The 131,352-nt window shown below is 35.1% G+C and overlaps 9 protein-coding genes and 2 pseudogenes across 13 annotated transcripts; 7 read left to right on the forward strand and 4 right to left on the reverse strand.

The window, feature by feature from the left end:
- Nucleotides 1-26,972: 26,972 nt before the first annotated feature.
- Nucleotides 26,973-32,566, forward strand: LOC116134488 (RNA polymerase sigma factor sigA). Of its 2 annotated transcripts, none has more exons than XM_031420187.1 (10): nucleotides 26,973-27,112; nucleotides 27,438-28,261; nucleotides 28,719-28,917; nucleotides 29,034-29,126; nucleotides 29,657-29,785; nucleotides 29,943-29,996; nucleotides 30,078-30,155; nucleotides 30,262-30,324; nucleotides 31,565-31,677; nucleotides 32,161-32,566. In XM_031420187.1, the coding sequence occupies exons 2-10, from the start codon at nucleotides 27,573-27,575 to the stop codon at nucleotides 32,267-32,269; spliced, it is 1,527 nt and encodes a 508-aa protein (XP_031276047.1). In that variant the 5' UTR covers nucleotides 26,973-27,112; nucleotides 27,438-27,572; the 3' UTR covers nucleotides 32,270-32,566. The 2 variants fall into 2 exon arrangements, with proteins under 2 accessions (XP_031276047.1, XP_031276054.1); XM_031420194.1 differs by lacking the exon at nucleotides 30,262-30,324 and adding an exon at nucleotides 30,657-30,719.
- Nucleotides 32,567-42,655: 10,089 nt separating this feature from the next.
- On the reverse strand, nucleotides 42,656-49,680 carry LOC116134473 (septin and tuftelin-interacting protein 1 homolog 1). 4 transcript variants are annotated; one of them, XR_004128747.1, is made up of 5 exons: nucleotides 49,421-49,680; nucleotides 48,347-48,600; nucleotides 45,780-48,260; nucleotides 43,211-43,313; nucleotides 42,656-43,131 (listed from the first exon to the last, which is right to left on the reverse strand). XR_004128747.1 is itself a non-coding variant. In XM_031420166.1 (3 exons), exons 2-3 carry the CDS (start codon nucleotides 48,591-48,593, stop codon nucleotides 45,895-45,897), a joined length of 2,613 nt encoding a protein of 870 aa, XP_031276026.1. In that variant the 5' UTR covers nucleotides 48,594-48,600; nucleotides 49,421-49,680; the 3' UTR covers nucleotides 45,206-45,894. The 4 variants fall into 4 exon arrangements, 1 of the variants encoding a protein (XP_031276026.1); XR_004128743.1 differs by having other exon boundaries at nucleotides 42,656-43,313; XR_004128744.1 differs by lacking the exons at nucleotides 42,656-43,131; nucleotides 43,211-43,313 and adding an exon at nucleotides 43,363-43,381.
- Nucleotides 49,681-57,395: 7,715 nt separating this feature from the next.
- Nucleotides 57,396-62,076, forward strand: LOC116134607 (maltose excess protein 1-like, chloroplastic). Its single transcript, XM_031420292.1, has 9 exons — nucleotides 57,396-57,738; nucleotides 57,880-58,053; nucleotides 58,459-58,749; nucleotides 58,875-58,964; nucleotides 60,355-60,456; nucleotides 60,546-60,664; nucleotides 61,239-61,301; nucleotides 61,412-61,473; nucleotides 61,650-62,076. Exons 1-9 carry the CDS (start codon nucleotides 57,499-57,501, stop codon nucleotides 61,730-61,732), a joined length of 1,224 nt encoding a protein of 407 aa, XP_031276152.1. The 5' UTR covers nucleotides 57,396-57,498; the 3' UTR covers nucleotides 61,733-62,076.
- A 296-nt stretch (nucleotides 62,077-62,372) lies between these two features.
- LOC116134432 (pentatricopeptide repeat-containing protein At5g14770, mitochondrial-like) lies at nucleotides 62,373-67,146 on the reverse strand. The gene is made up of 3 exons (XM_031420112.1): nucleotides 63,946-67,146; nucleotides 62,930-63,167; nucleotides 62,373-62,770 (listed from the first exon to the last, which is right to left on the reverse strand). The coding sequence occupies exon 1, from the start codon at nucleotides 67,144-67,146 to the stop codon at nucleotides 64,081-64,083; it is 3,066 nt and encodes a 1,021-aa protein (XP_031275972.1). The 3' UTR covers nucleotides 62,373-62,770; nucleotides 62,930-63,167; nucleotides 63,946-64,080.
- An 11,616-nt stretch (nucleotides 67,147-78,762) lies between these two features.
- Nucleotides 78,763-81,833, forward strand: LOC116134505 (probable folate-biopterin transporter 7). The gene is made up of 2 exons (XM_031420200.1): nucleotides 78,763-79,095; nucleotides 80,536-81,833. Exons 1-2 carry the CDS (start codon nucleotides 78,831-78,833, stop codon nucleotides 81,594-81,596), a joined length of 1,326 nt encoding a protein of 441 aa, XP_031276060.1. The 5' UTR covers nucleotides 78,763-78,830; the 3' UTR covers nucleotides 81,597-81,833.
- Nucleotides 81,834-82,562: 729 nt separating this feature from the next.
- On the reverse strand, nucleotides 82,563-83,651 carry LOC116134558 (DNA polymerase delta subunit 4). Its single transcript, XM_031420234.1, has 2 exons — nucleotides 83,451-83,651; nucleotides 82,563-82,956 (listed from the first exon to the last, which is right to left on the reverse strand). Exons 1-2 carry the CDS (start codon nucleotides 83,620-83,622, stop codon nucleotides 82,763-82,765), a joined length of 366 nt encoding a protein of 121 aa, XP_031276094.1. The 5' UTR covers nucleotides 83,623-83,651; the 3' UTR covers nucleotides 82,563-82,762.
- A 6,889-nt stretch (nucleotides 83,652-90,540) lies between these two features.
- LOC116134513 lies at nucleotides 90,541-92,474 on the forward strand (annotated as a pseudogene).
- A 13,672-nt stretch (nucleotides 92,475-106,146) lies between these two features.
- LOC116134378 (NADP-dependent D-sorbitol-6-phosphate dehydrogenase-like) lies at nucleotides 106,147-109,484 on the forward strand. The gene is made up of 7 exons (XM_031420055.1): nucleotides 106,147-106,246; nucleotides 106,807-106,940; nucleotides 107,300-107,394; nucleotides 107,500-107,617; nucleotides 108,242-108,374; nucleotides 108,800-109,019; nucleotides 109,114-109,484. Exons 2-7 carry the CDS (start codon nucleotides 106,808-106,810, stop codon nucleotides 109,342-109,344), a joined length of 930 nt encoding a protein of 309 aa, XP_031275915.1. The 5' UTR covers nucleotides 106,147-106,246; nucleotide 106,807; the 3' UTR covers nucleotides 109,345-109,484.
- Nucleotides 109,485-113,743: 4,259 nt separating this feature from the next.
- Nucleotides 113,744-115,471, forward strand: LOC116134466 (cytochrome P450 89A2-like). The gene is made up of 2 exons (XM_031420157.1): nucleotides 113,744-115,133; nucleotides 115,305-115,471. Exons 1-2 carry the CDS (start codon nucleotides 113,777-113,779, stop codon nucleotides 115,469-115,471), a joined length of 1,524 nt encoding a protein of 507 aa, XP_031276017.1. The 5' UTR covers nucleotides 113,744-113,776.
- A 1,020-nt stretch (nucleotides 115,472-116,491) lies between these two features.
- Nucleotides 116,492-118,188, forward strand: LOC116134365 (cytochrome P450 89A2-like). Its single transcript, XM_031420045.1, has one exon. It carries the CDS (start codon nucleotides 116,525-116,527, stop codon nucleotides 118,052-118,054), a length of 1,530 nt encoding a protein of 509 aa, XP_031275905.1. The 5' UTR covers nucleotides 116,492-116,524; the 3' UTR covers nucleotides 118,055-118,188.
- An 11,484-nt stretch (nucleotides 118,189-129,672) lies between these two features.
- Nucleotides 129,673-131,335, reverse strand: LOC116134566 (annotated as a pseudogene).
- Between the last annotated feature and the right edge of the window lie 17 nt (nucleotides 131,336-131,352).

The raw sequence follows: 131,352 nt of genomic DNA on the forward strand, positions 1-131,352 counted from the left end.
TGGATTTTAAAAGGGAGATCAGATTAGGTTTTAAAGGGACGACGCCTCTCTCTCTTCTCTCTTCTGGAATTTTCTTTCTCTTGAGTTTTTGTGATGGCCATGAGCGGCTAGAACTTTTGTAACTTGGTCGAAGGAAACGGAAACCTCGGAATCAAATAAACTGTGAGATCTTTCTGTTTTTAGTGTTAAATTCATGTTTGAATATTGAATGTTATTTTGTGCATATTTTCATGATTGATGCATTTAATTACTAGGAGTACTACTAGTGTATTATTTGTTGAAATCTACTGCTAAGTTTGATATCAAATCCGTAATTGTTTGATCCCTCCAACTTGTGAAGCAATTAGGGTTAGTAATTTGCTGCGTCAGGCATTAGTAACCTTACGAAGAACATTCAACTAAATTAAATACAACCGCTTGTGTTTGTGTTGTTTAGCTTCATCGATCTCTCTAATTCTTAAGGCTGCCACTAGATTAAATCTTGAGCGCTTGTCTAGGGTTGTTTAGGGGTAAGATTAATTAGGATCGCTTGTTTCCTGATTAATTACAATTAAGGAGAGATAGGAAATTAGTTCCAACGGTGAATATTCAGTGTGTGAATTGATTATCTTTGCATCAATTATCAGTTGTAAGATTCCGATGGTGGATGTTGACAGAGACCAAGTTCATCATTTTGATTGAATTCGAATTAAATTGTTTTTGTTTTTGCTGAAATTGTTTTCTGTTTTTACACAAACCCCCCAGCGTTTTTCATATCAAAGAAAATTCGCCTAGACACTCTTCGTGGGATCGACTTTTGCTTACCCTATTTACAGTTCAGTAGTTAGGTTCGGAAGGTTTTAATTCTGGGTGCCTACGACAGCACGCCAGGGTCCAATATTTTGGACCTGTTTAGATCTGCACCTGTTTGGACCTGATCCATACCTGGCCCACCCGCCTGTTTTGCCATGTCTACATGCCATCAATCATGAACATCACAAATTCAAGATCAAGAACAGCCAAAATATTCAACAATAACAACATATGTGTTGGCCAAATTATACCCCTTATTCAACAACAATTTTTATTCAATTTTTCACTAAAAAATGAACATTTAAGCATAGATCTAATATTAAGCTCTGATACCATTGAAAGAGGCTATGTTTTTGAGCTAAAATTGATGAATACATGAACAAAAACATGATAAATATGAATAAGGATGGATATGGCATCTTACTTGATAAAGTTAGGGTTGAAAAGTTACCTTTTGAAGCCAAACAACACTTGAAGCCTTCAATGGAAGTGAGAGATCTCCAAAAAGATGAAGAATTCTCCAAGTAAAAGTCCACCACCAAGAGAGAAAGAGATGGCTGATCTTTACTAAAGGGTGAGATCTTTTTCAAAATAAAAAATTAGGTTAAAAGTGGAGATCATGATGTATCTATATGCTTGGGCCATTTTTCAATTTTTGAAACTTTTGGGTCCCTTGAAACTTATTTCAAATTAAAAGCTAACCCATGGTTTAAACCAATTTATAACCAAGGCACACATCATTATCCCATTATATATTTAACCCATATTTGAATCCAATTCAATAATTATATAAATATATCAACCCATTATTGAATCTAATCTAGTATATATATATATATTAGCCCATTATTGAATCTAATTCAATAATGACCAAAATACCATATTACCTTTAGTAAGTGCTAGCTTTCCATGGGTAATCATTTCTCACCAATACATAAATTCAAATGCACATATTTACATCTGACCATCGTTAACCTTTAACGTTATGTATTACCATCTCTTCTCATACTTGGTTTTTATGGTGTGGCCGCTTAGGTTCACTATGACAGTCATGGGCCCAATATCGTATTCCGATATGTTTCGTCGTAACTCTTTATGAATGAGACTCCCACAGATTATGGTAGGCATCTAGCAATGCTCCAAAATCCCTTAGCCATAATGAAGTTACACTCCAATAAACCTATTTCCAGGTCATACATATCGTGTAGTAAAATCCTTCCATCGTCCAATCCTAATTAAGAATGGTTCATGGTATGTCAAAACCCTTAACTTAATCTTTAATCGAATCGTCAATCAATACAATGTAATGTGTCATCATGAAACTACTTTTCATATGACATCTTTATATACTCTGGCCAGAGATTTGCTTTTTCCAATGTTTATTGACATTCGATTGGGAACTCGAGATCAAACTATTTCAAGTCAACAGATCCTATCTTGACCATCACTTGTCCTCACACATGAATAACATATGACCAAACTGGCTTCTTGCATAAGACATGATTAGTCTCGTGCTTATATACCATATAAACCATACACATCCTATGTCGAATCCAACCATGATATCTTAGGTCTAAGGATCAATGGTACACTAGTAGGATCCTACGATGTATCATTGAACACATTCTAAATGTCCATGTGATTCATTGTAATCGGTTATATTCGATAAATAGTTCATCAATCGTTTATCCATATTAATGCCCTAGTGACATAACTCTTATAATCACCCACATTAATACCATCACATGATAATCAATGGAGACATTCAACATGTCTACTATGCAATGCCCAATTAACATTACTTACATAGAGAATGTTTCGATGATTTAATCTTCTGAAGATCCGCATCATCTAGACATTTCACATGTAATATATATATATAAACGAAGCAGTCAACAAACATGTGAAAAATAAGAACTCTTTCTTTTATTAATAAGAAATATTTACAAGAAATAATATCCTGGAAGCGACAATACAATTGGTTCCTTGGGCATACACTAGCACTACCAACCAATCATAGTAGTATAACATACCCACTAATATATTCCAATCCAACCAAACACATTTAATATAACATTCCTAATAATCTTCAAGATAATCTATCTTCCCATTAAAGGTGCATTTAGATCAGGGTCATATAAGATAACAAGGGTAATCTTCATTTATTTTGCAAGATTCTATTGTTTGGTTTGCAAGTAATAAAATATTACAGGTATTTTTTATTGCAAATAGTGTTTTACTGTTGGTAATGTAGGGGGTAATCAAATACCCTCCCCATGGGATGTTATTAAAAGATTACCTAGGTAATCTGATTTTTATATCTATTTGGCCCTTAATTAAATAGTATTTCGGACACAATTGCCCTAAAAAAAATCTACCAAATAACAATTACCTAGCCTCCCTACATTTGAGAAATTAGCTAAAACACCTCAGCCACAAAAAAGTTTAAAAGTTCGTAAAATACCCCCATCCATCTAAGACCACCGCTAGCCGTCGGTGGCAGTTGCCATAACAGTGCACGACTGGCGAGATCTGGCTGATCGTGCATCGATAAGGCTGTTTTCGACCATGGATTTGTGATCGATGCCCGAAACGTCTAGATCTGGCTGTTTCTATGTAGTCATGAAATCCATGGCCGGAAATGGCTTTGCCACGTCGACTGCCAGTGGTGGCATGTGGACATGGCTGGCTACCGGTAATGGCTTGGGGTGGGTGGGGGTGATTTTGCTATAAATTAAAGTTTTATATAACTAGGCTGTTTTAGCAAAGGTGATATTATATCTACTTATTGGATTTTTAAAAACGGTCATTGGAAGCCTCATTGAGTGAGCAGGCCGAGAGCTATTAGTGGTTTCCTTCAAGTTTGTAAACTCTATAGTCCTCTCCCTAACCACCCTTTTAATAAGCATGAACAAAGAGGTAGCATCTTGACAATCCTTCCCAAAATGTCTATTGTTTCTTTCCCTCCATATGTAATAAACCTTAAGCTTCTTAGTTTTCCATCTTCTAGAAAGGTGACTTATGTACTCATGCCAAGGCCGATTGGTGTAACCCAAAGAACACATGCCCAATAATCGGTCCCAAATATTCCTAGTAAATGAGCAGGAGAAGAAGAGGTGATAAAGGATTTCCAAATTCCCATTACAAAACAACAAGTCCTAATGGAGATCACTCCATAACTTACAAGTTTATCCTTTGTTTGCAAACAGTCCTTGACGGCCATCCACAAAATGAAAGAATGCCTCTTNAGTGGATTTCACCATAACATATTATGCACAGCTGAAAAGTTAGTATAATCAACTATTATGGAGTTTTAATTGCTCACTTATTGCTTAAATTATTTGTGGAAATAGCTTCAATTAATATTTAAAAACCATTTCTAAAATTAAAAATATAAAAAAATTTGAAATTTATTAATATTTAAAAATAAACATTATTAAAAAAAGGCGGGCTTGGGCCGGGCCTGCGGTTATAAAAAACCCGTCGGGCCGGGCTTGGGCTTTGCCTATCATACCTGTAGCGGGCTCGGGCCGGGCTTGGGCCTGTGTCATGAGGTCGGGCTTGGGCCTGGGCCAAGGGGTACCTGGTCCCGGCCCGGCCCATTGCCATCACTATTCTCAATAATACAATATTCCGTGAACCAAACACACTCTTAGATTAAAACATGATAACCCTAGATTAAGTAGTTGCATTTGTTTGAATTTAAAAAAATAAAAAAAAATAAAAAAAACTTTTTTTGGGTAAGTAAAATTTCATTAGAAGAAAAGGGAAGAATTTACAAAGGCCACAAAACTCGGCCAACCTACCTCAAGACATGCCCTGGGTTAGGTGTAGGTGCAAAAAAATCAAGTAATCTATGAGACTACTATCTAAATGCTAAGCTAGTCAATAGCCTATACAAAACAAATCACCACTCTCCTCTTGTTTTACAATGTTCAATGCTAAAGGTTGGGAACAAGAGGAGCAAAAGAACTACAACCTCAAAAGCTTACATTGGATGCACACCTCAAACGAGGCTGCGTACTAAGTAAGTGCTACAGAAAGCAACTAATTACAAAATATGCAAGGGGAAAGCACACCTCAAATAAGGCTGCTCAAAAACATACACCACCCAAACCAAACCTAACATACCAAACAAAAAGACAAGAAAACTCCACCACAAGCCAACCAGAACACCCTCCAAAGATCCAAGGCCAAGACAAGAAAAATGCCTAAAGATGCCAACTAATCAAGATCACCCCCAACTAGCCGCCAAGCAAGCAAGTCTGAGAGACTATCTTTGCTCCCGAGGATAGCACTAACAAACCCAAAATAGCACACTCAAATAAAATCAATTAATAGAAAGCCCCATAAACAAACTCAAGCCACACAACTCCACTAACCTAAGCAGAGGTTGTTAGGAAATGATCATACATGGCAGCGGAAAACAAAAAAACGAAGCAGTAAACAAACATGTGAAAAATAAGAACTCTTTCTTTTATTAATAAAAAATATTTACAAGAAATAATATTCTGGAAGCGACAACACAATTGGTTCCTTGGGCATACACTAACACTACCAACCAATCATATTAGTATAATATACCCACTAATATATTCCAATCCAACCAAACACATTTAATATAAAATTCCCAATAATCTTCAAGATAAGCTATCTTCCCATTAAGGGTGCGTTTAGATCGGGGTCATATAAGATAACAAGGGTAATCTTCGTTTATTTTGCAAGATTATGTTGTTTGGTTTGCAAGTAATAAAATATTATAGGTATCTTTTATTGCGAATAGTGTTTTACTGTTGGTAATGTAGGGGGTAATCAGATACCCTCCCCAGGGGATGTTATTAAAAGATTACCTAGGTAATCTGATTTTTATATCTATTTGGCCCTTAATTAAATACTATTTCGGACACAGTTGCCGTAAAAAAATCTACCAAATAACAATTACCTAGCCTCCCTACATTTGAAAAATTAGCTAAAACACCCCATCCACAAAAGAGTTTAAAAGTTAACAAAATACCCCCAGCCATCCAAGACTGGTGGCAGTCACCGTAACGACGCATGACTGGCGGGATCTGGCCGATCGTGCGTCGGTAAGACTGTTTTCGGCCATGGATCTGTGATCCATGACTAGAAACATCTAGATCTGGCTGTTTCTATGACCATTTTACGGCCAAAGATGTAGTCGTGAAATCCAAGTTTTATATAGCTAGGCTATTTTAGCAAAATTTCAAATGTAGGAGGTTAAAAAAAATTATTCAAAAAATAATAATAAAAATAATCTTATATTGATATTTAAATAGGGCAATTTAGTATCTATATAACATATCCACCCTATTATCCTCCCAACCAAACATGTAAATATAACATACTCATCAATTTATTTGAACCAACCAAACACATTTCCCTAAACATTCCCAATAATTTTCAAGGTGATCCATCTTTTCATTAATATAACATCCTCCTATAATAAAACATTATATAATCCAAATGCATCCAATATAACATTCTCAATTAGAGATGGCAATGGGCCCGACATTTTCGGGTACCCGGCCCGGCCAGGCCCGAAAGGGGCGGGCTTTACTCGAGGTTGGCGGGCTTGGGCTTAGGCCTGGGCTTGATTTTAAGGCCCGACCTCTGGTACGGGCCGGGCATGGGTATATCTTTAGGCCCGGCCCGGTCTGGCCAGTCCTGAAAATTTTAGTATTAATTTTACTAATTTACCCTTATACTATATATTTAATTATAATATTATCCTATATATATATATATCCATTTTTCCCAAACCCTAACCTCAATTTTCATCCTATATTAAAGGTTTAACATGTTAAAATTGCCTTTAAATGAGTTAAATGGGTTTGGTTCAACTTATTAAAGTGGATTTCACCATAACATATTATGCACAGCTGAAAAGTTAGTATAATCAACTATTATGGAGTTTTAATTGCTCACTTATTGCTTAAATTATTTGTGGAAATAGCTTCAATTAATATTTAAAAACCATTTCTAAAATTAAAAATATAAAAAAATTTGAAATTTATTAATATTTAAAAATAAACATTATTAAAAAAGGCGGGCTTGGGCCGGGCCTGCGGTTATAAAAAACCCGTCGGGCCGGGCTTGGGCTTTGCCTATCATACCCGTAGCGGGCTCGGGCCGTGCTTGGGCCTGTGTCATGAGGTCGGGCTTGGGCCTGGGCCAAGGGTACCTGGTCCCGGCCCGCCCATTGCCATCACTATTCTCAATAATACAATTTCCGTGAACCAAACACACTCTTATTAACACTGATAACCCTAGATTAAGTAGTTGCATTTGTTTGAATTTAAAAAATAAAAAAAAAAAATAAAAAAAACTTTTTTTGGTAAGTAAAATTTCTTAGAAGAAAAGGGAAGATTTACAAAGGCCACAAAACTCGGCCAACCTACCTCAAGACATGCCCTGGGTTGGTGTAGGTGCAAAAAAATCAAGTAATCTAGGAACTACTATCTAATGCTAAGCTAGTCAATAGCCTATACAAAACAAATCACCACTCTCCTCTTGTTTACAATGTTCAATGCTAAAGGTTGGACAAGAGAGCAAAAAACTACAACCTCAAAAGCTTACATTGGATGCACACCTCAAACGAGGCTGCGTACTAAGTAAGTGCTACAGAAAGCAACTAATTCACAAATATGCAAGGGGAAAGCACACCTCAAATAAGGCTCTCAAAAACATACACCACCCAAACCAAACCTAACATACCAAACAAAAAGACAAAAACTCCACCACAACCAACCAGAACACCCTCCAAAGATCCAAGGCCAAGACAAGAAAATGCCTAAAGATGCCAACTAATCAAGATCACCCCCAACTAGCCGCCAAGCAAGCAGTCTGAGAGACTATCTTTGCCCCGAGGATAGAACTAACAAACCCAAAATACACACTCAAATAAATCAATTAATAGAAAGCCCCATAACAAACTCAAGCCACACAACTCCACTAACCTAAGCAGAGGTTGTTAGGAAATGATCATACATGGCAGCGAAAACAAAAAATTTTTCCACCATGGATTGTTCCTTAAACCAAGATCATACACAAATTTACAGTTTACCACATTAAATAAGAATCTGCAGTTTTCATTTTAGAGTTTAAGAAATCATGCGCACATTTGAGGCTCCTCCAACTTGTCTCTGAACGTTTCGCTACCGACCCAAGAGTAGGATTGAACTAAGTAGTCCACACGAAGATACCCCAAGAACTAAAGAGGGATTTGCTAGATCCTCTTTAGCCTTCGAACCAAGAATAAATCAAGCAAACATTGATTCCAAGCAAAATGCAAACTGGCGTGAAGAGAATAAAGGGGCTGGAATTTAGTCTAAATAATTGAATGAATTCATTTAATTCACAAAGTGTTACACTTATATAGTGCACACTTTGCCCATTCATCATGGAATGAGCTTAGGCACTAACCCAACCACCCTTTTATCCAAACAGCCCCTTATTAGATTTTAATTTTAATTATCATTATCTCAATTAAATTAATTAATTAAATTAATAATATATATATATATATATATATATTATATATATATATATATATATAATACTATATATATAATATATATTTAATATATATATTAACATTTAACAATAATGATAATTTATTTAAATATATGCGAACACATATTTAAACGTAATCTCTCTTTTTTAATTTTAATATCAAATTAAATAAAGGATACAACCTTAGCAAATTTAATTGCACTGTGAGATTACCAAAATACCCTTTTACCTAAAAAGACAAAAACGCCCTTCTTATAAACTGGTTCTTAAATTATATTCTATGTGTGTGACCCGTAGGCTCCTCATATACCGGTAGTGTGTAGTATCGCGATTAACACCAATTAATCGTCTCACTACACACAGACCAAGATTGGCCCCTAGCAAAGCATCATGGCCACCCGATAGATTTGGATTCAGCGAAACAGCTACCTGTCAACGATATGGTTACCGTATAATCCGATCCTTTCATCATCTGTTATCTGGATGAGACCGAGGCATAGAAATAGTGTCAACCTCGATTACTCTGGATATGTATGTATTCAGTTACTAGACCAATGACCTGAATAATAATCTGGATAGAGCAACAACTCAATCCCACTGTGCCCACAATTTTAGTGTCATTGTCATTTACTGAATTGCACCGTGAGATAACCTCTCCCGTACCCGGGAATGATGAATCCTCTGTCTATCCATCATAGTCTTGATACACTCCTTAATCCAGCCAATCACTACCGTATTAACAACTCTGAATAGAAATGCATTATGCTAGTGTCAAACTACAGCAATCGGTGCACAAGGTGCTTTGGTGATCTCAAGTCTAAAGATCACATGCACCACCATTCGTTAGAGGATTTGTTCCATAGACACTAGGGTTACCATCCATATGGAATCCTCTAGTGGGTCAATCTAGTGAACTTGCCTACAGCAAGCACCCATGTCTTGCACCAGGTTGTCACCAAACAACCTTGACAAGTGAGATCAGTCACTGCCTTTCGACAGGGTCATTCAACACTATGATAGCCTTACCGTATTATCTGTGTCCTTACTTCAGAATAATACTAGGACTATGGACGTTTCCAGAATGGCCACCATATGTGCTCATAGGGTTCTCACTATCAAGATTTGAAACACTTGATACCCTCGTCACGGTTCTACCATTCTAAGGACATATATCAATACATACAATGATGATTTACATGATATAGAATAAAATGCATTTTATTGACCAATGAACATTATTACAAAGAGTCAATTCTATAATAATTGATTGGCTTTATGGCACCTACTTTAACAGAGGTGATATCACATCTACTTATTGGATTTTTGAAAATGGTCATTGGAAGCAGCATCTTGACAATCCTTCCTAAAATGTCTATTGTTGCTTTCCCTCCATATGTAATAAACGATGGCCTCCAAGCACAATTTACCCATGGCATGCTTAAGCTTATTAATTTTCCATCTTCTAGAGAGGTAACTTATGTACTCATGCCAAGGCCGATTGGTGTAACCCAAAGAACACATGCCCAACAATCAGTCCCAAATATTCCTAGTAAATGAGCAGGAGAAGAAGAGGTGATCAAGGATTTCCAAATTCCCATTACAAAACAACAAGTCCTAATGGAGATCACTCCATAACTTACAAGTTTATCCTTTGTTTGCAAACAGTCCTTGACGGCCATCCACAAAATGAAAGAATGCCTCTTAATTGCCTCATATACCTTAGAATATGATGCCACTCCACCTTAGACTTATGAACCTGAATTGCCTCCCATGCCGATTTGATGCTAAATGAACCCAATGGATGTGGCTTCTATTTAAACTTATCTTCAATGCTCATATGGATAGTATTCATTGAGTTCTTGACTTCTAGAAGTGCAATGGAGTTTGTCGTTAGCCAATTCCACCTTGTTCCATCCCAAACCTCACTTACCCTAGCATGATGAGAGAGCCTCGAGTCATAAATAATCTTATTGCCATATCTCTCAATAAGAGGACCTCTTGGGTACCAATTTTCGTGCCATAAATATGTTTTCTCTCCATTGCCGATAACATATTGGATCTTATCTCTAACAGCTTCTCTTAATTTCAAGATACTCTTCCAAGCCCACGAAGCATTGCCCAGTATTAGAACTTCCAAAATACTTTTCTACTGTAAGTAGTATTCCTTTACCCATTCAACCCATCCAGAAGCACTTTGAGTTTAAGTCACATTCCAAAGGTGTCTTATCATTACCATTTTGTTCCATTCTTTGCTTCTAAGGATACCCAATCCTCATTCCTTTCTTGGCACACACACTTCCTCCCAACCAACCTTTGACTTTTTTTTTTTTTTTAATTTCCAAACCCGCCAAAGGAAGGCTCTCAAGCTGGCTTCTCCTATGAATTTTAGAAGGGAGAACGAAGATAGAAGACCAATAAACTTGGATACTAGAAAGGACAAATTTTATAAGAGTAATCTTACCCTCATAAGAGAGAAACTCTCTTTTCCAAGAGGTGATTTTAGCCAAAATCTTGTCCAACAATGGTTTGCATTCAGCGTACCTTAACTTCTTGGTAATGACTGGGACTCCTAAGTACTTCATTGGAAGCTTGCCCTCTTCAAACCCAAAAATTTGCAAAAGCTCACTCTTCTCATTATCTATGATTCCGAAAAGAAGATATTACTTTGGAATGGTTTGCTTTTAGGTCGGCCCACCAAGTGAACATCTCCAAAGCATTCTTCAAGTGAGTAAAAGACATCTTGTTGGCATGGCAAAATAACATCAAATCATCTGCAAAAGAAAGATGGTTAGATTTAAACTCTTACATCTCCAATGGTGCTTGAAATCATTCTTGACTGCCACCTTATTAAGTAACCTTGAGAGGATTTCCATGGAGATAACAAAAAGATATGGGGAGATGGGATTTCCTTGCCTAATCCCTCTAGTTCCTTCAAAGAGCCCCACTAGTTTCCCATTAATGGCAATAGAGAACTCAGGGTTTTAATGCATTCTTCCATCTAACCAATAAACACCTCAAGAAAACCAAAAAGATTAAGCACCTTTAAGAAAAAACTCCATCTAGCCGAGTCATATGCCTTCATAAGATCCACTTTTATGGCACACCTCTTTGCCTTAGCGAAATCCCTATCGTAATGGTGGAGCAATTCTTGGCTAAGGAGAACATTGTCCACAATCTTCCTACCTCCTACAAAGGCTACTTGGGCTTTGTTAATAAACCTGGGCAGCACCTCTTTGATTCTATTAGCCATAATTTTTGAAATGCACCTTGCACACCATATTGCAACATGATATAGGCCTAAAGTCACTACATGAAGAAGGGTTTTCACCTTTGGGGACTAACGCAATAATTGTACAATCTTATTTCGATTTCTTTTTCCCAAAATCGCCTTAAAGAAATACGAAGTGTTCAAATCACCTTCCCTCAACCATTTGATCCTTGATTTTTGCTTGGCAAGAGACTCCTCGGCCTTGGGTAACTTGAATAGCTTAGATGCACTCTCTATTTCCTCTCGGATACAATCATCATTAAAGGGATCTTCAGCTAGTTTCTTTTAGGTGGCATGAAGATTTTCCGTAGCTCCTTTAACTCTCTCCGATATATTCTAGAATTATTTCACACTAAGCATTTTAAGTTCATTCTTAAGAGCCTTGAGATTGGACACCAACAGAAACATTGGATTGCCCCTTACCTCCATCTCCCACACATTCTCAACAATAGGAATAAAGGACTCATGGTCTATACAAAAATTAAATAATTTAAAGGGGGTTTTCCTACCAAGAGAACCCAACCAACAATCAAGCACCATAGGACTATGATCCAAATGCCCGAAGAAAGGAAAGTAGCATAAGAAGAAGGAAAAGAAATCCCCCACTTCTCATTAGCCAAAACACGGTCAAGCTTGCACCAAATCCTCCTATTACCTTCCCCTCTATTTTCCCAAGTGAAAAAAGAATAATACTATGTGCACTAACCATTTTGTACTAATCCAAGTACTAACATTGAAAATTTGAAATTCCTCAAATTTTCAATGTTAGTACTTGGATTAGTACAAAATGATTAGTGCACATAGCATTACTCAGTGAAAAAATCCCCAACATATCAAACATCATCAATTTCAGCCGCTTTACACACCTCCTCAAAGTCCCACAAAACGGCCTCCAACGAAGGGATCCACCCACTTTTTCCCTTAAATTTCTTATGGTATTAAAATCTCCCATAATAATCCACGGTCCTTGGCTGAATAAGCTTGCTTTATGTTCCAAACCATGCCAAAGGTCTCTTCTTTCTGCCGGACTATTCAGTCCATAAACAAAAGAACAAAAAAAAAAACATGGTATTGGACTTGGGAACTTCAACTCGGCAATGAATGGCTTAGACGGAACTCCAAAGGACATAAACCTTTACTAACTCTTCATCCCACCCAACTCATATTCTCCCCCTATTACTATCCAAATAGTTATCAACCATAGCCCATTTACTAAACACAAGGTTCTTAACCTTCTCCTTATAACTATCTTGTCCCAGGCACAAAATTCTCCCCCACAAATTCCCTACCGTTGTCCTCCAACCCGAGGTCCACCCCCTTAATGCATCCTTATCAACACCTCATTTTCCGCCACTACTATTGTCCCCCCTACCATCATTCCTAGTCATACTCCCCTCAAGCCTCTCCTCCTCTATTCGGTCTAGCACCACAAAACTATGTGGATAGATATGTTTGTTTTTTTTATTTTAAAAGTCTAGTTATAAGTTTTGAGTTGTTTGTTTTTATATATGGAAAATATCTCAAAACTAGTATTTTGACATATATCCTTATTAAGTATTATATGATTTTTAATTTCTTTTACATTGTTAAACAAATTTAAATTAGTAAATTATAAAAATAAAAACAAAATAAATGTCATAAATTAAAGATAATTTTATATGTTATTATATTGTTATGATATAATATTATAAATTTATTATAACAAACAAATCTAAAAAGAAAAAACTAAAAGAAAACTAAAATTGTATAATGAACAAGGGTTTTATTAAAATTAGAATTATATAAACAATAATATTAAATGTACAAACAAATCATAAAAATATTTATGTACAAACTGATGTGACACAAACTGAATAAAAGAATGAATACAAAAAGTTAAAATCATCATATTCATTTTTCCATTCATTTCATGTCACATCAGTTTATATATAAAACAAATGGTAGTCAACAACCATATCGTCGATAGGTTTGCAGCCATGTCACCAAATGAAAATATCGAAAATGATTCAGAAATGTAAAAAAGGAAAAGTTTTTGGCAAGTTTGTCTAAAAATAATATTTTAAAAATGTGAATAAAAATATGTTCAACATGTTTGTCTAAAAACATAAAAAATAAAAAATAAAAAAATTGAGAAATACGAAATTTATCAATTACGCAACTGATAAAACCCTTTCAAATTACCACTTATTTTGTACATCTTGAAAAACTTGTCTCAAATATGCCAAACTTTTTATTCCCATTTGCAATTTTGTGCTAAAGTTATTTATTTAAAACAAAGTTTTTTTTTTATTTATAAGATAGGAGATAGAACATAGAGCAGAAAAACAGAAAATTTGATTTTTTTTTTTTTTAATTGGAATTTTGCTCTCTGCTCTAAATTCCCAATTTTGTGAAAATAAAAACAGAAATTTCATATGCGAACACTAATCCCACATTTTACGAGTGAGATGAAAAATGAAAAAAAGGAAATGAGTTTATGAATTTTTTTGGGATACTAGCTGTAAACCCCTTGAGGTTTCCCTTATGCACTGCCCAGGGGTATCAAAAATAACTATAAAACCTTCGTTGTTATTCAAACGTTATGAAGTTCTTGTTAAATAAAACAAACGAAGGGTTAAAAGGTAAATTCTATATAAAAACCTTCTCTAAATGATATAAGTTCTAATATGAGGGGTAAAAGGGTAACTTAGGTCTATTTTTAAAACTTGTAATACTTATAAAATAAATAGACCCCCAAAGTTTTGCCTATTTAAATGTCACCTATGAATATGGAAAATAAGACGCTAGCCCTCATTTTTTTTATGAACTATTTGGTTTTTCCGTTAAAAATGTGTTTTAAAACGATGAAATAACATTTATACCCCTCTAACAAAACCCTCTAATGATGACTAATGTTTCGAAGACAATTTTAACCTTGTGTAAATATAAAATACCAAGAATACCCTTATGTCATATTATGCCATTTGGCAATATAGGGTTGGAATACCGTAACTTAATTTTAGACATACCAAGTGAATCATTCATCTTTTAATTTTTTTTTTTTTTTTTTTTTTTAAAACTGTTGTCATTTTTAGGGAAACGGTTGAAAGTTTTAGCCAAACAACTAGCAATTTTGACAAAGAATTGAAAGTTCTAACCAAACAGTTGACTGTTCTGGTAATTGGATGTAAAAATAAGTAATTATTTATTAAATTCGTCAATTATTTATTTAAAATATTTTTTTTTTTAACTCCTTACACCAATCGTGGAGCCACTCTTAAACCATGGGATGGCCATGGCCATCTGAAGCTTAGGAGTGACTCCTTATTTTATAAGAATACAAAATTTATTATATTTTCTATAAGTCGGCGACAGATGTCCCATACCACGTTACACACACCAAAGCGCCAGGAATTTTAGATTTCAATTATGGAAAAACTTTTATCAATATAAAGCTACATAAGGATGTATTAAATGATTGGATGTTAAAAAATGACCACAAGCTGAGGGTAACTGACCACTTTCTCTTTCTCAAACATAGAAACTTTTACACATTGTTTTAAATTTTAAAGTATGGAAAAACTTTTATCAATAATTCAATATAAAGCTACTTAATAAGAAGAATTAAATGTTTAAAAATGACCACAAGTTGGGGGGTTTAAGTTACTAACCACTTTCTCAAACCTTATAACTTTCAATCCAAATAACTCAATTCAATACCAAATTGCCCTTCTTCCTAACACCTAACCAAATTTCACACAATTTCATTTCCTTCACTCATTCACCACAATAAGTAAAGATTATTACAGACTTGATTCAGGTAAAATCATTTATTCGCAGTCAGTTTACTTTCTCAATTTGTATTACAAAATGAATTTAAACTGGAGCTATCATAATTGAATTTGTGTATTTTGGTTAAGGTTTGTGTTATTTTGATATAAAGATTGTGTTGGGTTGAGTTTTTGGCCTAAATTTGGAGAAAGATCGACTGGCACGATGACTTCGCATCATGTTAAGTAGATAATCCCCAAATGGATTATCTAGTTCGCGTAACCATTCACGCTAGCTCTAAAATTTTATGCGAAAGGACAAAAACTTAAAATGAGTTAGCGTGAGATTATGCTAACTGATTCAGGCGTTTATATGAAGTGATTACTAGCCAAAATTAGTTAGCTTAATATCACGCTAACTCATTGTAATTTTACACTAAGGGACAAAAAGCAAAAAAGGACTTTGCATGAATGACCTGCTATATCACGCAAAGTGATAATTTTGTGGGTTGTTTAAACTTTAATTTAGCATTTTTATCAATCATATGGCCTATAATGTGATTCATATTAATCGCACGATTATTCAAGATGGAGAATGAGGTTGTTTTGGTTTGTTACCAATGAGAATGGAGAACTATTCTCAATGGCACATATAATTAATGTCAACGGAAACATAAACTCTAACGTTAGTTATTTAAATATAATGATAACGACTATTAAAACAAAAATGAATGGCCAAAGTAAATGCAAAAATAAAGAATACCAAGAATTAACGAAAGTCAGTATTATAACATACGTTCTCGAGCACTGCAAAAGAAAACTCCACTATCTCCAAAGAATATTACAACTTTTTGGGCAATACCTAAACTATATGGGCATTAAAACAGTTACCCAAAATAAAGGAGAGATACAACAAAACTTTTCAACGAAAGGGTCCTTAATAAAAGAACCCTATACAAGAAGGGTGTAAATGGAAATACAATTTGGGATGCTTATAACTATGGCATGGATCCTTATTATAGGCCCCAAAAGTTTCCCCACTTTCATTCCTAAGCAATGTGGGACATACTAACCTTTGGCCTATTTTTGTATGTCCCTAAACCTTTCTCCATTTTCACTTCTATCCCATGTGGGATTTTGCTAAATGAGCCATTTTTCCAACAAATCTCCACCTTGGCGAATTAGCAAACCTTCAAAGTTTTGTACTCTTCTGACAAATTTTGCAACACCTTCAAATGCACCAAATGGCGCAATCAAACTTGTAGGATGTTGATCAAGCTCAAACAATAAGTGAACTTGACCCTTGTCACTACCTTAGTCTACATATCTGTAGGATTATCTTCTGGAGAATTATTTTCCCATTTTCAATATAATCCCACACAAAAACCAAACTAATATCTACAGTACCTAAAATATACCATAGAAACCATTTCACAACTTGCCAATGTCCTTTACCAAGATCATGCATATCCCTGCTCACCATATTAACTACTTGTGAAATATGAGGCCTTGTGTACCCATGGCCCATCATACATTGATCAAATCACTTGTACCATTGTCTTGGTGACTGCTTCAAACTATATAATGACTGCTTCAATCTGCAAACCCAATTTTCCTTTCCAACAACCCTATAATCATTTGGCTAAGTTTTGTAGATTTCCTTTTCTAAACTGCCATGTGAAAACGCGATTTTCACATCCAACTGAACTAGTTCAAAATCAAACTGTGCTACCAAGGTTAGCAAAATTATATTTAAAGAATACTTCACTACTGGAGAAAACACTTCACTGTAATCAAATCCTTCCATTTGAGTGTATCCCTTTACTACCAACCTAACCTTTTGTCAAATATCTTCTCTATTATGAAATCCTTTCTTCTTTGCATACACCCATTTGCACCCAATCGCCTTCTTATGTAGGGATCGCATCTTATCATTCATGGCCGGTTTCCATGATTCACAATTTGAACTCCTAACTACTTCTTTGTAAGTAGTAGGAATATCATCACCTATGATTGGAAGTGCATAAGCCACCATATCAACAAAACGAGCAGGCTTGCGAATTTCTCATCTTGGCCTATTGTATGCAATCGATTCCTATTGCTGTGGAGACTCTTGGGATAGAATCTTCTTTCATCTTTAGTATTCACATCAGTCACCTTAGAATCACTTTCTGTCTCATGGACACTATCCGGTTCAACTATTGTTCCAAACTCCACCTGCTGCCGAGTATGCTTCACTGGTTGCAAAGTACTGTTAACTTTTATCTAGCTTCCTGTTTTCTTCTCTAACATAGAAAACTCATCAAATGTCACATCTCTACTAAAAGGTATTTTCTTTGAACTTGGACAACAAAGACGATATCCTTTCACACCTGAGGTAATCCCTATGAATACTGCTTTCTTTTGCTCTAGGATCAAACTTAGACTCTTTCACATGATAATAAGCAGTGGAACCAACTAGACCATACCTCAACTTGTTTTTTGCCTTCAATTGAAATTGACGGTAGACGATTAATGAGATGACATGCATATATAACTACCTCAGCCCAAAACTCTTTGCCCGACCCAGAATTGGACAACATACATCGAACTTTCTCCAATATAGTTTGATTCATGCATTGTGCCACCCCATTCTGCTGTGGTTTATTCCTTGCTGTAAAATGACGTACTATACCTTCATCTTTGCAAACTTTTAGAAACGGAACACTATGATACTTCCTACCGTTATCTGTATGTAGCTGCTTGATCTTTCTGCCAGTCTGAGTCTTAATCATTTTTTTCCATTTAAGGAAAGCACCAAGTATATTTGTAAAACCCCTCTCCAGTTAGGTACCCTCTGAATATCCCTCAATGAGAATCCAGAGAATTCATGTCTAGGGAAAGAGTAGTATTTAGAAAACCTATGCAAGAATAATAATAATGTTTGAAACATTACTATAAGATGTACCGCAGGATCAAAATTTGTACCTTCAAAAATAAAAATAAAAACTTAAATTCATTTGGGCATCAATCAATCAAAACATATTTATGCTATTTTCATTCATATGGTGGAAGCTTTAAAAAGGTGTTTCAAAAGCATTTGTCATTTACATTATTTACATTAAGATAAAACGTCAGGATGACAATAAATTATCTCCCCTCACGCATAGCCTTGCTATCTCTAGCATCCTTCGCTTCTGGATTACCTGTAAAACATTCAACCATGAAAGGGTGAGCACTAATCGCTCAGTAAGGAATGATCCATTTAATACCAAGTATGCTATTTGACATTCATTCAAACACATTCATTCACATACCACACCTCTTTTGCATCTAAGTATAGATCATTTTCTTTACTAACTCGTATACTTTTCATCATCTTCCCTATGGTCATATAAAACATCAAGTATACACATACAAATAAATATGTAAACATAGTGTATACACATCACATGTCATGACATAACATCTAAATATCATCTAACATGAGTACAAGTTATCTCATGATGTAAATAACATCATAACTCAAGTAATGCAAATAAATGCATATGAATCATCCAACGTCTAGCCGATCGAACTTTTCTTACCGTCTTAAGCACTTCATATCATCTAGCCTCAAATTCATCTAGAGCTTATATCACCGAGAGGAATGCTTATGCATTATTTAGCATCTAAAGTATATATTCATCTTTCCTTAACCGGTATATGAGGATATGCTTATGCATTCTTTAGCATCTAAAGCATATATTCATCTTTCCTTTCATCTAGCCTCAAATTCATCTAGAACTCATATCATCGAGAGGCATGCTTACACGTTATTTAGCATCTAAAGCATATATTCATCTTTCCTCTCATCTAGGCTCAAATTCATCTAGAGCTCATTTCATCGAGAGGCATGCTTACGCATTATTTAGCATCTAAAGCATATATTCATCTTCCTCAACCGGTATACGAGGATATGCTTACGCATTTTCCATCCTGTCTATATGCATCTCTAACATCTTATGGCATATAAATACATGTTTTGGTGAGCTTAATACTTTTGATTCATCTATGGATTATCAATCCATTTACATTACCTCTTGCTCACATTCATCATCTTAAAACATATATTACATTGCATCTTCATACCATTTCATAACATTAATCATGCATTCGCATCCATGACCATGTATATCTTTCAAAGATCATCTAACTAATGGGTAAACATTAGTATGTGACTTAATCACGTCAATATATAATAAATTCATAATCATAAGAATTAATTATGTTAAATCTTAAACTTTAATAACTAGAAGCTTATATTTCAGGCCATTATCCATCTATTTCCTAAACGAATTAGCTCTTGGCCTAAACATAAAAGCTATAGGGCTATCTTAAATTTCTAATGCTTCAAGAATCATCTCATTTAGATTTTTATAACTCAAGTTATGGTCGAAATACTGAAACATGTTTAACATAGCCCCTAAACTTACCAAATCTGAATTTTTCATATTAAACTATGCCATATCAATTCCTATTGACAATTCACCAATAGGTCAACTTATGGATCAAATAAACCTCCCCTTAATAGTCTTTAACATCTTAAAGGAAGTGTAAAACCTCACTCCTATGATCATCCATCATTGCTATAACATTGAAAGTTAATGCAAACAACACATCAACACTTCTAATAGCAACCATTCAACACCATGCGACCTCCAATACTACAAGTTTTGTCACAATCAACATCAATACTTCATTTGTTCAATTAAAACATAACAACTCATAAAATATAAATGGCAATAACTTCATGTATAATGAATTCAAGGCAATAAATAACATTAATGAGTTCAACTACACTTGCCATCAACTAATTCTATGCCCTAAAGCCTTAATTTAAGGTTTCATTAAAATCTACAAACCCTAGCATAATTCCTAAAGTCATGGGAGGTTCTTCCTTACCTTTTTAAAGAATTCCCCCACCAAATCCTTTGCCTTTTATCTTCTTTTACACTTTATTCCTACATATATAACATTATACCTTAACATCTACCTCAAATCTTGAAATCACATCAAAACTAGGGTTTTTATTCCTTACCTTAAACCCTTCAATTTGAAGATCCAAGGCTCCTATCTTGTTCTCCTTGAAAAATTATGCAAAACTCCTTTAAAACTTAGAGAGATAAAACTTGTTTCATGGAAGATTTAAGAGAAAATGTTGAAGAAATGATATCTCTTTTGGGTTGAACGAATTTCCTCTCATTTATAGGAAAATATTTCATTAATTTTTCAAAATTATGCTATTGGCCTAATTATTTTAATTGTATAACTCATAAGTCCTTAATTCTTCATATAAAGGCATTTTGGTTATTTGGCACTAAACATAATTATTACTTAATTAATGCCATTAAATGCAACTAAGCTATTCATCCTTGACCTTTGCAATGCTTATTCATAGGCAAAATAACTATTTTGCCCCTAATACCCTCTTATGGATAATTGATTCATACTGTTACAAATGAATTGACTATTTTGCCTTTAGTTAGATTTTATGTTTTTTAACATAAAATTAACATCTAAAAGGCTATTTTGAGTTGGGAACATGCCTTTGACATCTTAGGTATTACAACATCATCTTTAGTTTTCATCACATACACCCAAACTCTTCTAGAAAAATCATCTACAAAAGTGACAAAATAGTGCATGCCTCCCAAAGATGCTGCTTTGATAAGTCCCCACATATCAGAATGAACCTAATCCAAGATACCCTTAGTATTATGGATTACGGTGCCAAATTTCACTCTTATCTGTTTTCCCAAAACACAATTCTCACAGAAATCCAGCTTACAGGTCTTTGCACCTTTCAATAAGCCTTAATTCACCAAACTAAGTAAGGTTTTTTTCACCTGCATGCCCCAAACGCATATGCCACAGCCTGAGCATTTCTGAATCTGCATCCTTCTGTGCAATTGCAACTACCGTTCCAATAACTGTACTACCATTATAGTAATACAAGTTGTTTATCCTTGTGCCTTTCATTACCACAAAAGCGCCTGAAGAAACCTTTACAATTTCATCTCGCATATTCACCGTAAAGTCTTTAGATTCCAAGGCTCCCAAAGAGATGAGATTCTTCTTCAATTTGGGTACATACCGAACATCTATTGGCGTTCTAGTTGAGCCATTATGATTCTTCAACCGAATTGAACCTGTCCCAGTTGTTTTATAAGCATCATCATTGCCCATATAAACAACTCCATCACATTCTTCAAAATTAAAAAACCACTCCTAGTGAGGACACATATGATAGGTACAACTTGAATCCATAATCCACTTATTTGATCCAAAGGTGGATAGTAGGCTAAGTAGAGAGAAATCTGACTCATCTTCTTCACGCTCAACAACGTATGCATCAGAAACAGCTTTACCCTCTTTCTTTTGCAACTTTGGACAATCTCCCTTTCTCACGACAAAAGGTACATTGATCCCTATTGAGTTTTCCTTCAAACGAGATATTCCTCTTCTTTCCTTCTTACGACTCTGACTCCGCCCTCTTGCTACAAGTGCCTCTACTAATTCATCTCTATTCTCTTTCTGATCATTTTTCCAAATTTCATGATTGGACAAAGCAGAACAAACTTCTTCAAAGGACAACTTTTCTTTCCCATGAAGAAGTGTAATACTAAGATGATCCAATTCATCCGGAAGAGATCCAATGAACAATATAGCTTTATGTTCATCTTCGAATGTTTCGTCCAAATTTAACAAATCGACAATTAATTTGTTAAATGTATCAATATGGCTACTAATATTCCTACCTGGTTTCAACTGAAGACGAAACAATCTTTTTATCAAATAGAGTCGATTCTCATTACTTCTTTTCATGTATTTGTTTTCAACCACCTTTCCATAACTTACTGGCAGATGTCTCTTTCATGAATGAATATTTCTGCTTTCTACAAAGACATGAGTGAATCATTCCACAAGCTTTTACATTCAACCTCATCCAGTCTTTCTCATAGTGATCTTCTGGTTTTTCTTTCTCCAGAATGATATCTAGATCTTGCTGATAGAAGTTATCCATTACCTTACTCTGCCACAGGCCAAAATTATTTTGACCATCAAATTTTTCAACATCAATTTTTACATTTGTAACCGCTATCATCTTTACTAGCGCAGATGGTGATGCTGCAGACAGTGATGCCTCAAACAATGAATCCTTGGACGATGATGCCATTTGTGTCTTACTCAATTGACTTGGTAAACAAAGTTCCCAATTACCAAGCTCCACAAATTATTGTATTCAATAGCTAACCAACAAATCAACTATAGCCCAAGGTAGTAGTAAGTGCTGAAATGATTCAATATGCACCAAGAAAATTCCCAGAAAACAATGGAGGGGTCACAAATGGTCCCACTTAAAATCCAGTCTCCTTAGACTCTTATCGCCTTATTGACAGAATTTTCCCAAACATGCATATAACCATACAAATAGCTACTCACTATCCTAAACCTAGACTCTGACACCACTTGTTATGCAAATGAAACATAAACTCTAACGCTAGCTATTTAAATATAATAATAACAACTACTAAAGCACGATTAAACGGCCAAAATAAATGCAAAAATAAAGAATAGCAGAAATTAACGAGGTTCAGTATTATAACCTACGTCTTTGGGCACTGCAAAAGAAAACTTCACTATCTCCAAAGAATATTACAACTTTTTGGATAATACTACAAATACCTAAACTATATGGGCATAAAAACAATTACCCAAAACAAATGGGAGATACAATAAAACTTTTCAACTAAAGTGTCCTTAATGAAAAAACCCTATATAAGAGGGGTGTAATGGAAATATAATTTTGGATGCTTATAACTATGGCTTAGGTCCTTATATATAGGCCCCAAAAGTTACCCCAATATGTAGGACATACTAGCCTTTAGCCTATTTTATATAAGTCCATAAACCTTTCTCCATTTTCACTTCTATCCCGCGTGAGATTTTGCTAAATGAGTCATTTTTCTAACAGTTAACTCAATCCATTTTGAAGTTAACTCAATCCATTTTGAAGATGAAAGAATTGTATTACACAAAGCGTCTGGCAGGATACCTTCAAGAAGTGCAGAGATCTAACAGAGAATTTGTAATCAATGTGGTGTTGCTGAACCCACTAGGTTAAACTATAGCAGTACTCCAAAGTTGACATTGTTCAATTATTGATCAATTTTTTTTCATTGTTTAATAGTAATTGTACGGTGGATTATTTTTCATCATAATTAGCTCTTTTTTATTTTAGATGATTTGTATCCATTTGTATATGACAAATCCTTTAAAAATAACTACAACCATAATTAGCAATCCACCATTACAAGGGCAAATCAGCAATAGTTCTCAAATTGTAAGGGATTTTTAGTAATTTGATTAGCGTGAGGACACGAAAACTTCTAACCAGGCCCCTGTGGTTTGGATTCCTCATCCTTTTTCTTGTTTTCTGCATTTCAACAAAATACATCAATTAATTTTTATTACAAAATGAAGATGCATTAACCCATTAAAAATAAAAATCATTGAAAACAAAGAACAATAGGCAATTAAGCTCACGACATGGGTTAGCGTGATATTACGATAGTTGATTTTTTGGCTTGTTGATACGTATAGCGCAGCCTAGAGTGAGTGTTGCGAGCTTCGGATGACGATGTATTGATAGCTCGACAGCAAGCGAGCTCAAAAAGCTCCTCCAAAATACAACCAAAGTTAAATAAATAAATATAGTAGCCTATTCACTCACGGCATAAAGGCAAAACCACCGGCCAAGTGTCTCCAAAATGTAAAGGCAAAGCTATCGATTTCGGAATTCACCACCAAGTTTGGCAAGAACTCGGATAAAGGATAGGGATAAACTCAGGTTTCAAATTTTCATTAATGATCAAGTCTGAATATTACATTGAAGATTCGACTTTAAATATGACCTTACACTTGTGCGAAATAGAAGACAACAATTAAAATCATTAATCATAAAACATATCAAAAGGCTAATCTTGGTTGTCTCTTCCTAGAGTTAGCTGATTTGAACAAGCAATCTATGACTTCCCAAAAGAAGAAGCGGACAAGGAGCCACCCAAGTGGTCAACTTGTCTTTGCCAATTCGAGAAATTCTTGAGCAGCCCATGTCATAACCTTATCTTTTCATTGAATGGATTCATGTGAACCCATGTGCCCTTGGTTGACTTCATTGGGATTGTTTCCTTTCCATATAATCATATTGACGCCAAATGAAATGTTTGAACCGGCTGGATTCAAGCTCTCATGAGGTGAGCTCAGATATGGTGAGCTTGCATAAGGTCCGCTCGCATGGGTTGAGGTCGAGCTCTAAATTCGTATCACTTGTAATCACTTAGTGTGGTGCCTAAGTTAGTTAGCATAAAATTACGCTAACTTAAATTTTACTTCTTTCCCTTAGTGTTAAACTCAAAAGAGTTAGTGTGATATCACACTAACTGAATTTAGGCTAATAATCACTTATCGTACAAGCCAAAGTTAGTTAGCTTAGCATAATACCACGCTAACTCATTTTAAGCTTATGTCATCTAGTGTACAATTTCAAAGTTACCATGTATGGTTAAGCGAATTGGATAATCCATTTGGTGATTATCCAATTAGCCAAATTGGAAAAATCTACATGAAGCATCATGTTAGCCGATCTTTCTCCAAATTCAAGCCAAAAACACAGAAAACACTTTAATATACAATCAACAAACACTCAACCCAACACCCAAATACACAATCTTTATTATGTGAAATATCGAAATAACACAAACCTCTAACCACATCAAAACTAATTTGATTGTTATTAGAATAAAACCTAAACCCTAAGTTCTTCCAAAAAATTTGTTGACTCAAAGAGTCATCATTCTCTTATTTTGATGATAACAAACTAATATGTCTCTAAGTATATTAGCTAATGAATTTTCCTTAAGTGTGTACTTAGATGGCAAGGAAGTTTCTCAAGGCATTAAAAAAGCTTATCAAGAAGGGAAAATATAAGCTTGGATGAAGAATCTAAAAGATTTCAAGATGCTTAGTCTAGATATATAATTTTCTTGTACTGGTTTCACTTGTAAAGCATTAGTCTTAGTTAGAATTGATATTAACATATGAAAGCTCTCAAAAAAGGTTTTTGAGTTTTTCAAATTTGGGCTAAAATGTCACTTTTCAAACCTATGGGGTTAAAATAAAATTTGATATTTTCTAGTTTAACCCATCCGATCAACCAAACTGTGCATCCGAATTCTGGGTTTTAACTTGGGAAAAAGTAGTATTCTAAAGTTTGGGGGGTTTCTGGATTTTATTTTGCAACCAAAATATCATATTTGAAAGTTTAGGGGACAAAATTGTATTTGCTCAATCCATTGGTCGTTTGGTTCAATGTGCGAGTTGGGCAGAAGCCATAATTTTGGGCTCTACCAATCTAGTCGACCAGTTTGACATTTTATTTTCCCAACAGCTAGTGCCACATGGATGCCATGTAGGTGCCACATGGACGCCATATAGGTGTCATGTCAAATCTGATCAATTAGATTCAAGGCAGTCGATTGAATTATGTGATTTTCAAGTTCTACTTTTAGTTACAATGGCTATATTTTTGTACTCCCCTATATATAAACTCAACTTTTACGAGGGTATTTTGAGAAAGAAGCCATTATTTGGATTTAAATGTATAGGGTTTGAAAAAGTGGTTAATAACATAAAACCACCCAACTTTTGATTATTTTTAATACCCTAAAATGATATTTGAGTAAATATAAGTTTTCAAATATAAATATGGTGAGAATTATTAGAATATATTTTCCCGATGTTTGCTATTTGTTTCTCTTTTTTCTTTTTCACAATTTTTAAATATTAAAACATTGCTTCTGTTTTCTTTTTCTCTTTAAGTTTTTTTCTTTTTTCTTTTAATGGTAGATATTAAAATTAAGCTTTTTGTTCGATGTACTTGATTTTTAATATGTAAAACTTCTATCATAATTTAACAAAAAAAAAAAGTTTCAATGCATGATCTAGAAAAACTAATTTATGTTTTTTGTTGTCATCTATAATGAATAGTAAATGATGATATATTTTTCCCAGGTCAGCTTGCTCGCATCTCAACTAGTTTTTTGAACTCTGAAGTTAATGGTTGAGTAAACCTCCAATAGCCACCCTTATTAGCGACCGCTGAGATTCGAACTTAAGACGTCTTGAATAATTCACTCAAGAGTCTCTATCGCACCACCCGATCAAACAGAGGTGGTTCGCAATAATATATTTTTGTGATAGTGATTACTTTTACATATTGATTTTTGTTTATTAATATTATTTTTACAATCCTTGGACTGAGGATTGTAAAAATGTCAAAAATGAAATGTTGGGTAAATGAGATGAGGAGGAAGATAGGAATGTCTTTAGATATGATATGATATGATATGATATGATATGATAGAAGAAATTGTTGGCTAGGGGTGGGCTGAATAAGAAACTTCCACGTGTAACAGGCGGAGATTTCGTGTACAGCAGTTACTTAAAATGAGATGTTTTTTTATTTTTTATGGCGGTGTTAGCTGTATGGCTATCAAATAAATAACAAAAAAATAAAAATAAAAAAAAGGGCAACAAATACATGTACACCACTCGAAATTGGAGCCAATATCTGTTCCAGCCAATGCCATCTCTTCCTTCCATATCTCTTACCATTAAATAAACTATTATTACACTCCCTTTGAAATCAACGTTCTTTGTTCTTGTTCAGCTCAACCAACAACACCAGGTTTGCTCTTCCTTTCAACTGCATTTCTTTTTTTAATTAAACATATCATAACTTTTACTATTTTACTGTACGACCATTCAATTCAATTCTAATTAAACTAGCATGCGAATGTGATCTTCGTTTTTTACTTTTCTTCTTGCTTTATTGTTTCTGTAGAGTAAGTTTTCCTCATGTAATTATGTTTTGCATCATTCTCTAGTTACTAATAATGGGTTGGTATTTCTATTATATATATTTCACTTTAGGATTTTCATGAACTGGGTACTGTTTATTTTGGCTATATATTTTATTGAAGATTCTGAATACCCTTTTTATTGAAGTGCAGATTAAGTACACATAAGAACATTTTCATTGAGAGCCTAGTATATAAAAGAGCTGAGGAATTTGTGTGATATATTTATGATTCTACAATTTTGTTGAATTGTGTGATGGTAATATTGAGTGCAAGAGCAGAAGCCATATGATGACCACGGCTGCTGTTATTGGACTTAGTACTGGAAAGAGTCTCTTGAGTTCCTCCTTTTATTATTCTGATCTAACAGAGAAGTTTTCTCACATCAATGATCACGGATCACCACATTATCTAGTTGGTCCAACAAAAAATGCGGTTGCCGCCAAAAAGTCTTCCAATTATAGTCCAAGTTTTCCATCTTCCAATCGACATACTCAGTCCATTAAGGCTGTGAAAGAACACGTAGATGCTAACTGTGCTTCAACTGCGGAGGCGTGGCTTCAGAGGTCTGATGACTTAGAAGAGGAAAGCTCCGAGTTTGACTATTCAGTGGAGGCACTTCTGTTGCTGCAAAAGTCTATGCTTGAAAAGCAATGGAATCTTTCTTTTGAGAGGACAGTGTTAACTGATTCATCAAGTAAAAAGACTTACAAGAAGATACCTGTCACATGTTCTGGATTATCAGCTAGGCAAAGGAGAATGAATTCAAAGAAGAAAATATTGTGCCAGAGTAAGTCAATGATACAACAAAATGGCCCTAATCAGCTAAGGTCTGTGATTAGTCCAGAGTTGCTTCAGAGTCGTTTAAAAGGTTATGTAAAGGGTGTGGTGAGTGAGGAGCTACTCACCCATGCAGAAGTTGTGCGTTTGTCAAAGAAAATCAAAACTGGCCTTTCCTTAGAGGAGCGCAAATTGAGGTAATAAATAAATTTCACTTTCTGCTGACCTCTTAAATGGTTAGCTATTTCTTAGGTGAAGATGGTTTGATTCTTTAAGTTGGTATTTCTTAGTTTATTCTATCTATATTTTGGTTTCACTTTGTTAGGAGCTCTACACTTTCTACTAATTTTGTATTTGAAGCATTTTTTTTGCATATAACATTTGAGTGGCAATTACTTTCATGGTTATGAAGTGCAAATTGATTGTAGCAACATAATATTTTTTGGAAGAAAGAACTAAAATCCCTTGTTTTGTGCATAAAAAGGAGGAAGATTAGGGGAGCTATATATCCATTCCTAAATTTTACAATTTCTAACTGCCTGTCGTTCTGAATGGTCTTGTTGCTTCAAGAGTTTTCCTTTAGAAGAACAGAAAAAGGCTGATGTTATAATAAACTTATTGGTACACTTTCTGATTTTTCAAATGGTATTGTAGATTGAAGGAGAGGTTGGGATGTCAGCCCTCAGATGCACAACTTGCAGCTTCCTTGAGGATTTCTCGCACTGAGTTACAGTCAACATTGATTGAGTGTTCACTGGCAAGAGAGAAGCTGGTGATGAGCAATGTTCGTTTGGTCATGTCTATAGCTCAACGATATGATAACATGGGTGCTGACATGTCAGACCTTGTGCAGGTGATTTTCTTTATCTGGACAAGAAATAAAGACCAATATACTCTTATTGTCCCACTACATCTAAAACAGAATCGTCTATTTTCTGATATGTAACATATTCTATATTATTCATGTAGGGTGGGTTGATTGGATTATTACGTGGGATTGAGAAATTTGATTCTTCAAAGGGTTTCAAAATATCAACTTATGTGTATTGGTGGATACGCCAGGTAGGGCTGATGTTTTGCTGTTGTAAATCATTAAAGCTTTGTTAAAGATTAGATACAATCATGATTGTCATTTATTGAAAACTAACTAAAGTTCTCTCTGATCATTGGTAACTTCAAAACAATTAAAATTTTCAATGACCACATTTAAGTTCTTCAGTTTTATCTACAAGTTTATCATGACTGAAAGTCTGAAACAGCAAGTTGTTCATGTGGTACAGTTTAGTTTTTGAAAAGATAGGTGCCCAGTAGTAGGCTTAAGGAGGATAATCCTTTCCGAAGTTGATTCCTTAACAGCCATATCCTTTATCTATCTTTTTAGATCGTTGCAAGTTTAACAGTTGCTACGTCCCTACACCATTCTTTTGAACTGGCATTGGTGAATTTTCAATTCATTTGTCTGTCCTTCTTTTCGGTTATTCAGTTATGCTATTCAATTTGCAATAGTTTTGTCTCCTGTGTTATTTATTCTTTTTTTGTTAGTAATGGTGCAAAGCTAATGCTGGTTTACGTGATGTCGTGATCTATGCCAGGGGGTTTCTAGAGCATTAGTTGAGAATTCCAGAACCTTAAGATTGCCTAATCATCTGCATGAAAGGTTAGGTTTAATCCGGAATGCAAAGGTTAGACTGGAAGAGAAAGGAGTAACACCATCAATTGATGTAAGTTGATTATTTAACTGTGATCAAAAGAAACGAATTCTGTTCTTTATGTTTTGGCTGTCAGTGAACATACTTAACAGTCATAGTATTTTATCAGATGTTAATTTTTTGTAACATAGTTTTGTTCTCTTTTCTTTGTTGCTTGCCATGTTTTCAGAGAATTGCAGAATACCTAAACATGTCTCAAAAGAAAGTGAGAAATGCTACCGAGGTACCAACTGCTTAAGAGTTCTTTTGCAGTTACGTATGTAATTATATTTTGCACTACTGACTGCAATTTCACTAAATGCAGGCAACCAGTAAGGTTTTCTCACTCGACAGGGAGGCATTCCCCTCGTTAAATGGCCTTCCCGGCGAAACCCATCATAGTGTAAGTGTACAACTAAGTTTCTGCAAGTTCTCTCAAGAAAATTTTAGTGCAGGCTTTGTTTGCCTCTTTCCCATTGTGAATGACCATTTTTTCTATATCATTTCAGTACATTGCAGATAATCGTGTGGAGAACAATCCATGGCATGGAGTAGATGAGTGGGCTCTCAAGGTAAAGAATTAATTGAAAACTTTTTAACCAATCAAACTTGCCACTAATAACTAAAGGTTTACTATAACACAGAAATGTAAATTTAGGTGAATTATTTTCCTATTATTCATCCAAATAAACTATTTAGCTTATCTTAATTGGATGATAAACTTATTATTTTAGGCTGGCCTGAATAGATTCCTTTTCAGCATGATCTAGGGGTTTAGGGGACCAATTTATTCATCTACAACGTTTGATAGGAGGCTATTCAAACAAAGCAATACTTTGCTGGAAAACTTCTTTTTAACATATATTTTATACTCAAAATAAACACTATCATCTATTGTANTCAGTACATTGCAGATAATCGTGTGGAGAACAATCCATGGCATGGAGTAGATGAGTGGGCTCTCAAGGTAAAGAATTAATTGAAAACTTTTTAACCAATCAAACTTGCCACTAATAACTAAAGGTTTACTATAACACAGAAATGTAAATTTAGGTGAATTATTTTCCTATTATTCATCCAAATAAACTATTTAGCTTATCTTAATTGGATGATAAACTTATTATTTTAGGCTGGCCTGAATAGATTCCTTTTCAGCATGATCTAGGGGTTTAGGGGACCAATTTATTCATCTACAACGTTTGATAGGAGGCTATTCAAACAAAGCAATACTTTGCTGGAAAACTTCTTTTTAACATATATTTTATACTCAAAATAAACACTATCATCTATTGTACAAATTCATCATTATCTATATTATTGGGAATGTAATTTCAAATTAAGAATCAACCATACTCTGGAATATAAATGTGTTAAGCTATGATCTGCTGATAATTTATATTTCAATTGATTTATGGTTGCATACATTCTGTGGTTTTGTGGTGCAGAATTTTATTTTTTAAACTAGTATGTTAATAAATGTGTTTGTTAAACTGAAAATTGTCCCTACTTGGTAGACATAAGTTTAATCTCATCCTTTTATCCTAAATTCTATCTTGTGCTTTGTCTTTTTTCAATCAAATTCGATATCACTGTAAAATACTTGTGATCTTTAAGAAATTCAATTAAATTTCCTGATACTATCGTTCTGAAACTCTCTTCATGTTGCCAAACGAAAAGAGCTTTAACCCTCCCCTCTCACCATTAAAAAATATTATTATGTGCCCTTCCCGGAGCTATGAATCTTCAAAGTGCTTTTGATGAACATTTGTGTTCTACGCAAGTGAAGAGAACAAACTAATTATATTATTGCAGGATGAAGTAAACAGGCTCATTACAGTGACACTTGGAGAACGTGAAAGGGAAATCATACGTCTTTACTACGGTCTTGATAAGGAATGTCTTACATGGGAGGATATAAGTAAACGGTGAGTAACACAAGCTTGATTGCTAGATGAGCATAAATAAAATACGATGTATGATAATTGCTTAGGCTGCCAAGTGTTTCACCTATTATGGTAAATTCTTCAGAGACACCTCAATGCGTCTCTCCTATAGAAAGCAAGTACAATAGAAAATGTTTATGTTCTTCCAAGCTATGTGACAGATCAAAAAGAGAATGTTAACCTAATTACATATATAGGGTGGAAGCACCTTCTTATTGCAGTATTCATTTTCTCTTGAATACCATACAATATATTTATCAAAATAGTTATAGCTTTCTGAACGAACCATCTCTATCTTGTTTCTGCTTATAATTCAAATTTCAATTTTCATTTACAAAAAGAGTATACATGCAACTGGTATCAATGATAAAAGGTGTTAAATGATGTTTTTTGCATGCATAATAACTGCACATTTTCCGTTTGTTACACTGATGATTTGACAATGTTGTCAATTAAATTCTTCAGAATAGGTTTGTCGAGAGAAAGAGTTAGGCAAGTTGGACTTGTGGCTCTAGAGAAACTAAAACACGCAGCGAGAAAGAAAAAGATGGAGGCCATGCTTGTGAAACATTAGTTTAGTAAGTTTCATTATAGACATGGTTTGATGAGTAAATTATTGTATATACATGTATACAGAAAGGAAAGCTGTATCTTGATTTATTTTTTGAATCAGGCATAACAATAGAAAATTTAATTAAGGAGCTACCTCCATAAACTTTCTGTAACATTATTAAACACAGATTAAGAGATATTTGTAAGTTACGAAAAATTTTCATGTATTGAATATCTAGAAGAGATAGTCTCTGCTCTCTGGATTACTTTCTGGGTTTATATATAAGCCAAGATAATACATTCAGTAATTCCAGTTTCATTTATTTGGAAAATTGGCAATGTAATGATCTTACAATAATTTTGAATAGTTACATCTCATTAAAATTAGTTGATGAGATAAGCTACTGAATTAGTTTATGATCTAGACTCTGATAGTTTTCTTCATATTTGTATATCAATGGATTTTTAATAGTTGGAATTACATTTAATAATTCTCCTTCCTAGTAATGTAAACTTCAATTATCATCTCAGTTATTATTAGTACATTAACCAATGGCTTATTGATCATATCTTATCAAGTATGAGTGTTTTGGTAACTAAAATAATCATGTGTACATGTTTTTTTGTGAACGGATTGAATTTAAGATTCATGTTAACCTTCATTCTCGTGTTCCTTATTCATGTATTTATAATATATATGCACTATTTTTAGATTCAACAAAAAGTTTTTTAGTTTGATTAATTGCCTTGATGTGTGTTTTAACCTTCATATAAATAATGGGAGAATTTCATAAGTTATGCTTAAAAGCTATTTGGATTGGGGGTAAATAAGATAACGAATCGTTTATTTTACAAGATTCCTGTGTTTAATTTACAAGTAATAAAATATTACGGGAATATTTTATTACAAATAGTGTTTACTATTGGTAATGTGAAGAGTAATCTTATTATCTTGTTAGGGAGTGTTGTTAAAACATTATCGAGATAATATAATTTTTTTACCCATTTTGCCCTTAATTAAAAACCATTTCGGACACAATTACCCTTAAATGTCTATCAAATAACAATTACCCGGCCCTCATACATTTGAGAATAGCTAAAACACTCTAGTTACAAAAAAGTTTAAAAGTTAACAAAATACCGTCAGTCACCTAAAACCACCGCCGGTCGTGACTCACCACATCGACCACCAACGTCAATAATCGTAATGGTGCACGACCGGCAGAATCTAACCGGTCGTGCGCCAGTAAGGCCATTTGCGAAAACGGCCAAATCTAGCGTTTCTATGGCCGCTTCACGGCCAAAGATGTGGCTGTGAAATGGCCACAGATCTGGTGATGAAAAGACAAGATCCACGGCTAGATCTTTGACTATGAAATGGCCATAGATCTGGCTGTTTTCGGTTTTGCCAGCGCAAGGCCGGCCATATACGGCCAGTCGTGCACCATTTCATCGATTGCTGGCGATGGCCAACGTTGGTGGCTGGCTACCGGTAGTGGCTTAGGGTGGGTGGGGATGATTTTGCTACAAATTAAAATTTTATATGTCTGGGGTGTTTTAGCAAAATTTCATATGTAGAGAGTTAAAAAAAATTATTCAAAAAATAATAATAAATACTATAATATTAATATTTAAGAAGGAAGGCAATTTAGTAATCTATATAACATACTCACCCATTTATCCTTCCAACCAAATATATTATTCACCAATTTATTCGAACCAACCAAACATATTTTCTAAACATTCTCAATAATCTTCAAAGTGATATTTCTTTCTGTTAATATAATATGCCCTTGTAATAAAACATTATATAATTTAAACACCCCCTTAAGGTGTGTTTTAGTTCAAGGAATATTGTATTACTGGGAATATTATATTAATAGAAAGATAGATTACCTTAAAGATTACGAGGAATGTTTAAGGAGATATGTTTGATTAGTTGAAATAAATTTGTGAGTATATTATATTAATATATCTATTTGAGAAAAATAAATTAATGGATATATTATATTAATTACTAAATTGCCCTCTTTTTTAAATATTAATATAATATTATTTTATTATTTTTTTGAATAAATTTTTTAACCCCTTATATTTCAAATTTAGCTAAAACACCCCAACAACAAAAAAAGTTTAAAACTTAACAAAAACACTCCCACCCACCTCAAGCCACTGCTGACAGCCTGCCACCACCGCTGGCAGCGACAATAGTGGAGATATGGCCGTGAAAGGGTAGATCTTTGGTCGTGAACTAACCATCGTTTCATGGCCACATCTTTGGCCATGAAACGGCCACAGATCTGGCCATGAAAGGTCGTATCTGTATGTTTTCGAAAACAGCCTTAGTAGCGCACGACCGGCCAAATCTGGTCAGTCATGCGTCATTCCGTCGCCACAGATGATGATGGCCAGATCCAACCACCACCCTTGGGTAATTTTTTTAAATCCAAGGGTATTTATGTCTTAAAAAGTTTGTATATAAGGATAAAATAGTCCATTGGTATTTTTGTAAATTGCTTTTAAAACAAGAACATTATTATCCTAAAATTTTATTAATAAAGGGTAAAACTATAACAAAAATAAGATTACCAAATAATTTTAAAATACTTAAGAAAATTGAGGTAATCAGATTACCTCTTATATTACCAACAGTAATTACTATTGATATTAAAAGATTGTCAGAATCTTATATTACTTGGCAACTAAACGTGGTAATCAAGTAATATAAAATAATATTACCTCAGTAATCTTCTATTACCTCTAACCAAACACGCTCTTAAGGTTTCATTCAAATAACAACTTTTTCATTTTTCTCTTAAATATACCCTCAAAGTTTTAAAACTATATCATTGATATCCTTTTGCCCTAAACTCCATTATTTTGTTATTTGCAGTAAATGGGTGAAATAGAAACATTGGTCTTATAAGAAAGTATTGCTATAAAATTGTGACCTTACTTTTAAGAAAGTATTTTGTAAACCTACAAAAATTTAACAAAGGGCAAAGAGAGATCTAAAATAAAGTTTTTCAACTTTGAGAGTTCATTTGATAAGACAAAGGGACATCCATGATACAGTTTTGAAACTTTTAAGTCTATTTGCCAAAAAGTGAAAAAATCACCATCCGAATGATAAATTTAGAAACCTTAAGTCTACGATATTCTGCCATTTTTAATTTTGTTTTATATAAAAACTAAAATGTAATTTATTTCATTTAATTAAGGTCTAGCTCATACAAGTTCAAGGGTTTGAATAAGGCCATACTTGACACATTTCTTGAATAATCTGAAAACTTTGTGAAAAAAGCCCATTTACCAACTGTCCTCTTTGCACTTAAACCTTGAATGAGGGAATTAAAGGAAACTCATTTTCCAGTGGGTTTTCTTTTCTCATCATGAAGAGCTTTGTTCTAACATATACACACTAGACTCATTTCAAATATACTTCATCCTGCAATATCATTAGTAAGACTAAGGAGAACACAAGTATTCTTCAAACTTCAACAAGAATATTATGTAAAATCATAAGTATGGATGGGATTAAATTTAGAATGAGAGGGAAATCTTAGAACCGAGAGGATGATAGAATGGAACTTGGAAGACTGATTCATTATTCAGCTAGAGGCTAGAGCTATAAATAGTGAAGAAAGTTCCAATGAAAATCTAATACAGCTAAAGGCTCCACTGGCTTAAAATTTACATTTTTAACCTCCTTTCACATTTCAAAATTTGTCATAAACAGAAACCATTTCATCATCAGTAGTGAATATGTAGAGAAGCAAGGGTTCTTACCAACTCGGTTTGTTTTTGCCTTTGCTTCTAATTGCAATAAGCACATTAGCCTTTGTTCCACACTAGCAAGTGTCCTTCTGCTGCATGTACACTGGTTTTTACACAAACTGAGTTCAGCATCTCACTAAACACTGTCTTCTTCAAAAAAGTCTTTATTTGTATCGTGGCTTTGAAAAAATCCAAGACAGCAGAAGTCATTCAAAAAAGGTACCAAACATAAAGTTTTCACCTTCTCAGCGTGTTATGTGCAAAAAGGATGAAGATTACTTCTTCCCCCATCACATAAAAAGCTACCCAAAGCTAAATTATAATTCATTAAAAAATTTATATAAATGGACTAAACGGGTTGGATAAATTAATTTTAAGTCATGTCATGTCACCCCTCAGATAAATGAGTAGTGTTAAAGTTTTAAAAAACTCGACATAGTTAATCAAACCGTTGACAAAAACCCATTTCTACCCCATTATTGACACAACTGACAACATGTAGACTCAGTTAAGCTGTTTTGCCACCTGTTTATCATTTTGTTCAGGTAAAAAAAATTTCAACAAATCTTTTTACCTTGAGTGGCCACTCATATACTCCATGCCATGGGTTGTATTCCAAGTGATTGATTATCTGCAATGTACTGAAATGACTTGGTCATACACAACTGGGAAGAGGCAAGCTAAGTGCAAAATAAGTTCTTGTAGAGGAACTTACAGAAATATTCTTGACGCTTACAGTAAAATGGATTTCTCCTGTAAGGCCATTTAAAGAGGTGAATGCATCCATACCACGCGAGAAAACCTTATTGATTGCCTGCGGTAAGTGACACTGTACAATGAGTAGTGGCGAGGGTAATTTGCATATAATTGGATGCAACTCTTAAACAGTTAGTACCTCTGTGTCTGTATAAATATTTTATGATTGCTAAGCATGTTCTATGACAGCCAAAACGTAGGGAACATCATTCCTTTCTTTTGATTAAATCTAAAAAAATAAATTGACATCAACCATTCACGTTATTTCTCTTCCAGCCTAATCTTCGCATTCCAGACTAAACCAAACCTTTCGTGCAGATCAGTAAGAAATCTGATAAACCAGCAGTGCATAAAGTCTACACCCTTAAGGGGCGCAAAAGACATTAGGAAGGTTGTTAAAGGAGTAGGGTCCACAAAGTACAGGTGTCATGGGTAGGAGTCTGTTTTGAGAATACAAATTGTGTGAGTAAGGGTAATTGTGAAAAGGGGATTAGTATATATTCAGAGAGAGTAATAGTAGCAAGACAGCTTGATTTTGGTTGATAAAACAGTGGAGGTTCCTGGCTCCTCGAAACGCCAGGGTTTATGTCCAGTTCATTCCATCTTTTATCTGTTCCATTTTTATTCAAACTATTTGATTAATACAAATATTGTTGGGATTGCATTTGCTGTTTCTGGGGTTATTTTTGGTTGTGGATTGATTGTTTGTTGGCTTATTTTGTGTGAGAATTATTGCTGGTTGGTTGTGGATTGATTTTATCTGCAGGTGATCGCATCAATTGGTATCAGAGCCAGAGTGGGGAATGGTAAAATCCAAAATGGAGAATAGGATGGATAGCATAGTGAAGGAGATGAATACAGTAAAAGAAGACATAGGAACCTTGAAGATTGACATGGGTAGTGTGAAGGAATATTTGACAGAAATAAGGGAGTTAATGCGCATGAGAGAAGAGAGGGAAGGAAGAAGAGAACAAGAAAGAGAGAAATCCTCTTCATCAGCAGAGAACCAGAACACCAGTAGAGATAAGAAATCAGATCGGGAAGACAGTGGGAAAGACAATAAAAAGAACACCCGAAAGCTGGAGTTACCCATCTTTAATGGCGAGGATCCGTTTGGATGGTCTTTCAGAGCAGATCGCTACTTCACCATTAACCGTTATCAGGAGACAGAAATGGTGGAAGCAACAACAGTTTGCATGGAGGGAAGAGCTTTGAGCTGGTATCAATGGGTCGAATCCAGAGCACCTTTTCAGTCGTGAGAAGCCTTCAAAAGAGCATTGATTGATCGTTTCCGGCCATCATTTAAGGGGTCTGCATATGAGGCTTTAGTAGCCCTAAAACAAGAGGGGACAATCACAGAATATAGGGAAATGTTTGAAACCAACGTTTCACCATTGAAGGATCTGGGTGAAGATCTGCTGAAGGGAATATTTGCGAATGAGTTAAAAGAAGAAATAAAAGCAGAACTGCTTTTGTCTCAGCCAAATTCGTTATTTGGGCTGATGGATCAAGCCCACAGAATTAAGAAGAGGAACTAGGTGCTTGAAAAACAAAGGCCCAAGTCGTTTAAAAATCTAATGGGTCGAGGGGAGCCCTATTCACGGGTCAGCCCAAACTCGGAACCCACACGCACTAACTGGTGGAACTCCAGCGCAAAACCACCAGATCCACTTTCGTCTTCATCAAACTCCAGCAAACCACCTGAGCGAAGAGAGAAGGCGACTGAGTCTGTGGGGTCCATCAACCGAAACGACAACTTCCGACAACTGTCCAATGTTGAAATACAGTACAAGCGCGAGCGTGGGCTTTGTTACCGCTGCGACGAGAAATTTGGGCCAAACCACAGGTGTAAAAACAAATCTCTACAAGTTTTGTTACTCCTGGATGACGAAGACACAAACCCACCAGAAGTTGAGACAGAAACTGATGAAGAAGCCATCAGTGAAGGTAAATCCCTAGCTCTTTCGATGAACTCCATTGTGGGTATTTCATCGGGAAAAACTTTGAAATTAAAAGGGGAGATTGGGAATGAGAGTGTGGTGGTATTGGTGGATAGTGGGGCTTCCCACAATTTTGTTTCCCATGAGGTTGTACAGAAGCTAGGGCTGAAGGTGGATGAGGGAAGGCCTTTTGGGGTAATGGTTGGGAATGGATGTACCATTCAGGGAAAAGGAATTTGTAAGGCAGTGAGGCTGAAACTCCAAGGGATTGAGATATAGCAGGAATTTTTTCCGTTTGAATTAGGAGGTGCAGACGCGGTCTTGGGAATTACATGGTTGAGTAGTTTGGGGGATGTGAGCGCCAATTGGAAGAGATTAATGATGGAATTTGACTGGGAAGGGAAGAGGGTAAAACTGCAAAGGGATCCTCTACTGGTAAAGACTGAGGTCTCACTGAAAACTATGGTCAGGTCTTTACATGCTGCGGGAACTAGTTATGTAGTGGAGTTTGGAGCCATAGGGTTGAAGGAAGAGCCAGTGCAGGAGGAAATTGACCCGGGAATATTAGAGGTGATAGATAGTTACCCCCAACTATTTGACCAGAATCCTAAATTACCACCCTGTAGGGCCCATGACCATGCCATAGAACTTCAACTAGGTTCCAAACCACCCAATATCCGACCCTACAAATACTCATACTTTCAGAAGAATGAAATCGAGAGGCTGGTTGGGGAAATGTTGACTGCAAGGATTATACAGCCTAGTGTTAGCCCGTACGCCAGTCCTGTCCTATTAGTCAAAAAGAAGGATGTGAGTTGGCAATTTTGTGTGGATTACCGGGCCCTAAACGATATTACAATACTTGATAAATTCCCAATACCGACCATTGAAGAGTTACTTGATGAATTAGCCGGGGCAACAATTTTCACAAAACTGGACCTTAAGTCGGGGTACCATCAGATTAGGGTGCGAGAGGTTGATGTTTCCAAAACAGCCTTTCGCACACATGAGGGGCATTACGAGTTCCTTGTGATGCCTTTCGGACTCACTAATGCGCCCTCAACATTTCAAGCTTTAATGAACTCAGTATTTAGGCCTGTTCTCCGAAAATTCATCCTGGTTTTCTTTGATGACATCCTTGTGTATAGCCCCTACATATCCACACACATGCAGCACTTACAACTAACCTTTCAGATTTTGCAGGAACACAAGTTGGTTGTTAACAAGAAAAAATGCTCGTTTGGCCAATCTAAGCTGTAATATTCGGGTCACATGGTTTCAGAAAAAGGGATAGAGGCAGATCCAAAAAAGATTGAGGCCATGGTGTCCTAGCCGCAACCGGGGAATGTGAAGGGATTGAGGGGTTTCCTTGGGTTGACAGGTTATTATCGGAGATTCATAAAAGGGTATGGTTCAATCGCACAGCCCCTTACTCAGTTACTAAAAAAGGATTCCTTTACTTGGAATGATTCGACACAATCGGCTTTTGATAGGCTTAAGGAAGCCATGACTACTGTCCCAGTTTTAGCAGTTCCAGATTTCACATGCCCCTTTGAAATTCAAACAGACGCATCTGGCAGAGGTCTCGGGGCTATTTTGGTGTAGCAGACTCGACCTATAGCTTTCCTCAGCAAGGCATTCTCCCCTACAGCTAAGCTGAAATCGGTTTATGAGCGTGAATTGATGGTCATTGTTTTTGCAGTCAAGAAATGGAGTCACTATTTGCTTGGCAGAAAGTTCGTAATCAAGACTGACCAGCGCAGCCTCCAGTTTTTAACGGACCAAAGAACAAAAACTCCGAAGCAACACAAATGGATTTCCAAGCTAATGGGTTTTACCTTTGAAATTCAGTACTATCCAGGGGCTTCCAACCGAGTAGCAGATGCGCTTTCAAGAAGAGAAGATGAGACAGAATTGGCACACATTTCAACCTTATTTGTGGTACAGTTTTCTAAATATGAGGAGATGGCTTCGAAGGCACAAACAGATCCGAAACTCAGGGGAATCAGTCAGGACCTTCTCCTTGATTCTTCTAGTCAACCCAACTACCATCTCCGCAGGGGCTGCCTATTCTATAAGGACAGGCTGGTTATTCCAAAAGGGTCCAGATTTGTTTCCAAATTAATGGCCGAGTTCCATCAGAGTCCTAATGGAGGCCACTCGGGTTTCTTCAGAACATACAAGAGAATATCTTCGATAGTTTATTGGGAGGGTATTCGGGGAGATATACAAAGCTACATTAAAGCCTGCACCACCTGTCAACTTAATAAGCAATCGTCATTAAAACCTGTCGGACTCCTCCAGCCCCTTCCCATTCCAAAACAAGTTTTTGAGGATCTCTCTATGGATTTTATCGGGGGGCTGCCACGTTCAAAGGGAGTAGATACCATTTTTGTTGTTGTTGACCGCCTAACCAAGTACAGCCATTTTTTTAGTCTTGGTCACCCCTACAATGCAAAGGATGTCGTTGCCATATTCGTTAAGGAAGTGGTCCGGCTACACGAGTTCCCTAATTCCATTGTTTCTAATAGAGACAAACTTTTTATGAGTCAGTTTTGGCAGGAGATGTTCAAGGCTGCCGGCACCGTTCTAAAATTTAGTTCGACTTACCATCCGCAAACCGATGGGCAAACGGAGGTGGTCAATAGGTGCCTTGAAGCGTATCTCTGCTGTTTCTGCAGTTCTCAGCCCCGACAGTGGCCTATTTGGCTTACTTGAGCGAAATGCCATGTTAAAGGAGCTTAAGGACAATTTAGTTGTGGCTCAAGCTCGCATGAAAAACAATGCTAACCTCCATCGACGAAACGAATGCTTCTAGCCTGGTGACTCAATTTTCCTTAAGTTACAGCCCTACAGGTTTAAATCACTTGCCCAGAAAGTGAATGAAAAGCTCAGTCCCCGTTTCTATGGTCCTTACCCTGTTTTGGAACGCATTGGACCAGTGGCTTATAAATTGGATCTGCCTCCCACAGCCCGTATTCATCTTGTCTTCCATATTTCTCAGCTCAAGAGGAGCTTACATCAATCGGTACCTATCCAACCCCTACTAGAATCACTCTCTGAAGACATGGAATTAATGATCCAACCAGACACTGTTCTCTCTATGCGTACTCTATTAGATGGGTCTAAAGAGGTTCTCATCAAATGGCAGTATTTACCTGATTTTGAAGCCACCTGGGAACCATATGAAGTGATTAAAATGCAGTTTCCTCAGTTTCACCTTGAGGACAAGGTGAATCTTCAAGAAGGGGGAGGGATGGGGGTGGGCAGGCAATAGTATTGATAAACCAGCAGTGCATAAAGTCTACACCCTTAAGGGGCGCAAAAGACATTAGAAAGGTTGCTAAGGGAGTAGAGTCCACAAAGCACAGGTGTCATGGGTAAGAGTCTGTTTTGAGAATACAAATTGTGTAAGAGTAATTGTGGAAAGGGGATTAGTATATATTCAGGGAGAGTAGTAGTAGCAAGACAGCCTGATTTTGGTTGATAAAACAGTGGAGGTTCCTGGCTCCTCGAACCGCCAGGGTTTATGTCCAGTTCATTCCATCTTTTATCTGTTCCATTTTTATTCAAACTATCTGATTAATACAAATATTGCTGGGATTGCATTTGTTGTTTCTGGTGTTATTTTTGATTGTGGATTGACAATGTGTTGGCTTATTTTGTGTGAGAATTATTGTTGGTTGGTTGTGGATTGATTTTATCTGCAGGTGATCGCATCAAAATCTTAAGGATCTGGATTTCTTAACTAATGCTTCAGAAACATCCTGGCACCAGATCATAGTGAGAACCAGCATTAGCTTTGTAAAATTACTAATAAATTAAATAAACATCATAGAAGAGCAATATACCTTTAACTTGGATAGCTGTATATGAAAAAAGAGTGACCAAATAAATTGAAAATTTCTCAATGTCAGTTCAAAAGAATAGCAGTGATGAAAAATTAGAGTTCAGTTTGTGTAGGGATACAGCAGTTATTCATACTTACAATCATCTAAAAGGATCTAAAACTGTCAGTACAAAGAATTTGGATTTCAAAACAATGTAACCAGTAGACACAAATGATAAAAAGGACAAAAAGGCTGATTTAAGCCCAAAATCAGTACAGTGTCGAGCTCTAACCAGAGTGAAGTCAAAATATATAGATAGAATTCATTAAGAATTATAACTTTTCACAACATAAAGAAACAAATTATCCTAAAAAATAATGCCTTCACATTATAAGCATGTAATCAGTAAAAGATGAAGGATGAAGAACATAAAACTCATATATTACCTTGATTTGTGCTCCTACAAGGAAAGGCCAATTATGATCATCTTTCAAAGATGCACAACTTCTGCATCAGTGAGCAGCTCTTCACTCACCACTCACTTCACATACCCCTTCAGAAGACTCTGATGCAACTTTGGACTAGTAAAAAACTCTTAGCTGGTTATTAGAATTCTTTCTCCTTTGCCAAGCTAAAACCACAGAAATCTTTCTCCTTTACCTGGTGAATCAGTGAACATTGTCATCTTGAAAGAAAGATTCCATTCTTTGTTGAACCGAATTGATAATGTGCCAATCCGTGGTCATGATCTATGAAAGCTTGTCTGTAAGATCAGAGTAATACAAAGTGGAACTGCTGAGTTTCTTTGACGTGCAAAATTTGATACAGAAGCTGTGGCCAATCATAAGGCTTCAGCTTTTCCAGGCACTATTACAATCACATGATTCTAACAAAAAAAAATTTGCTGAGAAACAAATCTCTCTCTAAAAAGTATAGAAAGAATACAAGAATGGACAAGATGTCCATACAAAAAGGACAAGCTGTCCCTAAACCCATGATTCTAATAAATTAGACAGATGAAAACCATATCATATAATTCTTAAGCTGTTCTCAATCAATAGGTACAGTTAAATAGTACTTTTGTGCCCTAAATCTTCTAAGATAACTCTGGAAGCCTTCTGGTACCAAGAACAAAATAAAGAAGGGTCTCCGAAATCTAGTCAATGTTATCAACATTAATAATACTAGATGTACAAACAAATCTTACAAACATTTGTGTACAAACTAATGTGGCATAAAATGAATGGATGAGTGAATATAAAAAATCAAATTCATCATATTCACTCTTCCATTTATTTTGTGCCACATTAGTTTGTACACAAATCTTTGTAAGACTTGTTTGTACATGTAGTATTACTCTATCAATATAAACTCTAAGCAATTCATGAAAATCCTACAGAGTTTGTTCTTAAAAAAAGTTAACATGGATGTCATAGCATTATATAAAAAACATAAACCACACAAAAATAGCACCACCAATGCTATAGAAGCACAATATTGGGATCCAACAACCACATGTAGACAACTCATTCTACAGAAGTAAAAAGTCATTTACGTGCCAAGGCTCCAACAGGAAATATATAAAAGGAAGAACAACAGAGAAATTGGAACACAAATACACAATACATACAGTATTTACAACAATTTTTCTCAATTGGGTTTATGCAGAATAACTTTACTTTTAATAGCCAGTTAAGACAATTGATTGGAACTATGCTACACTCTGGGGCATCGATCACCCAAAACCACCAGTATTTTCATTAAATTGAATAAATGATCACACAGGTGTATTCCATAAACTGACGTTCTGTTTTATTTCATTTAACAAATTAATAAATTTTGTAGTCTCTCATTAAAATGGAAAGAAAGGTGACCAAGAAAACATTCAAAATAGTAGAGCGGAAAAGAATGAAAAGTTGAAAAGAAATGGAAGTTTCAAGCACAAGAATGAAAAGAGAACTCTTTAAGGTGCAGAATGGCATGCCCGGAGAGAAATTGAACTTTCAATTCCTTCAACTTACCAACAAGTAGAACTCTACTTATTATGCTGATGTCTTTACATTTGTACTTCCCACCATGAACTCTTTTTGCTCAATCCAAGCCCCTACTTTCCGTCAGGCATTTTGCCTCCCAGAAAGTCAAGCATTTCTTCAATGATCCATACTAAATTTAGCTCATGCATTCTATGCTTCTTTCAGTAAATTTTAGATACCGAAGTTATCTCTAAGTAATATTTTATGAAATAATATACGTGATGCATTTCACTCTCCATAGAGTTTTTGTATTTAAAGGAAATAATATAAAGAAATGACAGATAAAGTGGTCAGTATGCATTGTAATAGGATTCTTCAAATTTTCAAGAGGAATTGCTTCTGAGAGTTGAAAATCAACAGAATAGCTTTTGGATCACTTTCAGATCTAATAAACAGAATAGTAAATATAAACATACATGGTAGTATTCATCATTTATCACCACTTGTCATGTCTAATATTCCAACTTAATACAACAGTTTCCAATAGTTAAGACACATCATTGCATTAATGAACAGAAATTCTTTCATAACCATGGAGCAAATTCATCTGTCAAAGAGTCCAAGTCATAAACAATGCCTTAAACATTTGTGTTGAACATCCAAAAAAAGAAAAAAATTCTCCTCTCTATCGGCAAATTAATTGTACAGCCCACTCTCACTACTTTTCCTTCCTCTTCCAGGTAAAAGCAAAATTTTATTAGGGAACTTGAAAGCCATACAAAGCACTATAGGTCTTTAATCCACATTCTACATTTAAAGGGAAAAACAAATTGACAGAAAAATATAAGAAGTATAAGCCTTGCATATATGAGACAATAAAAAACAAGAGAGCCTTTAGTGAAAGCCAACTGAAGTGAAAGTTACAGCAAAAGGATATAATTCATAGCGAAACAGAAAAGAAAAAAGTACAGGGGGACAAAGACAAATGAATGAGGATTTTACCGTCCTTATCTAAAAATATTTGTTCTTATCGAAAGGCCAAAAGAACCCAATATCAAAAGATTCCAATATGGTGAAACAAACTTCCTCGAAAGAAAAATGTGGCATTAGCATGATATATTTACAAGACCGACTAACATAAGTTTAAAGTATTGTACTAAACTGAGTTAATATCAAGGAAAATTGTGTTAAAAACTATTTCTTACAACCAAAAAGTCTGGCCACCAAAGGAAAGATGAAATTAAGAAAAAGCTAACCTCTTAATTCTTTGAAACTGTTTATGCATACAGCCTACAAAAACTGAAATTCTTTGTTCTCTCAGCCATCAGTTACTTTACCCTGATACAGCTCTTCAAAGCACAGTAACCAAATTCAATATCTCCTTGCAATAGAATTATTGTGCATCCTCAGCAATGTGTCAAGTGTAACTGCAGTCCATCCTTCCTCCTTTTGCGCATACACCATTTGATTTAGGGAGTCCACATATATGCTTATGTTGCCAAAGCCATATATTTGCTGACCGTTATGTGTCCTTCCAGGTTTAGGCTTAAATAGCAATTCATGCTGCTGTGCATATGCCTCCACAACTTCTTTCAATGTCATCTCACGTTGTGCATCTGTACCATCCATATGGGAAGCAGCAGCTGCTGCTGCTTGTTGAGCTTGAGCAGCTGCTTTCTGCTGAGCCTCAAACTGCCTCTGCTCCAACACCCTAAGATAACTAAGGTTCTCCCTTAAGCCAGGTTGGACCACTTTCATACCATCAGCGGCTTGAGACATCATGTCAAGACCGAGATTTAGTTGAGTCCGGATATTTTCATTAGCTAGAAGTTCCTGTGGAAGAAGTCCCTTCCATCCCATATACCATTTATGAATCTCTTCAAAGTTCGGAGAAGTGTTCAACCAGTGATACAAAACCTGCAGCCACTTAGCAAAGAAAAACCTCTCCATCAAATCAACCATGAGATGAATTGGAATAGCAGAAGCCCAAGACATAACCCAATAGAACTGATCAAGCTTTTGGTTTGCAGGGTTAATTTGTAACTCTTGAAGAGCAACTTGCAATTTTGGAACAATATACCTACGCATGAGCTGCTCCCAACTTGTTGAATCAAACACAGTCTTCCACGGCGACAATATGGTGTAAGCAGATACATCGCTTGGATGCCAAGCGTCAAGAACATTACTCAACTTTATACGTATGATATGATACAAACCCTCCAATTTATGTCCCAACATTGGGAGCCATGGATGCACCCAAACATGGATTGGAACAGTTTCTCGACGTGGGTCCCATGAGTCCACAGCGGTTGACAATTTTGGAAAAATTATTGTATCCAACATGGTCTGAAGAACAGAAGAAGGCAGCAGCTTCTCCCATGACTCCAAAAATCTAAGCATTGGCTCAGGGTCTCTTGCATCCCAAGTATTGATGCCAGATATTCTCACAGCAGGTAAGACAACTTCTGAAACCAGTTGAGAATAAGGTGTTGATATATCCCATAAATCATGACTATCCTCTGTTTGCAACAAATTCTTCCATGTTGACACAATCTCCAGTTTATGTGACGGATTCCGAAGAGGGTCCCAACCTTGAAACGTCCTTATAAAAAGAGGCAAAGCGTATGAGCAAGCAATGCATGACAAGTTACAGAGTTTATAATCATGAGGAAATCTTCTGAGCAAGTCACTAAAATAGTTTGCAAGTGAGTCCAATGTTAAAGTTCCTAATGAATTTTCTCTCTCAATTTGACCCAAAACATTAACAATTTTCTCCATATTGTCCAACTGCTGCTTCTGTTCATCGGCCATCTCCTGCAACTTCTCCTTCTCCTTTTGCAAACTCAATGCAGTCTCCTTTTCATTCCTCAAATCATTATCAATCTTCTGAATATCAAGCTCAGCCAAGTCCACAATCAACTTTATATTATGCTGTAGCTCAGGCATCGGAACATCATTCTCCCTTGCTTTCTCCTCTGCGTCCAAATTCTCCAAGTTTGTCAAAACCCTAACTTGTGGCCCTCGCATATCAATCACCTTCTGAACCACCTCAAACCCTTGTTCTTGTTTCTTTGCTAACAATTCCTCCATGGTAATATACTCTTCCTTCTTCCTCCCCTTTGTCTGCTTTGACCAAAGCTTCTCCTTTGCTCTCCCAACAGGTTGTTGCTGCCCCACAATCTTCTTTTCCGCCAACTTTTCCAAGTCTGGCAACTTTGCTGCTGGTGCTTCTTTAAAATCATTGAAACCCATACCCATATTCTTGGGTCTCATCTTTGCTTCAAGCGGTGTCACAATCCCTTGCTCATTCTTTCCAAGCCCACCACCTTTATACCCCATCTTGTCCAGCAACTTCTTACCAATTCCCTTTGTATACTTCTCAAAACCCCCTACATCCCCAGTGCCAATTTCTCTCCCTTTTCCGCCTTGACTCTTTTTCTCCGATTTTTCCCTCTCCCGCTCTCTCTCCCTCCTCTGTGCTCCCTCCTTTATCTTCCTCCCAAATGCTGTTGGCAAGAAACTATCATCATCACCATCCAAATCACAAGCTTTAACCTCAGCATCCTTTTTCTTAGAACTATTTCCACCAAACCCTAAACCTGAACCTAAACCAGCACCAGAATTTCCAGATCCAAAACCAATACCTAAACCAGGGCGGTTGTCATCATCCTCCTCTAAAATATCATCATTTTCCTCTTTGAGATTCTTATCAATCTCCTGATTGGGCATTACAGTACCTGTAATAACAAGTAACCTTAAATTAATTTGAATACTATGTAAAAGACCCACAAAATTCAAATTAAATTAGTTAAACATTACTTACCTGTAGAAACGAAATTGACAGGCTTTGTCAAATCAGCTTTTCTTCCAAAGTCACGGTCTTTTCTCCGCTTCTTGGAGTAACCATCATCAGAGTCAGAATCAGAGGCAAAAACGCCATACAAAACATCGTCTTTGGTTTGAGTTCGTTTTTCCTTGCGCCTCTTGAAATAAAATTCGCCATTTATCCACTGGCCTCCCTCAAAGTCGTTCTCCATTCCGAACCTCTCCATCTCCTGCTCATCGTCCATCCTCTATCTACTATTCAAAACAACATAAACCAAATTTAAATTTCAGTTATAAATGAATTTTATAGACCAATTTATCCACTCTTCAAAAACAATCAAAAGAATTTGTTCAACTACTTTTATTTTCGAAATTTTGATCCCACTCTTTATTTCTTTAGCTAAGTTAAACGAAATAGCTAATTTAAAGAACAACAACATCAAAACAACTGAAATTTCCGATTTTCACCGGATCCACCAATTTTCACACCCAAAAAAATGAATTAGTCTAGAAAGCTTAAACCTTGACAAGCTATGAAGCTAATAGTTATGAAATAAATACCCAACTTCAGTCCCAAAATATCTAATTAATTAAAGAAACCGCAGGAAATCAACCACCATGTATCTAATATTAATTCGAAATTTTAGATTTCAAAAACAAAAACAATAGAAAACAGAGGGTCATAAAGTGAACGAATAAACCCATATTTGCATATACACCAGAACTTCACCAAAGAACACTTATGAATCCAAAATCCATGAAATTAACACAAAAAAGAATCTTAAATTCATGCCCAATTAATTTTTAACATATGACAGAACCAATATTGTATCAGAACACAAGAAAAAACAGACAGAACACACTTAGAGATTAAAAAACACAAGAAAAATCAAACTTTCAGAAAAAGCTGCTGGAATCATATAAATTTAACATAGAAAGATACATTTTAGGCAAAAAAATTCACAATAGCATAAACATGGACAGAAAAGCAAGTGATTAAGCAAAATTTATTTACAAGCCATTCAAAGGCAAGTACAGAGGCAAAATGCTCGGCACCCTCCCTTCAACCTACCTCAAATGGGTCTCCAAGAACCTCCGCGCCAGAGACTTCGAAAGATGAAGAGAATTTTGGATGAGGAAAGTGAAAACAAAAAAATGAAGAGAAAGAGCTGTTTAAAGTGGAGAAGAAAGAGAGAGTTGGGATATTGACAGAGAATGAAGAAAGGAGAAGAAAGAGGAGGTTGAGAATGAGAGCGAAAGAGAAGATGGAGATTAGAAATGGTGATAAGATTGATGGTTGGATGAGAAGTGGCGACCGGAGACGAGAGTGAGGAGAAGTGTTGAAGAGAAAAAATAGAATAGAATTTCAGGAATTAGGGTAATTCAAATTTTTTTTTTTTTTTGATAATTACGGGTATCCGCGGGTATATGCGGTCCACCCACATAAAAAACAATAGGCGGGTCCAGGTATAGGTCCAATTTTCACTGGTCCTTGAAAGTAGACTCATACGCACAGGTGCGGGTATGGACCCGTTTTACTCGATTAAGAGAGTTTTTATTGTAAATCATTCCATTCTCGAATTCTAAAAGAGTATGTGATGCTAGTGAGAGAAAGTAAGTCCTAGTTTGAGAGAGGTAAAGGTCTAATAGCACCTAGAGCAAAGCTATTTACATTAGTTTTTCTTGGTTGGGAAGGGAGATAGCTGGGGGAGTGAACATAGGTGGGATTGGGGCCAAACCATTACATATCGGGCGTTTGATTCTCTCTTCCCTTTAATCTTTACTTTGTCCAATTTATTTTATACTTGTTTGCATCTATTTTTTCATAATAATAAATTACATATCTAATAGTTTTAATTTGAAGTGAGGTTAGGAGATTTAAAAGCCTAATTATCTTATGTGGGTAGCAAGGCTTAAATGCATAACAAAACTCAAGTCCATAAACTTTTATGGTCCGCATGTTTTGAAGAAAGGGTACCTTGAATTTCCACCAAATTAACTTGATAAAAAGTAAAAACAATCAAAATCAACATCACTAAACCAATTAAATAAGTACTATCCTTCATAGAGATTAAAGGGTTAATACAATGTGGTAGCATGAAGGCTATGCTAATTTGTTCTTAATCATAGGCTTATGACATTATCCAAAACCCCTATCGGAGTAATTTGGTCCTAAAGGGGTAATTTGTAAATGATGTCATACTTCGGGTGAAGGTTATTTTCTTAGATACTCTCAATCAATATTTTAAAACCCAACCCAGGGTGAAACCCGGCAACTTTGCCAGGTCCCGGGTTGATCGGTTTAACTAGTTTGATCAGCGGTCGAACCGATTGACAAAAACTTCTAAAATTCAGTGTTTGAAATTTAGCAAACACTCCCTAAATACAAATCGGCCAACGACACCCCAGATACAACCTCAATCGTCCCTTGAGCCCATTCCCCTTAAAATATACCCAAGATCTGGCCAAAATAGGTTTGATTTCGACCAGATTCACCGACGTTGGCGTCGACATTCCAGGCCAGATCTCATTGACGCCAATATCAACAACCCTCCCCATCACCTAGAAATTACTCCTCCCTTCCTCCCAACCAAAACTCACCTCACCGCACCCTCGTTAGCCTCGCCAATCGTCGACAAAGGTCGGTTGTAGCCGTTACCAATTTTGTTCGATTTTCGATCGATTTACTTACCGGAATCAACGTCGTCACCACCATTGCATTCACCGATACTTTCCCTTCAAAAGCCCCAACATTCTGGCCGTCAATTGTTCGTCGATCATCCTCCCAAATTCTAGGGTTTTGAGTGAATATGAAAAATATAAACCCGACCCGTTGAAGCTTCCAGGTCTCGGTTAAACCGGCCGAGCCAGGCCAGGTTTTAAAATAGAGGTGGAACAAATGGGTCGGGTTAGGCTGGTCAACCCTAACCCGGCCCATAATGAAGAGGGTTGAAACCGGCCCGCCAATAGGGTTGAGCCTAACCCGCCAGCAACCCCTGGGCAGGCCGGGTTGCAAAATGGCAACCCGCCGGGCCGCGGGTTGCTATTTTGTCTTCTCTGCAGGAGGCCCGCCAACCCGGCGGGTTGCATGTTGGTTGGCCCGCCGAGTTGGCCGAAAAATAAATTAAAAAAAAAAGTAAAATTAATATATTTTTTTAAATTACCCTTTTACCCTTGAAATATAGCCGTTTTATAGCCGTTGGAGGTGTCTTTTTCGTCATTTTCTTCCCCATTTTTTTCTATAATTGGCCCTAACCTCTCATTTTCTCACAACTCAATTCTCTCATATTCTCTAATCTCTATTCTCTCAATTATTCATTTATTCTCTTAATCTTTTTGTTATCAATTTGCTCTATTTTAATTTTTATTAGTTTTTGCAATTTTCAATTCATATTTCTAATTTTCCAAATTCCAATTTCCATATTCCAATTCTCTTTCTTTAATTTTATTTCTTCTATATCAATTTTTTTTTCAACTACAATGGATAGATATTTCTCTCCCTCAATTTCAATGATGAAGAAAACTACTATCCTAGTCCTAGTCCCGCTGATTTTACTATGAATGCAAGAGATTCAAATAGTCTCGCTGTCCCAATCCCAGTCTCAGAATCCGATACACTTCAAAATATGCCGTCGATTCCAACAGCTCCCGGTGGTTCTAGAAGTCGTCCTTGTAACGTCGTCCTCGTCCAACTCCATCTCAAGTTGAGACGGGTTCATCAACTGCCGTCGAAACACAAGACAGGCACACATCAGACGTTTGGGAGCATTTCGACAAGTTTTACGGGACAGAAAATGGCGTTCAAGTCAAGAAACAAGATGCAAATATTGTAGAAATGTTATAAAGCTGATTCAGGTAATGGTACTAGTACTTTAAAAAGGATGCTAATAACATATTATCAACATGAAATAAGAAAACAATCAAACTCAAATAACTAATATGGGTACACTTGCGGTTATAATTCTGATGTATATAGGGAACAGTTAGCTTTATATATTGCTGCAACTAGGGGTGTTCAAAAGAACCAGTTGAACCGGAACCGGCGGGTACCCTGAGTTTGGTTCCGGTTCCTACCCAGAACCAGTCGTCAATGGGTAGGTTCCGGTTCCAATTTTTGGAATCGTTACTTGCGTTCCGGTTCCGGTTCCTATAGTTAGGAACCAGAACCAGAACCAGGACCAGAACCGAGACTAATATAAAATAAATTAAAGATTAGGGGAGTTAATATAAACTTTTGTAGAAAAAGTAATGTGAATACATTTATATTTTATTTCATAACTTTAAGTAAGTTGGTTTGACTTTTGAGAATCTACCTTTACAAAGTAATGGAGTTTGTAATTTTGAATTTATAATTTGTAATTTTTTTTTGTACAAGTGCCAGGTGGGGGGGGGGTATTTGTAAGTTTTTAAAGGTTTTTTTTCCATTTTAAAAACTTTTGGGGTCATGTAATTTACAGGGTACCCGAACCAGAACCTGAACCGTTGTTACAGGTTCTGGTTCTGGGTACCTGGAACCGGAACCGTCGGTTCCGGTTCTGGTTCCGGTTCCGATTTTGGTTCCTTCAAAAAGTGTAGGTACCCGGTACCGAACACCCCTAGCTGCAACTGATCAACCATTATATGGCTGAAGATATATTTTGAAAGATTTGTTCAAATTCATTTTTCCGGATTTAAAAGTTCTAAAACTTAACTAGAAATGATTTAAAAAATTGTTTAAAAAAATGAATTATAATTAAAAAATAAATTCATACTTGTCATATTAGTGTGGCTCTAACTGCCGTATTTGGAGTGGTAGGCTAAACAAGATTAATTTGTGTGACTAGTCATTATTTTGATAATGAATTTAAATTATATAAATCTTTATTAGGATTTAGATTAATGGATGTGGAAATAGTGGTTTAGAAATCTATAATAAAATTGTTGAAGTTTTAGAAGATTATGATATTATTGATAAGTGATAAGTTTAACTTTAGATAATGCAAGTTCTATAGTAAAGCTATAGATTTTTTCAAACAATTATCTTTTATATAACAATTTGAAGTTTTTTTCACTAACGTTGTGCATGTCATGTTATTATTTAATTGTGAAAAGTGATATGAAAACAATTAACAAAATATTGATAGAATTAGGGAATCTTTAGCTTGGATTACTGGTAGTAATAAAAGAAATGCTGAATTTCAAGAAGCTTGTATAAATCAAATATGTCTCCTAGAACTTTTGCTTAGATATCATGTTAGATGGAAAGTACTATTTAATGTTTGATTCTGTTTACCTTATGCTAATAATTAGTTTTTGTAGCAAATAATAGAAGTCCTCATTATTTGATAGAAAAATGATTGGAAGATAGCTAAGATTTCATTCTTTTCTCAAACGTTTTTACCAATCCACTTACAACTTTCTGGTGTGTATTATCCTACTAGTCCATTGGTAATACAACATTATAAAATACATACAATTATAAAAATTTCTGAGTTATTTCAAAAAACAAAGACAATGAATTTTAAATGCACCACTAAAGGCAATGCAAATTTTTTTTTTGAAAAATTGGGAACCTATTCATTTTCTTTATTGTTTAGGTGCTATATTTGATCCTAGAATTAAATTAGAACGTTTAGAAAATGGTTTTGACAATTTAAGTGAAAATTCCAAACCGAATCATATGTCATCAATAGGAGAGGTAAAAATAGTCTTTTCGAAGTATATTTTCAATATGAAACAGGTATGGAACCCGCAGTCGCAAAAAGCGAAATATCCAGAGAAGCTGTATCAGAAGAAACAACAAATAAAGACTTATACTCTTGGAATGCACTGAATAGGCCAAAGAGGACCCGAATCCAAGCACATCCTCCTCTTCAGAAGCACACCACAAAAACAACTAATATACTGTCCTCCATGGAGTCGCAGGTAATGAACTCAACAATATTGACAACCCCCGAAATGTTTCGCAGGTCACTTGATATCTTAGAGTTTGGAGAGCCAAAAATGTATTTTTCGGGTATATCAGACTTGCCTTGGATGTTTTTGCTGTTCCTGTCTCAACCGTTTCATCCGAACAAACATTTAGTCAATGAAGATTTTAAATGAAAGGAGGACTAAACTTGCTCAAAAATGATTGAAGTCCTCACATGTCTTCGAGATTGGGAACGATCGCGCCATAAAAGTCAATACGAGGTTACGCGACAAAACTTTAGTAGAATCATTTCAATTTTGTAATATAGATGATACAGATGAGAGGTCCTAGTGAACCACCCCCAAATTAGTTTGTTTAATAAATATAATTCGTAATTAATTATCAATTATTGCATTCTTTTTTTTTACCAAGTTTTTCTCCCATTGGTTTCTCTTGGTGAGGTTTTTAACGAGGTATAATTGTTAATATTTCTTATTTTTTTTTTTTTTGATGAATGATATCTATTTTTTTCTTATATTACAATTTTATTGTATTAAAATTGAATTAATATTGAAATGTTAACAAAAAAAAAAAAAAAAAAAAATTGAATTGAATTGAATTTTGATATTGAAAAGTTAACTAAAAACAATTATATTTATAATTATTTATTTGAAAAGTTAATAAAAAAAAACAAAAAAAATAAGAAAATCGGGCTAACCCTGCCGGACCCGCCGCCTAACCCGGCGGGTTAGGTGTAATAGCCACTACTACCAAATTCTCATAATAAAATCATATAAAATAATAAAAGAAATTGGGCCCAAAATTTTCTTTTTATTAAATATATATATATTCTTTAACACCTATACATTTTTACACAAAATGTATAACATATACAAAAGTCATCAAAAACATAAGGAAGTGTAACCCGCTTCTTCTCGAACGCCGACATCCATCACAGTGTCCTCACCTAGGTCCGCAAACATAGAAACAACGGGGTGAGCACTAAAATAATGCTCAGAAGTAAATCCTCTACTCATGCTAGCCCCGTAACTCTCTCTCTCTAATTCTTTCCTTACAACTCCTCATTCAATTTCTCTTTGGGTACTTCTCTCTTTTTCTCTTTCTCTTTCTCTTTCTCTTAAAACTCTTTTCTAATAACTCTTTCATAAGTCACGCCCCATCTTACCGGGGCACGGCCGGGACTCACTCCCCTCTACTGAACCTCTACTCATTCTAGCCGATCGGACTCGGTTTTGCATGGATTCGGAACCCTTGGCCATGTGAGTATATATCTCCTCTCTCGGTACTCGGGTATAGCCCTCATCCGCATGCACTCTCACGGGCTACACCACTTCTCTTCTGATACTCATACCGCTCTCTCAATGCGGCGTACATGCGGAATACTCTACCCATTACTCACGGGTTCCCATCGCACAACCTACTCTATTCTCTTCTCTTAACTCTTAAAGTAGCTTATACTCACATTCTCTACTATACTAATGCTATTCTTACTACTTAAGTGCATAACAATTTGTGAGAGCTGATTCATGCTCACTAATGCACTAATGAAATGCCAAATACATGATTTCCTCAAAACAGTCATTCTACACCAGTCACACTAAAAAGACCATAACTTGCGTTTATACACCTCCGATTGCTACGGTTCTGGTCTCGTTTTAAAGCTTAGAAACAGGGCTACATCTTTTATGTTTTGATCTCAGCCCGTTCAAACCGTAAATGCCCAAATATCACTTAGAAAGTTACGGCAGTGACAGAGCAGATTTTACTTAGGATTTCATCAAACAACTCATGTGCATATAAACACTCTACTAAATTACTACTATACTTCATTCTCTAGCCATCCAAAATGGGGAAAAACTCCCTCAAATACTCATAATCCCTATCAAAAAGCACTTCCAAATAGGTTCACACAACATCTCTCAATCTTCATCTCAAATTCCATTTCTCATCACACATAAAAAACAATTCTCATAATACATATTCATCTCAACTCATCTCAACAACATAACATACTTATACAAGCATACATCTCTACTCAATCTCTAAATCTCTACTCAAAAACTTATTCAAAACTCAAGTTGGTTGGATTTACTTACCTTGTCAAAGATGACTTCTTTAGCACTTTTCCTTCCCTTTGTGGTCTTGTCTCTTCTCTACAACTCAAACACACAACAAGGACAGCAACAACCAAATAAGACTTCACTACAATTATAAGAAAACTCACATCTAAAGCATGAATCCTTACTTAGGATGCTTTAGGTGAAATCTCTACTCAAAACCCTTAAATCCCTTAAAATCGGAAGATTGGATGGAGAAATTAGAAAGTGGCAAATGGAAAAGGCGGGTGAATGAAGAAATAAGGGTTTCTCTACACTTAACCCTTTTTAGTTCATATTATAAGCATCATTTCCCATTTTGCCCTTGTCCTTCTTTAGAAATTCCATCTATATCCTTTGATTCTTTTCAAATCACCCCCATCCAAACACAATCTCTACTAAATTTCCTTTCATTTTACTCCCCACTTTTCCTACTAATTAGGGGTAGAATGGTCATTGTGCCCCAAAAGAAAAATTCTCTAGAAAACCAAAAACTTTGTTTTAGGCTCGTCGCCGCGGCAAAGAACTTTCTGTCGCCCCGGCGAAATAGGGCAGACCTACCCGTGGTGCAACTCCTCCTCCTCCGCGGCGAAGCTTATTCTTCGCCCCGGCGAAGATTGGATTTCCAACTTCACCAAAACTCAACCATTTCAAGGCAACAATTCAACCACTCACACATACAAACTCAATTAAAGTTGAAATGATAAACTTTAACTAATACAGAAATCTTAAATACGTACCTCAAGTGGGATATTACATTAGGGTTGGCAGGCCGAGCTGGGCCAGCCATTTTCTCCATAATGGAGGTGAGTTAGGCTCGGCCCGCCAAACTACGTAACCCGTCATGGGCCGCTGACGGGTTAATTTTCCACCATTATTTTAAAACATTGCTCTCAATTTGAATTATTTCCAAAATCGATATAATTTTCCTTCTAATTATTTTAAAAATAAAAATAATGACAATCTTTAGTCACAAGTAATTAGCGAACAAGATCCCCATCTATCGGAGCAGTGCCAAGATATCCTCAACTGAACTTCCCTCCACGTGTAGTCCTTTAGATACGCAAACTGACACATTGCCCAAGCTTCCGTCTGCACATTTCTTCGTCTTCTTCTTTCACTCATTTCTCTCTTTCACATTCAATGGCTATTAGGTCTTTAATTGTTCCTTCAGCTTCTAAATCACCAACCACACATTGCTTTCTACATCCCACTACTTCTCCTTCATTCCCTCAACAATCTTTTTCTTTCTCCACCAAGCCCGTTAACAATCTTAACAATGTCTTTTTTATAACCCACTACACTCTTGCTTCTCTTCACCATCACCGCGCTCTTGCTCCCCTTCCCGCTCTTGACTCCGACTTCCCTCATCCTCTTCACCAGGTTTTTTTTATTTAGCACTTGGTTTTGGTGTCATTACTTGCATTCCAAATGTCTATTAATAACCTTTATATAATATGAAATTATTAGTCTTGATGCTTATGATTCTAACTTTTGGTGGGAATATTGGGAATATTATTGAAGGGATCGGCGAATTTTAGGAGCAATAAGAGCTTTGAGCAATGGAATTCCTTGACGGCCAAGTTCTCTGGAGCGGCAAACATCCCATTTACGGTGCTGCAAATGCCTCAGATCATCCTTAATGCTCAGAATCTTATAGCAGGAAATAAAACTGCCCTTTTGGCGGTCCCATGGCTGGTAACGAGATCGCATTAATTTCTTTATCTTTGGTACAATTTACTTTATGTGCTTGTTTTTAATGTGGGTAGTCTTATTTTTCCCTAAAAACGCCTTAGATGAAACAAAGTTGGGTTGGTTTTGTCTCCATTTGCTAATCATTTGTTGTCTTCAGTTGGAATTTCAGTGAAGAGTTGTTTTGGGGGTTTTCTAAGCGTTTTATATATGAAAAAAAATAGAAGAATGAAATGATGTAATGATATATTTAAGAAATTATTCAGAGATCTGGAGTTTTGTTATTGAAAAAGAAAAAAAAAAAAAAAATCACAATTTGACAGTTCAAGTTATCCCCGTTCCTTTGTTTCTTGTTGGCCAATTTGGAGTTTTCATCATTGGGAGTTAAGGGAGTGAATGTTGTGAATACAGGGCATGCTTACTGGTTTGCTTGGGAATCTTTCGCTTCTTTCATACTTTGCCAAGAAGAGGGAGAAAGAGGCTATTGCGGTCCAAACATTGGGCGCTGTTTCAATATATGTGGTCATTGCTCAGCTTGCAATGGGAGAAGCAATGCCTCTGCCTCACTTTGTGGTTACTTCAGTTGTTGTGGCCAGTGGTCTTGTTTTAAACTTCCTCAATTACTTCGGTATGCTGAATGCTGAAATCTGGCGATTCTGGGAAGATTTTATTACCGTTGGTGGGATAACAGTCCTTCCTCAAGTAAACTCTCTGCTCCTCTCAATCTTGCACTATGCACCCACTCACACAGTGATTGAGAAAACTTCTATGTATCTCACAATATGTTGATTCTCCATGACCTTTTTTATGTATAAATTTGGCTACAGGTGATGTGGTCTACATTTGTACCATATATACCAAACAGTATTGTTCCAGGGGTGATAGCTTTTGCCGTAGGCGTGACAGCTGTTGTTATGGTAAGCTTTTCTTGCTTATAGGGTATTAATCTACCTCTTGTTATGGTGTACGGCAGATGTGACTCCTAAAAGATATGGGGGAATGCTAAGCTATGGATTATATTCTGCTGTAGATAGTACTATGTGCAAAAATCTTTCTTAGAAAGGATTATGAATTCTGCAGATGATGATACTATGTCCAAAAAATCCTTTCTTGGAAAGAGAAATTTTTCATGATTTAAAACTTCCTAATTTACATGGTGAAACAATGTGCACAGCTGATCGCCTGTCTTATTTTTCCAGATATTCAATTTTATTAATCACATATTTATCTTCCTCAAGAAAACGATCTTCAAATATTCAGATGATTATTTTTTTCTTTTATGATAAAATAATTAAGCAGAATGCAATCTTGTGTTATTCTGATATGGGCATTTAATATAATAATGTAAAGATATGATTTCACTTGGCTGGGCCAGCACTGGCAATGAATTGTCCTTTTGACAGCTGGGTCTGGAAAATTGGATTGCATAGGCAACTCTAGCATGCGACCTTTATGGAATATGGGAAACAGAGTGTCTATATTGCAGAGTTTGGTTGGAATTATGGAAAACTACATTTGGTAATGGAGTTAAGAGGATTTAGCAACAGTATTGCACCATGTAGAAGTTTTACCTCACTGCATCAAAAGATGTGTTGTCCAGTGCAGTGCTAAATGTAGCATGACAGTGCATTCTCACACTTTTATAATATTTAGTATTAAACTTGAATTCTGAAATCCTTTAAGGCTTGAGTTCTCAGCCTTTAGATATATGTGCATTCTAATGTAAAAGGCAGAAAAGTAAACTCTGTTTTGGTACTACTTTATAGCCTTTTTGAATGTTGATGCTCTTTGTACAGGAATAGGAATTTATTTATTTATTTATTTTTACTATAATTTTTTATGTTTAGCTTTAAAAAGCACAAAGAGGAATGTAGAACTTATGGGATTTTTCTTGCCTAGAGGACAGCCTCCTAGCTGAAACTCGCTGTATCATTTCATTGGAATAGTCAGGGTAGTATGAGAAAGACTGAGATACCCATGTAAAAACTAATTTTCTTTTTGCTTGGACAATTATGATTCGTCACTTCTTGAGTACCATTGACAGATTCGTTATTAACTTGAATGTTTATATACTACTTAAGTCCAAAGATCTTCTCTTGCGTCTTTCCTTCTGGAAAAACCTTATAGGAAACTAGTTTGATTAAGCAATTTTCCTTAATATAAATGACCTTAGGTTGTCATCTAAACTCAAGATTACTACCTTTTGAGAGTTTAGAAGTCATTTCTTTTTCCTTCATGTTAATAATGTACAGAGATATGCAGTTCAATGAAGCAATTTTTTAAACTGCCTGCTGCTAAGATTTGCAGGCAAGAATGGGCAAACTTCCAGAGAAAGGCGTCAAATTGGTTGGAGCACTAGCTGGATGGACAGCAACCCTTCTCTTCATGTGGATGCCTGTTTCACAAATGGTAATCGTTTGTATGCTTCAGTTTTATACCTCAACATCAAACAGGTTATGGTATCCCTCTCTTGACTGAAACTTATGATGCCTGTGTAGTGGACAAATTTCGTGTACCCTGATAACATCAAAGGCTTGTCAGCATTCTCAATGTTGCTTGCTATGATTGGAAATGCACTTATGATCCCACGTGCACTCTTTATTCGCGATTTAATGTGGTATGGCTCTTCCCCTATTGATCCGTTTTTCCTTTCATTCTGTATGAGATGGTCAAGTGACATTATTTCTTAGATTTTTTAACTTTTCAAATTATAACTCTGGGCCAGCCAATTATACCATCTTACATTCTGATAAGCTATGCCTAATCAGCTGCCTTTATTATATCACCTGCTAGTAGCAAAAAACTGGAGTTTGACATGTATGGATTAGGTCAACAGTCAGTTTTTGATATTAATACAATCCCGCCATCTGGTGTTTGCACAACTAGCAGCTGTTCAGAACAACATAGTAGTTTGAAATAATGGTCAGTTGAAAGAACGTCTTGAGTAGCTCTTCCTCGTGAATGATTAAAAGTTCTACAAACCATCTGAATATGGAAATTGTAAAGCAGTTGAGAGAATTCTGTTGTGTGGGAACATGTAAAACTAGCTTATGTGGTAAAAAAATTGATGTGCTTCAATTTCTTCTTTTATCCTAAACCTTGCAATTCTTGATCATCATGCCTCCATAACAGTGAACCAATGTATTTTTGTGTAAAATATCAGTACTATATTCATTCAACTATGCTTGCAGGTTCACTGGTGCAACTTGGGCATCCCTATTTTATGGGTATGCGAATATTGCCTGCCTGTACTGGTAAGAAATTATAAAGTTTTTTAATCTATATTTTAAAATTTCAAGTGTTCTTTCTGAGAATGAGACTTGTAAATTCTAATCTCAACTAACTCATTATGTTGTGATTTCAGTTTCAATGTTATCAGCAGGGAATTCTTTTTGGCGGCAACAGCTGGTTTATTTTCATGGATAGGTACTTTCTAAATTCCCGTAGAGCCATAGCTTTTGGGGAATAATATAAGATAAAAAACTCCACCTCGGCCCCAATTGTCTGAACCATTTACTTTGAAAAAGAATAGATACTCTATACCCTTACCTTGATTAAATGGTTAAACGTAATGGAGATGTTAATTTATTTCGATTGAGCAGGTATGGCTTTGTGGAAAGATACTGTAGTATATGGATACAACTCACCTATGAGATCTTTGAAAGAGTTGGTTTTCGGACGTTAAGTTGACAAGTGATCTGATTACCTGATAGTAAGCATGGAATATAGAAATTATTCTTGTCCTTTGAGATGCAGTTCCTGAGTAAACATGAAGTTGAAAATACATAAACTGTGTGGTCCTTTCAGTTAATGCAAGGAGAAGCTTGGAATAATTAAGTTGTAACTGTTAAGGTAATAACATAAGGGGTGGAATATAGCCTTATGGCCGATGAATAAATGCGTGTAATTTATATGCAACGTAGTTTAAATTTTGTAATAAAATTGGGTTCTCCACCCAAAAAATGTTTGTACCCCAATTGATAATATCCCTAGTTTCAGTGTTATTTGTTCTTATTCTTATGATCTCAATGAGTCTGCAAGCTTGGGTAGAAATTTCTTCACGAAAATATCGGTGTTGATTTACTTCTGGTATACATATATCTTCTAAGCTCAAGATGGGAGTATGCAAGCATTAGATGAAAGATCAAAGTATACTTCCACTAACAAAAATAAATCAGTAGTAAGTAGTGACATGATCCAACCCTGGAAGGCCAACAAAACTTGGTCAAGAAGGATCCAGCAACAAGCCTTTAAAGCTCAAAGAGATCTGAAGAGATTTACCAATAGTAAATGGCAAATAATGAAAGGTTTCATATCCCAAAAGATCACGTTCCTTGCTAAGCATCAATTCTATTTGTTAATTGTTACTTAAACAATAATCTAGTGTATGAACACCACATATTATTACATATTTCATATTAAATGATCCAGAATACATATTCCAGATGCAGGTTGAGATTTTCAATCAATAAATATTGACAAACAATTCCAAGAGCAAAAACTCCATTTCTCACCCGCAGCTTTGATGGGAAAGACCAAAACATGATCCAACAAAACCCATATGTTCTTGCAAATCTCTTTGTGATCTTTCAGATGCCCAAATCATGAACATAGTACTTAACAACCTCCTCAATGATATCTGAAGAAGCATAGTGACAGCCTTTAAAAAATTTTGTGTTCACATAATTAGAACATAATGCAAATGCCAACAGCAGAAGCTAAACTGCAAAAGATACAACAAATAAAGTGATAGGAATCAAGATATTCATAATTTTTCAGTCACATAATTAAAGCATCAATGCAACTGCCGACAGCAGAACCTAAGCTGAAAAAAGATAAAACAAATAAAGTGATAGGAATCAAATTATTTCTATGAATGCACCTTTCACATACTGCAACGGCTGCACTGTTGGAAAAGGAACGACTCTATTCAGAATCTAAAGAAAAGTGCAGGTAGCACATGATCTAATTGACGGGTCTCTACTGAGATCATTGGACAGACTACTCCTGTTTTTTTCTTCACCAGTGGGGAAACACCATTTTTCTCAGCACTACATTCTCACCTCTCATACAGGAGTTTCAGCAAATACAAGAGGTTAGCACAGAGGAATGGTGTAGCTCTGCAAAGACATTATCAAGAATACAACTGTCAAAAAAAAAAAAAAAAAACCTGAATTAAAGCTTAAAAAAGTCTACTCTGAGAAGATTTATAGCAAGTCCGTGAGAACCAAGAAACCAAGAATACTGCTATCTTTCTTTAACTACTGAAAAAAAAAAAGAAAAAAAGAAAAAAAAATGTAGGTTTTCTCATTTGGCAGACAATTTCTACAAGCTAAGCACACAGAAACATATTAAAGTAGAAATTAATTAGCAACATAGAATAAAGAAATTTTTATTAGAAGATGGATACATCAATATGAAAAAGATATTATAACGTGTAATTGGAGAATAACACATACATAAACACAAGCAAGCTATTCACACAAAGAAAAAAGAAGGAAGATAGAAAAGAAGTAATCACTGCAAGAGAATCAAATTATATCACACAATGTATAAGAGAATATCTATACCAGAAATCACGTAAATTTGGGAGAGCAATAACAGGAGGAAAATGAAAAAAGGGTACGCTGAATTAAAGACAGTGTAAAGCAATTGTGGGTCAACAGAATCAAGATAGAACCATTACAGCCCTTGCCAATCATTAAATTCTCCAAAACAACTGAAAATCAAACAAAAAGATTCAAACATATGCACTGCAACAGTTTAAATTTTTTCATCTCGGTCTTCAAACAGAAATACTGAAGTCCCAAACAAGTTTTTGTAATAGTCGCTAAAAGCAAACAGCAAATTATAAAAATAACAGTGCCGATCATGAGTCAACACGGTAAGAGTGCATACCATATGCTAAGCATTTAAGAGCCACGTATCCCCATGAAGTATTGAAATGCACGCTTCAAAACACAGGTTCAGAAGTGCTCAAGTGGCTGGGTATCCAGTAACAAGGGTTTCCATACTTCTGTTTTTACTCATCCATTATGTCTTCTTTCTCCTGAACATGTCTTGTAAAAGTCTATGGGCATCAACCCTCTTTCCTGGTCTAGCAAAGGTAGAACTGAAACAAGAAAGAGTACTTTCACAGGGTGCAAACCCTTTCTCATTCATCTCCATGACTAGTCGTTTTGCCTCAGCCCGATATGACAGGATTAACGATCTGTCCAGTTCAATCCTTTTAGATAGTTCACACCATCCACAAATCAGTATGTCATAAGTTGAAGAATTAGGGGGTCTTCCTCTCACTTGCATCTCATTCATAAGCTCTCTAGCCTGGTGCATCTTTCCCACCTTGGCAAAATAACTAATCAGCACATTATAGGTGCTAGTTTTTGGTACAAAGCCTTTGGTAATCATTTCACAGTAAATGTGTATGGATTCCTTCTTATTTCCAATCTTAGCATGGCCAGATATCAAAATATCATACGTAGAAGCATTAGGGTTCAAGCCTCTTTTCTTCATTTCACCAAGCAAATCTTCCACTTCTTTCACTGAAACAGCCGCCAAAAGAGCACCTAGAAGGAGATTATAAGTGGCAGTATTTGGGGAAACTCCTTCATTTATCATCTGAGAATACATAGCAAAAGCCCTCTCTAGATGGCTGCTAACACAATATCCACGTATAAGGGCATTGTAAGTGATAATGTCTGCCATTATTCCTCTTCCTCTCATATCTTCTAACACTGAAGTGGCTTTTCTAGTCATCCCCAGCCTACATAAGATTGTAATAAGAGTGTTGTAATATTTTTGATTGAGTTTGACTCCCATACCTACAAGTTGCTCATGCATTTGAAATATCATGTCAGCCCTTCTACTTTTGGATGATGCATCAAGAAGAATCTTACAACTAGTTGAGTTTGGGCAAAAACCCACAACTAACATTTCATTCAGAATATTCAAAGCTTTTTCTATCTCACCAGCTTCACAAAGCCCTGAAACTAGAATGTTACAAGTGACTGAGTTTGGCATTATTCCACTATGCTTCATCTCATTCCACAGTTTAAAAGCATTTTCCAAGTTCCCCTGTTTGCAGCAAGCATTAATCATGGTGTTGTAAGTAGCACGGTCAGGAGCTAAACCCAGGTCTCTCATTCCAGAATAAACAGATTTTGTTTCATATTTGCCAAGTCTCAAGAGACCATTAATTAAGACATTGTATGAAATGACATCAAATGGAATATTCTTTGTCATCATCTCTTGGGCCATGTTCAGAGCAGCTGACTCCTTTCCTGCTTTGAAAAAGCCATCTATCAAAGATGTGTAGTTAACATGATCTGGCACCAAGCCCTTAGACTTCATATCTAGAACTAATCTGTTGGCATCCTCCATCTTTCCACTTCTTTTCAAATTGTTCACAAAAACATCAATTATAAAATTGTTTTCCTCCAATCCCACTGACTTCATTTCGTTATAAAGATCAAGAGCAATTTCTTGTTTACTAGCCTTGAAATAGCCATCAATTAGTGTCACATAAATAAAAACATTTGGCATAGTATTTTGACTCACCATTTTCCTCATAACATTTACTGCTTCATCAAGCATTCCTTTTTTCGTATAACCATTTATGATAGAGGAATAAGTAATGACATTTGGAATAACATGTTTCTCCTCCATTTCTTTTAGTATTGATTCCACACCTGTCATGTCTCCTAACTTGCAGCGGCCATCAATCAATGCTGAATAGGAGACATGATTAGGAACCAAATTATGCTTTAAAATCATCTTGAAAATTTCCTCTGCCTCGCTGGCCTTTGCAGCCTTGAAAAGCCCATCCATCAAGTTAGTGTACACAACTACATCAAAGGCAATACCGCGAACTACCATTTGGCTTTGAAGAGAAAAAGCTTCCATGGCACTCCCTGCTTTGAATAAAGAATCAACCAGAGTAGCATAAGAAACGTGATTTGGATCTACACCCATATTTTCCATTTCCTTCAACAGCATTTTTGCCTCAGCCAACCTTCCACGCTTGCAAAGACCACTTATAATTGAACTATAAGTAACTACATCTGGTAAATACCCATTTGTAACCATTTCCTCATATAAAGTAAGTGCTTCTTCGAGTGCTTGCCGCTTACAATATGCACTGATAAGTGTAGTCGATGTAATGAGATTCGGCTCCAAATTCACACTCCCATCATCAGCATCTTTTTTCCACCTAGACCCTAAAATCTCATCAATCAAACTTTTAGCCTTGACAAAATCACCCCTTTCACAAAACCCATTAATTAAACTGTTGTAACTAACAATATCAGGAAGTACACCTTCACTCCTCATCGTTTCCATCAATTTGAGGGCATAATTCATTTCTCCAATTTTGCAATATCCATCAATCAATGTGTTAAACCCTACAATGTCTTTACCAGCCCCACCATTACCTATGTTATCCATAACAAACTCTCCATATTCAACCATCCCAATTCTACAAAAGCCCTTAACCAATATGTTACATGTAAAAGAATCAATACAAACATTATTTTTTACCATTAATGACAATAAACCAAATGCCTGATAAGCAAGTCCTTGCTCACAAAACCCCCAAATGACAGTATTATATGTTACATTATCACTATCAATATCAACATTTCTAAGAAAATCCAATGCCGAACTCAAGTTACCCACTTTACAAAAAGAGTGAACCAACACATTGACAGTGAAAACATTGGGCAAAATTCTACATGACACCATGTGTGTATAAAGAACCCATACCTGAGAGACCAGGCCAGAAGCATTAAAATGGAAAATGAGTTCGTTCCATTGGGGTAAAAGGAGAGGAACATTGAAATTTCTCATGGTAAAGAAAGCTTCTGTTGCCTTGGAGAACCTACCACAGGTTAAGTACAGGTGAATGAGAGTGCAGAAGAAAGAAGCATAGAGATGGGTATTTTTGGGAGTGAGGGTGGAGACACTTCTGTAAGTAGAGGAATTAAGAAGAGTGCTTTTGAAAGTGAGGTTTTGGCGTTGTTTGGTTGGTGAGAAAGTGAGGGAATTTGCGAGAAAATAAGATGGAAAAAGGGTTTTTGTATGCTTCTTGAAGTGGTTTATCATAATGAAGCCGATTGAATCACAAAGACACACTTGACATTTTTAGAATACCGGAGGAAGTAATTTCATTGAAGCGAAAGGGTAGATATGAAAATACACTTATTAAATTCATTTAATTAAATTTATTACACTTTCTATTAAAACTTATTTGATATGTTATGTCCTTTAAATTTGTTTAGTTTTTCATTAAAAATTAATTATTTGTAAATGAAATTAACTTCCATTCATGGAATTTAAGAGTAAAATTATGTTAATCATTTACTAACCGCTTAAAATTATATATGGTATCCGTACTATGCGTATAATATCTATACTATATGTTATATTTATAAATGATAGTAAGATGGTTAGTAATATCGTGAATAATGCTATGTTAATATTTTTTATTTTTTTTATTTTTTTAGAAAAGCTGAAAATTTGTTTAAAATAATACTGATAGTAAAAAAATATTTGTCAATTGAGAAAGAATGATACAAAATGTAATATGAGGATTATGAAATTCGTATTGATAAACGAATGAGTTTTTGAACAAATATTATATTGATTTAAATATTCTTTGTAAATCTATTAATCTTGTAAAACCAAAATTTTAAGGCTCAATAAGATATTACACTTTACTTTAATATTGTTTTTTTATATAAAAAATTAACTAATAATTTTTTTTAAAAGGTTGATGCGGGCTAAACTCACCTGTCACCATTGATTAAGATCTCTCAACTTTGTATATCTACAATCTCTCTTTTATAATCTATCAATTTAGAGCCCATTCTTGTCTCAATCATTACAAGAAGAAAGAATAGCAAAAACAATCACAATAAAGAATAATTTCAAAATTAATTTAATAACGTTTAAAAAAAAACCATTCATATATTAATTTAAATTTCACAACACTCATATTATGAGAATATATATATATAGACCGATAAAGTTTGGGAGCACGTTTTTCTGACACAAAATATATAACAGACTTTAGGTAATTGACATTTATTACGACTTGCATAATTAATGCAAAATGAGTAATGCTAGCCTTACTCACTCTCTTTACTCATTTCTCTTACTCACCTTTGTTAAAATGTTAATCTTATTTACTTTTTCACTTTTTTATCAAAGTGCGTAAGAGAAATGAGTAGGGAGAGTGAGTAAAACTAACATTATTCCTCTAAAAATACCATAATTAAGTTGCAATGTTTTAAAGTAATAGTTTAAAAAGTGTGTTAAAACTTGTGGGAAAAAAATGGGATTCCCGATTGGCCGATCCTAACCTTTTACCTATTCTTAATTATACAAAAAAAAAAAAAAAAAAAATCTCTTTCATCACTCCTTAGTATTAAAATTTTTACTTTTTTTTGTTTTTTATTTTTTTCAATTACTCTTTAAGAAAAATAACAAATTATAAATGATAAGACAACTACAGTATGATCCTCACTCTACTCAAATAAATTGGGTTGAGGAAAGCACTCACCATATGAGGATTTTCCTTTGTTAAATAACGTTAGGAATGGGAACCAAAGTTTAAAATATTGAGACTTTCGTAAGCCCCTGCGGTTTGATATAATAACCAATTCTCTCTAAAGTTTATGAACTAACAATAATCTCCGTGTTATTACTAAACCATTTAATGAGCCGTTAGCCCTTACATTATTAAGAGTTACTAACTACCAAGAAATTATAATTAATGGCCTTATTTTGGGACTGGAATTGAAATGTAGCACATGAAATAACACTTTTCCATTTTCCACTAATTTCATTGACGAAAATACCTCTATATAAATATAAACCCTCACTTCTTTAACTCCATTGAAGCAAACATTAACCGTTCCCTCCTTCATCTTCTTTTGAAAAGAAAATGTTGATTCTGTGCCAGAATAGAGATAATTGAACGTACTTATTGTCAGTTTTGGCAAATGAAACTATCCACATTTACTGGTTTTAGATTTAAGGTGTGTAATATTTCTTCTCCAATTTTTTTCAATTAACTTATTGTGAAATGTTGTTGTGTTGTTTATTGATGATTGAGGAGTGTGGTGATGATGGGTTTAAAGTATAGAGAGTTTTTAGGTTTATTTTGAGTTATTTATTGAGTTTTGCTTCGAGATATAGGGTTTTTTTTTATAGAGTTTTTGGTTTAGAATGAGAAATTGGCTTGATTGCTCTGTTATGGTGTGAATTTCAGTGATTTGAATGACATCCAGACAATGAAAACAACAAACAAAGACTTATGTTTTTGATTCGATAGGGGTTTCGTACGATTTGAATACCCCTATATCAGATGAAAATCTCAAATGTGGTAAGGGAAATGAAGTTAAATCGTCCAAAACCCCCATATGTCAAACAGTGTCAAACGGTATCGGACAACAATGATTTTGTCCATTCATCCAGTAGAGCTCAATAGATGGCTATCAGATACCATCAAACGAATGGACATAATTAGTGTTTTTCGATACAATCTAACATCGTCACACACACACACACACACACACACACACAACACTTCCATTATTAATTCAATCATACATTTGGTCATATGATTTGTGTTGTTCGGTTGTGGATTGATGATGGAAAAGATGGACCTGGGGTCCTTTAGAAATGTAAATTCTAAATGTATCATGATAGGTTTTAACTATTTACACATGATGGTCAATGCTTGTATTACAGGGGTTATTTTGCCAAAATTTCTTAGGCTACGTTTGGTAGGCTTTTTTTTTTTTTTTTTTCATTATCCTATACAATCCAATGAAATAATTAACTTTTCTATTCAACTCAAAATTCAATCATATTCTATTCAACTCAAAACATTTAACAATTATTTTTCTCAATAAAAAAGTTTATAAATTCACAAAAACACCCCCACCCACCCAAGCCACTGTCACCTGCCAACAGCCACTGCCAGACATCGACGCCATAATGACGCATGATCGACTGGATCTAGCCAGTCGTATGCCGATCTATCCATTTTCGACCAGATTTACTGTCAAAGATCTGGCCGTTGACAACAGCCATATCGTTGCCATCTTTGATGGCTAAACGACGACCATTGCTTGGTCGTCGTTGACTGCCAAGATATGGCCATCGTCAACGGCTTGATCTTTGGCCATATATCTGTGGATCTGGCCAGAAAAGGCTAGATTGGTGTACGACCAGCCAGATCCAACCGATCGTGTGCCATTCCGACGACTTTTGGCCACTGTATGACAATGGTGGCCGGCTGCTAGCAATAGTTGGGTGGGTGGGGGTGTTTTTGTTAATTTATAAACTTTTATTGTGTAGAGTGTTTAGTTAAATTAACAAATGTAGAGGGTTAATATATAATCTAAATATTTTCAGAAAATATTTTCCAAAACACATTCTCAGAATCCTATCTTATTTCATTAAATACTATTCTATTATAGAATGCTATTCTAAAAAGCCTACTAAACACGGGCTTAAAATTTCTTAAATAGTCAATCTTGTATATAAAAGGTACAACACTAGTAATACAAAGGATGATGGAGTACAATGTGAATAACAAGCAAAATAACATGTAAATAGTACACTGTAAGGAAAGTAAACATAATATGAACTAAGTGTTTCTCGATGAAGATGCTCTTGGCAAGGGTATGAGATTCTTACATGTTTTACGGTTGTGTCCATATGAATTACATTGGCTGCACTTCGTTGGTGTGACATTTTCGCCTCTAGAATGTATCTAGACTGTTCATCTTGTGCCCCGTTGTCAGTTAACAATCGGTGGAAGTACGACTCGGTCTCAAACCTCATATGGTACGATTTAGTTTTGGTAGGTCTAACCGTACTCGCTAAAAGACATGTTGTATTTTCCAGGTCTAATAGAGGGACTGTTTGTATAGGAGTGGTTGTTCCAAAACCTTGATCATTCTCCATATCTTCCATCCTAGCATCCAAATCATCCAAACCCGGTATATTTTAATGATTTCCTACACCCTCATGTACTTCTGGAGGGGGATCTCCTATCTAACCATACGCATCATGCCCGGTAGTCTCGTACACATTAATCATTTCATTAGCGCTACCTTGATTTAGTATTGGATGTCCATATGTATCATTAATATTGATGGTGTTATGGCCGGAGAATTTCAAAGAAAAGAAAGGAAAAACTGGAAGAATATGTGGATGACATGTATCATTACATTAAGACTGATAATTTATACATCAGTGCAACCAAAATATTCACTGTTGCAACAACTATAGCAGGGACATTTTCATATTTGAATTTAAACTCTAACAACCAACTAAAGCATACACAAAACACATCAATTACAGGTCTTAATCACACCTAAACTAATATTAAAAAATGCATCAAACTGCATCTCACACATGACAACTACGACAATAGAATTCAATTGGCACCAAAGCTTTTCAAACTGCAAACTGGAACATGATGCATTTCCAGCAAAATATCACTGCATCAACACTCCTCTTTGATATTTTTGTTGGAAACACCAAATTTGAGCCTAAGATCTTCAGACTTGGCTTTGGAATCAGTAGTTTGATTTTCACCTTTGCAATGGATTAAACTAACTTCACCATTATACTTAGCTTCCCTCACAGCATGAAATTTTATCTTAATGTGCTTGGTTCTGCCGTGGAGAACTGGATTTTTGGCCGTGGCCACTACAGACTGATTGTCACACAGAATTAGAGTTGGACTTCCCTGGTTTTGCTTCAAGTCTGCTAGAATTTTCCTAACCCAAATGGCTTGATTCACAGCTGCTATAGCAGATATATACTATGCTTCTGCTGTGGACTAAGTCATAGTCTCCTATTTCTTTGACAGCTAACAAATTGCACTAGAGTTTATGTAAAACACATAACCAAAGGTGTTTTTCATGTCATCAAAGGATCCTCTCGAGTCACTGTCAGTATAGCACAGCAGCTTCAATTTTTCAGATTTTTTGAACCAAATGCCAAGCCTGGTGCTTCCTTTCACATACCTTAACACTCTATTGGCTGCCCTAAAATGCAATTCACTCGGATTACTTATGAACCTAGAAAGATAACTGGAGGCAAACATGAGGTCAGGTCCTGTAGCTGTCAAGTATAGCAAGCATCTAATTAAGCTTCTAAACAGCCCCTCACCCACTCTCATTGCACCATCATCCTTGCTTAACTTCAAATTGGGAACTAATGGAGTGTCCACTGGTTTGCAATTCTCCATGCCCAACTTCCTAAGAACTTCATTTGCATACCTTGCTTGACACACAAAAATGTCATCATTAGACCGATTTATCTCCATACCAAGGAAGTATGTCATTTCCCCTAAATCAGTCATCTCAAATTCGCTTTGCATGGACTTTTTAAACTAGTTCAGTTGCTCAACATTACTCCCAGTAATCAGCAAATCATCTACATACAAAGAGACTACAATCAAGTCACCTTTAGTCTCCCTAACATAAATTCTATGCTCATTAGGACTTTTAGCATATCCTAGGCTACTTAGATAGTCATTTATTCAGCTGTACTAGGCTCTACGTGCATGCTTCAGGCCATATAAGGCCTTTTTCAGTAGATACACTTTATCTTCTTCACCTTTGACTTGATAACCTTCAGATTGCTCCACAAATATTTCCTCACTCAACCAACCATTTAGAAATGAAGATTTAACATCAACCTAGAAAATTTTCTAGCCAAATTGGGCTGCTAAGGCAAGGAGTAACCTGATAGTATCATGCCTAGCCACCAGAGCAAAAGTGTCTGAAAAATCCACCTCATGCTGCTGTGCAAACCCCTTAATCACCAAACTTGCTTTGTGTTTGTCGACTGATCCATCAAGATTGAGTTTCTTCCTGTAAATCCACTTCACTTGGATCACCTTCCTATTTCCAGGCCTGTCAACTAGTTCCCAGGTGCTGTTTTTCTCTATCATTCATATCTCCTTCTGCATTGCATTTCTCCAGGCTTCTGACTTAACAATTTTAGCATAGTTCCTTGGTTCAAGCATAGCCATATTACTTCTTGCATAAACATCAACCAAGGTTCTGGTCCCTCTAACCAAAAGCTCTTCATCCTCTTTAGTTTCAGCCTCATCAATCAGACTTTCGGTTGACTGTTATGGTCTGCATTCTTCATCAATCTTTGTCTCTTCCCAATTCCAGATTACTCTTTCATCAACCCTTATATCCCTTGTAATCACAATTCTTTTGGATTCAGGAATGTAGACCCTATAGCCTTTGGACTAACTGTTGTACCCTATAAAGATTCCCACTTCTGATTTTTCATCCAACTTGCTCCTCTTATTTGCTGGAACCATTACATAGCAAATGCTTCCAAACACTTTAAGGTTGCTTACTGTTGGTTAGACTCCACTCCAAGCTTCCAATGGATTCAGATTCTTAACAGCCTTGGTTGGGAGTCTATTGAGAATATAGACCCCTGTGTTGACAACTTCAACCCAAAACATTTTTGGCAACTTTTTCTTTACAATCATACACCTAGCCATCTCCATGAGTGTCCTATTCTTCCTTTCATTAACTCCATTTTGCTGTGGAGTGTATGGAGTAGTGAATTGATGCTTGATCCCTACTTCTTTGCAAATGGAATCAAACTCATTTGATGTGTATTCAGTCTCATTGTCACTCTTTATAGTCTTGATACTCAGCCCTGTTTGATTCTTCACCAACAACTTAAAACTTTTGAATACTGTAGCAACCTCATTCTTTTACTTTAGGAAATACACCCAAGTCATCCATGTGAGGTTATCAATAAACAGCACAAAATACTTGCTTCCACTCATGGATTCAACTTGCATAGGGCCACAAACATCAGTGTGGATCAGTTGGAGTTTTTTGGTTGCTCTCCAAACCTGATCCGTGGGAAAGGGTGGCCTGTTGAGCTTACCAAGTTGGTAAGCACTACAAAGACTCTTCTTCTCTTCAATCTCAAGCAGGTCCAGAAGCATGTTTTTGCTCATAATCCCTTTGAGGCCATTATAGTGAAAGTGGTGAAACCTTTTGTGCCAAAGTTCTGATTCTTCCAGCCTAGATGTTAAAGCGAAATTACCAGGTTTCTTCCACTCAACCGGGAAGCTTTTTCCCATCATTTTCACACACATTAATTCGTTTCCATTACCATCTAATATAACACAAGCCTGATTTTGAAAATGTAAAGAATAACCCTTCTCTAACATTTGCCCAACACCTAACAAATTTTGACTAATATCAGGTACATACAAGACATCAGGGATGATTTTAGTACCTGATTGTGTTTGGACAGCAACATCTCCTATGTCTTTGACCTCCACAAAGTCACCATTTCCTATCTTAACTCTGGAACTATAAGACTTGTCCAGATTAGTGAACTTTTGCAGGTCTGCAGCCATGTGGTTGGTGCAGCCACTGTCAATTAGCCAAGCTTCATTGTTGAGTTGTGATGCGTAGTAAGAGGCCACAAAGAGTTGTTCAGCCTCCTAACATTGCGGTTAGAGGTGTTCAAAAAAATGTAAAAACCAAACCGAACCGAAAAACAGGTTAACCGAAAAAACGGTTCGGTTACGATTCGAAAAATTCAAAAAACTGAATTTTCTGTTCGGTTACCGATTTGGGAAAAAATAAAAAGCGGTTAACCGAAACCGGTTTTACATATATATATATATATATATATTAAATAAAAATTAATATATTATGTATTATATATTAAACAAATAATAATAATATATTATATTATATATTAAATAAATAATAATAATATTTTTAATGTATTGTTAGTAGTGGTCAATGGATATGTATGAATGTTTAATTTTTATTTGGATATGTATTATTTATATTTACAATTTAATTTAGGAAAAAATAAAATAAATAAGTTTTATTAAAAAAAGGGAAAACTGGTTCAAAACCGATTAATTGCTTTTTTTAAAGCGGTTAACTGGTTTTTTGGTTAACTGAAAAACCGGTTTTTCCTCCAAACTGGTTCGGTTCAAAAAAACGGTTAACCGCTTTTAAATACCCCTAATTGCGGTTGATCTTCTCCAACTTGAGCTTGTTGTGATGGCTGACTTCCCTTGTTCTTGTAGACCCTTTCTATGTGCCCAAACTGCTTGCAATCTCTACATTTTATCCCTGGTTTGAGCCAGCACTTCCTCTCATAATGCCCTTTCTTTTTACAGTAAGAGCAGGCATGATACTCCTTCACCCCACCTAGTTTTTCCCATTGACCATTGCTCTTTTCTTTCCCTTTTTTATCCCCATCATACCTCCTGTTATGTCCTTGTGCAGCATTGCCTTTTTTATTTGCCATCATTGCACCCTTACTTGTGTCTTCTTTCCTTAAGAGTCTTCTTTGCTCTTGAGCTTGGAGTGCATGAACAAGCTCAGTCAAGGTGATTTGAGACATGTTCTTAGAGTCCTCAACGGAAGAAATTTTGGACTCAAATTTTTCGAGCAAGCTCAGCAAGACCTTCTTCATAACTCTTCTATCTGTTAACTCCACTCCTAGCAACCTGATTTTGTTGACCACACTCATCAGCCTGTCAACATACTTCTTCACTTTCTCTGATTCTTTCATCCTCAATAACTCAAACTCCCTTCTCAAGTTCAGCACCTGCATATTCCTTGTTATGTTTCTTCCCATGTATTCCTCTCTTAACTTGTCCCACGCCTCATTTGAGTTTCATATGCCATAATCCTTGTGAACACGAGGTCTGTTACAGTTGCATGGATGTGAGATAGGGCTCTTGGTGCCTTGGCAGCTTCTTCTTCATGCATTCTGATCTGGTTCAAGGTGGGATTTGGTCCCAAGGGTGCTAGCTGCCTATTCTCCTTTACATACTGCCACAAGCCCTGACCTCGGAGGAAAGCCTTCATTTTTACAACCCATATATGATAGTGTTCTCCATTGAATACTAGAGGTGACATCAAGGCTGATTGAGCAACCATCAGTTCAAACAGGCTATCTAAAATAGGGGAGTTCTTGGAGGCAAAGTGGAATTCTTGAAGACAAAGTGAAGGGTTGATTATATGAGGAAGAGTCTTTCAGGTTTCCTAAGCTGGCTCTGATACCATTTGATGGTTTTATGGCCGGAGAATTTCAAAGAAAAGAAAGGAAAAACTGGAAGAATATGTGGAAGACATGTATCATTACATTAAGATTGATAATTTGTACATCAGTGCAACCAAAACATTCACTGTTACAATAACTACAGCAAGGACATTTTCATATTTGAATTTAAACTCTAACAACCAACTAAAGCATACACAAAAGTTCAAAACACATCAGTTACAGGTCTTAATCACACCTAAACTAAGCAGCTCACACACGACAACTACAATAACAGAATTCAATTGGCGCCAAAGCTTTTCAAACTGCAAACTGAAACATGATGCATTTCCAGCAAAATATGACTGCATCAACAAATACAATTACCGTACTACCAAAAACTGAATATAAGTGTACATCAACCGTTATGACATGCAATGGAAGGTATTTGGTGGGCTCTTCGAATTACGTGTCAATGAAGAACACAAGGTCGTTGTCATTCTTGATTTGAACATGCTCATCATATCTGTGAGTCACATATTTCACTGTAAGCTCTAAATTATAATGCCTACTATCAATTTGTACGGACTTCAGTAGCTCTTCAAAGTTTAAATGTTCAGGTATTGTGAGAGCTTTCGTCTTTGCTTGTACATGTTTATATGAACCATCATTTTGAGACTCCCACCATTCTCTATACTTTACAAGAATACAAGCTAAGTTTCTCATTTCCCTAAAAATACAAAACAATTCCACAAATATGTGGAAAATCCAAAAATTTAACATATGTTTGAAACTTTCCGATTAGTTGGTAGTGGACTACAATATTTTAACTGCAAAATTAAAACTAAGCAGTCCGAATTTGTCCGACAATATGATATAGAGGTTTCAGGAAAATTGACAGAGTCCTTGTTGTCTTTTGGTTTGATATTGGGATACTGGATGGAAGCTGTCTTGTTCACATGACTTGTTTTCGCCTGATACCGTATTAGACATCAGACATAACTCGTCTTAAACCTTCGTCAGATACCTATGATATTGATATAACCTGAAACCTAGACCCAGATTTCCACAATGCAAACCATTTTCAACATCCTCATTCAATTTAAACTCATAATATTATAATAACACTAATAACGACAAATCAACCCAAATTGTCTCACTTAACATGTTTTCTATAAACATATTCTAAAACCTCAACTTAAATCTTTTCCAACCACGTTCAAATAACTAAACTTACCTCTTATTTGTTATAGACCGTAGAATAACCCAATATATCAACAAATTCATTGAAAAATAGCTCGTTTACAAGATTTAAGTTGAGTTGTAAGAGTTAAACATTGGGTTTTTATTTAGGGTTTAAGCATTTTTCAATGGTAGTATTTTCGTCCTTGAAATTAGTGGAAAATGGAAAAATGACATTTCATGAGAGAAAAAGTTAAATGTGCTGCATTTCAATTCCACTACCAAAATAAGGCCATTAAATATATTTTCTTAGGATTACTTACCAAATTGTCTTTCTACTTTTTATTTTAACAACTAATATTTAATGGTAGGAATATTTTTGTTATTTCAGAAATCTTAAGAGGATTTTGTTATTTAATCATACCTCATGGGGACAAATATCATTAACTCAAATATTAATTTTAATTAATATAATTTGGCTTTCACCTATCCGGCTGTCCCCTTGCTTTTTAGCCCATCACATTCACTTTTTCTTTCACCAGTAATACTATACTCACAAACTCTTCTTATTAACTTTTTCTCATAAACGCGACGTGTCAACTCGTGATTAGTCAGCTCGTAATGGATCCTGCTGCCCAAATGCAAGCTAAAATATCAACGTTTGTAAGAAGTGTTTGTCAGCCTATCTTTATTCTTCTTTCACTTGCTGCAAACTTGTTTGTTTTCTAACTAAAAGAAAACATTCCCTTTTACTTGTACTTTTAATTTTGTCCTTAAACAATCACTTTACATATCCCATCTTAATTATTCTATATCATCATAGTAATTTAAGACCTAGGCAAAACAATAGATAGAATTATAATATATATATATATATAATATTCATTCTAGCTTTGTTTATATATGTATATTAAGAAAATAATTTTATTCAATTTAACTATTATATTAAGAAAAGGATAAAGAAAAAAAAAATTAGTTGAAGAAAATAATATTTAATTTCATTTTTTTGGCAAAGAAAAAATTCTATTACTTGACTCTAAAAATAAGTAAATTTTAAACATTACAATGACTTCCAAAAAGTATTAAAAACACCCTTTTTAATGGTTTACTTGATAATTTTAAGGAGTTTTTGATATTTTATAGACTTTTTTTTTATTTTTAAAAGATCGTATCCTTGTTATATCTTCGAAGAGGCTTTTAGTAATTTTTGGGAGGTATTTCATTTTTTAAAAAATATTTGGGTAAATGAAATAATATTTTTCAATTTGTGAATTAAAGGAGATTTTTGAAGTTTAATTAAAATGAATTAAGATGTGGTCCACGTCGGAGTTGTATTATTTATTATTATAATAAAATTTAAAATTAGAATATTTTAGGACATCCACGTGCCCTTTGATTTACTTTTTGATGACTGGTGTCTTTTGATTGGCATCAAGCTGGCCATGTATGTTTCTTTATAACAGTTAACACAACCTCTCTCGCTCTCTAGCTCCATCTTTTCTCAACTAAAACTATCAAACATGGTCTCTTCATCCTCACCGGATCCGACCTCCGCTCCCACCCGGAGCTTGCTGGGTTTCGGTTTCTGGGTGCAGGGCTTTAGATGCTTTCCATGGATGGCAGTTAACTTTTTCTTGAAAGACGCTCTGAATGTCGATCCTTCCACTCTTCAGCTATTGCAAAACTCGGCCAATCTTCCCATGGTCGGTAAGCCTTTCTACGGCGTTGTTTCTGATGCCGTTTACATCTCCGACCAGCATCGTGTCCCTTACATCGCCATTGGGGGTATTAACTAACTCTACTTTCTTCTATTTCGCTTTAATCTTTTTTTTACTTACGTAGATGATATAATGTGGAATAGTCACGCAGTTTATAATTGAAGTTCTGGCGGTGATGGGGGTATTGTATATAATTCTTAACTGCAATTCTCTGTTCGCTGAAAGATTTAATTTTTTATTATTCAAATTATTTACGAAATTAAATTTGTCAAGTATAAATTATTGCATCTTAAAGAAAAGTGAGAAAAGATTGATTGATGGAAACATGCCTTCAAGTTCGGTTTTGAGAATCTGGGACCAAAGGCAAAGGGTACAGAGATGAATTACTCTTTATATCTTTATGAAAAGCCAATTTTTTTTTTTTTTTTTCTTTTTTCTTTAATCCTGAGCTAAATAAGGTGTCATAGGTTTAGCTGTCAACTAGTCCTTTGATATGTTATTGGGTTTTCCACTTTATAACTGCCCCACATGTTGCCACATTCCAAACTCTTTAAAGTTAGTTTTAAATTATTCTTCATGTGTTAAGAGGAATACTATGGATGTTTTTTAGGTGAAGCAAGAATTTATGGTCCTCACCTGATGTTGAATTTGAATAATCAACCAGTGTCCATACTTGCTTGTCACTTGTTTAATCTTTAATGGTCTATTGAGAAAACCACTTTAAAAAATTTTCTGTGGAAACATGAGTTCATGTTATTGTAAATTTCAATATACTGCTTGGTAAGCCCGCATAATCTGCTTCAGGCATTTGTAAAATGGGACTTTCTAGTCTAGGGACATTTGGAGGAAGCGGGATTACAGTTATTTTTGTGAAACAACACCACAACTAACTTCATCTTGTTTTATTTGTGATTCTTGACCTTGCTTCTAGGAAGCTACTTGATCTTGTTTCCAATATAGAAGTGATTCTTGAAGATATTTCAAGGAACAAAAATTAGAAGAGTTATAACTAGGATGGTGATTTGTCTTGTTTCCCGAAGTGGATGTGACAGTCTTGTTTACCATAACTTCCAATGTCTGCTTTCAGTTTGTGGACACAGATTTCTTAAAACTGCTTTCATTTTTGCATTGGGGGGCTCATGGAGACTTTTTTCAGATTTTTCTGATAGTTACTGGCTCTGAAGCAAGAAACTAAGCCACTTAGTTTAAACTAGTGAATATCTTACAGTCAATCAGGAATAAAATCACTGTTGAAATCTGTAAAGGAATTTTACCGTTTTATTTAATCAAGCATATAATGTTCATGTCATTTTTTTTTTCCAGTTTTCTTGCCTGCTTCTTTCGTGATAGTTTTTCTTTATTTTATCTTATCTAATATTACATGTGGTATGTGAGAGAAGATTGCTTTGTCAAGAATAGATCTGACTAATATGACTAAGTTGTTTTATCTTCCATTTTATTTTTCCTCAAAGTGTTCCACTAATTATTTCTTCCCCATTTGTCGCAGCTTTATTACAAGCATTGTCATGGTTAGCTATTGCAATTCTTTCACAATCAAGCATCTCAATCTTCAACATTTCCCTATACCTTCTCCTGAGTAACCTTGGTGCTTCAATTGCTGAGGTTGCAAATGATGCCATTGTTGCAGAGAAAGGAAAACAGCCCACTACCTCAACTAAGAGCTCTCAATCATCTTCTTCAGGCGAACTTCAGTCATTTGTTTGGATGGCATCCTCTGTGGGTGGAGTCCTTGGGAACCTTCTAGGTGGTATTGCCATCAACAGATTTGCCCCCCAGTCAGTTTTCCTCTTTTTCGGCCTCCTTGTTGCTCTCCAATTTTTCTTGACTATTACTGTTCGTGAAAGCTCTCTTAACCTCCCTAAAAGTCCATCAAATGTTGGAATTAGAAAACAGCTCGCCGAGCTCTCAGCAGCTTTACGAAAACCTGAGATTGCTTACTCTGTAACCTGGTTGGCAGTATCCTATGCCATAATCCCAGCACTGACTGGAACAATGTTTTTTTACCAAACACAGCATTTGAAGATTGATTCATCAGTATTGGGGATCTCTAAGGTATTTGGCCAGGCTGCACTCCTTTTATGGGGTGTCATCTATAATCATCGCTTAAAGTCAGTCTCTCCTAGGATACTGATTTCAGCCATTCAAGTAATGATGGCCGTGTTAATGATTTCGGACATGTTGTTTGTGAAAGGGGTATATCGAGAGATGGGGGTGCCAGACTTGGTATACGTTGTGGCTTTCTCAGGCCTGTTAGAAGTTATGTTCTTTTTTAAGATTCTGCCATTCAATGTTTTAATAGCACAGCTCTGTCCTCCAGGATGTGAAGGATCCGTAATGGCTTTTGTCATGTCGGCTATAGCCCTTTCATTAATAGTGAGCGGATACCTTGGTGTTGCTCTCGCATCATACACTGGAGTTACAGGAGATGATTTTTCTAGATTGCCTCTAGCCCTTCTAATACAGGCAGTGAGCACACTCTTGCCGCTATTCTTGTCATCTTTTATACCTGATGATGTGAAAACTAAACCCAGGAGGAAGAAGGAGTAGACTTTACAGGAACTCTTCAAAGGCCTGGACTGGAGATTAGTTAGCTTGTATTTTTTAGTTCTTTTTTCCTTTTTTAATCATTGTTCTCAAATAGAGATTAACAGTAAAAATATACAAGGATAGTCTGCAGTCATTGTAATTTAAGTTTTCTCGAAAAGATATATTGTTAGATAGTATCATCATCTTTGGAACATTTGTTTGTATGGAAAATTTTCAATTCATACAATTTATTTTATAGTGGCAAATGTTGGCTCTCTCTGAGTTTTTCGACAAAAATAAGCCTTTTAAATGAGTAATTGACTTTAAATATTACAATCCATTGCAGGCCTTCAGCCTCTCTATCCAATGCTTTATTTATAGGAACGAATGCCCTATTTTCACAAATTTTTGAGTTGAGTGGATAATTTATCATTTGAATGTTTGACCTTTTCCATTATAGGCTCTCGATGTAGGAGATAATGGTGAATGGTTAAAGGGAGTCTACGCAGGATCACTCCAAGGCTTTTAAATTGTGCTAACCTTTTAAGTTTATTTTGAACCTGTCTACTTGTTGACTATTTTGTAAATCCTGATTCAATCGTAAATATTTTTTGTCAAAAAAATATTCATTCAAGGCTGAGAATGCCTATTGCATTTGAGGAATTATATTAACACTAGGTTCTGAGGTGTTCTGCAACACACATGAATACACAAAACAAAAATACACAACCACCATGTATATCTTCAATTTAAATCAAACTAGGATTCTAAAGTTTCAACAAAACCAACAGAAGCACAATGTCAAGAATCCACAGTGTCCAATCTATATAATTTGTGAAAGCACTTCAATCAGAAAGTCATGCTTAATTTCCTGATTTTCAAGCTAAATGACTCTCAGTTTTATATTATTTACTGCATAAGTTGAAAAACAAAGAATGAAGAAAGATTGAGACCAATTGACTTACTCTTACCATACACATTCTCATAAGATGAAATTTGTTCCAGACAATTGACTTACTCTTACCATACACATTCTCATAAGATGCAATTGTTTCCAGACAAAATCTTAACTAAAATTAGCAACCCTTGTAGTTCATCACAACATTCAAATAGAGACTAAGAGCACAGCTAGATGCTGAACATAAATTCCACACATTAGATTTTAATACACATAAACACACTGATTCCTAAACGCGATCTTGCCACAAGCACTCTGCTTGAACCTCTCCACCTTTCAAGAGGCCCTCGATTTCTTTGGGAGGGTTTAAGCCAAGACGAGTAGCGCGTTCCCAACGAGCCAGTCTAGTCATACCAAGGCATGGACCATATGCCATGTTCATGTCAAACTGCCTCAGCACTTCTTCATTCTTATCATAATCATCTGCCACCAATAAATCAAATCCCATGTCAACCACTGCTAATCCGAAAACCAAACTAATAAACAAATATCTCTGCATTTCCAAATACAATAACCTTTTAACAATCTCTCACTGATTTTCATCATTTAGTACAAAGAGATTTATGTTCAAATACGAAGGCTAATAGTTGCAAAATTATATATGTTTCTGTGTGATTTTAAACTAATCTACTTTAATGGTGTTCTTAAAAGCAGTTTGAGAATAAAAATAAGCTAAAAACAACCAATAAGAAAGGTTACAAATTTTAAAACAATTAAAAGATTTCCTCAGGTATCTTCGTCTGTAGAGCATCTGAAACAACTGAATATTTGAATCATATCTCTAGCGCTCATTCCTTAAAAAGAATTAAAGAAACTTCACCCCAGTGAATAAGGACGCTCACAATTCAAATAAGAATAATAAATAAACATTAAACCCTAGATAAATTTTTTTTTTTTTTTTTTTTAAAAAAAGGGACCTTTAAGATCAAGGGAACCGTGAGAAATCAGAGCCGTGGGTTGGGTAACATCGGAGCCGACAGTGGCCGCATGCTTAGGGGACTTTCTCTTCGAAGTCTTCTTGGTGGTGGTGGTGTTCTTCTTTTGCTTGTAGAAACCCTCGATACTTTTGGATGATGATCTCGTTGCCATAACCAGAGATTCAAATTTCAAATTTCAAAATTTTACAGGATTGTGTTGTTTATATAATACCCCTTCTTTATTGGGCCCCCGAGGTAATTGGGTTTCAACCCATTTGGGAACTTTAGTTTACAAAAAAGAATTGGTTCAACATAATATTTAATTTAGTCAACTTAAATACTCTGATATTAATTCAATTTGGGAATTGGGCGGATTTGATATAAACAAGTGTCAACATCTTGATATGGAAACCGTTGGATCTTTCAAACTTTAAAATTTTTTCTCCTTTTAATTTAATTATTTTCACAGTAATAAAAATGTAATGTAATGAGAAGCAAAATTAATTGATTTTTTTTTTTGGTTGATTAAATTAGACAATAATTTTAAATATTAATAATTGAGTGAAGGGACGAAAATTACGAGGTATGAATTAAATTATAGATCTAATCTTTTACTTATTTAAAGAAAACTTAGATAAAGAATAAAATTATAGCTTTAATTATTTGTCAAAATTTTAATTTTAATAATGTCATAAAACAAATAGAGAAATTATATTAAATGACACTTGTTTGGGAGTGAGTTGAAAAGTGGCACTCTTTGGAAAATGTTTTATGAAATAGCATAATCCCAGTTAACACCAAATTTTGAATAAAAGTATGTTGATAAACACTTCTTACAACTTTCTCTTACAAATGTTGACGTGGCAACTCGCATTTGGTTAGGCGAGACTATAAAACCCTTCTCCAGTCAGGTACCCACTAAATACCCCTCAATGAGAATCTAGGTGATACATGTCTGGAGAATGAGTTGTATTTAGAAAACCTGTGCAATAATAATAATAATGTCAGAAACATTACTATAAGATATACCATAGGATCAAAATCAGTACCTTCAAAGATAAAAATAAAAACTTAAATTCATTTGGACATCAATCAATCAAAACATATTTATAAGGAGGAATCTTCCAAAAGTGTTTCACAAACATTGATCATTTATATTATTTACATTAAGATAAAAGCATCAAGATGATAATAAATCATCTCCCCTCATGTGTAGCCCTGCTGACTCTAGCCTCATTTTCTTCTGGTCTACCTACAAAACAATCAGCAATGAAAGGGTGAGCACTAATCGCTGAGTAAGGAATGATCAATTTCATTTTAAATGTGCTATTTGACCTTTATTTAAACATATTTATTAACACACCACTTATCTTTTTACATTTATGTATGCTTCCCTTTTCTTGTTAATTCATATGTTTTTAATTATTTTATCTCATGGCTATATAAACATCAATGTGTACACATATAAATAAGTATGTAAACATAGTACACACACATCACATGTCATGATATAACATCTAAATATCATCTAACATGAGTATAAATCATCTCATGATGTAAATAACATCTAAATATCATCTAACATGCATATGAATCATTTAACATCTAGCCGATCAGACTTTTCTTAGTGTCTTAAGCACTTCATATCATCTAGCGTCAAATTCATTTAGAGCTCATATCATCGGGGAGGCGTGCTTACACGTTATTTAGCATCTAAAGCATATATTCATCTTTCCTTAACCGATATACGAGGATATGCTTACGCGTTTTCCATCATGTCTATATACTTCTCTAACATCTTATGACATGTAAATATATGTTTTAGTGAGCTTAATACTTTTGATTCATCTATGGATTATTAGTTCATTTACATTACCTCTTGCTCACATTCATCATCTCAAAACATAAATTACATTGCATCTTCATGCCATTTCATAACATTAATCATATATTTGCATCCATGAAATCTTTTAAAGATCATCTAACTAATGGATAAACATTAGTACATGACTTAATTGCAACAATGCATTAATAATCAATTCATAATCAATAGAATTAATTATCTTAAATTTTAAACTTTAACAACCAAAAGTTTATTCTTCATGCCATTTTCCATCCATTTCTCAAATGAATTGGCCCTTGGCCTAAATATAAAAGTTATATGACTATGTTTTACCTTTTGAATACTTCAAAAATCATCTCATTTCAATTTTTATAACTTAAGTTATGGTCGAAATATTGAAGTATGTTTAACATAACCTCTAAACTTACTAAATCTGAATTTTTCATATTAAACCATGTCATATCAATTTCTATTGACAATTAACAAATATGTCAACTTATGGATCAACTAACATTCTCTTAATAGTCTTTAACATCTTAAAAGAAGTGTAAAACCTCATTCACATGATCATCTATCAGTGCTATAACATTCTAAGTTAATGCAAATAACACATCAACACTTCTAATAGCAATCATTCAACACCATATGACCTCCAATCCTACAAGTTTTGCGACAATTAACATCAACACTTCATTTTTTTCAATTAAATATAACAACTCATAAAACATAAATGACAATAACTTCATGTATAATGAATAGAATTCAAGGCAATAAATAATATTAATGAGTTCAACTACACTTGCCATCAATTAATTCTATGCTTTAAAGCTTTAATTTAAGGTTTCATTAAAATCTACAAACCCTAGCATAATCCCTATAGTCATGGGAGGTCCTTCCTTACCTTTTTAAAGAATTCCTCCAACAAATCCTTTGCCTTTGTCTTCTTTTACACCTTAATCCTATATATATAACATTATACCTCAACATCTACTTCAAATCTTCAAATCACATCAAAACTAGGGTTTTTAATCCTTATCTTAAACCCTTCAACTTGAAGATCCAAGGCTCCTATCTTGTTCTTTTTGAAAAATTATGCAAAACTCCTTTAAAACTTAGAGAAAGAAAGCTTGTTTCATGGAAGATTTGAGAGGAAATGGAAGAAATGTTGAAGAAATGCTCTCTCCTTTGGCTTGAACGAATTTCCTCTCATTTATAGGAAAATATTTCATTAATTTTCTAAAATTATGCTATCGGCCCAATTATTTTAATTGTATAACTCATAAGTCCTTAATTCTTCGCATAAGGGCATTTTGGTCATTTGGCAGTAAACATAATTATTACTGAATTAATATCATTAAATGCAATTAAGTCTACTCATCCTTGACTTTTGTAATGTTTATCCATAGGTACAATGACTATTTTGCTCCTAATACATTTTTATGGATAATTGATTCATACTGTTCCAAATGAAATGACTATTTTGCCCTTAGTTAGATTTTATGTTTTTTAACACAAAATTAACATTTTTAACACAAAATTAACATCTAAATGACTATTTTAAGTTGGGAACATGCCTTTGACATCTTGGGTATCATAAAGACCCATTGTGAGCTAACAAATTATGAGCCGACACGTTGCATTTGTAAGAGAAAGTTAGTGAGAAGGGTTTGTGAGTGTAGTATTACTGCCAAATTTTTGGACGAAATCAACCTTATTGACAAATCCCGAAACTTAAAGAAAAAAACCCATGCTTTAACGCTAAAATCCTAAGTCAAGACTTGTTTTTGTGATATGAAGAAATTGTTGCTGGATGGATTTGAGCAATATATTGGGTTATTAAAGGGCTTAAAAGAGAGAAGAAGTCAGTTATACAATTTGAAAGTTGTTCCAAATAATAAATCATTGAGTATGTTGCATATATGTGTATGAAACATGTTTAATAAACTATTTTTTTAATGAGTTGTCGTATAAGCTTACACTGGTCTTTAGATGTTGAAAATGGGTGGTTTTTTTTTTTTGGCAAATCTAGGTATGGGTATTGGCCAGTATGGGAGGATTTAGATGAAAAAAGGATTGGAGGTTGAAGAAAAGGTTTGTTCGACACCTATTATTCGGACACATTCGACTGGATTCGACCAAGGTAAGTTCTGCCCAGATGGAAAAATCCTATCAAATGTGTTAGGATAGGATAGTGTCTAACAATTGTAGCTTTTTTAAATCGGCTGAATTTGTTTGAATCCTATGGTGTCGACCGATTTCAATCTTATCCAATACCATAAATTTAGTGTGCATTGGCCGAATTAGTCTAACGATGTCCTAAGACCTATATATTACTTGAAATCGATCGAATTTGTCCAAAACCAGAGGTATCACCCATGTCAGCCATTATGATTCTTCCCAATTAACTGATGCCTACCTATCAGTAGGGCTATAAGTGAGCCGAGCCGCGCGCGAGTAGCTCGCGGCTCGGCTCGAACGAGCCAGGTTTGGCTCGACAAAAGTCGAGTCGAGCTCGAGCTCGAGCAGCTCGAATACCCTCTCGAGCCGAACTACGAACCACCTACTACTCGGCTCGATAGGCTCGTGAATGGCTCGAAAGGGTATAAGTGATATTTTTTTAAGTATCAAGGGTTTTTATGTAATTTATTATATCCAATATAAATTATCCCACTTCCTAAACCCTATCTTCTTTCTCCAGCGCCGCCACTTTCTCCTTCCCTTTTCTTCATCTTTTTTCTCCTCCGTCTTTTTTCTCCTCCATTTTCCTTCTTCTTCTTCACCTTTCTTCTTACTTCTCCTTCGCTCTTCCATCTCTTTCCTTCTTCCTCTTTGCTTTTCTTTTCTCTCCTCTTCTCTTTTCTTCTATCTCTCACAGTTGATGGAATTTTGAGTCATATATTTGTGGCTATTTGGCTTTGGATCTGATGATGGTTGGTGATGATTAGTGGGTTGGCTTTGTATTGGGGCTATTTTGAAGGATTGTTGATGGATTGCTTTGGAGTAAGGACTCATAAACGAGCGGTTCGCGAGCTGAACTCGAGCTCAAAATATTTAACGAACTCGAGCTTCAAGCCTGGTTTTCAGAGCTTGTCGAACTCGAGCTCGAGCTCGTTAAATTTTCACGAGTGTGTCAGATATCAACGGTAGTGTTCAGCTCGGCTCGACTCGTATACAGCCCTACCTATCAGATATCAACGGTAGGGTACCAAACAATTAGGTTTATGGTCATTTTGTCGGAAAGCCATGTTTTGGAGTGTGTTAGATAGTCTATGACCAATTTTTTTGAAAATTTTGTTTTGTTATATTTCAAGAAAATGTGATCCTTAACATGAATTCTTGTAAAGTATGGAGGACGTTGGGAGTCTTAGAATGATGGGTACAAAAATGCTCTGAATACATTTCCCATTTGACTATGAAGGCCTATTGAAGTGTTTCATGAAAATTACATATTGACACCAATCAACATACATCGAATTTTACTGAGAAATACATCTGATCACAGATATGATGAGCCCGTTGAAATCAACGATGATAACAAGCATTGACACACAATTGGAGGAGCCTATAAATACTTTTTGTTGCATGTTACAACGGTTGAATATACAAATTATCTTAGTTTCTAGTAGCAGTTGCATTAATAATACCAAGGAATGAAGGGGTCGGTAATGAAGTCATTGATGGTAGTGAGGCAACAAAGCATGTGCAAGGTGATCCTCGTCTGGAAGAGTATGAAAATGTCTCGGGGTTGGATGATTTGGATACGAGGATGAAAGATAACGATCAAGTTGTTGGAATCACCACTCTAATTCAAACTAACATTCCTTCGTCCCTCATGGTTGCACCGACATGGCCGACATCGAGTACTGTTAGACCTACGAAAACGAGTTCAAGAGCAGCATCCATGGCAACATACCAGGGGTCGGTGCTCATTCCATCATCATCTACACTTGTATTAGATGTCATTTCTACCAGTAACAATAGGGGTATTTGGGTTGAATGGTTTTTAATTCGAAGTTGAGCCGGTTTGGATTACAAATAGAATTTTCAGTACAGCGTGGCAAGGTTTAATAGTTTTCGTTTTTAAGGTGATATGCAAGGACTCAAAGAACTACAAATGGGGTGTTGTTGCACTTAGGTCGAAACCAACCAACATTTTTGAGATTAGAAAGGTCAAGGGGCATCATACTTGTGCTAAGGATCAACTACTTCCTAATCATAGCAATGCTTCTACTGGATCAAAGAAGAAGAAGGACGCTAGATTGAAGAAGAATAACTAAAGAAGCCCAATAGCCGAAGATTGACGTTTGAATTTGATTGTGGAAGAAATGTGGTCGTTCGAATCGAAGAAGAGATGAAGTTTGATTGTGGAAGTGAGATTCGACTTTAACAGAATTGAGCATGAGCACCACACAAGACAAAAAGTCTTTGGCTACAAGTTGATAATTTAGAAAGTCATACAAAACGGATTGACATCAAATAGATTTAGAGACAAGTATTCGACCACTTTTTGGTGGAAAACAATAAACAAATAACAAGATTAAATAAAATATTCCCAAGTTGAATAATGTTGTGAACCAAGAAAAATAATATTGACCCTGACTTTCAGTAATTTGAATATATAAAAATATGTAATATTCCTTTACAAATTATCATAATATATATTAAGACTTGCAGTAATGAACAAACAAATCATAAATGAATTGATTATCTAACAACATCCAAAAAGCTTTCTATATTCATATTGCCAAATCACAAATTGATATGTCCATTATGCAATGACCTTGACTCAAAAATTGGAACTCTCACCTGCTCCCTCTCATAATTGCCTTAATATATTTTAAGGTGGCCACTTCTGCTTGTTCAATAACACATAGCATGATTGTTTAATATCATAATGAATAAGCTCTAAATATAAAGCATAAACGACATTGATCTTAAATCTGTGAAGTGAGACTTGGAAGCACAAGTGTAACAAATCTCACATCTAAAATGTATTAGAGAGGTTTTGGGCTTATAAATACCCATAAAATTAACCTATTGCATAGTTTGAAATGTGAGGAAAGTGGACAAAGGTAGGTTCATCAGCTAAATTCCCCTAAAAGACAATTAGCCACCACATCCTCTGCCAGGTCGCTAAAGGAAGTGTTTTTGTCTTTTCTCTTGGTTCCTTTTATATGACGTATGCCTTTACGTCTCACCACCAAACACATTTCTCAAATAAATTACTTTTATTCTGTAACAAGCTGCGCATGTCCCTCGCAATAAGATTCTGAAACATTTAGGCCTATAAATATGACTACAATCTCAGCTTTACCAAACACAAAATCTAAACACTTATAACGTTTTCATTCATTGATAATTTGTATCTGCAAAATGCAAACCTGGTTCATTATCCTTTTCTCTATCTCCATAGCTTTCCTCCTCAAAGCTTTCATTAACCTTCTCTTTCCCAACAAACATCTTCCTCCTGGCCCTCCAACCTTCCCCATTATTGGCAACTTATTGTGGCTTCGAAGATCAACTTCTCAAATTGAACCCATCCTCCGGAATCTCCATGCCAAATTTGGCCCCATTGTTACTCTCCACTTTGGCTCTCGTCGTGCCATCTTTGTTGCCGACCGCTCCCTTGCCTACAAGGCTTTAGTCCAAAATGGTGCTGTCTTTTCTAATCGTCCACCGGCTCCTCCCACAACCAAATTATTTAGCAGCAACCAACACAATATCACTTCCTCTTCTTATGGCCCTACGTGGCGCCTCCTGCGCCGTAATCTGAATAGAGAAATTCTCCACCCTGCACGTGTGAGGAGCTACACCCGTGCGCGCAAGTGGGTTCTGCATATTCTTTTGGATCGTCTCAAGTCAGAGTCCAAAAATGGTGATCCAGTTCGTGTAATGGATCATTTTCAATACGGCATGTTTTGTTTATTAGTGTTTATGTGTTTCGGAGACCAGGTTAATGAAAGCCAAATCAAACATGTTGAGGACCTCCAGCGTCGGCTGTTGTTAGGATTTAACCGATTCAATATACTAAATTTGTGGCCAAGATTGACAAAAATTGTACTTCGAAAGGTGGGAAGAGCTGCTTCAGTTACGGAAATATCAAGAAGAAGTATTGATTCCATTGATAAGATCGAGAAAGAAGGTGAAGGAAGAGAGTTTAAACGAAGGAAGAGGATGAATATGTTTTAGCGTATGTTGATAGTTTGTTAGATTTGGAGCTTCCAAAGAGAAGAGGAAGCTTAATGAATCAGAAGTTGTTTCTTTGTCCTCGGAATTTCTAAACGCTGGCACAGACACTCCATCCACAGCGCTGCAGTGGATCATGGCGAATTTAGTGAAATACCCACATATTCAAGAGAAGATATTCATGGAGATTAAAGGGGTTGTGGAAGAGGAAGGATGAAGTGAAAGAAGATGAGTTGCAGAAGATGGCATACTTGAAGGCAGTGATATTAGGGTTTAGAAGACATCCTCCTGCGCATTTTGTGTTGCCACACGCTGTCACAGAAGATGCAGAGGTGAATGGATATGTATACCAAAGGATGTGAGCATCAATTTCATGGTAGCTGAAATGGGTTGGGACCCAAAGTGTGGGAGGATCCAATGGCATTCAAGCCAGAGAGATTTGTGGGTGGTGATTTTGATATAACTGGAAGTAGGGAGATTAAGATGATGCCATTTGGGGTTGGGAGAAGAATTTGTCCGGGGCTTGTTTTTGGCAATGCTTCATTTGGAGTACTTTTGTGCGAATTTGTTTTTGGAAATTTGAGTGGAAGGGTGTTGAGGGAGATGAGATTGATTTATCAGAGAGCAGGAGTTCACAATAGTTATGAAGAATCCATTGAAGTTTCATATTTGTGGAGGGTAGATATTTTAGTAAGATATATTATGTTATTTACATCATATTTCTCTCTAATTAAAGAAGGAAATGTAGTCTAATTTTTAGGTGTTATATGATTTTCTAACCTTCTTGTGCATTGCTTTCATTAAATCATTTTGCCTCCTTTTACTTAAGAAAGCCAAAGCTTTGTAAATGCTATAAGAGATGTTATAATGCAGCTATAATGTCACACACCTAAAGTTGGATTTCTAAATGGTTGTTTTAGTGTCGATATCACATTGATTATAGAGAAGTTATTTACTTATCCCAGCATCTTATAATTTGCGATGTTGACGAAGAATCTCAACTTTATACACTACCATTATATATCTAAGCATGTGCATAAAGAAAATGAATCATTTTAAAGAGATTTTAACTTGGTCAATTATTGGTTCAAACAAATATAGTTGTAAATAAATTTTCGATATATAGAAGGTCTATTATATAAGAACGTGAACATTAAATTAATTTGATTATTAAATATTACATGTAAATATATGTTTATAACCTTTAATACAGAAATTAAAATAATCAATAATTTTTAAAGTAGAAGCTTCTCGTCGTCATAGAATGAGTCAGTCATTATCTAGAGTACAACTCTAGAAGGGACGGGGTGATCATTTCCTAAAGGAAGTCTTTTCGTCTTTACTCTTGGTTCCTATTATTGACTACGCCTTTACGTCTCACTACCAAGCACGTTTCTCAAATAAATATATAATAAAGTGTTTAATATGAAACGTTTTGGTTTCATTATTTACAAAACATTATTATATAATAGATTTATAATTTGATATATATATATTTGCTTTATGATTTATGTTTTTAAATGATCAAAATCTATAATTGTAATAAATTGTAGCGCATTGTTTTCTATTCTAAATTCTTGTTTGTAATATATTTTCATTTTATTAGAGATTGTATAATTTATTAAATATTTTTTTTACAGTTTTCGTCATGAAAAATCTTACAAAACTTGAATTTGTGGCTATTGATATTACAGGGAAGAATTATTTATCATGGATTCTTGACTGAAATTCACTTCAAAGATGGAAACGATTCATCTAATTAAAATAGCTAAAGCCATGATTTTCCTTCGACACCATACCCACATGTTTGAAAACTGAATACCTTAGGGTAAAAGATCCACCGACTCTTTGAGAAAATTTAAAGGAAAGATATGACCACCAGAAAATTGTGATTCTTCCTAAAGCTCGTTATGTTTGGATGCATTTATGTTTACAGATTTCAAATTAGCAACTGAATTTAACAGTATTCAGAATTAGTTTCAATTGAAATTGTGTGGAGAAAATATGCTTATGAAGAATGTTAGAGGAAACATTCTCTACTTTTCATGCATCAAATGTCTCCTGTAACAGCAATATAGAGAAAATGGTTTTCAAAAATATTTTGAACTAATTTCATACCTTTTTGTGGTTGAACAAAATACGAGCTATTAATGAAAAATCATAAAGCTCGCCCAACAAGTTCTACTACTCTATTCCCGAAGTGAATGTGACAATATATGAAACCAGGGGTGTGGGTGAGGTTCATGGTCGTGGTTGTGGTTGTGTTGTGGCCATGGTCAAAGTCGTAATATCACAATCGTGGTGGTTACATATAACAATAACTCTTTTAATTATAAAGCCCCTAGAAGTGGAATAATGATGAAGAGAAAAAGGAAAAGGGCAAAAGTGGACAACATAAATTCGAATAATATTGAAAATATGTGCTCGATGTAGTACAAAAAGGACATTGGTCATGTACCTATCATATGCCTAAACATCTTGCTGAACTTTATCAAGCACCGTTGAAAGAAAAGAGAAAAATATGAAAGCAAATTTTGCCTACCAAAGTGAAAATAGAGAAACAATTTTGTTTATCAAGATGATATTTTGATCATGGACTTGTTGATACAACACATTTGGATTTGCAAATTTTCTTCGAAAATTTTGAAGGGAGAAAATATTGATCATTTAATGGGGATGGAAATTGTCAAAATTATTAAGGTTATGTTTTTGTGTTTATTCTATTTTAGAGTGTTTTATTTAATATGTTAATTGTGATTTACAATTTTAGATAGATTATTTTGTTTTGTTGGCTTTGTAATATGTCTTACTATGTATTTTTTTTTTAATAAAGAAAAATAGACATTCCCAAGTCTATGATGAATCCAAGATCAATGATGAAAATCTTTGTCTCGTAGACAGTGCTACAACCACACTACCCTATAACAAATTTTTAATTTGGATGAATTCAGTTTCGTCCCAGAATTGTCTTTTTAGGGGACAAAATTGTATTTCGTAAAAAATGCTTAGCACTCAAGTTCACCCCCACACCAACAATGCATTTGGAGGAAGGATGAATAATATGGAGGGAAATCATTATGGGACAAAAATTTCTGTAGCTAAAACCTGTTTTTTCTAGGATGAAATTTTGTCTCTAATTATACAAAATTTAAACTTATTAGGGACAAATATAATTTTGTCCTTGGTTGTAAAAAATTGCATTTTTAGGGCAAAATTGGGAACTAATTAACAATGTCATTTGGGTAAGGATGAAATAATGGAGGGAAATAATTCTGGAACGAAATTTATTATTTTTGGACGAAAATTTTGTAGCTAAAAACCTGTTTTTTCTAGGACAAATTTTTTGTTTCTATTTGTACAAAATTGTAAATTTATTGGGAAGAGTATGATTTTGTCCTCGATTGTGAAAAATGCATTTTAGGGACGAAATTTGGAAAACTAATTAACAATTCCATTTGGAGGAAGATGGTGGGAAATCATTTTGGGATGAATGTATTATTTTTGGATGAACATTTTGTAGCTAAAAAACCTGTTTTTTCTGGGACGAAATTTTTGTCTCTAGTTTGTACAAAATTGTAAACTTATTAGGAATGAATACGTTTTGTCCTCAATGTGGAAAAGTATTTTTAGGGATGAAATTTGGAGAACTAATTAACAATGCCATTTGAGGGAAGGATGAAATAATATGGAGGGAAATCATTCTGGAACGAAATTTTTTATTTTTGGACGAAAATTTTTGTAGTTAAAGACTTGCACTTTCTGGTACGAAATGTTTTTGTGTCTATTGTACAAAATTTGGAAACTTACTAGACGAAATATGATTTGTCCCCGATTGTGAAAAATGCATTTTTAGGGATGAAATTTGAAAAACTAATTAGGAAGGAATATTATTAGTTCTGGGTAAATGTAAAAACATCCTTCCTTTTCTATTTAATTTGAAACAAAACCCAGACATGCATGCTGGTGAATCTTGATCTCCTGCTTTGAAACTGATTGAAACCCAAAAAATTAGAGGTGGGGATGGGCCGTGCCACGCCAAAAGTTTCATGGCCCACCATGCCATGGGCCGTGCCAAACAACCAAAACTAGGCCCACGACCCAGCTCATGGCACGTGGGCCGTGCCGGCCTTCGTGGGTGCATAGGTTATATTAATTTTTTTGCATATAATATAGTGCTTGATATTGTAAATAAATATGAGGATATTGAACCAAAATCTTTGACGAATGTAGACAGGAGAAGATTGGCCAAAATGGAAAGACACAATCAAGGCAGAGCTGAATTCATTAGAAAAATGTGCATTTTTCGGACCTGTAGTCCAAACACCTAAAGATGTAATGCTAGAGGGTAACAATAGGTATTTGTGCAAAACGAAATGAGCAAAATACGTCGTAAGATATAAAGCACACTTGTAGCAAAAGGTTTTCGCAAAGACCTGCAGCTGAATATGAAGAAACATATTCTCTTATGGTGGATGCAATAACATTTTGATTTCTTATTAGTTTGGCAACAAATAAAACCCTTGATATACATCTAATGGATGTACATAGTTACAGCCTATTTATATGGATCACTTGATAACGACATATATCTGAAAATCCTTGAAAGATTTAAAATGCCTGAAGCATGTAACTCAAATTCTCGAGAATTTTATTCAATTAAATTGCATAAATCATTATATAGATTAAAGCAATCAAGTCGTATATAATATAACCGTCTTAGTAAATATTTGTTGAAAGAAGGTTACAAAAATGACCCTATTTGCCCATGTGTTTTCATAAAAAGATATGGATCTGAATTTGTTATAATTATTATATATGTTGATGACTTGAATATTATTGGAACTCCTGAAGAGATTCAAAGGGCAGCAGATTATGTACAAATGTAATTTGAGATGAAAGACCTTTTTTGTGCACCAATTAAACTATATCGAGAAAATCTTAAAACGATTTTATATGGATAAAGCATATCCATTGAGTACCCTAATGGTTGTAAGATCACTTAATGTGAATAAATATCCTTTTTCGGCTAGCAGAAGATAAAGAAGAGGTATTTGGTCCTGAAGTACCATACCCAAGTGTAGTAGGTACATTAATATATCTTTCTAATAATACACGACCAGATAGAACATTTTCAGTAAACTAATTAACAAGATATAGTTCTGCTCCGACACGAAGACATTGGAATGAAATTAAACATATATTCCAATATGTTCGATGAACAATAGATGTGTTTATTTTATTCAAATGAATCTACACCCCAATTAATTGGTTATGCAGATGCAGGATATTTGTCTAACCCACATAAGCTAGATCTCAATCAAGCTATTTGTTCATGTATGGAGGTACGACTACTTCACGACATTCTACAAAACAAACTATAGCTGCTACTTCTTCAAACCATGCCGAGATAATAGCTATCCATGAAGCAAGCCGAGAATGTGTTTGGCTTATATCAATAACCCAACATATTCAAGAATCATGTGGCATTGATTACAACAAAGAAGTTCCTGTAACCTTATATTAAGATAATACCGCATGCATAGCTTAGTTAAAGGGAGGTTATATCAAAGGTGATAAGACGAAACATATATCACCAAAATTCTTCTTCACTCATGATCTTCAAAAGAATGGCGATATTGAAGTTAAATAGATTCGGTGTTTGATAATTTGGTAGACTTATTCACTAAAGCTTTACCGACTGCAACATTTGAAAAGTTGGTATACAATATTGGAATGCGTAAATATGAAGAATCTTAAGTGATATCATCATGAGGGGGAGTAAATACGCACTATACTCTTTTTCCCTTGACAAGGTTGTTTCCCACTAGGTTTTCCTGGTAAGGTTTTTAATGAGGCAGTTTTTAAATGTGTATAATACGGAAGAATAATTAGAGATGACAATGGGCTCGATATTTCCGGGTACCCGGCCTGGCCCGGCCTGAAAAGGTCAGGCTTTACCCGATATTCGTGGGCTTGGGCTTAGGCCTGGGCCTGATTTTAAGGCTTGACCTCGGGCACGGGCACGGGCCGGGCCGGGCCTGGGTATGTCTTCAGGCCTGGCCCGGCCTGACAATTTTAGTATTAATTATCCTAAATTACCCTTATACTATATATTTAATTACAAGATTATCCTACATATATACTCATTTTTTCCAAACCCTACATGGATGGATGGATGCACTTTGTGGAAAGTTATTTATATATTTGGTGAGTATTAAAAAATAAATCAATATTTAACAATTGTTTCTAGAATTAAAAAAATATATATAAAAAAAAAATACAATTTATTAATATTTAAAAATTCACATTATAAAAATGAGCGGGCTTGGGCCGGGCTTGAGGTTACAAAAAGCCTGTCGGGTTGGGCTTGGGCTTTACCTGTCATACCCGTGATGGGCCCGGGCCGTGCTTGGACCTTTGTCATGAGGTCGGGCTTGGGCCTGGGCCAAGAGGTACCTGGTCTTGGCTCGGCCTATTGCCATCAGTAAGAATAATGTACTCTTTTTCTTTCACTCATTTTATTGGGTTTTTTCATAGTAAAGTTCTAATGAAGTTTTTTTTTTGTTTATTTGACATCCAAAGTGGAGTGTTATGAATAAATATGGATGTCCCTTCAGCTATGTAACTTTCCATTTTTTTTTTTTTTATAACTGAGGTATTTAGGCTCACATTGGAGTTTGCCTAATCCTTAGGGCTATAGAACACCCTACAAGCCCAATGAACCAAGGTAATTACACAAATGTGGTAGATACTGTAGTGATGTGGCACTTGATATTCACACACGTGGAAGTCAACTTTTACCTTGGGTGGTTAATGTTAATTGTTATTGACTTAAGGGGCATTTAAGTCTTTCTGGTATCTTCAATAAACCTAATTTGATTTAGGTTTTGCGCAGCTCATTCTCGATCATTCTCTCTTGGTTAACAGAGAGAGAAAATGGTTAGAATATGCTGTGCTGGAAACCCGAAGAACGTCGATGGAATCAAACGGTGATGGTAGGTCTTAGCTGTCCTATTTGTTTTGCCTTTGTTTGCTATATAAATTGCCTCTAATTTCTACCTATTTGATTATGTATGAGTGGTGAGAGCATCTAGGTGTACGGGTATAAATCAGAGGGGTTTTCTCGGGTTGTACCTTGTGTAAAGAGGGTGAGCCTAATCTCTGTAAGGTTTCTCATTTTTCTCATAGTGGATTCTTTTTCTTTTGCCCTGAAGAGTGGATGTAGGTAATCTTTCAGATTACTGAACCACTATATATCTGGTGTTCTTAATTTTCTTGTTTTTCTGCTTTATCTGATTATTGCTGTAAACTTGTGGTTTTGGCTGGATTCGCATATTGCATATTGTGTTCTGTTTTTGGTTCTCATGTTACAACAAGTGGTATCAGAGCTCTATTTTCGAGCACTTAGGTCTTATTCTAGGTTGTGAGATCCAGTTTACGAATTTGTAGTAGTCTAGGGTTTGACTGTTTTTCACAGTTGTCAATTCCTTTAACTTAGGGTTTCCAATTTGTCTCTAAAATTGGGGCTTTTATAATCTAAGTATCTGGGAGGGTTAGAAACCTAGAAATGACTAACTTTGAAGTAGAAAAATTTACAAGGGATAATGATTATGGGTTATGGAAGATGAAGATGAGGGCTATCTTAGTTAAGGATGGATTGTCTACTACCTTAGAGGGTGAGGATAGTTTAGCAGAGACTTTGTCTGATAAGGAGAAGAAAGAACTGCTAGATAAGGCTTACAGTTCTCTAATTCTAGGGTTAAGAGATAAAGTCCTAAGAGAGGTTAAGAAGATGACTACACCAGCAGAAATTTGGGAAAAGTTAGACTCTCTGTATCTGTCAAAATCTTCTCCTAATAGGTTAGTTTTAAAACAGAAATTTTTTTAGTTTTAAAATGGATGAAAACAAAGTATTAGGTGACAATATGAATGACTTTATGAAACTTGTACAGGATTTAGAAAGTCTAAGTGTTAAAGTTAAGGATGAAGATTAAGTTGTGATCCTTATCAATTCTCTCCCTAAAATTTTCTCAAATTTTGTGGATACTCTTAAGTATGGTAGACAAATCCTTAAACTAGATGAAGTAGTAGTAGTGATTACTACTAAGGATGCTGAGTTTAAAAAGGAGGGTAAGTTAGATGGAGAAGGACTGAATATCAGGGGTAGATATGAGAAAAAAGTGTCAAAGAAAGGTCAATTTAGGGGTAGATCTAAGTCTAAATCAAAGTTTGTAAGGAAGTGCTTTCATTGTCATAAAAAATGGCACTTTAAAAGAGATTGTCCAGATAGGAAGAAAAGATCAGGAGAGAAAGAGGCTGGTGGCAGTGTTGATATAGCTTCAGATGGTTATGAAAGCTCTGATGTCTTAGTAGCTTCTGATAGAGAATCTGAATCTGAGTGGATTTTGGATTCTGGTTGCACTTTCCACATGACTCCAAATAGGAGTTCACTGATGAATTTTACGAAAATAGAATCTGGCAAGGTTCTAATGGGGAATAATGCAGTGTGCAGTGTCTTAGGCATTGGGGATGTTAGGTTAAGTCTTCATGATGGCAATTCAAGAGTCCTTTCAGAAGTTAGGTACATATCTGAGTTGAAAAGGAACCTTATCTCATTAGGTAGCTTAGACTCAAATGTGTTTAGTTACAAGGCTTAAAGTGGAGTGCTTAAGATTACTAAAGGGTCTTTAATGGTTATGAAAGGAGAGAAAAAGAATGGCTTATATGTCCTAAATGGATCCACTGTTGCTGGAACAGCAGCAGTGACCTCACAGAAACCTAACAAGACTTCTATTTGGCACAAAAGGTTGGGACACATTAGTGAGATAGGTCTAATAGAGTTAAGTAAGTAGAATGCTTTATGAGGGGATAAAATAGAGAAGCTAGAGTTCTGTGATCACTGTGTTTATGGGAAGACGAGCAGAATCAGGTTTAGTGTGGGAAACCACTGTTCTAAGGGTAAACTTGTATAGGATTTAGAAAGTCTAAGTGTTAAAGTTGAGGAAGAAGATCAAGCTATGATCCGTATCAATTCTCTCCCTAAAATTTTCTCAAATTTTGTGGATACTCTTAAGTATGGTAGACAAACCCTTAAACTAGATGAAGTAGTAGTAGCCATTACTACTAAGGATGTTGAGTTTAAAAAGGAGGGTAAGTTAGATGGAGAAGGACTGAATATCAAAGGTAGATCTCAGAAAAAAGTGTCAAAGAAATGTCACTTTAGGGGTAGATCTAAGTCTAAATCAAAGTTTGTAAAGAAGTGCTTTCATTGTCATAATAAAGGGCACTTTAAAAGAGATTGTCCAGATAGGAAGAAAAGATCAGGAGAGAAAGAGACTAGTGGCAGTGTTGATATAGCTTTAGATGGGTATGAAAGCTCTGATGTCCTAGTAGCTTCTGATAGAAAATCTGAATCTGAGTGGATTTTGGATTCTGGTTGCACTTTCCACATGACTCCAAATAGGAGTTCACTGATGAATTTTAAGAAAATAGAATCTGGCAAGGTTCTATGGGTAATAATGCAGTGTGTAGTGTCTTAGGCATTGGGGATGTCAGGTTAAGTCTTCATGATGGCAGTTCAAGAGTCCTTTAAGAAGTTAGGTACATACTTGAGTTGAAAATGAACCTTATCTCATTAGGTAGCTTAGACTCAAATGGGTTTAGTTACAAGGCTCAAGGTGGAGTGCTTAAGGTTACTAAAGGTCTTTAGTGGTTATGAAATGAGAGAAAAAGAATGGCTTATATGTCTTAAATGGATCCACTGTTGCTGGAACAGCAGTAGTGACCTCACAGAAACCTAACAAGACTTCTATTTGTCACAAAAGGTTGGGACACATTAGTGAGAGAGGTCTAATAGAGTTAAGTAAGTAGAAAACTTTATGAGGGGATAAAATAGAGAAGCTAGAGTTTTGTGATCACTGTGTTTATGGGAAGACGAGCAGAATCAGGTTTAGTGTGGGAAGCCACTGTTCTAAGGGTATTTTGGACTATATTCATTCTGATGTGTGGGGGCCAACCAAACATCCATCTTTGGGAGGATGTAGGTATTTCATTAGCATCATAAATGATTTTTCTAGGATGGTATGGATTTATTTTTTGAAAACTAAGGGAGAAGCCTTTAGGAAGTTCAAGGATTGGAAGATTATGATAGAAAACGAATCTGGTAAGAAAATCAGGAAACTTAGGATAGATAATGGGTTAGAATTTATCAATGAAGAGTTTGATAACCTGTGTAGGGAGAGTGGAATGCTGAGGCATAGAACTGTTAGACACACACCCTAGTAGAATGGTTTAGCAGAGAGAATGAATAAGACCATTCTTGAAAAGGTTAGAAGCTTGTTATCTTGTTCTAAATTACCCACCAGGTTTTGGGCAGAGGTTGCTCACACAGTTGTTTACATGATTAACAGAATCCCTTCTTCAGCTCTTAGTTTCATAACACCCATGGAAAAGTGGTTTGGGTATCTTGCTGATTATAGCAACCTTAGGGTTTTTGGATGCACTGTTTATGTTCATGAGAAAACTGATAAGCTAAAACCAAGGGCTATTAAATGTATTTTCTTAGGGTATCCTGATGGCATAAAAGGTTATAGGTGTTGGCATATTGTAGGAAGAAGATGTATAATCAGTAGAGATGTTAGGTTTAATGAGGATGAGGTGATTGGTCTAAATCAAAATGGTTTGAGTGAGTGTGAAAAGGACAATACAGTTAGGACATAAATGATTAACCTAGATTTAGGTGAAGATATCTCAAACCTAGATAGCCCTGGTCCAGAACCTAATATTGATGTTCAAACCCAGGAGGATGAACCTAGCCTAGAGGATAGTGGTGATAATGAGAGAGTTGAAAATGAATTGCAAAATTATCAACTAGCTAGAGATAGAGAAATAAGGGAAATCAGATTACCTAGTAGGTATTCACATGCTAATTTGGTAGCCTTTACTCTTCAAGTTGCTGAAGAAATTGATGAGGAACCTAGAACTGTTAAGGAAGCTATGAGTTGTAGAGAATCTAGGCAGTGGAAACTGGTTATGCAAGAAGAATTTGATTCCTTAATCAAAAACCAAAGCTGGATTTTGATTGACAAACCTAAAGGCAGTAGGGTGATTAAATGCAAATGGGTTTTTAAAAGGAAAGAGGGCATACCAGGGGTAGAAACACCTAGGTTTAAAGCAAGATTAGTGGTAAAAGGGTTTACACAGGTTGAAGGGGTGGACTACAATGAGATTTTCTCACCTATAGTGAGACATACCACCATTAGAATACTGTTATCTTTGGTAGCTCAGTTTGGTTTAGAACTAAAGCTGTTAGTCATAAAAACAGCCTTCTTAAATGGTGATTTAGAAGAGTAAATTTTAATGGAACAACCTGAACTGTTTGAAAAGGGGCCTAAGAACCAAGTCTGTTTTTTGAAAAAATCCTTGTATGGTTTGAAGCAGCCACCTAGGCTGTGGTATAGGAAATTTGATTATTTTATGTTGAATGCTGGTTTCATCCGAAGTAGTTTTGATGGTTGTTTCTATTTCAAATGTTTATATGGTGAATGCTACATATACTTGTCTCTATATGTGGATGATATGCTGCTAGCTTGTAAGGATTTTTCTGAAATTGATAGATTCAAAAGGGAAATGAGTAAACATTTTGAGATGAAAGATTTAGGACAAGCTAGAAAGATTTTGGGTATGAACATTGAAAGGGATAGGAAAACTAGAAGTCTTATGCTGTCACAGAAAGAGTATGCTGGAAAATTAATCAAGAAGTTTAACATGCTTGACTTTAAACCTGTCAGAACACCATTAGGTCAACATTTTAAACTTAGTGTAACCCTATGTCCAGAAACTGAAGAAGAAAAGAAGGAAATGGCTTGTATACCATATGCAAATGCAATAGGGAGTCTGATGTACTTAATGGTCTGTACTAGACCAGATTTGGATTTTGCAGTTAGGTCAGTTAGTAGGTTCATGAGTAACCCTGGAAAGATTCATTGGGAAGCTGTAAAATGGGTACTTAGATATGTGAAGGGTACACTATCCATTGGTATTGTTTACAACAGAGGGCAAATTCAGGAGAATCCCATTTTGGGATGTGTGGATATTGATTATGCTGGAAATGTAGATAATAGGAAATCCATGACTGGTTTCTGTTTTACCATTTGGAATAATCTGGTTTGTTGGAAAGCTAATTTGCAGGCTATTGTAACTTTGTCCACCATAGAGGCAGAGTATGTTGCAATTACAGAGGCAATCAAGGAGGCTATGTGTCTCAGGGGAATGCTTGATGAGATGGGACTGGTTTAGCAACAAGTTCCAATCAAGAGTGACAGTCAAAGTGCCATTTTTTTGTGCAAAAATAAGGTCTTTCATGAGAGGTCGAAACACATAGATGTTAGACTGCATTTCATCAGAAACCTGATTGAAGATAAAGTCATTAAGGTGGAGAAAATTCTTGGAAACGAGAACCCAACAGATATGTTTAATAAATCAGTGACTTTGGACAAGTTAAGGCTCTTTAAGAGCCTTCTACATAGTGAAGAGAACTAAAGGATTTTTTCAGGGCAGTAAGAAAGGGAGAAGATCAAATGCCAAGGTGGAGATTTGTAGTGATGTGGCACTTGATATTCACACATGTGGAAGTCAACTTTTACCTTCGGTGGTCAATGTTAATTGTTATTGACTTAAAGAGGCATTTCAGTCTTTCTGGTATCTTCAATAAACCTAATCTGATTTAGGTTTTACGCAGCTCATTCTCGATCATTCTCTCTTGGTTAACAGAGAGAGAAAACGGTTAGAATATGCTGTGCTGGAAATCCGAAGAACGTCGATGGAATCAAACGGTGATGGTAGGTCTTAGCTGTCCTATTTGTTTTGCCTTTGTTTGCTATATAAATTGCCTCTAATCTCTACCTATTTGATTATGTATGAGTGGTGATAGCATCTGGGTGTACGGGTGTAAATCAGAGGGGTTTTATCGGGTTGTACCTTGTGTAAAGGGGGTGAGCCTAATCTCTGTAAGGTTTCTCATTTTTCTCATAGTGGATTCTTTTTCTTTTGCCCTGAAGAGTGGATGTAGGTAATCTTTCATATTACCGAACCACTATATATCTGATGTTCTTAATTTTCTTGTTTTTCTGCTTTATCTGATTATTGCTGTAAACTTGTGGTTTTGGCTTGGATTCGAATACTGCATATTGTGTTCTGTTTTTGGCTCTCATGTTACAATAGATACATTTCCTACAACTCGAACAAAAGACCCCCTAAGTATAACTAACCCTAATAGTTAAAGGGTTTGTTATCTAATCACAAGAAGAGAGGTAACTTCCCATTCTTTCATTTCCTCTAACTCTCGAACCTTTCAAGTTCTACAACTACAAAGTATTTTAATTTCATTTATAATATTTCATAATCTTGAGACTATAAATAGATGTATTGTGAAAGATAATGTACACTCAACTTTGGAATAGAAAAGCATTGGTTTTATTTATCCTCGACCATCTTCTCTCTTCTCTTAGTTTATTTTATAACACATTTAATATTTTTAATTAATTACTTGTATTTTGTAACGAGCTGTGCATGTCCCTTGCAGTAAGCTTCTAAAACAAGATCAAAACATTTAGGCCTATAAATATGAGTATAGGACTACAGTCTGAACTTTACCAAACACAAAATCCAAACAATTTTGACATTTTCATTCATTAATAATTTGTATCTGCAAAATGCAAACCTGGTTCATTATCCTTTTCTCCATCTCCATAGCTTTCCTCCTCAAAGCTTTCTCTAACCTTCTCTTTCCCAACAAATATCTTCCTCCTGGCCCTCCAACCTTCCCCATTATCGGCAACTTATTGTGGCTTCGAAGATCAACTTCTCAAATTGAACCCATCCTCCGGAATCTCCATGCCAAATTTGGCTCCATTGTTACTCTCCACTTTGGCTCTCGCCCTGCCATCTTTGTTGCCGATTGCTCCCTTGCCTACAAGGCTTTAGTCCAAAATGGTGCTGTCTTTTCTAATCCTCCACCGGCTCCTCCCACAACCAACACAATATCACTTCCTCTTCTTATGGCCCTACGTGGCGCCTCCTGCGCCGTAATCTGAATAGGGAAATTCTCCACCCTGCACGTGTGAGGAGCTACACGCGTGCGAGCAAGTGGGTTCTGCATATTCTTTTGGATCGTCTTCAAGTCAGAGTCCACAAATGGTGATCCAGTTCGTGTAATGGATCATTTTCCATACGGCATGTTTTGTTTATTAGTGTTTATGTGTTTCGGAGACCAGGTTAATGAAGGCCAAATCAAACATGTTGTATTGAGTAAGATATATCATGTTGTACTGTATGTTATGTTATTTACATCAAACAATTGCCTTATTTTGGAAGATATTTCTCCCTAATTAAGGAAGGATATATATATATATTATCCCCTTTTTTCTCTTTTATCTTTGTCTCTTCCCTTACTAATTTTCTTTCAGTCATCTTTAACACGGATTATGTGTCATTCATCTTTAATTCCATCTTAGATATATTTTTTTAAATAATAATTAAACAGAAGTTTATGATGTAATAAATAAATAACAGCTCTTGAAAAACAATGGAAGAAATTTAGCTAACATTTGCCACTCCAGCAGTAGAAAACAAAAACAATGCTGTTTGCTTTTACATAAAACGGTGCGTTTTTTAATAAGAGGATCCAGCTTCAGTTTATCTTTTAAAAAAACAAGGAAAAAAACACCAGACTCAGGGTCAGGGCTTCCTCTCTCAAATAGATCTATCAGTAAGTTTCCTTCTTTCTTCCAGTTCCACTCAGTATTGCGATTCCAGCTTTGTATTTTTTTATTTTCTTGTTTACTAATTTACCAGATTAGTTAATTTTTTCACTTGACTTAGCTTAAAGTTTGGTTTTTTCTTAAAAAAAAAAAAAAAAAAAAAAAAAAAAAGGAAAAAGTATGAATTCTCTTCTTTTTTTCCAATATTATTTTTGTTAATTAATGATCATCTTGTATTAGCGCGGCATTAACTTGATTATTTAGTAAGCTTTAAACATCTAATAAAGAAAATTTTGATGGAAACAAAGCAGCTATGTAAATTCATTTGATATAATGCACGCTTTGTTTGGTGCTTTTTTGAATATTTCTGGTGCAAATATTAGAGCTTTGAGAAGTTTTTTATGCATACTATGAAGTGGATGGTGGACATCATAGCTTCCAAGTTTTTGTTTGTACAAGTCAAGTTTCTTTTTATGCACACTTAAAGCGGATTGTTAGGATTTGTGCCGGGTGTATAAGGCAGTGGAGGTATCGTAGAATTTTAGTGCATTTGTTGCAAATATTACAGAATGTCAATAGCACTGAACGATGGATTCAAGATACCCATAGTGGGTCTGGGTGTCTGGCGAATGGAAGGAAAAGAAATTAGAGACCTCATCATCAATGCCATCAAGATTGGCTATCGTCATTTTGACTGTGCTGGTAATTTCTCATCTGTGGTTCTTTTACAATTATCTATTATAAAATATGTCCAAGTTTTACTTTCACATGAATTTTCCATGCCTATATGGAAACTATATTTAACTTATGAATATATGTGGTTTATTTTTCTGATTCTGAAATAAGTGTTATTGATTGACCGGATTTCAAATTAAAGTGTTCTTTAAGAAAAGAAAAAAAAAAAAAGTATTTGAACTTGAAGACTGTGTTTTGATCATTTGTACAAACATTTAGCTGCAAGATGATATTCATGTTCCCTTATTTGGGCTATTTTGGGAGGAAATGGGGACAAATTTGCATATGTTTTATATGATGTTATATGTGTTTTGTTGTGGTTGCAGCTGATTACAAAAATGAAGCAGAAGTTGGGGAGGCGCTCGCGGAAGCATTCAAGACTGGACTTGTTAAGAGGGAGGATCTTTTCATCACCACCAAGGCTAGTTTAATTGCAACTCTTACATATTTTCTTTCTTTGACTATCTGTTGGACACACAACATTGAACAGACAATGATTTTCCTCCTGAATTTATCCTGATTGCAGCTTTGGAATTCAGACCATGGACATGTTGTCGAGGCTTGTAGAGACAGTCTAAAGAAACTTCAACTAGATTATCTAGATCTCTACCTTGTGCACTTTCCTTTAGCCACAAAGCACACTGGTGATTCCTATCTGTCTTTTTGATCTTTTCTGTGAGGGTGTGTGTGCATGTGGGTGGGTTTGTATAAATCTGTTTTGCTTGTATGCCTATTAAAGTTTAATTCTAGACTGTGCAAGTTTTTGACCAATCCATATCAGCTGCATAGCTTGACAATCTGAATAGCTAGAAAATTTTAAGATGAATTATGAAATGGGTAGTAAGATGCATATTGTTCTTGCAAGCAGAACATATTATGAAATGGCTATAAAGGTGCATATTATACTTGCAAGCAAAACATTGTATATTCTGCTCCTTCTTTAGAACATACGCTGAAGGTGATTGGTTGGGGGGTTATCGATTAAATCAATTAATATTTGCTGGTGGAAAAAGGTTAAATTTGCTGAAGGGTTTATGCACTAGGCAATTATTACCTTATAAAGGATAAGTTGATTGCATGCCTTTGTGTTTTTGCTAACTAATATTGAATGTTAACTGCGGTTTGTAAAGTAAAGGTGAGATTGAAGATTTATACTTTTCCATAATGCTTTGATACTGTTTGTGAAATTGCCAAAATAATTGTTAATCTACTGATCTTTGCGGTGAAATGGAATGCTGAACGATTTATATTATCATACATACATGCAGGAGTCGGGGAAACTGATAGTGCTTTAGATGAAGATGGTGTCCTGGAGATAGACACAACTATCTCATTAGAAACCACCTGGCATAATATGGAAAATCTGGTTTCAATGGGCTTAGTACGCAGCATTGGGATCAGGTATGCTGGCAATTTGAATTTCGATATTTTAACCTATAACTTTGTATACTATATATATCAGTATTGTGACTTCAAAGTTATGAAATTACTAGTCTGTTAGGTCAGAAGAATCAAAATATTGTAATATCATGCTCTTTTTCATCCAAATAAAGAAGAAATGGCCAAGAACCTTTTAACATTTAAACAAATTACCTTGTTATTGACTTATGACTTCATATGTGATCATTGCTGGTGCCACTGCTTTTAATTTAAATTTGTGATGAATTATCCATAGTTTATTTTGTTTCCATGTTCCAACTGAAAGTAGTATATGCTATTTCACAAGTCCTTGAAGAAGCTTAATTTATCTTCTTTGCTAAAATACTACTATTCTGATAATCTTACCTTCTAATATTTCTGGCGATCTGATAGAAACTTTATTGCAGCAACTATGACATCTTTCTAACAAGAGATTGCTTAGCTTATGCAAAATTGAAGCCTGCTGTGAATCAGATTGAAACACATCCATACTTCCAACGTGATTCTCTAGTCAAATTCTGTCAGAAGCATGGGATCTGTGTTACAGCCCATACGCCTCTAGGAGGTGCTGTGGCTAACACAGAATGGTTCGGCACTGTGTCATGTTTGGGTGATCCTGTTCTCAAAGTAAGCGAAATATTCCACAATGTCAATAGCTTACAAAATTTTTCTTTGAAGTGCATATTAGCTAGTAATTTTCATCTCAATCTTCTTGTCACAGGGTCTAGCTGAGAAATACAAGAAGACTGTTGCCCAGATTGTTCTCAAGTGGGGCATTCAGCGGAACACGGTTGTAATCCCTAAGTCGTCAAAGCTTGAGAGATTGAAGGGGAACTTTGAAGTTTTTGACTTTGAGCTGAGCAAAGAGGACATGGATGTGATTAAGAGTTTGGATAGGAAATATCGGACCAACCAACCAGCTAAGTTTTGGGGCATAGATGTGTATGCTTAAGAATGGCTATTATTTCATACTTGGGAGAAGAATAAGTGTGAGTTATGAAACATCCTGAAAACTCTTTTGGAAAGACATTCTTCACTTGTATGGCAACAGATTCAGATCTAATATTGAATTGACGTTTCTTATTTATGACATTTATTAGCTTAAATTAAAATGTTTGGACTTTTCAGTGACTGACTGCCACTTCTAATTGCTTACATAAAATGTATTTAAGCCTTAAACTCCATTGACATTTTCAGATTATTTAACGAAAAACAAAGAATTGCTTTCATTCTTCATATTAGTTACATAATATGTAAACAACTGTAATATAGGGGTTTCTGAGACTATGAGCTTGGCTCAAAAAGTTCTGAAATGTAGAATCTATAACAAAGTATTAGTAATTTTCTTATATTTTATTTTGAGCGATGCTATTGGCCCTCTATAATTTATCTTAATAAGCCCCACCGCCGCCAATTAACCACCACCAAATCACTCACAAACTCAGCCACAAACCCACCCAAAAACAACCACAAATTGAGCCCGCCACCACCATTCCACCCATCCACCACCATCTCAATCCCTCTAAACTCCAAAGTTAGCCTCACCGCCACCAAACAACCACTAAATCACTCACAAATTCAGCCACAAACCACCACCCAAACCTACCACACACCCACAAATCCAACAAATGAACGAGGATTGCGAGCAGGAAATGGCGGCCGATGCGACCTGAAATGGTAAGGGTGTGTCAAGGGAGAAGAGATGAGCTTGATGGTGGCGGTGGATGTCGGAGTCAACACAAACGCAGCAAACTCAAGCACGCATTGTGATGGACAGATGCAGTCGGGAAAGTTGGAAACGACAACTGTTGGTGGCAGTGCTGGTGGGGGTTTTGAAGAGGATGGTGAGAGGAAGATGATGATGGAGTCGGGTGGTTTAATCAACGCCGGAAACCATCCAGATTGGGCCTGAGAACAGTCAGTTGAGCAAGGGTACGGGTTCATTTAAGGGTGGAAATTTGGAATTTATGGAACCATGGGTGGGAACCACGAAACCTTGGCTGGGTAAATGTCGTTTACTCCAAAACAATTGATATAAATCACAGCCAACAATTTCTTTCAACTCTTAAATAACTGAACAATCTTTCAACTACGGCATTAAAAGAAATCAAATTCACTTCATCTTTAATAGGGATTATACGGTAGAACAAGAAATTCAACCAAACTGTGATTGGATCTTTGAAAATAAAATAAGATTTCCATAAAACTTAAGAAAACTATTTCTATTTTTTTAGTATTTTGATAATAGAGGATGTTTGAGATCTTATTTTATTTTCAAAGACAAAACTAAAGGTCAGTTGAGCTTGATTTTTTTGTATGGCCTAGTTGATAAAGATTTAAAAGAAATTATTGGATGTGAGTAATGTGTATTGTTTTATTTAGTAAGTCAATCTCAGTCATTAGATTAAATATGGGTAAAGGGTAATTAATCAGTGTCTCATTTTAATTTAAGAAATTAATTTATTATAGCCACCCTGATGATATAGAAATTTTAAATTACTAGTAAAAGATTTATTCTAGATGAATTGTGTGTAAAATGTTTTTTGAGTCTTATTTAGTAATTTTCAGAAAGGATAAAATTGTAAATAAAAAGAAGATAGTAATTGGGTTCAACTAAGATAAAAGATGGGGCCGAAAGCATCACTCTTTTATTTTAAATAATTGTAATGTTTATTTACTTTTTTACCCTTATTTATGATATAACTAACAGGGAAGGATTAACGACAAGGGGTTCCTAATTAATCTAATGACCCTTCACCCTCCAAAAACGGCAAAAGTTCACTGGATGCTGCTTAGAGAAACCACCATTCCCAATTGAACAAGTTTTGTTAGGGTTTGATTTCTAGTTTTTCAATTTAAAGTCAATTTTTCTTGATATTGAGTTGTTAGATAAAAATATGAGTGAACCGGGTTTATATTGAATTGGATTTAGTTGGAGTTAGGTTGAATGTTGCTTGGGGTTGTTTTTTGGTGAAAAGAATAGCAAAAAATAAAAATAAAAAAAAATGGTGAAAAACGAAAGAGAGAGGCGATGACGATGGTTTCTACAAATTTTGACTGACACCTAAGTGTCAGTCGATATCGATCGGTGTCGAGTAAACTACTCTCTAACCAACTTCTTGATATTGACCTAAGTAGTAGTGATCGTTAATAGGTATAGGTCCCTTTGATCTTAGAAATTGATGACCGACAAAGAGTTTCAATCATTGACATCGATATCAATTGACATTGAGTGACATAAGGTGTTGGTCAATTGGACATAACCTTAGTTGACCAACACAGACGAACAACCCGCCATCAATTATTTGTCGGTCAATAACCCTGTTGTGAGTAATAGATAATCGATAGAAGGGTGTCTGTCATTGTTCATCTTCAACCTCCAGATTGAATTTCGATCTACTATGACCAACATGACTGATATTCCCACCTTATTATCGTGAGAAACACCTAAAACCATCTATTTGCATCATGCCTATTCAACACTAAGTTCATACAATATAAAAAGCAACAATCTAACCGAAAAAAAAAAAAAAAAAAACTTCATTTACATGTTTAGGACATATACATTTGAAATCCATCAGCAAAAGTAAACATATACAACTCCCAAATGACATAACATACCTTTCTCTCTATTTTGGGGCTTTTAAAACAACAATATACCCTCAAATGATTCAATAAAACCTCCTTCGAATCAAAAGAACACGATTTGCTACTGCTCACTACAGATTGAGCATTTGAAAGCTTCAAAATTGGTTGAAGGGTTAATGAGGTTACATAGTGTCATTTTCGTCTTGAAAATTAAGGGAAATTGGGATTGGGCTAGTCCTTGAGACACTTTCCACATCTAGGCTAGTTTTCAATTTTCACCCATAATTTGAGTCTTTTTTATTTTATTTTATAATTTCTCCGTAAACAAACCCACTTATGGAGTAACCCAATAGCTGGGAAGAGTAATGGTAGAGGTACATCTTACAAAGATTTATGTATAAAGTGATGTGGTTGAAAATGAATGGAAGAGAGAATATAATAAGTTTGACTTTTTGTATTTACTGTTTCAATCATTTTCTGTCACATTATTTTGTACAGAAATCTTTATAAAATTTCTTGTTAACTCTAGCATTATTGAATTGGGAAAGGGACACGAAGAAAGAGCGGATTATGTTGGGTACAAATAAATGCCTAAGAGTCTAAAAGGGTCATTCATTAGACAATCAAGCTATACCCAAGGAATAAATGACCTAGGTAAAACAAATTAAATGATTTAAGTCAAATAAAAAGGGTAAAAAAAAGGGCAAAAACAAACCACGAGCCTTCTCAATTAGGGGCCGTTTGGATGGGGTTAATATAAGATAACTGAGATAATATTTTTTAAATTGAGTTGACGATGTTTGGTTGGTTTGTAAAAAATTATTCTACAAATATTTTATGACAAACAGTAGCATTATTAAAACTTACTCCTGGTAGTACAATTTTGTTTCCTATGTTACCCCTAAACAGTTGACTATTTGGTCCAAATTGGCCTTATATCTGTTAACATTTACAAAACATCTAATTCACTCATGCAGACACTTTTGTCCTCACTTTTTAAAATTTTCAGATGACATTGCCCTCGTTATTATCATTATTTACTGGAATGCCATTATACCCAGAACTAGTCACCACTGTCAGCCACCGTCGACTGCCGTCGGAGATTGCCAAAATCGTCATAATGGCATATGACCAACTGTATATGGTCAGCCATGCATCGGTGAGGCTTTTCCAACCATGGGATCTGACTTTTTCACAGCCAGATCTATGGTCGTTTCACAACCAAAGATTTGTGGCACTGTTGGCGTCATGACTAGATTTGTGATACTACCAGTGGCCATTAGTGGCTTGGGGTGAATAGAGGTGTTTTTGTTAAGTTTAAAATATTTTTAGTTGTTAGGGTGTTTTTGTTAAATCTGAAAAGTAAAGATTAAAAGAAATTTTAAAAAAATAATAATAAAAAATATTATTATATTAATATTTAAAAAGAAAAACAATTTAGTAACCCATATAATATTTATGGAATGTTCTACCCACCCATAATATCTCTCTATAATAAAAGGGGATGAAAAAGAGATGCTACAATCAAAACGGTTCATGATCTCTAAGAGTAAGGAGCAAGACAATGGTCGTAACAAATAATTCAATGCAATAATAATGTTGGGTGGGTAGAACCTTTCACACGTGTTAACCGTGAAGTCCGAACAATGTGTGTTGATTTTTAAGTGGATATCTTTTTTCTTTTGACTTGCATAAAAAACACGTAACCCCAATCGCTATTAAAATAAATACGCTTGATATTATTTTATACGTATACCCAAAAACAACACCACAAGTTAATCTATTCTTTTAGCAAAATGGAAACCTGGTCCATCATCCTTCTCTCTTTCGCCATAGCTGCCTTACTCAGAGCTTTCATCAATCTTCTCTTTTTCAACAAAAAATCCACTAAAAATCTCCCTCCTGGTCCTCTTATTTTACCTATTGTTGGTTCCTTTACATGGCTTCGCAAATCAATCTCAGAAATCGAGCCTATTCTCAGAAATCTCCATTCCAAATTAGGCCCCATCATATCTCTCCGTATCGGCACTCGACCATCCATCTTTGTTTCTGATCGCTCTGTCGCCCACAAGGCCTTAGTTCAAAACGGTGCTGTTTTTGCTAGCCGTCCAAGATCTCTTTCCACTGGCGAAGTCATTAACAGCAATCAGCATACTATTTCTTCCTCCTTTTACGGCCCTACATGGCGCCTCCTCCGCCGCAATCTCACCGCGGAAATCCTCCACCCTTCACGAGTGAAAACCTACCAGCATGCCCGCAAGTGGGTTTTGCAGATTCTTGTTGATCGCCTCAACTCAGATTCCAAAAATGGTGAGACAGTTCGTGCGGTGGACCACTTTCAATACGCCATGTTTTGCTTATTAGTGCTCATGTGTTTCGGAGACAAGCTTGATGAATCCCAAATCAAACAAATTGAAGACGTGCAGCGAAAGATGTTGCTGGGATTTGGCCGGTTCAATGTACTAAATTTCTGGCCAAGATTGACCAAGATTGTATTTCGAAAGAAATGGGAGAAGCTGTTTCAGTTACGCAAAGATCAAGAAGCAGTACTTATTCCTTTGATTAGAGCGAGAAAGAAGGTGAAGGAAGAGAGCTTAAACAAAGCTAAAGAGGATGAATATGTTTTAGCTTATGTTGATACTCTGTTGGATTTGGAGCTCCCGGAGGAGAAGAGGAAACTTATTGAATCAGAAATTGTTTCTTTGTCTTCAGAATTTCTAAACGCGGGCACAGATACTACATCCACAGCGCTGCAGTGGATAATGGCGAATTTGGTGAAGTACCCTTATATTCAAGAGAAGATATTCATGGAGATTAAAGGAATTGTGGAAGATGGAGAGGAAGAGGTGAAAGAAGAGGACTTGCAGAAGATGCCATACTTGAAGGCGGTGATATTAGAGGGATTAAGAAGACATCCTCCTGGACATTTTGTGTTGCCACACGCTGTGACTGAAGATGTAGAGCTGAACGGATATATGATACCAAAGAATGGGACCATCAATTTTATGGTAGCTGACATAGGTTGGGATCCAAAAGTGTGGGAAGATCCAATGGCGTTCAAGCCAGAGAGATTTGAGGGTGGGGAATGTAATATTGATATAACAGGAAGTAAAGAGATNGGGGGGGGGTGTTGGTTATTAAAACTTACTCCTGGTAATACAATTTTGTTTCTCATGTTACCCCTAAACAGTTGACTAATTGGTCCAAATTAGCCTTATATCTGTTAACATTTACAAAACACCCAATTCACTCATGCAGACACATTTGTCCTCACTTTTTAAATTTTTCGGATGACATTGCCCTTGTTATTGTCATTATTTACAGGAATGTCATTATACTCAAAACTAGTCACCACTGCTAGCCACCGTCAACTGCCGTCGGATGTTGCCGAAATCGCCATAATGGCGTATGACCGACCATATATGGTCAACCGTGCATCGGTGAGGCTTTTCTGCCCATGGGATCTGGCTTTTTTACAGTCAGATCTATGATCGTTTCACAGCCAAAGATTTGTGGCACTGTTGGTGTTGACTAGATTTGTGGCACTGCTGGCATCACGGCTAGATTTGTGGCACTGCCAGCGGTCATCAGTGGCTTGGGGTGGATAAGAGTGTTTTTATTAAGTTTAAAACGTTTTTGATAACTAGGGTGTTTTTGCTAAATCTGAAAAGTAGGAGGTTAATTTTTTTTTTTTAAAATAATAATAGAAAATACTATTATATTAATATTTAAAAAAAAATTTAGTAATCAATATAATACTTATAGGAGGTTCTACCCACCCATAATATCTCTCTATAATAAAAGGGGATGAAAAAGAGATGCTACAATCAGAACGGTTCATGATTCTAAGACTAAGGGGGTGTTTGTCTAAGCTTATGAAAATTAACAATTGCTTATAAGCTAATTTTAGCTTATAAGCATTTGAAATTTTAAGTAATTACGTGTTTGGTTAAAGTACTTATAAGTTACTGATAAGTAGTTGACATGTTTGGTAAAATGTGGCTTATAAGTACATTTTATTATAAAATAACTAAAAAGGGTACTACATTAAATAAGGGTATACTATAGAATTTTAAAATTAAACAAGGATAATGTGGTAATATACTTGGTCAAATTAGCTTATAAACAGGGTGTTTATAAGCAAAAAAAAAAGTATCTCCCCGTAACCTTTTTTTTTTTTTTTTTTTATAAGCTCAACTTATAAGCTCAAAAAAGTTATAAACAAACAGGTTAACTTAATTTTAAAGCTTATAAACTAGTTTGATTAGCTTATAAACTTAGACAAATACCCCCTAAGAGTAAGGAGCAAGATAATGGTCGTAACAAATAATTCAATGCCATAATAACGTTGGGTGGGTAGAACCTTCCACAAGTGGTAACCGTGAACTCCGAACAATGTGTGTTGATTTTAAGTGGATATCTTTTTTCTTTTGACTTGAATAAAAAACACGTAACCCCAATCGCTATTAAAATAAATACGCTTGATATTATTTTATACGTATACCCAAAAACAACACCACAAGTTAATCTATTCTTTTAGCAAAATGGAAACCTGGTCCATCATCCTTCTCTCTTTCGCCATAGCTGCCTTACTCAGAGCTTTCATCAATCTTCTCTTTTTCAACAAAAAATCCACTAAAAATCTCCCTCCTGGTCCTCTTATTTTACCTATTGTTGGTTCCTTTACATGGCTTCGCAAATCAATCTCAGAAATCGAGCCTATTCTCAGAAATCTCCATTCCAAATTAGGCCCCATCATATCTCTCCGTATCGGCACTCGACCATCCATCTTTGTTTCTGATCGCTCTGTCGCCCACAAGGCCTTAGTTCAAAACGGTGCTGTTTTTGCTAGCCGTCCAAGATCTCTTTCCACTGGCGAAGTCATTAACAGCAATCAGCATACTATTTCTTCCTCCTTTTACGGCCCTACATGGCGCCTCCTCCGCCGCAATCTCACCGCGGAAATCCTCCACCCTTCACGAGTGAAAACCTACCAGCATGCCCGCAAGTGGGTTTTGCAGATTCTTGTTGATCGCCTCAACTCAGATTCCAAAAATGGTGAGACAGTTCGTGCGGTGGACCACTTTCAATACGCCATGTTTTGCTTATTAGTGCTCATGTGTTTCGGAGACAAGCTTGATGAATCCCAAATCAAACAAATTGAAGACGTGCAGCGAAAGATGTTGCTGGGATTTGGCCGGTTCAATGTACTAAATTTCTGGCCAAGATTGACCAAGATTGTATTTCGAAAGAAATGGGAGAAGCTGTTTCAGTTACGCAAAGATCAAGAAGCAGTACTTATTCCTTTGATTAGAGCGAGAAAGAAGGTGAAGGAAGAGAGCTTAAACAAAGCTAAAGAGGATGAATATGTTTTAGCTTATGTTGATACTCTGTTGGATTTGGAGCTCCCGGAGGAGAAGAGGAAACTTATTGAATCAGAAATTGTTTCTTTGTCCTCAGAATTTCTAAACGCGGGCACAGATACTACATCCACAGCGCTGCAGTGGATAATGGCGAATTTGGTGAAGTACCCTTATATTCAAGAGAAGATATTCATGGAGATTAAAGGAATTGTGGAAGATGGAGAGGAAGAGGTGAAAGAAGAGGACTTGCAGAAGATGCCATACTTGAAGGGGGTGATATTAGAGGGATTAAGAAGACATCCTCCTGGACATTTTGTGCTGCCACACGCTGTGACTGAAGATGTAGAGCTGAACGGATATATGATACCAAAGAATGGGACCATCAATTTTATGGTAGCTGACATAGGTTGGGATCCACAAGTGTGGGAAGATCCAATGGCGTTCAAGCCAGAGAGATTTGAGGGTGGGGAATGTAATATTGATATAACAGGAAGTAAAGAGATTAAGATGATGCCATTTGGGGTAGGAAGAAGGATTTGTCCAGGGCTTGGTTTGGCAATGCTTCATTTGGAGTATTTTGTTGCAAATTTGGTTTGGAATTTTGAGTGGAAGAGTGTGGATGGAGATGAGGTTGATTTATCAGAGAAGCAGGAGTTCACAATGGTTATGAAGAATCCACTGAAGGCACATGTTTCTCCAAGAACTAAATAAGTAAGATTCATGTCAGCTTCTTTCACTTTTTTTTTTTTTTTTAACAGCATCAGCTTATTCTTATTTGACTTGCGGTTTTTCTTTCTTAATACAACTCATTTGTAGTTGTGTGAATGTGATAGTACTAGTTAATTAATGAAAATATTTATGATCTTAATTTTAGTTTTCCTAATTGGAATTTGTATATTAAGAACATTGGGTAAATGACATTAATCCCTTGGATGTATGATAAAATAACAAAATCTTCTTAAGGTTTCGAATCATTGCTCTTAAATTAAGTTTTTGGTGTTAAAATAAATAATAGAAAGACAATTTGGTAATATTTATGAACACTTAATAATATAAATGTGAGCATTTGGTTTGAGGTCATAAAAGAAAACACCGGTAATCTATCTTTTAATCTGATAATTACCGCATTTGAGTGTTAAGTAATAAATGATTCCGGTAATCAACCAATATCAATAGTGATTACTATGAGTAATATAGGGGATAATTTGATTATCGTCTGAAAGGTTGTTATTTTTTAATTACCCGGGTGATCCACTGTTCATACCAATTTTACCCTTGATTAATAAATATTTTAGACACAAAGGTCTTCATATGTCTACTAAATGACAATTAGCACAAATGTACGAAATGAATTTTGTAACCTCATATATTAATTTCTGAACAGAAATACTCTCACTATTTACATGAATAATACCCAAAATACTCCTAGCCACTCAAGACGACTGTCAACTGTTGGCCACCACCATCGACAATTGCTGGAACAGTGCACGATCATCTAGATCTGGTTGGCCGTTTTCGATCAAATCAACGGTCAAAAATGGTCAAATGGTTGTGGATCTGGTTGGAAACGACTAGATCCATTCTGGCCTTCTAGCCGGATCCATGGCTGTAAATGGCCACAGATCTGGTCATTTTCAACAAGATCCATGGTCATTAATGGCCAGAATGGATCTGGTCGGAGCTTCAATTTAGATGGAAACGGCCAAATTGGCACACGACGGGCCAGATCGTGTCATTTGTGCGCCGTTTAGGCAGCGGCTAACAGTCGTCTTGGGTTGCTGAGTGTATTTTGTTAAAATTTTAAACTTTTGTTATTAGGGTGTTTTATCTAAATTCTCAAGTGTAGAGGGTTAAAAGTAATGCTCTGAATAGTAATAATAATATTAAAAAAGAATGATAATTCAATAAAAAAACCTCCAATAACATTATATTCCACCCAACCAAACATATTAATTATTTTTGCTCACCAATATAACCAAACATATTGATATAACATTTTCTCATTAATCTTCAAGGTAATCTATTTTAGTGGTAATCCTATCTTTTCAATAATAAAAAATTCCCCCAATCAAATGCTACGTTAATAATATAAATATTAACGGTTAACTAACAATATATTAATGGTAGTAAAATTTTAATTAGTTGATCATACCTCAAGGGGTCTATGTCTTTAACCCTAAGGGTTCGTTTGGTTCGGGGTCATATGAGATAACGAGGGTAATCTTCGTTCATTTATGAAGATTCTGTTGTTTGGTTTGTAAGTAATAAAATGTTACAGGTATCTTTTATGGCAAATCTTGTTTACTGTTGATTAAATAAGTGGTAATCAGATACCCTCCCTAGGAGGTGTTATTAAAAGGTTACCAGGTAATTTGATTTTTATACTTATTTTGACCTTAATTAAATACTATTTCGACACAATTGCCCTCAAATGTCTACCAAATAACTATTACTTAGACCCCCTATATTTGAGAATTTAGCTAAACCACCTCAGTCATAAAAAGTTTAAAAGTTAATAAAAAACGCCCAGCCACCTAAGACCACGGAAGAGATCTATGGCTAGAAATGGCCTTATCGACACACGATCGGTCAGATCTCGTCGGTCGTGCATCATGACAGAGACTTTTGACGGCTGCTGGCAATGGTGGCTGGTTGTTAGCAGTGGCTTCGAGTGGGTGGCGGTGATTTTGCTACAAATTAAAATTTTATATGACTGCGATATTTTAGAAAAATTTAAAATGTAGGGGGTTAAAAAAATTATTCAAAAAATAATAATAAAAAATATTTAAAAAGGAGGGCAATTTAGTAAATTATATGACATACGTACCCATTTATCTTCCAAACCAAACATATTAATATAATATAATCACCAATTTATTCGAACCAACAAAAAATATTTTCCTAAACATTCCCAGTAATCTTTAAGGTAATCTATCTTTCTTTTAATATAACATCCTCCATAATAAAACATTATATGAACCAAACACACCCTAAGGGGCTGTTTGGTTAAGGATTATCTCCTATGACTTAGGTAATATCATCTTATATTACTTACATTACCATGTTTGGTTGTCAAGTAATGTAAGATTCCGGTAATTTTCCAAAACTAATAGTAATCGCTTTTGGTTATGTTGTAGTCTGAATATATACCATAATTTTCTTAGGTATTCTGAGATCTTTTGCTAATCTTATTTTTGTTATGATTTTACCCTTTATTAATAAAATTTTAGGACAGTAATGCCCTTGTTATCTAAACAATGTAAAATAAATTTATAGACAATTTTAGCCTTATATTCAAGATTTTTAAGATAAAATTACCCTTGTACTTCAATCAAATTACCCAAGACCACAGCCACCCCTAGCCATCCCTAGGCACCATCCCAACCACCCAAGAGGACTGCCAGCTGCCAGCCACCATTGTCGGTTGCTATTAACAGTCTCCTTACTGGTCGCACGATCGCTAGATCCTATTCGTTGTGCACCGTTCAAGCGATTACGGTGATTGTGGCCAGCAGCCAATAGTCTTAGAAAGGTGGTTGGGGTGTTTTTGTGAAGTTTTAAACTTTTTTATTGTTGAGGTGTTTTAGCTAAATCTGAAATATTGAGCTTAAATAATAAAATAAAAATTAATAATGATATTAAAATATAAGGACAATTTAGTAATCTATAATGTACCCACAAATTTTTCCTACCAACCAAACATATCAATATAACAAACCAACAAATTTAATCTTATCTAGCCAAACATATTTTTAATAAGATTCACAGTAATCTTCAAGGTTATCTATCTTCCGATTAATATAACATTTCAGGTGTGTTTGTTTGGGGGTAATGGGGGATTACTGAGGTAATGTCATCTTATATTACTTGATTATCACGTTTGATTGTCAAGTAATATAAGATTTCGGTAATTTTCCAAAACCAATAGTAATTACTGTTGGTAATATAAGAGAGAATCTGATTACCTCTATTTTCTTAGGTATTTTAAGGTTACTTGGTAATCTTAATTTTGCTACAATTTTACCCCTTATTAATAAAATTTTTGGACAAAAATACCCTTAGTTTGAAATTATTTTACAAATATATTCATGGACTATTGTACACTTATATACAAATTTTGTAGAACACAAATACCCCTGGACTTTAAAAAAATGACCCAAGGGTGGTGGCCGGATCTGGCCACCACTACCAGCCCTCGACCACCACCACCATTTGTTATCGGCCGTTGATAGAATGACACACAACCAGACGGATCTGGCAGACTGTGCATCGGTAAGGCCGTTTCCAACACAAATTTGTGCTCCATAGCCGAAAACAACCATATCTGGCCGGAAAAGGTTTTATCAGCGCACTGTCGATCATATTTAACCGATTGTGCATTATTCCAATGACTACTGATGGCTGTAGGCATTGGTGTCTGGCTACCGACAGTGACTTAGGGTGGGTGGGAGTGATTTTGTTACAAATTAGAGTTTTATATGGCTGGGGTGTTTTAGCAAAATTTCAAATGTAAGGGGTTAAAAGAAATGATTCAAAAAATAATATTATATTAATATTTAAAAAGGAGGGTAATTTAGTAATCTATGTAACATACCTACTAATATATCCTTCTAACCAAACGTATCAATATAACATACCCACCAATTTATTCCAAACTAATTAAACATATTTCCCTAAATATTCCCAGTAATCGTTAAGGTAATCTATATATTTCCATTAATTTAGTAATACAATATTCCCTGAACCAAACGCCTCTTAAGGAGCTGTTTGGTTGAAGATTATCCTTCGTTACTGAGGTAATGTCATTTTATATTACTTACATTTCCATATTTGGTTGTCAAGTAATATAAGATTTCAGTAATCTTCTAAAACTAATAGTAATTACTGTTGGTTACACAGGTAGTAATCTGAATATCACAAATTTCTTAGATATTTTAAGATTATTTGGTAATCTTAATTCTATTACAATTTTAACCCTAACTATTAAAATTTTTGGACAATAATGTTCTTGTTTTGAAAACAATTTACAAAAATGTTCATGGACTATTTTATCATTATATACAAAATTTTTAGGACATAAATACCCTTAAACTTAAAAATAGTTATCCAAGATTAGTGGTCGGATCTAGCCACCACCGTTGGCTGCTAACGTTGGAGCGGCGCACGATAGTAGCTTGGGTGGTTGTGGTATTTTTGTTAATTTTTAGACTTTTATTATGGGGTGTTTTAACTAAATTCTCAAATGCAAGGTGTTAAAATAATAATCTAAATAATTATAATAAATAATAATATAATAATAATATTAACATAGAAGGACAATTCAATAATCTATATAACATATTTACCTATTTATTATAATCTAACCAAACATATTTAATATAATATTCTCAGTATTCTTTAAGGTAATATATTTTTCTTTTAATATAACATTTCAATAATATACTATTCCCTGAATGAAATGCACCATAAGAATTTTATATTATAATTGAGATATCTCTTTTAATTTATCAATTTTCAAACATATTTTGATTCACTATCCATATTTTGAGAAGGATTTGCCATCTATAGAGCAAAGGAAAAAGGGGATCTTTGTCTAAGGAAATAAAGTAAAGATTTAACTTTAATCAATCTTCTCTTAAAACCTTTGAACAAGATAAACTCTTAAATGATCTACTACCGCCGGTGATAGCGACCGGCTACCACCTATGTGAATTGAACTTTACAAATTTATTTAATTAATCATTTTAATTCAATTATTTTTTGGTCAAATATCCCTGATTTATGTAATATAAAATATTTGTAAAAATATTTAGTATACATATTTTTTATTATATAAATTTACATCACATTCATTTATTCAATAAAAAAATTCATTATATATTCAGATTCTCCGTTGAAATGCCCATTAATTTTATAAACATAAATGTGAAAACTAAGAAAAAAAAAAAAAAAAAAGAGTTAATATTTACATCTACTAATTAAAATATATAGGTATCTTATACAAAAACGCTTGACTAATTATGAATCTGGATATCAATTGGAATTTACAAATTAATTTGATTAATATGTTTTATATAAATTTGTATTTTCAAATATACTGTAATGTAAATAACCATTGTTAATACTTAATACCTATTTTTGTCGAGGAAAGTCCAATAGACTAAAATGGTCCCAATTGAAGAAACAGTTTAACAAAAATGAGTTTAAAAGCCCATTGTGCTCGTTTCAAAGGTTTGTTTCTCTTAAACCCTTTTTAAAGACTGATGGACCCAACGGGACACTATTTGGACTTTTTATATCTTTCACAAATTTTTGTTCCCGGACTTTTTGTATTTTAAAATTCTTTCAAATTCCTCAAAAGCTATGATTTAAAAACTTCATAATTTTATTCCAAATAAATCATTGTATAAAATTATTTCTTTCGAAATTTGGCAGTTTTAACTCAAATTTTCACTTTGTATTTGCAAATTCATTCTCAAAGGACGTCCATGTTCTTTTGTTTAAATTAAAACCCCTTCAATTCATATTATTTTCGAGCAAATCGCAAAAACCCAACGGCCAGAGGCAAGCGTTTCATGGCTGATGATCGTAGGGAAACTAGGTAATGTGGTTTTGGAGAGGGGACATTAGTGGTTAAGAGTGTGTTGTTAAATTTGATTTCCATTTTCAGAATCTCTAGAAATCGGCAAGAAGCATGTGATTCCACAATGAGCGGCGTCAACGATTTGGCGGTGTGGAGGGGTGGAGATGATTGGGGTTTTGATGAGAGAGGTTAGGGGATGTGTTTGGTGGTATCGGGGCGTTCCAACGATGCTAGAATCAAGCCAATTTGGCTTGAAAATGACAATTGCGAGGTGGTAGAGGAAGGTTGAAGAAAATGGTATTATTGAAATAAATTTGAAAATAAATTGGTTATTTTCTAATTCTACTTATTTGGAGGTTAAAAAAGACTTTATTAATTTATTTATCAAGGGTAATATGGTAATAGCATTCTCTGCACCCTAAAAATTGTTGACGTTGTTGGTTTAAGGGTGATAATATGGAACAAATGCAACAAGGGGTATCAACTTGAGATTCCACTAACCTCGGCTGGGAACATGTCGTTTACTCAACTGCATTATCATCCCTACATTTATTAAAAACATTTTATTTAATATTTATTATATTTTAATGGGGAAATACCACTTATGAAACTATGTTAAATGTTTTCCGAAGTGTTAAACAAGCTACCTTAGTTTTATGGGATGAACAATATTAATTATGCTTACAATTAAGTTGTACAACTGAGTCATACAAACAAACAAAAAAAAAAAAAAACAAAGGACAAGTAGTCATTTTAGTAATGCTGCGGACACCGAAATTTTACACTAAATTTTTGTATCGAAGGACATGGCAACCAGTTAGATGCGACCACGCTGGAGTCTTTCGTGAATGAACGGCTGTCCAACATTTATGGATGGTCGCCCATATTTAATGGACTCCAGTTCATATTGTATAGACGAGTGTCCATTTACTATGGACGGGCCCATCCAAAAAATTTTAAAAGAAAAATAATGGACGTCCGTCCATCTTATATGGACGGGTGTCTATTTACTATGGATGGGTGTAAGATGGACGTCTGTCCAAAAAATTTTACATTCATTGAATAGGCGTCCCTTTTAGATGGACATTTGTCCATTATTTAATTTAAGATGAAATATTCATTTTTAAATATAAAATTTTTAGATGAAATAAAAGAAAAAAAATTTTGATTTTAAGTAAAAGTATGAATGCGCAATTGGACATTGTCTGAGCATTTCATCTAAAAAAAAATTTGAAAATTAAATAAAAAAATTTGAGAATGGACGCCACGGCCATCCAAATGAGTGGATTGGCGTCCACTCTCAAAATTTTTTTTTTTATTTTCAATTTTTTTTTTTCATTTATAAACAAAATGCAAAGGAAGAGAGAAATGAAACTTGTTTTGGGAGCCCTAAATTTGTAAACATTTTAATTGAAAATTTAAAAGATTTTTTTTTATTAAACTAAAATTTGTTAATATTAAAAGATGGACGTCTGTTCTCTTATGAGGACGACCGTCCATAACAGGATGGGTGTCCATAAACAATTTAGGCTTATTTTTTTTTTAGTTTAAACTATGAATGGGCGTCCATTTTAGGTGGACGACCATCCATATAATATGGACGAGAGTCCATTTCAAATCAACGACCATCCAATAACAATGGACAATCGTCCATATTTGATGGATGACCGTTCATTCGCGAAATATTTGTTAATGTGATACGTGACTCGTCTGATTTAGTGGACACGTTGTTTGGTGTAAAAATTCAGTGCAAAGCGTCGGTGTCCGTAGCATTTTTCTTTACATAAATTTTGTGCAAATTTTGTCTACTCAGTTGTACAATTCCGTTGTAAGCTAAATATTATTGTTATGGGATTTCCAAATCATAATTTAATTCAAAATTCCATTTTTATAAATATTCTTATTCTATAAATTGTTTTTAAATATTGCATAATATTCCGAAATTATCTCTCAACAAAATTAAATTTATTATGAATTATCTCAATTACTCCCGAAATTAGATTAATTATATATTTAATTTTTGGGATTATTTCAATTTTAGAGCTAAAAAGAAGGAAAAAAGTGTCTTACGTGTCACTCAAATAGGTATGCTTTTACCTTTGGATTTGGAATACCAATTAAGCAATTAATATCTCTCTACAACATCACCAATAAAATTCAACCACAAATCATATGTGCCAAAATAAAACAATTTTATGAGTTCTAAAACGTGTTACATGGCGAACAACTCGTATGTGTATTCAGCTTTATATATATATATATATATATATGATTCACATGCCATATTATTGATTTTCCAATTTACACTTTTATTTCTATGTATATTTGAAAATGTTTGATTCTCATAGTAGAACTTGAAATAAATATAAATATAAAATTATTCAACAGAAAGAAAATATTCTTTCTAATAAAAAAGAATAAAAATTTAAGTTTGCAGCCAGGATTTGAGTTTCCAATCCCATCCATTTTTAATATGCTACTACATTTGAAAATCTGAGAGCATTTATATTATCTAAATAAAAAATTAAGGCATATGTAACAAATCCTCTTAAGAAGAAATGGGCCCAATGAATTCGGAGCCAAGATGAGAATGGGAGTCACCACATCTCCGTGGGCCGAGGCTAGGGATACCCCGACATCCCCGCCCCCATCCTTAATTGGTTGTCAGCTGGTGATTTACTACCAGTGACCAACCATCAGTGTCAGATTATTTTAGCTACATATATGAAAGATGTCAACGCGAAGCTCTAGCAACGATCTATCTATCTATGTAGGTATCTTACGAAGAAGAGATATACTTAAGGTTGCACATGGTTAGAGCCCTGAAAAGGTTATTCTGATAATCTATCTTTTAATCTAATCATTACCTTATTTGGTTCAACAAGTAATAAAAGATTTTGATAATATTTTATTACTTAAGTAATATGAGGGGTGATGTAGGAGGTTATGTGATTACTCACTCAGAGGGTAGTATTTTAAGATTATCGTGGTAATTCTATTTTTGTTCCAACTTTACCCTTATTTAATAAAAAATTCCAAACACAAATGCTCTCTTTTTGATGTAAAATAACAATTAACCCAACTTGTTGAATGACTTTTTTAACCTCATTAATTAATTATTTTGACAAAAATGCCCCTATAATAATAATAATAATAATAACAACAACAACAACAACAACAACAACAACAACAATATAGTTGTATATAATCTTGTAAAGAGCATTTCAGTAAAATAGTATCTGAGTATTTTGTAATTACTGTCAACTGAACATATTAATTATTTATATCGCTCACATGAACCAAACACAATAATAATTTATACCCATTAATTTTTGAGGTTATTTATCTTACTAGTAATCCTATCTTTCTGATAATAAAATATTGTCGGAATCAAACGCCCCCTAAAGGTGTGTAGGGCAAAAGATACAATTTTTTTTCCTGCAAAAGTTGTTTGGATGTGTAGACCGGCTAAAGAGCTTTGTTTTGGCACCACTTTACTTTCCAAAAATGCTTTGTCTATAAAGGTCTGTCGCCTACGTCCAATGGCCAATCGTTAGAGATGGTGGTTAGTTAGAGAGAACTTTGACTTCACTTTTTGGCTTATGAAATTAGTTTAAAATGAGGAAAAAAAATTATACATATACACGAGGGTGTTTATGGTATTTTAATCCAATTTCAGATAAAAGAAAGACTTTTTAACTTTTTCAATTTGGTGGCAAATCACTGAAATTCATGCTCTAAAAGAAAAAAAACAAAGAAAAAAAAGATGAGTAATACTACACTTATAAAGTCTTCATACAAAAATACATATATAAAGTGATATGTCTATGATTGGTACAATAAATTGAATTTTAGTTGAAAAGTTGACTTTACAAATTCTCTCTCTCAATCATAGTATGACTCTGACACATCACGATTGTACACATATCCTTGAATGAGAACTTTGTAAATATAGTATTATTCTAAAAAGATATATTCTATATCGATATTACAAAAACAAACAGCCCCTAATTCTTAGTAAACGTCTGTTAGGGTAATTTAATTATTGATCTGTTGTACTCTTTTTATTGCTTATTTCCAAATACAATTACCACACGCTTCATTAAAATTTAGTACAATAATAGTTTTATTTTCGTTTAATGTATTGGAATTTTGGTTAATTTTTATTTATAAGTTTTACATTTGATTTTATATATCTTATTATGGCCAAAAACCATAATTTTTAGTATAAATATAGGTGGCAATGCCTTAGTTAAGAGAGTTTTGAGGCATCTCTTTAAAGTTTCTATTTTAAAAGGGCCATTTGGATCGGAGGTATATAAGATAACATGGGTAATCTTCATTTATTTTGCAAGATTCCAGTGTTTTATTTGCAAGTAATAAATATTACGGTTAATCTTTTATTGTAAATAGTGTTTACTGTTGGTAATGTGTAAGGTAATCTTATTACCTTGCTATGGAGTGTTATTAAAACATTACCGGGATAATCTAATTTTTCAACCCATTTTGCCCTTAATTAAAAACCATTTCAAACACAATTGTCCTCAAATGTCTACCAAATAATAATCCCAACCCCCCTACATTTGAGAAATTAGCTAAAACACCCCAATCACAAAAAAGTTTAAAAGTTAACAAAATACCCCCAGCTACCCAAGACCACTGTTGACTGTGACTCACCATCGTCGGCGTTAGTCGTCGTACTAGTGCACAACCAGCAGGATCTGGCCGGTCGTGCATTGGTAAGGCCTTTCCGACCATGGATCTGATCCATGGTCGAAAAACAGCCAGATCTATGGTCATTTCACGGCGACATCTTTGGCCATGAAATGGTCATAGATCTGGCTGTTTTCTGGCCACGGATTTGTGATCTATGGCTAATTCCGGCTTTGTTAGGGCATGACCGGCCAAATACGACCAGTCATACGCCATTCCGTCGATTGCCGATGGTAGCAGGCGATGGTGGCTGGATGTCGCAATGGCTTGGGGTGGGTGGGGGTGATTTCAAAACAAAGTTTTTTATGGCTGGGGTGTTGTAGCAAAATTTCAAATGTAGGGGGTTAAAAAAATGATTAAAAAATAATAATAAAAAATACTCTTATATTAATAGTTAAAAAAGTGGTTAATTTAGTAATCTATATAACATAGTCACATATTTATCCTCCCAACCAAACATATTATTCACCAATTTATTCAAAGCAATCAAACACATTTTTTAAATATTCTTAGTAATCTTCAAGGTGATCTTTTTTTTCATTAATACAATATTCTCCTATAATAAAATATTATATGATACAAACACTACCAAACAAGTTAAATTCCATAAAATTTCAAAGAACATTTGTTCTATGACAGTTTTGCAGTTTCATAAATATTTTAGTTCTACACCCTTATGAAACCAATAATTCATTTCATCCTATAAGTTATACCACCATTTATTAGAGCCTGATTTGCACTAAAATTGTCCTAAAGATGGCGAAATATATCTTTGAGGATAATGTTTTAAGGGAATGGAATTGAACTTCGAAAATCCATGTTATTGTTGACCGAATCAACTTTAAGAATCCATTTTATTTCAAAATTTTCAACAGCTTCTAAAATGACCACCAGATAATATTATTAAAAAAAATTAACTAAAGTAAATAAAATAAAATATATATTTATATATTAACATTAGTAAATTATTTTAGAAAGTGAGAGTCGTGAACATAAAACATGAGCTTCATAAATGTTAAACATCAATCCTAACATAGAACACCTAGGACATAGGTGAACATAAAATACAGGCTTTCAATAAAAAGATAAATTCTTATATTAAGAGCTGGTCAAAACAAACGTATACCAACATAAAACTCCCATATATATTACTGAAACCGAGGATATAGGTGAGCTTCCAATGGATATTTCATGGTGCCTGTGAACTCGTGATTTTCTTCCATATTAAGGTCACTCCCATCCACACTCTTCCACCCATACCACCAAACTAAATTTGCCACAACATATTCCAAATGAAGCCTTGCCAAATTAAGACCTGGACAGATTCTCCTCCCAACTCCAAATGGCATCATCTTTATCTCCCTACTCCCTGTTATGTCAAACACCTCTCCTTTATTTAAGAACCTTTCTGGCTTAAACTCCATTGGATCATCCCATGCCTTCGTGTCCCATCCCATATCTGCCACCATAAAATATATAGAAGCTTTTTTTGGAATCAAGAACCCATTCAAAACTACATCTTCCGTAACAGTATGTGGCACCCCGAGGTGTGAAGCTGGATGACGCCGTAAACTTTCCAAAATCACGGCTTTCATATACGGCATCTTTTGCAAGTCATCTTCTTTAATCTCCCTCTCTGAATCTCCAATAACCCCTTTAATTTCTGTGAATAACTTCTCTTGAATATGTGGATACTTTACTAAATTTGCCAATACCCACTGCAGTGCTGCTGCTGTTGTATCGGTTCCAGCAGCAATAAACTCTGAGCACAAGCTCATAATTTCTTTTTCATCAAGCTTTCTCTTCTCCTCCGGAAGTTCCAGATCAAACAACGTATCCACATATGCTAAGACATAATCATCGTTGACTTCTTGATGATCCTGATTAGTCTTTCTTAATCTTTCTTCTTTCACCTTCCTTCTCTTTTTTATCAGTGGCATCAATAAGTCATATTGTCGTTGACGTATTCGCAAGAATTGCTGCCATCGTTTATGAAATAAAATCTTTGTCAGTCTTGGCAAGACACTAAATAAATGAAACCGGTTTAAATTGAGTACCAACTAACGATAAGCATCCTCTACTTCTTTAATTTTCTTCTGGTCAAGCTTGTCTCCAAAACACATAAAGACTAATAAGCAAAACATGGCATATTGAAAATGGTCAACAACCTGGACCGAGTTACCAGATTTTGATTGAGAGTTGAGGCAATCAAGGAGGGTTCGCAGTACCCACTTACGAGCATGTGAATACGATTTCACACTTGAAGGATGGAGGATTTTCCCCGTGAGATTACGGCGGAGAAGACGCCATGTTGGGCCATAAGCGGCGGAGCTGATGTTATGCTGATTACTGCTAATAATTCTTGAAATGGGAGTGGGAGGTGGGCGATCGGCAAATACGGCTCCATTCTGAATCAAGGCCTGATGAGCTAGAAAGCGGTCAGTGATGAATATTAGTGGATAAGAGTCGAATTGGAGAGTGAGAATGGGACCAAGTTTTGAGTGAAGAGATCGCACGAATGATTCAAATTCCAACGGGGATTTGCGGTAATATCGGAACTTGGTGATCATGAAAAAGGGTGAGGGAGATGGAGGAAGTTTATAGTTTGATGTTTTGGTGGGATAGAGAAGGTTGAAGAGGGCTTTGATGAGGGCAGCAACACAGAGAGAGATAAGGATGATGAACCAATTTTCCATGTTTGAAATCAGAAAAG

The sequence above is a fragment of the Pistacia vera genome, unplaced genomic scaffold (assembly GCF_008641045.1).
Source record: "Pistacia vera cultivar Batoury unplaced genomic scaffold, PisVer_v2 Contig1081, whole genome shotgun sequence".
NCBI classification, from domain to species: Eukaryota; Viridiplantae; Streptophyta; class Magnoliopsida; order Sapindales; family Anacardiaceae; genus Pistacia; species Pistacia vera.

Coding starts and splice junctions, on each gene's coding strand:
- LOC116134488 (XM_031420187.1), top strand. CDS start 27,573: ATGATGACCACGGCTGCTGTTATTGGACTTAGTACTGGAAAGAGTCTC. Junction 28,918..29,033: donor ACATGTCAGACCTTGTGCAG/GTGATTTTCTTT, acceptor TTATTCATGTAG/GGTGGGTTGATTGGATTATT. Junction 29,997..30,077: donor AAGTGAGAAATGCTACCGAG/GTACCAACTGCT, acceptor CACTAAATGCAG/GCAACCAGTAAGGTTTTCTC.
- LOC116134473 (XM_031420166.1), bottom strand. CDS start 48,593: ATGGACGATGAGCAGGAGATGGAGAGGTTCGGAATGGAGAACGACTTT. Junction 48,261..48,346: donor TGTCAATTTCGTTTCTACAG/GTAAGTAATGTT, acceptor TTGTTATTACAG/GTACTGTAATGCCCAATCAG.
- LOC116134607 (XM_031420292.1), top strand. CDS start 57,499: ATGGCTATTAGGTCTTTAATTGTTCCTTCAGCTTCTAAATCACCAACC. Junction 61,302..61,411: donor AATATTGCCTGCCTGTACTG/GTAAGAAATTAT, acceptor TTGTGATTTCAG/TTTCAATGTTATCAGCAGGG. Junction 61,474..61,649: donor TGGTTTATTTTCATGGATAG/GTACTTTCTAAA, acceptor TCGATTGAGCAG/GTATGGCTTTGTGGAAAGAT.
- LOC116134432 (XM_031420112.1), bottom strand. CDS start 67,146: ATGATAAACCACTTCAAGAAGCATACAAAAACCCTTTTTCCATCTTAT.
- LOC116134505 (XM_031420200.1), top strand. CDS start 78,831: ATGGTCTCTTCATCCTCACCGGATCCGACCTCCGCTCCCACCCGGAGC. Junction 79,096..80,535: donor CCCTTACATCGCCATTGGGG/GTATTAACTAAC, acceptor CATTTGTCGCAG/CTTTATTACAAGCATTGTCA.
- LOC116134558 (XM_031420234.1), bottom strand. CDS start 83,622: ATGGCAACGAGATCATCATCCAAAAGTATCGAGGGTTTCTACAAGCAA. Junction 82,957..83,450: donor CGGTTCCCTTGATCTTAAAG/GTCCCTTTTTTT, acceptor TATTGGTGGCAG/ATGATTATGATAAGAATGAA.
- LOC116134378 (XM_031420055.1), top strand. CDS start 106,808: ATGTCAATAGCACTGAACGATGGATTCAAGATACCCATAGTGGGTCTG. Junction 106,941..107,299: donor TCGTCATTTTGACTGTGCTG/GTAATTTCTCAT, acceptor TTGTGGTTGCAG/CTGATTACAAAAATGAAGCA. Junction 109,020..109,113: donor TGGGTGATCCTGTTCTCAAA/GTAAGCGAAATA, acceptor TTCTTGTCACAG/GGTCTAGCTGAGAAATACAA.
- LOC116134365 (XM_031420045.1), top strand. CDS start 116,525: ATGGAAACCTGGTCCATCATCCTTCTCTCTTTCGCCATAGCTGCCTTA.